This window comes from Chrysoperla carnea, chromosome 3 (assembly GCF_905475395.1).
Source record: "Chrysoperla carnea chromosome 3, inChrCarn1.1, whole genome shotgun sequence".
Taxonomy (NCBI): Eukaryota; Metazoa; Arthropoda; class Insecta; order Neuroptera; family Chrysopidae; genus Chrysoperla; species Chrysoperla carnea.
Genome location: NC_058339.1, coordinates 25835517 through 25979695, shown reverse-complemented (window position 1 = coordinate 25979695; position 144179 = coordinate 25835517). Strand labels below are relative to the sequence as shown.

General features: G+C 28.9%; 1 protein-coding gene across 1 annotated transcript; it reads left to right on the top strand.

Moving 5' to 3' along the window:
- The first annotated feature begins 31441 nt into the window (after nucleotides 1-31441).
- LOC123295953 (SCY1-like protein 2) lies at nucleotides 31442-132056 on the top strand. The gene is made up of 14 exons (XM_044877415.1): nucleotides 31442-31609; nucleotides 66821-67180; nucleotides 77839-77959; nucleotides 82528-82623; nucleotides 89675-89820; nucleotides 110916-111046; nucleotides 111437-111551; nucleotides 111949-112094; nucleotides 113116-113269; nucleotides 113679-113928; nucleotides 114106-114459; nucleotides 118619-118866; nucleotides 124888-125028; nucleotides 132027-132056. Exons 1-14 carry the CDS (start codon nucleotides 31442-31444, stop codon nucleotides 132054-132056), a joined length of 2460 nt encoding a protein of 819 aa, XP_044733350.1.
- Nucleotides 132057-144179: the final 12123 nt, after the last annotated feature.

Genomic DNA, 144179 nt, shown 5'->3' with positions numbered 1-144179 from the left:
TTAGAATATTCATGACAAAATTCGCATTTTTTATTGTTTCATTATTTTGGTCTCTACTCGAAATTATTAAAAGTTTATGTAAATGTTTGAATACATAACACTATTAAATTATCAATTTGTCCAGTTTTTACATTCCATAGTAATGCTATGCTATGTAATGTAAAACTTGGAAAAATTAATAATTTAATATTGTAGTGGATTCACATGTTTCAATAAACTTGTAATAATTATGAGTGGGGACCAAAATAATGATGAAATTAAAAATGCGAATTCTGACATGAAAATCTGTATCTGCTAACCACCTCTGACACTAGGTAAAATATTAAGAATTTGCCCTATTTGTCAATTTGTAGTAGGCTGAGTTTAAATCCCAGATTTCGATTAAGTACCTTAAAAAATGTGAACCATCACTCTGTATGCAAAATTTTAAATCGATAGTTCTATAAATATCGAAAATATGAGGGTGTCTTCATCTTAAATGCGACACCTTGTATGTAATAGATGTTGTTGTAACCTATAAAATATATTATATTCGTATAATAAGTTTAGAAAATGAACTGTATTTCATATTATGTTACTCGTGGGATTAAATTTAGTCAAGATAATAAACATATATCTACCTATATTTCTATATACGAGACTAACAAAACCTGTTGAACAAGATATATGATAACTTACATGCTATAACGGCAGAACGTTCTAATATAGAAAAGGAAAGATCTTGTGGAGTAATTAAAATACAGAAACATTTTCCAAAAGAAAAAGGTATCAAGTTTAAAGGGTGGTATCTTTTAGGACTCTCAAATTAAGCCATCGTTCTTTCTCAATCTTTTGACTTTTATAAACTAAAAATATTTGATTTGCGCTCCATACAAAACCTTTAGGTAACTTATATGCGTGTACATAAGCGAATATACCTATTGAATTATTGTATAAACTAAAAAAATTGAGCTTCGGAGACATCGGATATGGCATAAAATTGGCCAAAAAGCTAAATTATAATAAGCTAAGTAAATATACAGAGAGTTTGCAATTATTGAAGAGATATGGAGCAGATTATTTGGACATATATACAACTTGCATATATTCGATTATTTGGATGTATATGCTATGCGGATTCAGACTAGAGGCCGCCCTAGGCACGGCTTGATATGCCGCCCTTTTTATGGTAGTCTTGATAGATCTTTTTTTGTTGGCTTTGCGTCCTTTTCATTTCCGTCAATATTTTCAAGTACCTTAAAGTATTATTATTTAATATCTATGAACTTCTAAACAGTACGAACTCTTTGTACAATATATTGTAACTTTATAGTAGAGAAAGATGTAGTGCCTAGGATCAAAATTTACATGTAAGTGTTTTTAATTTTATAAAATAAAACAAAGAAAACTTCCAACGAGTTTACCTGAAAGTCCTGTCTTTAGAATCTTTACAGTTCACTCTAAAGAATACCATCATACAATATATGTGATTGAAATTTAACACTCAAGTTTCTCTTACAAGCCACCTCTTCCCGGAATGCATATTAACAGCTTCAGCTGTATTTTCATTGAATGAGACTTTTTCCATATTTATTACGCTAACTTACGCGTGAAAACCTGTAACAATGAAGAAATAATTAAAAAATTTAGTGCTTATCTATTACCATGTATTCGTGGTGCAACATGTTGATTAGTCCGTGGTAGATTACGGTACGTCTTTTCGATTAACTTTTTACTTCATGGTTAGAAGTGAATTATACAAAATAATAAATACCCTCGACAAATTTTTTGGATACGGAACTCTAAACATATCTAAGAACACTCTCCATTAAATTATCTTTTCCATTAGAGCTTTCTCCAAACTGAACCGATTTTGAGAATCATCACCTATTTCTTAGTTGTTCCGGATACGAATCTCTAAACTCCTATTTGAAACATAGCTAAGAACATTCTCTATTAAATTACCTTTCAAACGAAACAAACGATGCCACAGACAGACAGACAGACGCACACTAAAACTGAGATGGGATATAACAAAATATCCACCTATAAGTAGTGATTTTGGGGAAATGTGATTTGGATCATAAAAAACAATGGTCATCAAAAATGAACAATAAAAGTAAAATTTTGTTCTTCGAAATTTTAAAAAATGCTATTTAAACTGGATCAAAAAATAATTATTTACGTTGTTTATTCTTCCATTAGCTAATCTTTATTGTCATATAATTACTATTTCATAGCTAACAATATCTGTCGAGAAATTATAAAATGAATCAAGGTATATTGTACTCTTGATACCAACACTTTACCCTTTTGTTTTACTAGTAAACACCATTATTCTGTTATAATTAGCTTATATTTAGACAAATGGTGTAGATAATAATATTTAGCAACAAATGTAAATATGATTCTATTCTGTTGTCATTTTGAATGCGAATTTATAGAAATGGAATTCCGTACTTTTGTCTATCCCTATGTATACAAACCAATTAAATAAGGGTTTAAATATTATCCTTTGACTTGTATTTGTGATGTTGTTTTAGTAACAATAATTATTATAAAAATATGATATGGAGTTCATGAAATTAGAAATATGGGTATCAATGGGAAGGGTAAATAAATCGGACAAAATGACAAACAAGAGATTATTTAAAAAAATGAATGATTCTCAAAAATAGTAAACTTACAAAAAATTATATAGGTATACCTAGATAGGCAAATATAATTAAAATATGTCCCTATCGAAAGGAGTGAACATTTCATTTTTTACAAGTGATCTCCTTTTCTCAGACATTCTGAGAGTTGCAATTTTCTTTATTACCAAGTGTACATCAACCCTTCAATTTTGCTCGATATCTTTATCTCGTTATATCTAATTCCCTGATTTACAGCTCTTTTAATACTTATCGTGCTGACTAATGACATAAAAGAGACTTACTGTCTAAAAATTTACTGCTTAGGAAAAAACAGGCTAGAGAAAAAATAAGATTTTATTTTGTTCATTATGTAATTTGTATATCACATTTGTTATAAAATTGCCTATAAATACAAATAAAGTAAAATACTATTGATATTTATCACTGTTTTTAGTCATTATATGTATCATTGCGGAATTCTGCAAGGGTCGAGCTAGTTTGTACTTGTTTTTGGCTATACACTAAAATAATCCCCCCTTCCATTATAACTATGCTCTTGTAATTTATCCAACCTTAATCCTCATTTTCTGGTGTTGCCATTCTTCAAGTTAAACTCATGAGAACATGATTTTTACTTGTGGCTTATACTTATAAGTTTATGAAATATAAAATAAACAATAATTATTATAATATTTTTTGAACTTGAAAACCTAAATTAAGTTTAATGTCTGCGTAAGATGTGCGCCTATGAACGCAACATTTTTTGCTTGATGCATTTTTATCGATAAAACATATTTTTTTGAGTTGCAAGGATATGTCAACTTAAAAAAGACGCCCTCTATAGTAGTTGTAAAATTCTTCTGTAGAAATATAGTAATTTTACCTATATTTACACTGGATTATTTCAATATCGAACTGCGAATTATTTCTATGCCGTAGGTAGTTTTATCCATGCATCTGTGTTAATTTTTTTTCTACATGCACTATGACTTTCTTTATAGAAAACTATCGTTGGATCGTATTGAAAGCAACGATTCAAAGAAGACAATATACAATGTAATAATTTAATATATAAATGTAGTTTTTAAAGAAAACATAAACTCTTCTGTCTAATATCCGTACAACAACATTTATTTCATTACCGTTACACTGGATAATTTTGACTTGAAAAAAACATAAGATTAATAGCGTTTATGTACGAACTAAAAAAAAAAAAAACATAAAAATTGTCTATGTTATGTATTATACAAGGTGAAGTTGTTTAGGTAGATTTAAGGTCTACAGATCAGCTCTCCGCCAATTTGTTGTTTCTAATGGACTTTTTTATTTGTGCCAATTACAAAGGAACTCTTAGCAATTATGTGGCCGAGTATTAATGTGGTAATTAAAAACTGATTTTTGATTATGTTATATCATTTTTAGAATGTGAGTACACTAGATTTCGTTTCTACAAGTGAAATTTACAAAATTTAAAAAACCCACGACAAATGCAATTTATTCCTTGTAAACCGATTTTTGGAAACTTAGCTATAAAATTTTCTCAAACAAGTCGCTTCGACCGTTTCGGGGCAACGATGCTGCTGAGAAACAGACAGACGCACAGACAAACACTTTGAACTCTTTCTTAAATCAATATCAAAGTGATGGTCCAGGGCATCAGATGAGATGAAAAGGGCATTTAGAGAGCTATAATTTTTTGGGACCAATTTTTGGAAATATTTTAATTGAAATTGAAATATTTGAGTTGACTTTGTTATTTTGAATTATTGTTTTGAATTATCAAATTATTTTACCATTTCATTTTTCGAAATGAATTGAGCCAGGTTTATTTGACCATTCATTTCCATAGTAATTATTTATATATTAAAATTATATGTTATGCCTTTCCAAACTGAATCCATTTTGAAGATCATCGCCAATTTTTTAGTTTTTTCGGGTATGGAAACCTAAGTTAAGAAATTTTTTTCATAAAACCTTTAGTTTTCGAGATAAATAGGAAAAACGAAAAAAGTGACCATTTTTATCATGCGCTAAATCTTGCAGTTTTTTCACTTCAAAAGCCCAATTTCCATAGTCTATATATAAGTGATACCTACAAATTACATAATTTTATTATGAAGTTAAATTTGTATATTTATCTCGATTTTCAGGAATGGGAATGACTTTGAACGAATTTTTAATTTGGTGAATGGTTTTAAAATCCTTCACTTTTCATTCAATCAATTTGGGATATAATATAAAACACTAATTTTCTTTGGACGTTTTTAAAAATGTGCCTGGATTAACAAAATTATTTCTTCAACAAAATATATGTATGAAATCAAACTTATGACCGTCCTTAACACGCTTCTCATACATGTTTTTCATCCGTTGTTAGATAGATATCTCTATATAATTTCTCTTTTCTTTTTTATTACTTTTTCCCATATTCACCATGTTTTCTTAATGTGATGAATTTCTTTTGTTTTTCATATTTTTTTTCTTTTACTCAACTGTGTTTTCGTTTTGTTTTTAATTATATATGTATATATATTTAATATAATAATATATCTCTTATATTCGCTTGTTATCTCTATCTCTATATATTATTAATGCGAAAGTAAGCATGTTTGTTTGTTTGTTTGTTTGTTACGCTTTCACGCTAAAACTAGCGAATGCTTTTTAATAAAACTGTACAGCAATATAGCTCATACTTCAAAATAACACATGAGCTATAATTTATAAAAATATATTTAAAAAAGATAAAAGAAATAAAACAATAAAATTGAATCTGACATTTACTATTTTAAATTTTTACAGAAATCTGTAATTTGTGGTTTAAAATGATGAATATAGATGGAGCAGATCTATAAAATGTAAAAAGTTTTCCGTAAAAATTTAAAATAGTAAATGTCAAACCATTCATGGCCAACTTTTCTGATATACTCAATGAGTTATGACTATTTTACATTTAACAAAATGCAAATGAAAACTATGCAAATGAAGAGAGGTGAAGGCTATAAAGCGGTGTTTTTTACTTTTAAGCCCAGCGAAACGGGCGGGTATCAAGCTAGTATAACTATAATGATAAAAAAAAGTGTTGCAAACGCCCTACAACTTCCATGTATATGTCCCAGATCAGGCGGAAAAGTAATTGCAAAGTATTCCATATAATTTGATAAACATAGATTAAATAAGTTCCTTTCATTATGAGAAGAAAAAAAAAAGTTAATTAGAAAAAATTTCGAAAACTAGTACAAATAACGCCCGGAAGGCGCGATATAAAGTTCTTTTTTTTCTCCTATTAGTAATGGTACAACATTTTTTTTTGCTCGCAAAACGTAGTTTCACACTTAGGGTTCCAAATAACATAATAAAAAAGTAGCTTTACATCGCGTTTTAGTTGTTTGTTTTTGTAAGATTTTACTGGCGTATTAAATTACAATTGGATTTTGTTCCTGTATTACACAATTGTAACTTAAATATAGATGTAAAAATTACCTATTTACGTTAAAAAAGTACTTCAAGTACCTACTTAAATTTTGCTTATAAAATATTATGTTTTTGAATTACTTAATTTAAATGAATCAATGGAGTGAGAGCATTGATTGTTTCAAAGCATACATTAAAATTAAATTATTATGATAATGGGGAACAACTTGCTTAAATAGATGATTAAAAATTAAACCTTTATAAACGTTCGCAGTAGAAGGCGTATTTTTTTTTATTAAGTAAGATTCTTGTCTTATTTAATTAAAAGCAATGATTTTGATATAAATATAGGTACTTGGTTTTCTTACCGAAAATCTTTACAATTGTTAAATAAAACAGAAAATTGTATTGTCATTTTGTATAGAAATCACTTCGTATACTATGCTTTTTTTCTTATTTATATACCATATCGCTCGTAGCCAATCAGCTTGACTTATCTCTCTGTTTTCAATTTATTACATTAAATATTTATAAATAAAATTTTAAAAACTTCAAAGAATTTTTATACAATACTTTAATTCAAAAGTTGAGTGATTACTTTGCTTTATTTTCATAACTCAGACAATATGAAAATTACATAATTAATTCCATTCTTTTTCTTAAACAATTATTTGATTAATTCTGAAATTTATTTTAATAACATTCCATTTAAGTTTGATTGTTTTCACATTATTAAACTCGAAGAATACGGATTTTTGGAATATATGTAGTCTAAGTTCAACTATTGGCAATAAAACACGCCTAAAACAGTGAAAATCTTGCGAAATTTGCCTGCTTTTTGATTTCGACAACTTCAAATTTTCATTTTTACCCGACTGTCAAGAAGTAGTTATGTTTTTCGCGCGTATCTTGTATCTATGGATGTATATTTGCTTATAAATTTCTTTATTTCCTCGTTTCTTCCAAACGGCTCAATGGATTTCGACAGTCAAGTATATTGTTATATTTGCATTTAAAATCCTAGTGTCCCAAATGGCGGATTTTAGCGCGAAATTTTATCAAAATAAAAAAGGGATTACAAAGGGAAATTAAAAAGGGATTACAAAAATAAATGTAATCTCTAAATGTTTAAAATTAATTAGGAATAAAAAATTGGTTTAAAAAGTTTTAACATTGCATAATAAGATGGTTTTTTAGTTCCGGGGCAAGTCTACAATAATATAAGAATTAAAAAAACCAATTACCCGACTGCGTTAAATAAAATCTGAATAGAAACCAACAAGTCCAGCAGTTTACATAGCGACTTTAACAGTCGGGGCCCATTAAAAACTAAACAGACTAAAATCTTCTCAGTAATTGGTCCCGATAGTTAAAGTCGCTATGTAAACTACTCGACTTGTTTCTAACATAACATATACATCAGTAAAAAATAGTCGTCGAAAAACTGGAAGAAAGAAACTGGATTTTCTTCATAAATTCAACATAGCACTCGAGTAACTAGTCACGATTGAAATTGAAAATTTCCTTAATATAATACTTCCCTACTTTTATCCATTCTCAAGAATAAAGAAGCTATTTTGTGTTCATACGGTCGATTAACACAGTTTTTAAATCTTCAATAAAATAATTCTCGATTGATAGTTTGATTGATTGAATAATTGATAATTCTGGAACTTAAAATAAGACGGAATCTAATTTTAATCTAAGTAGCTGTTCATACGTAGATGAGTATGTGTAATCTTATTTATTTATATGCTGCAAGTACTTGAAATTTTAAATTCCCTCAAGAAGCATTTCTGTACCAATTAGTAACAGCTATAATATATTATTGGGTGTTTCAAATTTAAATTATAGTTTATACTTTAATTTGCAATAATTTTCATTTAATGGCGTATTAGTCGATTTATTCGACTGCAGTAAGATATACAGGGTCGACCGTTGTAATATATTATGGATAACAGATCGTTTTGTAACTAACCAATGAAAAAATAATTAAAACCAAAGTTGCAGAATTTGTTTGAGGACGTCATATTTTAACATCAGATTGAACCAAGTTGTCCAGATTGCTTTAGTAATGAATTAAGACCCTAAGGTAAGAGATAGAATAACACTTTAAATTAGAAAGTTTATAAAAAAACTAATCTTTTATATTTAAAACACTTTTAAGAAAATCGTTAGCTTTCGGAGGAAATGCCATTTAAAAATATGCCATTATTGAATTTAATCGAAAAACTACACTCGCTTTAGAAAAATTTTTAGACAAAGTTACCAAGGACAATAAAAGTCATTTGTCTGTGTAAATAACTTTTAAGCCCAGGTAAATTTCCAAGATCATTTGAAAATCAAGATCATTTGACCTTGGAATTTCAGGTCAAAGTCATGGACACAGGCGAAAGTCCTCCATTGTCCTTGACAATTTATGGCTAAAGCATTTATATAAGGATCAACTTTCTTATTTAAAGAGTTATCTTATCTCTCACCTTTTGGGTATTCTTAATTGATAAAGCAACCCGAATGACTTAGGCCTCATCTGAGAACATCATGCCCCTCATTAAACTTAACTTTTGCCTTAGTTATTTCTGCAATCGACTTTAGTTCTGCCTAAAATGCATGGCGTTGAATATTTCGAATACAATTGAAGTTGCGCATTTACAGTTTGTCAAATAAAAACTAAAGACGCGTAATATTTTTTTATTCATTAGTGCGTAGTCATGGTAGGGACAATAAAATCGATGCCAGCGCTTCCAGTGAAAAATTTTGGCGTTAAAAGGGGCTGTTATTACTAATTTGCAGTTCTTTACATGTTAATGTTATAGAAATGTCAAATTAAAATTATTGTAAAACAAGAATTAATTAAACTTAATGCATTAAAAATTGTGAAAATAAGAAATCAAATTGCACAAATATTATTTTTCAAATGTAAATTATCATAATTATTTATTTAAATTTGTGAGACAATAATATTAAATTTTCAATGTAAGTCTTAAATGCAATCCATACAATTATATATGCATCCATACAATTCTATAATTAAAGTAGTGTATCGTTACCATGGAAACGAAACTCACGCAGGGAGCGAATAGAAAGGTTTTTTCTAGAAAACAATGAAAGTCTGACAAGTAAGGTAGTTGTGGATATAGAAAAATCGAACCTGAATTTTCTTTGATATCAAACTTACCTCTTTACGTGTTAAAACACGATGAAGTTTTCACTTTTCAAGTATAAATACAGATGAACTGATTAAAACTGGTACGAGTAAAGTGGGTTATTTGAAAACTTTAGTACTTCCGGTATGTACGTAGTATATATTTATAGATAAACTTATATACTTAATATCAACTACATATCAACAATCTTGTAATCATGGTTATGCACCATCAATGATGGATACGATGGGTGTTTATGTTGTGTTGGTGTTGTTTATATATACCTACACTATTTTCATTCATCCATACACTGTTGATCAATAAAGCTTAGCTTCATTATTAGAATAAATGTGTGTAAACTAACATCAAAGCTAAAACTCCAAAAGGGATACAATTATACAGTGATACTACCTATAGTCCCGGAGCCCATAAGCAAACATTTTCAGTGATAAATACACTTTTAGAAATTGCTATGGGGTTAAGTAGATTACCCTAACAAATAACAAATTTTTATCTAAGCAAATTCTATAAGTAAGTACAACTAATAAGCCGGTATGGATAGGAAAAGTTGGGAAACAGCACCCATTTTAATGAAACTGTGGAAATGCTTATTTTTGCATTCAATTGTCATCTAGAAGATAATTTTGGTCGCTGAATACATGTCTGATACCAGATTACACGAAGTCGAAAACGTATTCCTAAAATCGTGGCATTTTTGACCAGAAACTTCATTTTTTGCACAAAACTAAATATTTATCGCCTAAAGTTTGCTCTAGGAGGTATCTTTGGTCGCTGATTACGAATCCAATGTCAGATTATACGAATGTTCTCTTGTTTTCCCAAAATTGAGCAATGTTTGGATAAGAAATGTCATTTTTTTGGCATAAGAACGGCAAATTATGCTTTTGTTCCCTGATTACGAATCCGATTAATGAAAAACTTTTCACTTAATAAACTTCCCAGAGGAAGTTAATGTATATGGACCGATTTTGAAAATCTCCAGTTTTACATATTTCTAGCGCCGCAATATCTAAATCAAACCTTTTCAATGTAATGTCTGTGTGTGTGTGTGTGTGTGTGTGTGTGTGTGTGTGTGTGTGTGTGTGTGTGTACGTACGTATATGCATATGTTCGCGAACCAGTTATGACTGAGCTTATCCGACACCCGACACGTAATCGCGTATTTAATAACTGAAAGAGTTTTCAGCAGAATTAGTTTAGCTGTTTTTTAATGGTAATATAAAAACTGGAAAAAACTGAATAAACAGAATCTAAAAAGTAGATAAAACACATCATTTATCTATGAAGATAACGATCGTTACAGCATAAGCTGCAGTACATGTTCGAAAAATAATCTATAAGAGCTAACAAGACCTTTTTTTCTGTTTTTTCTGTGGGAAGTTCGTCGTGTGGACTACAGGGGTCGCATTCACACTACTTTAGTACTACACCGACAATGTGCTGCCAATTTTTTAATTCAAGTTTTTCTGCATTCATTTTTCTTCGTTATTAGTTCAATTTTTTTGTATTTGTGTGTATGTATATGTATAAGTACGTATATACAATATTATTGTACGGTTGATTGACGTCATATAACTTACTCATATAATAATTGTAATTGAAAGTTATATTTTAGAGCACAACGCAACAAGGTTATATATAGACTCGGGAAAATCCATCATTGTGCATGAGTAATTTGCAGGATGAAAATTTTTGCAGGGTCCCGAATAAAAAATGCTTCTGAGCGTAAAAGCGCAAGTTTTTCAAACTTTTCTGTTAAGTTTCGAGTTGATTGGGGAAAATCCTATCTTTTTTCCATGTATAAAATAGAAAATCGTTATTTTTGGGAACTTGAGTAAAATTAGATTAAACAATATCTTATCGGTTACCCACCGGCTACCTGAACTTTTAAGTTTATTAGCATTTTTAAAACGAAATCTTGCCAAAATTTTTCATTCGAAAATTATTCATACTCAATGACGGACTTTGCCGGTTGTAATACCCATAAACATCATATCATACAAATACGTTTTAAACTTTGCTCTTTGCTTAATCGTAATTTCGCTTAAGGCGTTTCGATACCAAAACGATAGTGTTACCAAAATTCTGAAATTTTATGGGTCAATTAATAAGTATCTTTTAGACTACAAGCCCAAGATAAAAATTTTCGGATGAAATGAAACCCACCAGGAATCATGTTGAAAAAGATGCTCCTATATGTAAAAGTTAGTTTAGGGTGAGTACAGCAGAGTCAGCAACCGGCTAATTTTTAAAATAAATGTTTGATAAATATTAGTAAAATTGGATGCTCATACCGGCCTACAAATTTGATGAGCCGCTTTCTCAGGCCTACGCTTTAAACATGCCAATGTAACGACTATATGTTTTATTATGAACACTTGTAGGCCACGAAAAACACATGAAAGTTGAGCTATTTTACCACACCCCCTCTCTGTACTGTAGACTATTATTTTCATGGGTTATAAAATTTTGGTAATATTTTTGTTTTACGATACCGAAATACCTGAACTATTCGCTAATATGATTGTTGATGTATACCTATACCTGTTTTGTATATACGTATATAGATTTGTGTGCATATATATTTCGATTGTCCCTGACCTTCTCCTAGTTTATATTGGAGATAAATGTTCATATTTACGTATAATTTACACTATGAACTCTACGTGCACAGTCATATTTAAACAGTAAATCCCCTCTTTAATCAAAAATATGACAAAAATATGAAATTAAGGCTATGTGACTGCTGCTATATTTATTAATAGTGTTAAATTGGAACTTCTATTCCGCGATTGAAGCGATACAAACTTAGAAGACTTAGTTGGTACTGGGTTTGCAGAATTACAGAAAGGCCCAAATCGTTTGGCATGTTCTTATAACATCTTTGTCATTTTTCTATAGTCTTTGGTTTTTCTAGTTTGTGATTTAATCGTAAGTCGTCACCTTTTTTCATATACATGTTTTTATATTCGTACTAGCGACCCGGTCCGGTTTTGCACGGATAATTTTCGTACTCCTAGGTAAAGGCGACGGCAAAAACCACCCCAAAAGAATTATCTACATTCCCCTCAATATATAAAGTTTTTGTATTCATATTTTATTGGTGTAGATAAGGTTAGATGAGGTTGAAGGCCTTGATCTTGCATTAACATCTCTTTAGCCTTGGCTTTGAAATATTTTCCAGTGGTTTCTGAAAACTGAATATTTACCATGCAGAAGATATAATCAAATAAGATTAAAATCATAATTTGGCAATCTTTGCTTTACACACTTACAAAACTTTTTGCTTGATTTTGACCGAACACTTAATTATTGATGCCCAATTTTGGTAAACCAAGTCTCAATAAAACAAGCAAATAATCAGAAATTTCTAAAATTACTATTATAGTATATAGTTTCAGTAATTCGAACACTCAGTAGTCCGACACGTCCAGTAAACCGAACACTTTTCTCAACATAAAAATTAAACTTGAATTTTTTCTGTTAATTTTAAGAAACTGGAAAATTTTATTATTAATAGAGTTAATGTAGTCGCCCTATTAGGTTAGTTAAGGTGTAACCAATTTCGTCCGCTTTATAATTAATTTAATTAATGGTTGAGATGGCCTGGTGTAGTGCATGGTATATGCACGAAGGAGGAGCACTCAGCCTCTGAAATTGAGAAGTTGGTGAAATTATCAGCGGAAAGGTGGTCAAACACATATATGGTATTACAATGGGCTCTATAGTCTAAGTGTGTCCTTCCAATATAGCCAATATAACCTAACCTAACCTAAAGTTTTAATTATCACTGTAAAACTAATATTTACAGAAATATATATGAAATAAGTTTCACTGTAAGTATCTATACAACATGTATTTCATACATAATGTATACATAGTAAAAATGAATAAGCAACTAATTAAACTTGTAGGTACTTCAAAATATTTTAAGCTAGGAAGCCAAAATTTAACTATGATGAGAATATAAAACAATTGATTAACAAATTAATTTATTAATTTATTATTATTTTGTTAATCTTATGCTGTCAGTACTTCTTTATTTAAAATGGCATAAAACATTGAGTTGTATTAGTCTATTTGCAGGTGAAACCATATTCTTAATCATAATGGTTGCAATAACGTAAGCACAATACCTGGAGACCCTTGAAATACAATAAACTGCTCACATCTCATTATTAATGGCTTATAGGATTTTACGTCTAATTGGAATAAAAAATATAACGATAAAATGAGAGGTTAAAATTTAAGTGTAAATTATCAGGCGATTTCCATGGTACGCGATACAATACTTTCTTAATATAATTGTATGAATGGATATTCGTTGTGTGCGTAGTCATGGTAGGGACAATAAAATCGAAGCCACGGCTTCCAGTGAAAAATTTTGGCGACAAAGGAGGCTGCTATGACTAATTTGTAATTCTTTACATGTTAATGTTATAGAAAATGTCAAATTAAAATTATTGAAAAACACTAATGAATTAAACTTAATGCATTAAAAATTGTGAAAATAAGAAATCAAATTTCACAAATATTGTTTTTCAAATGTAAATGATCATAATTATTTATTTAAATTTGTGAGACAATAATATCAAATTTTCAATTTAAGTCATAAATGCAATCCATACAATTATATATGCATCCATACAATTCTATAATTAAAGTAATGTATCGTTACCATGGAAACGCCTCCGAAAAAACTCACGCACGGTGTGAATATAATTCTAGGGATAGCATTATAAGGTTTACATTGAAAATTTAATATTATTTTTTAGCAAATTTAAAGAAGTAATTATGTTAATTTACATTTAAAAAATATTATTTATACAATTTTGTCTCTTATTTTCACAATCCTAATGCAACAAGTTTAATTACTTGTTATTTTTGAATCATTTCAATTTGTCATTTCCTATACTATTTACATATAAGTAGTCATATTATTTTAAATAAAACGCATGATTTATTGTAAATTTTTTAAGATAACAGCGCTGCCAATAATCCAAACCCATATTCAGCGTGTATGTACCATGTATGATATATAAAAGTGTTGATTTTATAAATTGCTACCATAATAAAAGTGTATTATCCATTCTCATGCTCACTCTAATAATACCAATATGCATAAAGTATATACACCTGTATGAACTATATATACATACCTACCACCTTTTTGAAGTATTATTATTTACTCATGACATCTAAAAATGATGAATAATTCATTTTCAATATTTTTATGATGGTACGTATGTGTACATATACATACACAAATACACTGCTGTTGTTAATAGGGGAAATGTGATAAAAATAATATTTACTAAAAACACCTAAGGGAAAGTTTTTAATACATTGTACACGGAGAGTTTTTTATTTGAACTTAATGCAATCTTTGGTCAATGCCGCAATCATAAAATCAGAAGAAGATATTCGATATACAGTCAAACCTGGATAAGTGAGAAAACTTTGTAAAACTTTTACTAAGTGAGAGTAATAGCCAGGACTCGTCATTTTAAGCTTCCAAAACCTCTATAGCGTGAAACAGAAACCTCTGCAAGAGAGAGTCGTTTTTCCCTCATGGACCTCCGTAAGTAAGACTGCTACTTATCTTTACCTCTATAAGCGAGCTTACATTCGTACTTGCTGTGACTTGTTATTGCTGCGTACACCTATAAAAGAGAAACGGTACCCATGTACCTGCATTAGCGAGAAACTCGGGTTAGTGAGAAACCTCTATAGGTGAGAATGAGATTGTGCTCCCTTGAACTCTCGCTTATCCAGGTTTGACTGTATATATAAAACTGAAAAAACCGGAGAGTACAAGTTAGGAATCTAAAGTTTTAAAGGACTCCGCAATATTAGATAGGAAAATGACTTTCTGAGAAACTTTTTCTAATTTACCGTAAAATGTTCTTTGGATCATTCTGATCAATAGCTCTCACGGCCACAAAAAGTCTTAACGAGTAGTTTTCGAGCCACTGAAGGTCAAAGCTTCGAATATGTTATAGTTTTAGAATGTGACTAGGAAAAATGGCTTTCTGTGAAACTTTTTCAAACCATCCCCAAAATGTTTTTCAGGCCGTTCTGATCAAACGCTCATAAGGCCACAAAATTTTTAAGCTGGTAGTTTTTGAGCTATAAATATATTACTATTCGTTAAAAATTTTTGTGGCCGTGAGAGTTTTCGATCATAACGATCCGAAGAATATTTTGGGGGCTAACTACTTTATTGGTTAATTCGATAGCACCCATAACTCTTTAACTATGGGGTTTTGACAAAAGTATACAAGTACCTATATTAGCACTTTCGAATTAAAATTATGCAAAGAATATCGTCAAAAGTGCTTTATATACTTTTGTTCAAAACTTAATAGTACAGGAGTTACGGGCACTATTGAATTAACCAATAAAGTTAATACAAATATTTAATACTAAATTGCCCAAAAAATGCACTTTTAAATTATGCCCATTTAGTCACGGGACACCCTGTATAGCTTGTATAAAACCTATACAATTTTTATAAAACGATTGTGGTGTTGAATATCCGATTGCCATGGCCAACATAGCCAACAAGTAAAGTAGTGCTTCTTCAGGTGCCATCTTTATTCTTAGAATGAGTCCTAGTTGGCCTGAAAAGGATAAAGGATAACAAAGTGACATGCTTGCAAATCTTATGAATTTTTAATGAAACAAAATGTGTCTCGTTTTTAATTTTGCGGGATGTATTTTTACACCATAGAAAAATACCTTCTTGTTTTTATGTGGATGTTGATACTTTAAAAATGTAATTATTATTTTATATAAAATATTTATCAACTTTTATAATCATATAATACTTGTAGTTAAACTTTAAATTTATATTTATCTTTCAAATGTATTTTCTACTTATATAAGAAAAATAATTAAACGAAAAATTCACATCCGATTTGCCTATAGGATCATTTTATTGAATATGCTCAAAGTTTTCAACTAACTAAGTTATTTTATGGAAGATTAACTAAATGGTTATTATTTAAAATTCAGTTCTACGGCTGCTAAATTATGTTCTAAATTTCACTTTTTTATTAGTTTCATTCTTTTTATCGATTTAAATTTTATTTTATATCTAAAATTTGTTTTCAAAGTTATGTGAAGACATGTTTGATCTGTTATTTAGTGCGACTTTTCTTCAAATCAATACTTTACAATTCATAGAATGTTTGTTCACCGACTCTTAGTTCTTTCCTAGAATAGTGAAATTTATGTCATATCGCTTATATTATTTTATGTAGTAAAGGGAGAAAGTTTTGCAATTCTTTAATATTTTTAAATGGTTCACGAAACGAGCGGTCGTGTTTCAAAACCTTTTCAAATGAAGAGGGACTCGCTATATTTTTAGTAGTGGAGGTATATGGTCAATAAATACCGTAGAAACGATGATCCATGGAATCAAGTTTTTTGCTACGATACCTACACACATATGCACACGCGCTTTTTTCGCCGACTTTGTGATACTCGATGTTATTTTCACGGTGTTTAAGGACGTAAAATGAGTCTACGGAAATATTTGAGACTTACGTTTAAAATTTTGAGGGTAAATTCGGCTTATCATTACAACAATTTACGTAGAACTTATTAACATTCGTTTTATTCAACCATGAGAGTCAGTTCTATTTAAAAAAAAAAAGTAGTTTTTGTTAAATTCAGAATAGTAAAGATCTTTAAACAAGAACTTTTTATCTAACAATGTTTTTGTTTCATTAATATGTTTTGTACCAAAGCATTCGTTTGTTATTTTTATATTTCCCCTATTATTCTCTATGGTGAACAGATAACACCTACTACAAGTAATTTTAATCCATCAACTTGTACACAATATCGACAATTTTATCCATATACACATAAAGGATTGTTCATTTCATTGTGTGTTTACTTCTGCATGCATATATTAACAGGTTTATATAAAGCCATGTACAATTGCATAACGGCATTGAAAGAATGTTAAAATTACTTTTGACCAGTATCGGATAAATTTTTTATTTTATTTTTAACACGGTTTAATTAATGCTTAAATCATGAAACTCATTTTCCACTTACTCAATTATCACTTCGGGTGAAGTATTCATATTATATGGGCAGAGAAGTGAAGTTGGTTTTTGAAAATTTTTAATAAATACTCAAAATATGTCAAGTCTATGTAACTTCATAGAGACTTATAAAACTCTATTAACTTCTTTCTCTACGAGAAAGAGAAGAAAGATATTACTTGAAAGTTTATAACTACTTCGTTCATTAATGAATTTTATTTTAACTTTCAAATTTTGTTATGGTATGAAGTCTTATTTTACAGTTTGATTGCTTTTTCTATGTGACAAAGGAATTAGTCATCTACTCAATTGTATCTGTTTGATACCTACGTGAAATTTGATGACGACACACTAGTCTCGTAATTTCTGACTGTTTAGAAATAAGCTACGAAATAGATAATTTACGCATAATGGAAAAAAGTCATTCGCTTCTCAAGTTTTGTTAACTGTCTTATAAGCCTAATATCGAAAAACCTAGCATTAAAATTAACATTTGCGTGTTTTTTTTAAAGCTGCTTATAGCACTTTTGTTCCTCAATATTATGTATTTTTGAGAATTTAAATATTAAACAACTATCGATAAAAACGTGTGAACCATAGTACATGATGTGTGATCTTCTTTCATCATCATAATGTACCATGGTTCATACCCAATTGCATCATAATGTACCACAGTTCACACCACTTTACTTGAAACTTTATCTCTTCAAAATTCGACGTTATTTTTATTTCTGGAATATGGTATAGCAACTTATTCAACAATAAATAACCAATAATTTACGTTGAGTAAAATTTATTAAACAATAATATGCAATGGTCAGCTTGTAAATAGACAACAGACACTCCACACTTTTTAACATCGAATTATCCAAGATAATTAAAATTTCCGCTTAAATGTGAATAGAACATGATTTTTTAGATTTTTAACACCATTTAAAAAAATTTAAGATTGAAAAGTCGGTGTCACGCTTACTAATATTACCTGAATCCCAACCATTAAAAGTTCTATTTTTTACCGAATTTCAAGAGTTACTTGGTTTCTTTATTGCCTTAATTTAGTTATACTGCTTCTAAAATTTATAAAGCATCGTTATCGAACTTGTTTGATTAAGAGGGTTTTTAAACGAAAAAAAAAAAAACATTTATAGAAAAAAGTTGTTAAATACCACAGTTAATTTGTACACTGTAATTTATATAAATATACACGATAAAATGATCAATTAACATGAAATTTCATTAAATTAAATGCAATTAACTTCAAATTTTCAATATAAATTTTTGGTTAAATTTGTTATCAAGTCAGTAATTTATTCACCTATTTTAATTAAAATTAAATTATTATAAATTAAATATTAAATCGGTTCTATGATAGTAAATTAATCGATTAGCAATAAATAATATCGTCATCAAATGGGGATGAGAAACTGCATGTGTATCATTCTGTTTTTTTCGAGTATATCATATGTGAAAATTATTTTATATTTTTAGATCATTATAAAAAAAATTAAAAATGCTTTTAGACTAGAGAAAATAGAGATATAGATGGATAATTCAGGATTAGGCATATTTAATATTGGCCTTATGGGTAAACGGTAGATATGTTTTCATAGATATCTCCAAAACTTGTCGGTGCAAATTAAAAAAAAAAACTATTTAAATTAAAGTTAAAACCATAATAAATTATTGAAAAAAATGTCGTTGGTTCCAACTAATTAAGTGGAGACACAAATTTAAAAAAAAATAAATATTTTCAATTTTGATGGTGAATTATGTTGTAAAATTTCGATATCAGGAGTAATTTTCAATGTATCGAAAATTGGAAATTTTGTTAAATTCTTTAGCTTTCGATACTTCGAAAACCAAGGCAGATATCGAAAAAATTTGATTCTTACTTTTCGTCTACATTCATGCAGTTATAACAAAATTCATCATCAAAGCAGAAAATAAGGTACAAATAATTTCATCCACAAATCTAAGCTTGCCTTGGCGCTTGTACTACCTTGAGATATTTTGAAATTGTTTCGAAACAAGCCTTATTGATAAAATAAACCACAAAATAAACCAAATTACTGTCTTTAGTTTATTATCGTATAAAAATGTTAGGCTTCTAAGGCTTATGATAATTAGCCATGTGACATAGCAAAAAATTAAATAATGATCGATAGAAAATGTAAATTTTTTCGCTGATCATTTAAGCTACTCAACAACTTTGATTGGCTGAGTACACCTCCTTGCATAGGCTATGTATTACACCGTTAATACCTACAATTAGTTTAGTAATTTTTTGTTATAACGATGGGAATCCAACTACAACTGATTGACTAGGGTTGACGATGCCAGTGCATAGTTTGTCTAAATTTTTCTATTCTTACAAATAGATTTTACAATACAAATGTAAACTATATTATTGATATTGTAGCCGAACAACATTGTCTGTAGTTGTTTGTATACTAAACGAATAAGAGTTTTGTTGTTATAACAAAACAATGTTTTGCATTTATTGCTTAATAGTTTGTTTGTATTTATATATAGCTCACTAATACCACTACACCCACACCCACCACACATCATACACACATACACACACACACCACACACTAATACATTTCTACCACTAAATAAAATCAATATGTTGCGATGCCACTTACTATTACTCTACCTACCTCTCTTGCAATAAAAATTGTTCATTCAATCAATTAATTATCTATAATGTATATTTATATTTATACATACAGAATGAATCAGGTTAACGTACTGTATTTTGTGTGTTTTTAATTTTTTATGAAATTTTGGAAAACCCATGAAAGTAATTTTATAGACAAATATAGATCAACTTTTGTTTTAATGTTATGTTACTATAGTTTTTTTAACTTCAGGTAGCTTATAATATTCACAAAAGAGAATCCTAATTATTCGTCTTACAAGCAGCAGTCTCAAAAATCTGAGAGCAAAGTACGAACCGGCTGAAATTGGCACACCATTGAAGATGAAAAAAGAGGAAATACAGTATTATAGACTTTCTTAAAAAATCAAATATCATAGAATGAATATTTGGTACAGAATCACAAATAGTTACGGTTCTATAAGATATCTAGTAAATTTTTCTTTCCTCTCATGAACGCTATGTTCCTATTTATATTTTAAGTATGAAAATTGACATCCAATTTCTGTTCAAACAAAGTAATTATTACTAATCAAAAAAAAGAAAGAAAAATTTCTAGTAAATTTCATAAAATTTACTAACTACTCTCTCTCATAACTATAATGTTTCACAGCGAAGTATGGCAGGGTACAGCTAGTGGAAATATAATATAAAAATTATTTTTTACCCAGTCCCTAAATTCGGTGTCACATCTATACACTTGTGGAAAAATTACCCATCGACAATTCACTCGCAAAAAAACTTCATTGACATTGAGTTTTGGGCCGTTACTCTAACCCTGTAATTATGCCCACTCGCAAATTAACGGGTTGGGCTCTGACGTTAGCTTTGCGGTTACGTCCACTCATGGGTTGGCTATGTTTCTTATGGGATCGAGTTAGCACGAGTCTGCGGATTTTTCACCTTTTACGGTTGTGCCACCATATATTAGGGTAGATATTTGTGTGTGAATCGCCGTGGGTGAATTGTTTTTGGTTGACTTTTTACACAGGCATTCAATTCTAAGTACTATTTTTTAGTTAATTTTCATTGTCAAGACCGTTCTTGCATATTTTTTTGCTTTGCAACTGGCCATTTAATTTTGAAGCACGACAGATTTAGTAAATAAATGCATTCATATTGTAGTAAACATTTATTTGCGCTCCCACCATAATTATCTCTTTTGAAAAAAAAAACAACAATAATTCTTAAGTAACGGCGACTGTTGACAAATTTATATCACCATAACCTACATAAACAAATTCACTGTATTCTGGTACGTTATTTTTGAAACTCTCTGTATGTTCAAACCATAATGTCAGATTTTATTTAATATTTTAACATGATCATAATAAAATTGATAATTTATTAGTGAACAATTTGATTTATACTCTACACATAAGTTTAAAATAACTGACCTAAAAAACAAATAATCTGTTGGTAAAACTTTTTTTTTAACGAAATATTTTGAATATGTTTTGTTTTTGGAAATTATGTTCGTCAGATAGTATTTGTTTAGTCAGCCATTCGAAAAGGAATTGTTTTTTATCTATCGATTTATTGTAAATTATATCTTAGAGGTACCGAATAAGAACTACACAATTTAGTCTTTATTTTCATTGCAAAAGAGTAGTTTCTCAACTTTTTTACTGCTTTTTCATTTGAATTCAATTTTTATTTTGAGCAGAGACAGAAAATAAACAGAATGGTGTGTCTATTTATATATAGATGCAACATTAAATATTCGAAAGTGATACTAGTAAATCTTTTTAGATATGTTCGAGAGTATTTTTCGATAAATTTTATTCAGTAAGTTAAAAAATTTATATAGTCTTTCTTAAATTTATTCAAATAGTAGATATAGTTATGCACCTTATGACACTTATAGTACATTACTCACCTAGATATGCATATCCATTCATCCATTGTCCCCTGAGACGAAGCCGAAGGTGATAAACATGAGCTCTTTCTTCCCTTGATAAAGTAATTACTTCCATTTCGCAGACATGAAAATATTTAGCAGTAAAAATTTGTTGTAGGATATTTGATATTCACCATTTTTGAATTATATACTAAACCGATTTTAAAAATTATTTTCTCTGTAGAGAGTAAAATTATCAGCGAGTAACATGGGCTAGATTTTATTTAAAAAAAATTAGGGTTCCGCATTAAACAATTAAAATACATAAAATTGTGAATAAAAGGGACGATAAGTGAGGTCAAGGAAATAACCCAGCAAAGCGGGCGGGTATTTGCTAGTTAAAAATAAGTATTGGTTTGTACCTACTGGCTATTTGTAAAAAATACAGTGAAAACACGTTGCTATAAATAAATATAAAATTTACAGTCCACTACTGTAACGTTAAAACAAATAGCGATAAAAAATTTTAAAGCAACAAATATCTAGAAATATGTACATCCGGTTTTTCATTAAACGTTATCCTTTTTAATCCAAGCAAAACAGGATGTTTTCTTTTATATGTGCTTTGATTGTGTATGAGCAATTAAACCGTGAACCCATAACGAAAATATTTTCGTGATTTGTTTGACCGGGAATACTGTAAATTGAAAATACAGAAAATATTGTAAATTGAAAGTATGCGTAAGAAACTGAAAATTAGTTTGAAACCGTCGAAAAGATTGACAAATGATGGGAAATAAAAAACAAAACCATTTTTAAATTTATTTTATAGTTTCTGTCATTTTTCCAAGGATTCTGTCTTTATAACCACACGGCATACAAATAAAAGTCACCAAATAAAACGAAAATTTACTAAACTTTACTTTATCGATCCTCGAAATAGCTGATAAAAAGGATCATGAAATTTCGCTACATTATGAGCTCCCGGTGTAAATGGTTTATACCTATGGGATATCAATTATATGATGTTTTATGACAGATTTATATTGAAAATGGCAAACTTGTAAAAATGTTTAATAACTTTTTAATATTGAATGAAGTAGTGTATAGAACAATAAAGAGTATTGAACATAAAACTCAAGTGTAATAAACCGCAAAGAATCCCAATTGACACAAAAAAACTTTATTGATACTTAAATACTGTGGTGCATTTTTAAGAGTTTATAAACATATAATCTGTTCAGAATGCATATGTCGCAGGTGGATTGACAAATCAGTTACTTTACAAATCCGTTAGCCTCTAATCGTTGACCCGCTGCATTCATTCAAAACGCCTAGACAATTTTGCTAGTTAAAGTTAATTAACATAAGGGAACTATTTTATTAAACAACCAACGATTACAAAAAACATAACTTGCCATACCGGGCCAATTTTTTTAAATAATGTTCAGAAAGGTGCATGGATCAAAATTTATATCTAACTAAGTGCCGGTTGAAAGTTTGGCCATTGCAATTAGCCAAATAGACCAATTATTGAAATCCCTTTCTCAGGTGTTTTTTGACAATTTGAAAACTTTGAAAATATCGACCCTACTGGTGCAAACCGGCGACAATATGTAAAAATTTGACCAAAAAGGTATACTCGGGGGTTTTACAGGCGTGTAGCTGATCATAATTTTGAAGCCCTATTACCTATATACTCCTCTTTTCTTGGGTTAAACACTTTCGCAGGCACAAAACAGGAATATTCTGTAAATATTCAACAAAATAGTTCAAAAAACGGGTACACGGAGATTTCCGAGATAGCTGATCTCGAATCCGAAGTCAGAATTCTGATATACTACACATTATCCCTTCTGGGATATTTAGCCTCCCGCTGGTCCAAAACAGCAATATTCCCGTAAATATTCAAAATTTAACAAAATGAGCCGAAAGTATACTAAGGAATTTCTGGGGTAATTCACCCCCGCTGGTAACATAGCTAAATACATAGCTATATTCAACATAGCAGTAAATATAAGACGATAATTATGAATTGTGTCAGAGAGTAGATGGGTGGCTTTATGGTCCATTTTGTGTTGACAGGCAGACGGACAGACGAAAGGACAACCGGAAATGGATTTTAGGAATACCTAATATATACCAAAATTTCGTTCGTAGCATCAATATTTTTAAGTGTTACAAACTTGGGACTAAACTTAGTATACCTTGATATATTTTGCATATATATATATGGTATGGAAAGTAGGTAAATCTGCAGTTAGATATTGTACAGAATCTTAAAGTTGGTTAATTTAACAAAAAGATTTTCGAGACGAACCCGGGTGACTAGATTCAAGAGAATTGTTTGATATAATATGGCTGTTATTACTTCAAAATTATCTCATACAAGAAAACTAAATATTTACTCAATCGCAAAAATACTCGTATTTTTATTTGTTTTTATGTTCTTTTTTCTTGTACCTAAAATATATATTTTTTTCCTTCTATTATTTTCTGAAACAGGAAGTATAATATTTAATATTTTTATAAAAATATTACAATATTGAAAATGTTAATTTAAGTATCCACTCAGAAGTAAACATTAATATACTTGTTATTGATATTAAAATAAAATTACAAGAAGAAATATTTTTTTAGATACTGCGAAATACAGAGTATCTTTAAAAGGTCTGAACAACTCTACCAGAAATATGGTACAGCTCAAAATTAGTTGACTTGCTCTAATACTAAGTTGCTTCGTTTGGAAGCTGGGCGGTCCTAAGCTCGAATTGCTTTTAAGGAATTAAATTGCATAATTCGATTAAATCATAAGGATAAACGATTCTTTTCATCTTTAGGGCCACGTAATATTACAGTGAATAAGGAAGGCAGTTATGTACAGTTACCATCAGCGAAAATATAAATAAAAAACATTTTAATTTTGCACTTTTCGCACTCACATGAACGACCTGTTTTACCTACATAATATAATACGAATACACGTAGCTTAAAAATTACATAAATGATTTTTTTGTCTATTATTTTGTTGGAGATATTGTCGATATAATTTTCGATATAAGAAAGTTGTGAATAACTATACTAAAATGGTTCAGTGTATTATAAAACCGTATGCTTTGCGTGAAGTATCATCTACTTAAAAGTATCATATAAAAGTTACTTACACATATGAACAATTATGATTTGCATTATAACAATTGACATACATTTTCAATGAGCAAAATTTTTACATCAAGTATAGTTGAAACCCGTTGATACATTCGTAGATTTAAACACGGTATTATTTCTAATTTTCTTTATAGTACTCGATTTATGGGAATATACATTTCTATTTACTTATTCAAAGAAGATGTTCTTTAAAAGGAAACTGACGGGCGTTTTTTTTCCAAAAGTTTAATCGAAATAAAACCCATAAAAATAATTTTAAAAGAAGTTTTTACTTTACTAAAAAGTAGAAAATAATTTTTCTCATGAGTAACTCATAAATGACTATTTGTAAAATCTTGAGATGCGTGTAATTATTTAGAATATTATTTTCTCTTTTTAGTACAATAAAAGCTTGTCCTTAAAAAGGTATTCTTTAATTAAAATTTTAATTTAAAACTAATAAATGTATGTGTACATCAAATATGGTGAAATCAGGTAATATTTACCATAAAATGCATTGTCTTCCGATTTAAGATGATATTGGGCTCACTGGAATGCTAATTTTATGCCATTTTCTGACTACGATTAAATTCGATATTAGATTTTTTGCGTTGTTTTACACGGCAGGATACCAAAATATCTCAGATATAAACGATAAGTAGATTCATAAGGTACTATACAAGTTTTAAACAGTAATACCCGGTAAGAACTATGTACATACCCAGTGTCAAATTTTAAACAGAGAGAAACGGTCCAAGTAAAAGTTGTTCTACTCGAAGATGGACACCATATAGAGGCCTTAAATTTGATCTTAACTGTCAGAATTAAATTACAAAATGTTAAAGATAAACATTTGGTTATTTAATGTTTAAAGAAACTAACAAAAATTGCTTTTAAATTTTATGAAGAATAACTTATAATAATAATATTTCTTTCGAAAGGAAAAAGTTTAACTTAGATAATTTTTCTAAAAACCCTTCATTGGGGAAATTTTATAGATGGATATGATTGTTTAAAATGGGAGACATGGTATGTATTTTATACGACTTTTATTTCCATATTTTAAGATATAATCAATAATTTTTATAATTTATGACTACCTGTTTATAAACAGGATGCGGCTAAGAAGTGTGCAACTTTAAAAGCACTATAAAAAAAACTCAGCAATTTTTCCAAATAATTTTTTACCATCGTAAAATACATAAAGAAGCAGTTATGAAAATTACATTATTTTAATTTTTAGGTAAATTGTAAGTTGTATTTTCAACTAAATAAAGTTAATTAATTAAGAAAGTTATAAGTTAGTCGGATTTAACAGCTTATGACTTTTCTTGTGAATTTAATTGAAACGAGTGAAGACAAACAATTGATTGAGTTGATTATTGAAATAGTCCCTGTGTAGAAAGTGTTGAATGCCAGTGCTTGCATTATTTTTAATAAATTAGAAGAGTTCAAAACGGCAGGCCATCATTTATTTGGTTTTGGTAAATTTCAAAAATTTTCGAAAGTATATTCTATAATTTTTTTAAGAGTTTTCTAAGTAGCTGAAGCTACTTGCAATTTTCAACTACATATCGTTTATACGTTTTTGAAATCGCACATTTCCACCTGCACATTTTCATTTTATAGGTATGACTTCATACTTAGAAGAGATATGATCACAAAAATGAAAAAAAAAAACAATAAAATAAAATTTTATATTTATTGACTGACGTGAAGCTAAAAACATGGTTTTGAGTTTAACATACAATTTATACTTTTTTAATAGGAATAAAATTAAATGTTTTGCTATCACATAAATTTCACTTTATAGGAACACAAACATTAAAATAAATGTTATGTTTAAAAATTTATTTACAGAAAAAAATGTTGTAACGTTTGCTAAAAGATCCGTCAGATAATTTTATACAGTTATGAACTATCATATGTGCTATAATTTATATTTGTTTTTCATGAAAACTATTATATATAGTTTTTAAGATGGCCATTGTAATACAACGGACGAAATGGTTAAAAACAGTAACTCAGGATTACAAAAAATCTTTTAAATAAAATTTAAGAATTCGAGCTAATTTTTTGTATGTTTTGGAAAATGCACAGCTCATAAGAAGGGTATGTTAAACTTACTAAAAAGGGTACACTAAATTTTAATCGAGGAAGTAAAACCGAAAAAAATCAAAGCAAGGAATTGACTCCTCGTCAGTTGATTTTTATGAGAGCGGGTGGAAAATGTGTGTCTGAATGTACTTAACAACGTCATATTCATGCTTTCTTGTGCTTTTTCGATTTACGTCCATACGGTGGGACAAAAGCCTCTTCCTTCCGGACACGTATTATCTTTATTTAATATTTTTTAAAATGTCTATAAACAGATTTGAAGTCTGTATATTACTGGAGTAAATCTAAGCAAAAAAAGGCTGTTATATGGATTAAAAGTTCGAGCAGCGAAACTTTGGGGTTTTTATTTTCACATCAAAATAAGTATTTTTTGAAATTTTTTACTTTCCCGGAGTGGTGCAACATGTTTAAAAAACAAAATGGCGTCAAAAATGAAATTTTTTTTCAGAAATTTAATCATTTTTATTTTATATTCGCAAAAGGAAGCATCGGTGCATATCCAAATTTGGTAGGTTTGTAGTCCATGTTAAGAACTACTCCTCATAATTTTTTGGTGGGGTTTCGTCCCTTCCCCTCCCAGTTATATATATATGTATACATACATATGGTAAAACAGTTCATTTGACTGTAACTTGAAAAATATTCGGTTGATTTTAATGAAACTAATATCAATAGTAGGTTTTATTACTTACAACTTTCGGTTAAAATTTTAGCGAAATCCGTTAAATAGTTCGGCCAAAATTTCCAATTTAAGGAATTGTTTAAAATGGCTGCCATTTTATGCCATTTTGTCCTACGAGGTTGAATTTTTTTTTAAATTGTAGCATTTTTTATTATCTTTCGATTTTATAATAAGTGGCTTACCCGTAAAATGACTTCTTGATCCATATTTTTGCGAAAAACGGAAAATTTAACACTTTCTGGAAATAATTGTTTGGGGGGTGTATGAACTGGCTTTGGGGGGTGTTTTTTGCTTTGGCATGAGAAAACTATTTTTAAACGAGGTCTATATGGTTTAAAGCAAAATTTTTAAGTTTTAACCCCCGCGCTGTAAGGGGGAAGGGGTGTATGAAATAAATGGATCTTAAAAGATTTTAAAAAGAGGTCAAAATAGTTTAAAATGCTAAAGTAACCCAAAATTTTAGATGCTTTTATTAATATAGCACTTTTTACAACATAGACTCCTTCCCCTCCCGCTTTCATATTTTTTGCAAATTAAAATTTTTATGACGTATAAAGGGGTTTTGGGGGTCGCTGATCTCGAACTTTTGGCCCAAATAAGTACACCCCCTAAAAATATTACAATTGTTTTTGATAATCTATTGCAAAATTCGAGATCAGCGACCCCAAAAACCCCTTTATACGTCATAAAAATTTTGAATTTGCAAAAAATATGAAAGCGGGAGGGGAAGGGGTGGATGTTGTAAAAAGTGCTATATTAATAAAAGCATCTAAAATTTTGGGTTACTTTAGCATTTTAAACTATTTTGACCTCTTTTTAAAATCTTTTAAGATACATTTATTTCATACACCCCTTCCCCCTTACAGCGCGGGGGTTAAAACTTAAAAATTTTGCTTTAAACCATATAGACCTCGTTTAAAAATAGTTTTCCCATGCCAAAGCAAAAAACACCCCCCAAAGCCAGTTCATACACCCCCCAAACAATTATTTCCAGAAAGTGTTAAATTTTCCGTTTTTCGCAAAAATATGGATCAAGAAGTCATTTTACGGGTAAGCCACTTATTATAAAATCGAAAGATAATAAAAAATGCTACAATTTAAAAAAAAATTCAACCTCGTAGGACAAAATGGCATAAAATGGCAGCCATTTTAAGCAATTCCCTAAATTGGAAATTTTGGCCGAACTATTTAACGGATTTCGCTAAAATTTTAACCGAAAGTTGTAAGTAATAAAACCTACTATTGATATTAGTTTCATTAAAATCAATCGAATATTTTTCAAGTTACAGTCAAATGAACTGTTTTACCATATGTATGTATACATATATATATAACTGGGAGGGGAAGGGACGAAACCCCACCAAAAAATTATGAGGAGTAGTTCTTAACATGGACTACAAACCTACCAAATTTGGATATGCACCGATGCTTCCTTTTGCGAATATAAAATAAAAATGATAAAATTTCTGAAAAAAAATTTCATTTTTGACGCCATTTTGTTTTTCAAACATGTTGCACCGCTCCGGGAAAGTAAAAAATTTCAAAAAATACTTATTTTGATGTGAAAAGAAAAACCCCAAAGTTTCGCTGCTCGAACTTTTAATCCATACACAAGAATATGTATATATAGAATCTGTGTGGCCTCATACCAGAATTTGATAGAATATTTCAATCAAATTTTATATTTTCGATATTTATTCAAAATTTAATTATATTAAATAAATAATAGTTTGCAAATGTGCTAAAAAGAGATATTCATTTAATTATCGTCATCATGAATTATCCTCTTTTTCCAACGTATTACAAAAACAAGTTAATACTTAGTGTATAGTTAAATGAAATATACAAATTCATTATCATTTGCTGATAATGAAAAAACTTATATTACATTACAGAGATATTTTACATTCGGATGGATAATTGTGCATTTGTATTTTTTAATTGAACTAATTGGACGTTTGACTTGGTTTATAGAAATTCCTCAATATAGAAAATATATCATTAATGTTTGACTTAGCATACACTAAACTGGAACAATCCCTTTCTTTCTCCTAATGTAATGTTTCTAATGGTTAAATGATTTTTCAAGTTTTTGTAATCATAAAAAGTCCGAAAGGGTTCTAAAGATTTGACATGACCCAAATAAATTCTCGTTACATGAACTCAAATCGTATACACATTTTTAATCCATCTTATTCTATTGAGAATGAGTTTAGAGGTGCGCAAAGCCTTAAAAACCTCTAAAAACATAGTGATTTAGTATAAAAAAGTGAAACGGGATCAAGAAAGTTGAAACCCCCAAAAAACACATCTTTGATACAAATTAAACTGACAAACCAACCCCCAGTTCAATTAGTAGGGACTGTGGAAAAGTGCAAAGCTTCGAAAATCGGGAGAGACTGTACGTATGTGTGCAGCTATAAAAGTGACAAAAATATTTTTCTTTTGGAAACGCCGCTCTTCGATAATTTTCATATAGATTTATAATTTTAATGAAATTTCAAACCTGGAGCAATGCCGGAAAAGTGTTGTGTTAATTTGTATTCAGTGTTGGAATGCAATTCGGCAATCTTAAATTACTTCTAAACAGTTCAATATAAAAGACTGAAAATTGTGTTTTCAAGAGGACGACAATATGGATATTTTAACGACAAATCCGCTCACAAATCAACGATTTTATTAAAAAAAATCATGTTATTGTTTTATTATTCAACGAGAAATTTTTTATGTTGACAGCGGACGTCAAGGACACAAAGATTTGTTTTTAGTTTCAACAATAATTAATTTCTATAAATTAAATTTATAGAAATTGATTAATTATTTATATTTTATTAAAAATTAATTGGATAACAATTATTACATTATAAAATAAATGTAATAAATTAATTAAATGAATAAAACACTTTTAATTAGTACCAACCATTGAAAAATAAAGAATAATTAAATAAATATTTTTACAAGAAATATGCACAAATTAAGGGAAGGAAAATTAATTAAGAAAATCAAATAAATCAATCTTTTTACGAGTATTATCTTCACCCTAGGGATAAAAAACTGATCGGGCTCTCCTTTTCTGAAGAACCTATTTTTCCATTTTTGCAAAAAGATACGATTCAAAGCTACAATTTGAGTTTCGAAGAAATTTTTCGAGATAAAACCGTGTTTTCTCGTAAAGTTTCTATTAGTGCTCATATTTTGGTCTGATTTTCGCGTTGAAAAACTGGACGAGTTAATATTTGTGCAATATGAAACTTCTCAGTCTGAACTAAATATATAACACAAAATTTTCTAAATTGAATAGTTGATATACAAAATAAATTTAAGCTTTATTTAAAATAATTTTTTTTCTGTTTCAGATGTAAATAAAAAAACGAGATGATAAAAAGTGTTTCGCATGGTTAAGTTGTCGTGTTAATATGAAAAACGTGTGCTTAGATTTTTATTATTATCATTATGCCAACTAACTTTTCCAAAAAACAAAATAGCAACAAAAATAAAATTAAAAAAAATTTAAATTAAATTATTTTTTATATAAGTATATGAATTTTAATAATAAAAAAAAACAAATTGTATTTTTTACATTTATCGCAATATAATATTTTTTTAAAATAGAGAAAACAAATTCTGCAATTATATCAAATAATACAGTGTGTCTAATAAAAAATCGGTAGAGTGAAATCTTTTCTTTTTTTCGTTTTGTAATCGCGTTTAAATATATTTAATTTGTTTCTGCCTACATATGCCGGCTTCAACAATGTTCGCCAAATTTAAAAGTGGTAGTGTACCTCAAAGCCCATTAGATAATAATCCAGTATGCCAATATTTTGAAATTGGTAAACAAACTGCTAGTGCTGGTCCAGAATTAGTATGGAAAATTCATGATGCATATCGAAAAAGTGATGGAAAGGTATGTTATATATTTTATTTGTGTCTATATTTCTCTAGAGAGCATGATGAAGTAAAAACATTATAATTTATTTATGTAAATATATTTTCACATCCAGGAAATGTGAATGAATTTTGATTGTATTGTTTTGTATTTTTTGTCGGATTAAATTCGGTTTTTGTAATTTGCATAGGTAAATTCATTTTTAGTTACTTTTTTTATTTCCATTGTATACTTGGTGGAAAAAAAATGCACCTATATACAATAAGTTCACGTTTTTTTGAATCAAAAAGTACGATTTTGTTGAAACTGTAAGTCACGTCCTAAACGTAATTTATTATGACTGCTATGGAATGTGAAGGTATATTACATACTATATCAACTAAAATGCTTTTAAGTATACATGAAGTGTTTCGATAAAATTGCCTTTTTAGATTCAATAAAAGAAGAGTTATCGTTCGATGAAACCCTTTTTACATAAAATGAAAGTTTTCAACTACCACAAAGTCAAATGAAAGGGTAAAAAATATTCATAAATATCAAATATTTGGTAGAAAAGAAAACCAAGCAATCTGAGTTTTTTGTTTTAATTTATTAAAACAGAAATTTGCGGCTTGTAGTAGACTCTTACACATTGATAATGATTGAATCTATTTTTATTTGGAATGATCAGAAAAACTTTAAAAAAATTTATTACCCGTTGAGCATAACATATTCAATAATTGGCGTTGCAAGCATTTTTGTATCTTTTGTGTAATGATCACATTCTCTGGAAACTTTTCTCCAAATATGAGCGGCTAATATTAATAAGAAGGTTCTCCTCATCAAAGTTTTCCATTTTTATCTCAGCCCCAAATGAAAAAATTCATATTTTGCGATTAATAATGAATGTACAGCAAGCTTAAAATATTTTTTGTAGGAAATTTAACGTTCCACAAAATAGGTCTCTTGCACTTTTTGCATTAATTAAACCGTTTATTATCAAATAGCTTGATATCCGCCTACTTCGTTATGGGAGGAGGGTAAGGTGAGATAGAACTTCCATTCAGGGGATAAAGGAATGTAGGAATATAAAGATATAGGGATAGGGAAGAGATAGGGATAAACTTATCAATTTTGATAGATAATGTATAAAAAATGAATTAAAATTTAAAAACAACCTAAAGAAAGTAAAATGTTGTATGAAAAAGTCTTCTTACTTTCACAGGAATGGTGATCAAATCGCGTGAAAGTATTTAATGTTATTTTGTGTCCATAACATTCCTGTCTTTTCTTTAGAACAAAAATCTTTGAGAATACCTTAATAATATATTTTAGTCCAAAACTCAGTAGTTAATATGTTATTGGAAATTTTTAAACATCATCAGTAATAAAGTAAGCCATATTCTGAGCAAAGTAATTTTCTTATTTCTTTATTGTAATTACTTCTTTCATTGATGAGCAATTTTATTGTCAAATTGTATTATTAGTCCTTATCACATTGAATTTATTTTTTTATATAATGCCTTAATATTTTTTTGGTATTCTAAATAATGGAAAACATATATCTCTGCATTTGTTAAGTTTCGCTGCTGCAAACAAAAAATAAAATATAATTAAAAAAAAAAATAAAAATTTCATGTTTTTGTGTTCGATGGTACTTTATTCTATGCATCCATATCACTAAACAACAAGGATACCATAAACATTATGAAAAGTCTTGCTATAAAATGTAATTTGTTTTGTTATTTCTCTTATGAAACATATACATTATACACTCAAACATTATTATGTTGTCGCTTCGTTTGTAATTGATATGAAGAAATATTTAATTAGTTTTAAAATTACTGTCAAACTAATTGCTTTATTAATTGTTCATTAAAGAAAAACTTTATAAAAACATTGTGTATAACGAAAAAAACAGGGTGGATCAGTTGAACGGATGTATGTATATCAGACATATTTTTTTATTACTTCCAATAAAAACTTTAGTAGTTTCTAATTTGTGCTATAAAAAAAAATTATTTTCGTAAAATAGCTTTAATTCATTTATTTTGTGCGAAGAAAAATAAAAATTTTATAAAATATTGCGAAAAAAGGAATTTGGTATTTAGAAAAAAACATTGGTACAAAGATACGTAAAAATATGGTGGGACCGCAAATAAATTGAAATTACAAGTAACAATTGATATACTGTATTGCTTAATTGCGCTTCCATCAATTATTTACTACACTATTCGTACCATGTGTGAGTTTTATTGGAGGTGTTTCCATGGTAACGATACACTACTTTAATAATAGAATTGTATGGATGCATATATAATTTTATGGAGTGAATTTATGGACTTACATTGAAAATTTAATATTATTGTCTCACGAAAGAAATAATATTGATAATTTACATTTGAAAAAAAATATTTTGACTTTATAATTTGACATTCTCTATAACATTTACATGTAAAGAATTGCAAATTAGTCATAACAGCCTCCTTTAACGCCAAAATTTTTCACTGGAACCGCGTTTTTACTACAATGCAAAGAAAGTTTTTCGTACCTTGATTTTATGTTTTATTCAGCACAAAAACTGATGAATTTACCACGAATTTAATGCTTAGCGCTTTCCAATTTACTTTATTTAGGTACTGACAACATGCTCAATAATTTTAGCAGTTTCGGATATAAAGTTTTCGAAATATTTACTGTTAAATAACTCGAAAAATAATAAAGCTACAAAAAAAAAGTTTAGAAGGTAAAATAGTCTATGGGAGAAGAGCTAAATTTTTTTCCTCTTAACTTTTTTTTGTAAAACTATTTTTTTTCGAGTGGTTCACAACAAAGACTTTTTCTTGCATTAATATTTCAATATTTTGAAAACTATACATCCGAAACTGCTAAAATATTTTGTCAGGACCTAAATAAAGTTGGAAAACCGTAGGCATTAATTTTAGTTCCCGTGGTAAATTTATCAGTTTTTGTTGAATAAGACAAAATTGATCTTTCAAATACCAAAACCTTTCTCTTCTTCGTCGTCACTACAAAAGCAATTTCCTTCGCTAAAAGTTTAAATTGTTATTAAATTATAATTGTTTTCTAAATTTTAGATTCTTTCACTGCCGAACTATTTATTAAAACACTATCTACTATATGTTTTTATTGGATTTGTTGATCCAACAGATTATATAACACAATATGATGCACAAGGGCATTATAGTCACAGGAATCTATCTACTCATTTGTACATTGTTCAATAAATTTTTATTGGATGATATATACTTAGAGAATTGATTCGTATTTAAATGAAAATCCCTGTGAGATATTTGCTATTAATTAAACTTTGTATTATCCACGTACAAATAACGTGTATGATATGTTGTACACTACATGTTTGTATACTGTTATAGCTTCTTATAGCCTTATAAAGTGCGATACTTACATAAATATAAAAGTGGGTTACAAAGGCATTGTAATCCATCAATTCTTGTAATTACTAGGTAGAGTTTATGAATCAATATAAAGTCTATAAAGTATATTATACTACCTTTATCCAAGTAAATACTTTTGTTTTAAAGTAGAAATAATATTGTGATCAAAAAGTAGTAAGCCATATTTGATCAAATTTTTATTAACTCGATTTATTGTGTGTCTATCTGTTTTTCTGTTTCGTATAAATATTGTATTTGGTCCTTCTCGATAAAAAAGAAAATAATCACCGTTAAAATAAAAACTTAAAATATTAATATCTTTTAAATTGTGAGATAAGTCGAAAAAGTGTAGGAGACCTCTTTTTGGGGAGCGTTACCTAAAAATTTCCTATAAAAATATATGTTAAAATTGTAAATACAATTAATGGCAAGATTTTCAATTTTCAATTAAGCAAAATTTACTATCTGTAAGTTTGTCAAATGAAGTCACGTGCGTAAGAAAAGCGCAAAAATTATGTTTGACCTTTTTAGCAATTTTTGAAAATGTCCCTTAATAATTTTTGTAGGTACCATGTATATATAAAATATACATAGTATATATAGTTTAGTCCCAAGTTTGTAACGCTTAAAAATATTGATGCTTCATAGAATCACTTTATTAGTCCATTTCCAGTTGTGTATTCGTCTGTCTGTCCGTAAGCACGATAAGTCAAAAACGAAAAAGGATATGAAGCTAAAATTTTAGCCTGCTTAGGATGTAAAAAGTGAGGTCGAGTTTGTAAATGAGCAACATAGGTCAATTGGGTCTTGGATCCGTAGGATCCATCTAGTAAAACCGTTAGGGATAGAACAAAAGTTTAAATGTAAAAAATGTTCCTTATAAAAAAATAAACAACTTTTGTTTGAAACATGAGAATATCAGTTATGTGTGTGTGGCTATTTAAGAGTGGATATCTTTCTTTATTTACGTGACGTCAAAAAACTTTAATTATATTATATATCATATACCATATTCTGTATCTTTCAGGTTGCCCCCCTCTGACCTTTTGGCAGGCAACGACCCGGTTTCTACCCCCCCCCCCCCCCCCTTAAAAATTTATACGCCTTTATTCGCTGGGAGTCTTTTTAAACTACCGTAAAAAAAGTTTATTTGTCGAAGCAATTTTCTTCTCTACAACCTTAATTAAAAACTTATATAAAATAAACTAACGATAATATATAATTTGACGGATTTTATTCTACTCCTCCAATAGATAGTCATTCTTGTGAATGTCATACAGACATAAATATGTAACTTAATGGTATAAAAGTTGAATAAATAATAGTTTTCTTTATGGTTGACAATTTTAATAGAGACATACTTAAAAGTAAATAAATTTCTTGTTTAAAGTACAAACGTATATGTATAATAACAACAGTCGTCTTGACAAGATAAGTTTCTTAGTTAGTGATGATAATTTAAAGTTAATGTTGAAGTTTATTATGTTCAATTTATTAATAATATAAGTAGAGGATATAACCATTAGAGAATCGAACCAATAATTTTCTGATTAAAGAAAATTACCGCAAAATGATACTTAATACAATCACTCCATATGCAGATAAACGAGAAAAATAACGTTTGGTATTCCCAAAAGTTTCAAACGCTCAAGAAATATCTGACTTTCAACCAATATCATTTACCAGAGGTATCAAAAATATTTGAATACGCTTTTGTGGAACGGCTTTTGAACTATCTTAACCAATTTCAAAGTATTCACGAAAGCCAATATAGTTTTCGTAAAGCTAATTCTACTGAAACTGCACTATATGCTTTTATTAATGACGTAAAAGCTGAAATAAATGCACTGAACATGAAACAGCATTTCTGCCATTTTCGGTGCTCTTAAAAATTTGTACAATAAAATGAGAACGGGGAATGTGAAAAAAAGTCAGTTTGAAATTGGTATATTTCGACAAAAAGATACCATTAAAGAATTTGAGACCCGAATGGATTTCCTGCGATTTATATAAACCAAGAAATTAAATGGCTAATTACGCGATATTACAAAACGAAAGTTTTTCGTAAAGTTTTGATCGAATTAAACTTTCGCTATAGTCTCATTTTTTTTGTTGTTTGTAGCTCTAGAACGCTCTATTTTTTGTTTTTTTATCAAAATCATTTTTCGGATTTTTTTATGCAAAAAACCTTATTTTCGATGGTTTTTGAAAAAGTTCCTTCACTTTGATTTTTTCAAAAGTATGTTTTCTTAAAATTACTATTTTATCATAATTATCCCGTTGAAAAACCGGACGGGAGAATTATTTTAAATATAAAACTCATTTGGTTGTACTAATATCAATAGCCCACTAAAAAGCAGTAAGAAATATTTCATATTTTAACAGCAAATTCAGTAAATCATTTGCAATTACAATGACGAAAGATCTATGTATTTAATAAACTATTAGTAGAAATTCTCTAATGATGAAGTCTAGAAAAAATTTATTTTCGATAACATAATTTAAATATGTTGTTTGAAGTGTACATAAAATTGTTAGACAATAACGGAGATGTATCCCCTCTATGAGATCAAACGGTATAGATAAGGTCCTAACCGAAAAGACATTGTCTAAGTTTAGCAAATCTCTGTCATTTTTTGGTAAAATACTCCGAACAATACATTCCTACCAGTTTTATTAAAAGTCTGAAGTGCAATTAAAAAACCTAGAGATTTTGGTCTGTAGCCAAACAATTTCGTTAATTGAGGCGAACGCAATAACTTCTTGTAAAATAAAATGAACATGCGATGAAGTAACTGTGTTTTTTTAAGATAGATAGATATGTTTGTATATTTATAAACTAAAAACACAGTGTAAATGATTCGTTAAATAATATTTTGTTAAACTGAGGAGATGAAAGTTTTTGATCATTTCATTTTAAATATCTGTAAGTAACATGAGAAAACTTAGCTGATTTATTATAGTTTGTTCTACTATATATCTTATCACATGAGAAATAATCTTTATCCAGAAATATGTTTCCACCTCTATGTTATTATGGAATGCAGAGAAACCTCGGATAGTTTTATTTTTCAAATTGATATTTGACCGTTTCTGCGGAGGGGGAGGGATATACAAAAATTAGAACAATAAGATTTCTGGCAACATCCGCAATAATAATCTATAAGTTTCTCTGAACAAGAATTAATTGACAAAATGCTGCCATTGACTTTTGCACAATCAACTCTATCTAGCGCCTGCTATTTTATAATAGTTACTACATCTTAAATCTTACTTCTATGTTACTGTTGTTTATCGCTCAATATTTAAGAGAAACGTGGAAGGTTTTTAATGTTTCAATTACGTAGCATCTATGATACTATATCTAAGAGTAAAATATAACAATTACATGCTGAAGAAAGAGCCGTTAGGTTTGTTCCATGGTACATTACGGTATTGTACTATGGAACGCACACCATGTACAACGAATCACACATTTTTATCGATTTCTATTCTTAAAGAATATTTAGCGCGTAGAAATAATAGAACTATAAGGAGAAACTATTTTAATATTAATATGTAGTTTTGAAAAATGACATAAATGTAAATTCAAATTGATAGAACTACAACTTCTTCTGTCACTTAAAAAAAAATTTCCCTGTAGTCAACCCAGAATGTCGCTTATTTACAGCTTTGCTTAATATATTCAAAATATTGGGTTGGTTGATTTAGAATCGCAGCTTGATACCCAAACTCATTATAATTGTTTGTTATTTATATAGTTAATGTTTATTTTAGTTAGTAAACAATCATTATTTATTACAAAAATATATTATATACGGATATTAATAATTTAAAGCTCATCTGAAATTTAATCAATTTTTGTGTGTAGTTGTTTTTGAATGTGTAAATTTTTGGGACGCTGAAAAGTGTCAAAAGATTAAAACTAATATATACAGAATGTTCGATTTACATCTAGGCATATAAATATCAGGAGTATGACAGAGTACATGCGTTAAGCAATGCATCTAAGTAAGAGGTATCATAGGTGTTATATGAAATGAAAAAGTGACTTGTATCGTGGCTTATCTGTTGTAGTTCATTTATTTCACTAAAAAACTAACACTCACAAAGCCTCTTAAAACTATCTCAACGCATATCGAAGCTTCAACACATGTATATAACACCTCTCACTTAGATGCATTGCAAAACGCATATATTCTGTCATCCTCGTGAGATTTGTATGCCTAGATGTAAATCGAACATTCTGTATATTTTTACGACTTGAAGGTTTTTTTAAATTTCTTCAATTATTTAATTTATTTCTTATCGAAATTTTGTTCAGAGAAAGAGTAGAGGAAAGGGTAATTAGTAGGATATATGAGAGGATTTATGTAGGATATATAATTGTGCTTATGCTATTGAAAAAATCAAAATCAGATCAATTACACTACCACATTGGCTACCAGGCTATTATATAAAAACAAGGTAAACTTTTGCAATGACGGTGTCTTAAACTTTCATAAACAAAATTGGTAGGAGTGAGGTAATTACGAACTTGGTGGGGTAATGACAAAGAAACTTTTATCAGCTAGTTATAAAGCATAATTAGCTATGTCAAATTTATCGATTATAAATAGGCATTAAATAATTCGTCAGATATAACGACAATCAAAACATTTTTTTAAATAATTTCATGATATAAATCTCAAAACTCCACTATTTGTTATTACCCATCGTTCCTTATTACTTACTCCCTCCAATTGCGTTTCATTGGTAAAGGAAATTTAAAAAAATAAATTTTGGATGATTTTTTATACCAATATACAGAGGTTTTAGGAATGTTTAACACCATTCATATACTAAAATTATGTGTAAATTATCATAGAGTTTTAACCACATTACGTGCTTTGACTCCATTATTCTGGTTGAAAGTAATGTAAAGTTCTTTTAATTATGTTATACAGAATTTGGAAGATATACTAGAACCAAAATCTATGTAGTTCTAAGCTTTTATAGCACCGATGATAAAAGTGTTTGGACAAAATGTAGTAAAAATGTTTAAATGAAGTTTTTTAACAAGTTTTTTCTTTCATAATTTCGACGCTTAATTCAAAAATAATATCACCATAGGGGCTGCCGATAGAAGTGAAAACTTAGAACGTTTAGAATACAAATTTGAAATTTCATATTACTTGAATTAAAATTATCAGCATCAATCTGGTTTTCACATCGATTGACACTCGGAGCAACAATTATATGCATGTTTATATAGTTTTTTTATTATTTAAATATATTACGAGCTGTACAAGATTATGACAAAATATATAAATACAATTCAATTGAAATAACAATTAATATACAATCATATGATTTGTGGATAGTATTTGTATTTACATAAATTTCAATGTACTTGTTATATATGCAGAACTAATGTTACACAATACGTCAGCTATATAGCTACAGATATACTGCTATAGCACGCGCACAGCATGTGGATGACGCGAAACCATAACATTTTCCCCTACCAAAAAGTGCCCAACGTCGCTAAAAAAGTTTTCACTTCAATAAATTTAAATCCTGTTAGAATAAGGTAATCAGGTACTTAAATTTATCTAAAGCAAACAACTCTGTAATAATTCATATTAAAAAATTCATTATAAATAAAATCTAATCTATTCTATTCTAGCAAAAACGTTTTCCGATCGTTCAGTCTGCAAGAGATAGCAAAAGGTCGATCTTCACCCATCTGATAGCCAGATGAGACATTTTTTTTAATGAAATTTTACTGATTTTTTCCATATGCAGCTGATTTAAGTAGACACCCTGTAGAAATTCCCTTTCCACCACAAACTATTTTCAAAATTTAAAAACAAAATTTATTAAAATTGTATGTCGTCTCATGGTTGGTTAGAATATATTAAAATATTTTCAATGTAATGTGTATCTAGATATAACATACTATAAAAACACTATATAAAGGAAAATAAAGATGTTCAAAAAGATATTGAGAGTGTTGTGTGGTTGTTATAGTAATCTCTATAAAATTAAGGATTGTAAAATATATGTACCTTCATCATCCCCCCCCCCCCAATATACATATCTACATTTTTCCTCAATGTATGTAGTATGTTTGTATTTTCATCATTATTTCAATTTAAATAGAAAATATACTACCTAGGGTTTTTACATAAAATGTTTACCAACCAAATAGTCCCATGTGTATGTGTCGCAAAAAACATTTATGTCTTGATATGTCCAGTTATTTCATGAAATAGCTACTTTTTATGAGATGTCGAAATATTATCTGTCATATTATTTATTGGACTAGGTTCACATTTACTGCCATTTATGTATTTAAGGACTAGGTTCACAGTTCATTTCATTAGTCACACCTTATTAAGGACAGATATTATGTACTCTCTATTCCTTTATTATAATTTTAAATGCACCAATTTTGGCTAATCAGCCTCTTCGTTTTCATCGATTTCTGACTGATAATGACTTTATTATGTCTACTCATACTTTTTAGGTATATTCGATGCACTCCAAGACAATTTTGCAGTTTATTTCAGGTGAATTTAGAGCTTTCAGAGCAGGATACAGCTATCTGATAGAAAGTCATCAATTCATTATACTTTCACATAGTTAAGATAAAAGTGAAACATTTGAAATTTCATAATATTTAAATAAAAATTATCAACATTAATCTGGATTTCATATCAATTGACTCTCCGAGCAACAATTTTATGCATGTTTATATGGTTTTTTATTATTTAAATATATTAGGTACGGGCTGTACAAGATTATGACAAAATATAAACACAATTCAATTGAAATAACAATTAATATACAATTATATGATTTGTGGATAGTATTTGTATTAACATAAATTTCAATGTACTTATTATATACGCAGCACTAATGATACACAATACGTCAGCTGTATAGTTACAGATATACTGCTGTAAGCTTGAAGTTGCGCGCACAGCATGTAACGCAAACTCATAACATTTTCCCCTTCTTAACAGTGCCCAGCGTCGCTAAAGAAGTTTTCACTACAAATAATGTGTTTTATGAAATGATGAGCCATATTACCCCATAAGCTAGATTCTACGAGTCGACTTCAACATATGTATATACTTATAAAGTTATTATTATTATTATTATTATTATTATTATTATTATATTTCATTGCACAATAAAAATAGAAATGTTATTTCTAAAATGTTTCCTGTAAAACATTAAAATATTATTATTCGTTTTAGTTAGGTTTATATTATTATTATTATTATTATATTGTTCTTGTCCGGTTAGATGATAAGTCTATTGTTTATTTTAAACAAAACATTACATGTTTTATATGTATACATATTAAAAGTACAGGGTGTCTCCACCTGTTAGTTTGCCTTAGAGCCTCCGTGAGAAAATCCCGGCACGGGGTATGAATAAATTCGGGCCTCTATGGACAAAGTTATCAAAATTTTCATGCTTTTTAACCGAATTCAAACAAAAAATGAGGAGGTTATCAATTCAACTGTATTGTTTTTTCGACTGGGTGAAACCAATTTTGATGATTTCTATTTGAAAGCTGGTGCTTCCCGTGTGGTCCCATTTCATTTTGGTCCAGTTCTGACAACTTCATGAGAAAAACATAAAAGTCTTAAATTTGCATTAAGTATGCACGACAAGAGGAAAAATAACTCAATATCACGCCAACCGATTTCGATAATTCTTTTTTTAGTTACAAATTAGTTAGTGTACTTCAGATTCACTAAAAATAAAAAAACTTTAAAAAAAAAGAAAACCGACGAATTAATATGCACTAAACTAGTAAAGAAACTAAAGCTATTTATAAATTCGTTTCCTTATTGTTCGCCCTGTATTTTTATGATCCAAATGAGTAGGTACATTTAGGCACTATATTTAAATAAATAAAGTAAACCATTTTATAAATTTATATTAATTTAAAAATTATATCAAAACCTTTTTTGTGTTGACTCTTACAAAAATTAACCTTATTAAATTTTTCATTCAATTGTAGAAAATTTAAATGAAAATATAATAAAATAAGTATTCTTATAAATTACTCATCATCAGTGATGTCGAGACAATTATTAAATGGTTTCCCTTCTTTACACATCGAATTAAAGTAAAAATACAATTTTAATATTGATTCATTAATAATTTATGTTTCTGATATTTTAATAACTTTTAGTTTGATTAATTTGTCTGTCCTTTTCTGCTTAATAAAATACAAGCAATCAATCCACTCTTGTAAAGTCCTGAAAAAATCGAATACAAATAACGAACTTTCGTTATTGACGAAAATATAGTTTTGTCCATACTCATAAAAACTAAAGGGGATCAGTATAAATTAATAAATGATCAAAATTTATCCTTCTTAGAGCAAACAAGATTTGTCATTATTTGAACAAGTGAGAGACATAATTGTGTCTTTCTATAAACATTATAATGTCATTTTTGATATTAAATTTAATACTTTTTAGTTACTTTTCTATGAAACAAATTGTTTACAAGACAGTAAAAACGATTTCTTTCGATTTAAAAAAAAATATACACGGTGATCCATTAAAGAATATCTTTAACTTTAACAAAGTGGTTGTCGGAGAAGGGACCTGTGTCCAAATGGTTTTTTTTTATAAGCTAGGAAGAGGTAAAATATTGCAACAGAGACCAAAAAGCGAAGGAAACTAAAACTTTTTCAATCGATTCAGGTTGCCATGAATTATGAGAAAATTCAAAAATCTTGTCGTTTTCTATTTTTTGTCAAAATTTTACGTTTTATCATTTAAAAAAAATTAAGTTATGAAAGTTATCAGAAGTTGTAAAAAACGGAGATAATTTAAAGTACAATGCAATTTCATTTTATGTCATAATAAATATCCTAATCAAGCCAAACGTAATGTACTCACATATTGGGTTGACTACTAAATCAGAAGTATGTTTTTTTTTTAAACTAATTCTACAATTATTTCATACAGTAAAAACGAAAAGTGACTAATACCTAAAATTTGCAAAAAAATATCTTGTAAATAAAAAAAGTAAGTACTACATTTATAATGTACCAAGCTACGAAAGAAATATAGGTCCTACCGGGTGTCCCACGACAGCTTTAGATCTAAAATCTTACTATTCTATTATAAACTAATTAATCTTACAATAATACGGTGACAAATACATAAGAATTCATAGAAAAATGAATATTTTACTGAAGTGCTTTCCTTCCGGCTATACAATTTTTTAGAGAAACAACTTTGAGTAGTCACAACATTATAATTAAAAATGTTCGTACGTAAATTAACAAGTTATAGTTCACTTCAAGCAGAAGATATAGTTCAGATGCTTTTTTTTTTAATAAATATAAATAAGATACCGTGTATATTATTTTTATCTAAAGAACACACTACAGGAAATTGAAAATAAAATTATTTCATATTTTATGTTATTGAAAATAAAATTTATTTTAAAATCGATAACATGATGATGCACATAGCAATAACACATTACTTTCATGATAAAACTGTATTGCTATTTATTTTATACAAGCTGATCCATAAACAATGAGCTACTGTAAGGAATGAATTATTTTGGATTTTGAGTTAAAATTCATCTTTAATTTTCATTAAGGATTTCATCACCCTCTTGAAGTTTACTTGAAATAACGTATCATTACTTTTTCTGGAAGCTAAGCAACTCTTTGAGCTTTTGAGGCTTGAGGATATAAAAATGCATAAAAACCCATGAATTTAACGTCTTTAAACAAAAAGGTTTGTTAATAACTTAGAGTAAGTGAATTAATTATAAATTCAGTCTGAACTGAAATGTCCAAATTTTACAAGGTCCCTGCTTTCAGACGAATTGCACTCAAAAATGACGCCATTCCTTTTGTCCTTGCTTTCAGTGCTTTAAATATTGGTGGTGAGTTCCAGGTCCAGTTTCTTTCTCTCGATATTTTTTTTCTTCAAATTTTATGGTTCCAATCTTCACTAGCTTTTACCACTTTGTCCACTAAAATTTGGAGATGCTGTGAATTTTCTGCCATCAACAGTATATCATCAGCATAACGTATCTTGTTAAGCATGTGCCCATGAATTTTCACTCCGATATAACAGTCTTTTAATGCTTTATCCATAATAACTTCACAATAAATATTATATAAAAGAGGTGATAATATACATCCTTGTCTAATACCTTTCCCTATTTTTATCCAATTTTTACTACCTCCATTTGTAACTACAGCCAATTCCTGTATTTTAAATAGTTGCATGATTACGTTTATAATATTTTTACCGATTTCACAATCCCCAAAAATTTTAAATAGTTTATTTTCGTTAATCAAACGCCTTTTCATAGTCTATAAAACATACATAGATGTCTTTTTTGCATTCGAACATTCTTTCGACAAACCGTTCCTAACATGAAAATTGCTTCTCTCGTTCTTTTTTGAAGCCGAACTGATTATCGCTTAGTTGATTTGATATTTTCGCTTGTATTCCTTAAGAAAGAAAAAAAGATGATAAGTGACGGCATATAAAGTGAAGATTTTAATATAATAATCTTTGTATTTAAAATTACAAGTTGCTAGCGATGCGGGTGGTTCACAGTTAGTAATAAATATGTGTATGAGAAAGAAAGATATGAAATCAAAATATAACGCCTACTTGTTAGAATATATCGCAACGTATATTCAAGTAATAGTATAGGAGCTCGCAACGTTTTCGAGAGAGAATTTTATTATGGCTGATTATATGATATGTTGTTCTTCTTGCTCTTTCAGTTAGAGCTTGGGCCATCTGGCTGGCGGTAGTGGTTGCGTTTAGTACTGCGCAGCCTAAATATACAGATAATAATCCGAAACTTTAAAAGTATTTTAGTATGTCTGTAATTTTAATGTTATTTAAGTAAACGATAACCTAAACTTAATTTGTCAGACCTGAACTCGGTTGCTAAACCTTGAATAAAAGCGAAAAAGTTATGAAAAATATTGCAATGCTAATGAAATTAGTATTATATACATCTTATGTGTGTTAGATGGTCGCGGTTGTTAAGGCGCCAGTAATTTTTTTATATTATTTTAGTGATTACTAGTTCGGAGTTCGAATCCAGCAACAGTCAGCATATTTTTTTTAATTATCTTATGTAATTCTATTGAATTTTTTTAAAATTTTTTTAATTTTAAGTTTTTGTATACTTAAATAACATAATATTAAAATTACAGACATACTAAAATACTTTTAAAATTTAGGATTATTACTAAACGCAATCACTACCACCAGCCAGATGGCTCGAGCTCTAACTGAGAGAGCAAGAAGCACAACATATCATAAAATCAGCCATCATAAAATTCTTGTTTTGCCGAGGTTACGAGCTCCTGTACCATAAATACATTGAATTTTGAATAGGTTTGCATGTATCTCTGGTTGCTTTGCTTGTTACTTGTGCAGCTAGCTATCTATAAATATCATTTTAAAAGATTTTCGTATTCATACACTACATATAATTCAAAAGATGAGAGTATTTTTCACACACGTTCTACATTTACTAAGCTCAGCTCGTATATCACGTAAAATTCTTTATATTCCTACACAAAATTTTTTTTTTAAACGGCTTGATGTCAAATGATATATGTGACATCATTTTATACTGCAAATATATTACTAAATATCAAAGTATAAATATTAAAATTGATGATCTAGTGTTAAAAAACTGACCCCAGTTATAAGGGAATGTTGTCTATCTCAGTCTGACACATTATTTGAGAAAATAATCAAATGATATTGCTTAATATCAAAAACAAAAATCTTTAGATCAGATTGTCAGCATTTCTATTTCTGGAAAATTAAAAATTGAATCGATTTTAAAGCCAGATTATTCACTGAGTTGGTTAATCGGGCTAGTAAATAAATTAATAAATTATAGAACAAAATGCCAACAAATTATTTAGCGTTAATTGGCTTCAAAATCGGACTCCGAGATTTTTGGGAACAAAAAAATCATTGGGTGCTTCCAGTGGATGTAAGCGTGATCCATTGAACACTAGAACGTTATTTTCTGGAGGACACAAACAATGAAACAACACAACGTATATCGAAGCTTCAACACATGTTAATAATACCTCTCACTTAGATGCATTGCATTCTGTCACACTCGTGATATTTATATGCCTAGATGTAAATCGAACTTTCTGTATGTTGATAATATTTATTTAAATAACAGTCTGATTACAACATTTTAATTATGAATGATATGTTATTACTTAGATTAATTATATTACTTGGATAATAGTAAATTGATTGATGTGTCCGTTATAATACCAAATAATTTAGTGAAAGATATTGAGGATGGTAACTTGAATATTTCAAATAACATGTTATTGATAACGATGTTAAAAACTATCAATTATCCTGAGGCAAAAAGGAATTTTTAAATTCCATTAACATTTTCCATGTTTGTAAGTGTTGCCTATATCCAACAAAAAAATAATAAAAGTAGGTATTGATGTAAAACTATCGATTAATTCTTTTTTGTACTGCAATTTATTGCCGTAAATATAAAAATTCCTTTACATGTTGGAGTGATAACATTTTGTTCTAATCATTTCTCAAGTTCTTCTTCGTTTCATACTATCAGGAAGTTACTTTATTTTTATTATGTTTGTCATAATTTTATATATTATATTTTTTATTTTAGTTTGATGTATATAGTATAATATTTTTAAGATTGGGTGTCTAAAACTATCCGTCTACAATTCATTTTTATCAGAATCAACTGTAAATTTTTTTCGTCTTAGTCTCACCGAAATTGGCTTGCTGAAACTTTTAATAACATAAAACTTTTATAACTGCTCCGATAAAGAAGGCTTCAGTTCCAGAAAATATGTAGGTAAATACTTTTCGAAATAATGTTATCTACAAAAGTGGTTATTCTTTATTACAAAAAACCAACTATGTATTTACCAGATTTCCTCTTAATTAATGCAATTGTATCGTCGAAAGTAGAGTAAGTTTAGTTTTCTTACACTGGAGATGCCCTAGAATGCCTCATTTAAGTTTTTTCTCGGATTCCATAAAGATCAATCGTCATTTTGAATATCACAGATGAATTAAATTACTTCCATAATCCAAAATGACTTCTTGAGGAACAGTCGCAGTTTTTACAGATTTGCAACGAAACTGCCAATCGAAGTCGAATAGTCATTCCGTAATTAAGTACAATTCTAATCGTATTTAAACTTCATAACTATTTTATTGATTTTTCATCCACGAAAGTTGTAGAAAACTATTTAAACAATGTTTATAATGCTTATAGTGTTATTTTCCCAGATTTTGGAACTCATCTTTGTTCCAATACAATAATTAATATCGAATTGTTTTAGGCAGTTATAAAAAGTTATTGCCATCATCTGGGAAATTGAATGTGTGGACCAGAAGAGTTGCACTCACATGAACTTGTTTAAATTTCAGTGAATGCAATGCACGTGAAAACGTTTTTATTAATCGTTTAATAATATCAATTTATTTAAAACAGTTAATCGAGAAGCAAGTCGTTAGATAATTGTTTTCGTGTAATTAACCATAAACTCTTGATATAAAAATTTGACATTTTAGAAGATGTTGTTTTGAGACACCGTGTGTATATTTTTTCTAACATGTTATACATTAATAATTTATAGAGACAAAATGTATGTTTTACAAAATTCAATGACATGACAAATATGAAACGTTGAATCTTTTGTTGCATACACGACGACTTATGAACTTTGCGATGACTCCTACATGTTTGAAATTTCACTTATGTACGTTTATTTCTTAGTTTAAAAGAGATAAATTCGAGAAGTACGGGTTTGTGGTTGAATAAACATTATTTCACTTGTAACGAAGAATAAATCACGATGGTAGATTTTATAAAAAAGCATAATAATATAGCCATAAAAATATTTTTATCTTTTTTGATAGCAGATTAGTTTAGTACATTGATTTTCAAAACATTGATCAATAAAGAAGTTGCATTAATTTTTTATTCCTGTAAATCTATATACAAATGAAAGAATAATTTAGATGCAGCATATTCGGATGATTGCTTTTAAAATAACAATTTCATTTTTTATTTATATATTATTAAAAAAATTATTTTAGAAAAACGACTTTGGATTGATTGTGCCAATCGGAATCTTTGTCCTAATTTGCACCCTCGGGGTTCTGAACAAAAGTTGTTAATTTTTTTATAAGAGCCATTTTTTATATTTAAACTTTTGTTCTTGGCTTACAAGATAGATCCTGCGGACCAAAAATCCGATTGACCCATGTTGCTCATTTACGAAGTCAATATTTTTACGTCCTGAGCACGCTATAAAAATTGCAGTTTAATATCACTTTTCAATTTTCAATTACCGTGTTTACAGATGGACAGATAGACAAAAAACCGTAAACAGACTCTTTACGTGATTTAATGAACATCTTTACCAAGATTTTGATCGTAACATCGACATTTTTAAGCGTTACAAACTAGCGACTAAACTAATTATATCTTGATATTTGTCACATATATACAGAGTATAAAAAAAATTTAAAGATAGCATACATTTTTTTTTTAATAATTCAAATCTAAATAGATTACTAATTACAAAAATGAAGAAGACCTCTTGTTATATAATAACACTTATTATTTTAATACGTGTTGAAATAAAATATAATATCAGTTAAGTAATAGCTCATTAACAACCAAGTATTATCATTATCACTTTATAATAATGTATATTATTATACACTATTTTAAATAGTATATAAATAATATACAATGTGTACAAGGATTTGTTGTGCACTTGACAAATGTACGTCAGACAACACATGGACTAACATTTATCAGAAATAAATAAAAAAAATCAAGAAACCTGATTGCATGAAATCAAAACTGAACAGTAAAAAAGGTCCAGTAGTTTCCCATAGTGCCAAATATATTTCTCTTTTTATTTTCGACTTTTTAGTCATGCTTTTCAAATACCTATTCAATGATACCCTACTTAACATAGATAACATAGATTTCAATGATTCTTACATCAATAGATTTGCCTATTTAATAGCTATTCAATGATACGGTATTTTACATAATTCGTCGTCTTTCGTTTTTTTCGTCACCTCATTGATTTTTCATTAATGCCATATCTTCAGCGACCCTCGCAAGATTAAGCCAAATCGATAGACGTTAGGTTTAAGACAAATCGATTGGGTTGCCATTCCTTTGCGTCGCGTAGTAGAATAAAAATAAAAAATCCCGTCTGGGTTAAATAAAAACTGAAAAGAATATATAAGCCCGATAGTTACTTTAACTATCGGATTTGTTTTATAATTTTCAGTTTTTATTAAACGCAGTCGGGTTGAAATAAATGAATGGTATAATTTATCATTTTCATTAAATTCAATATTATAATTTATTCTATTTGCTGCGCTATAGCAAAAGAAAAAGTAGTGGAAACATACAACAGTACAAATATAGATAAACTAATTCAGCAACTTATGAATCTCCATGGATTACCTACATCTCTGATGAATAATTGACATGGAGCTTTAATTATATAATTTCAATTAGCGACTGAATAGAAACCGACGTATGTATGCCTGAACAACGTTATTTTATACAGTATGTTTTTATAACTATTGAATAACACATTATCTTTACCACTGTAATGTTATAGTCAAAGCTCATAACTAGTCAAAAATGGTTCTGTCTGATAAATAAGGGGTATATATCGATATTTACTGGACACCTTCTCTTGTTGTAAGCTTAAAATTTTAAGCTTTTGAAGTTCAAAAAGTTTCTACATTTTACTGATTTATGCTGAAGTTTTGTTGAAAATTATGTAGCAGAGCTCTGAAATCAGGTTAACCTGGTCCTCAATTACACCGAGGAGTATTTTTGACATCATATTCGTTTACGTCAGCCTCGAAAACTCCGAGTTATAATTTATAAATTGATTATAATATCATAAAGAACGATTTCATTAACTATTTTCCACTTTGCACTTACGAAAATGCATTCTGGGGATGCCAGTAATATTTTAATGGATTGTATAGAATTAAAATATGTGTTATAGTATTTTATCATCTCGTTCAATTTCTGGGATTAATTTTTACTCTGTATGCTTACTATTCGTTTTACTTTATGTCTAGTATCATCATTAACCTGCATTTTTATTTTCATTAAAATAAATTTCATACTTTAAAACTATGATAATGATAACAATAATGACATGTTAACTGTCATCATGACACACACAGAGAATTGAAAATTGTTATGTACCTAGCCTAACCTATTCTTTTTGTTTAATGAGACTATTCATGATGAGTACCTATAGTAACACTTGACTGTACAAAGCTCACCTCTATATATGCAAGTAAATATTAAAAAAAAAAAAACATAGAAAAGTTGAAAACCGTCGAAAAATAAATATTAATATAAAAAACTCGAATATGGGCATCAAATGGCCTAGTCGAAAAACTATAGTCAAAACGTATACATATTTGTAATAAAATATAATGTGACTCATTTTCTAGAATATGTGGGGCGAACGTTCTTCTCCAATATTTCACAACCAAAAAATCAGAATTTTAATTTAAGATTAGAAAAGGCATGTATATAAAATATGGTGGAATCGATAAGAAAATCAAGACGCCACTCACCTTACTATGCCTTGTCAACTAAACTAAACGTGTTTACAAAATTTCAGTTCAATCGGTTGAGGATAACTGTTTCAAAATATGGTAGAAGCGATGGAAAATCATGCATTGTCATCAAAACTAGACGTGTTGCAAGATTCCATCCGGACAAATATACTTTAAAACTGAGTTGCAAGATTCCATCTGGACAAATATACATATATCAAATATGGTGGAAGCGATGATAAAACCAAGAAGTCATTTACCTTATCAAGATGCCACTTACCAATCTAATCGTGCATGCAAAATTTCAGCTAAATTGGTTGTTAATAATTGCTTCAAAATTGAGTTCCAAGGTTTCATCCGGACAAGTATACGTACATACATTGCAAATTAAATAAAAGCTTATAAAAAAACACTGCTAATGGTTGTACACCAACTTCCATCCCTGTTTTGCATTAACATTTTGGAACTTGAAACTAAGAATGCATCTTTATGTAATATGCGGGTTCTACAACGAATTTGAAAACATAAAACCTTTACTTAAATTACAAAGTAATGAATATACTTCCAAACGTAAAAAAAGATCCAAAAATATTCTTCTAAAATTATGGCAATCATGGATATTTCTCTTCCTGTATCATTATATATTTTTATGCTTTTAACTTTTTATCCTGTGCTTAGTTATTTTACAGATCCAATCACAAACAAAGAACATTGGAATTCGCACATAAATGTTAATTGTATTACACAAAAGTTGAGAATATATCTCGTTATATGTAAAAAAAATTTTTGTAAAATGCATTGTCTTGTATTATATAAAATGAAAAACTCTTTTTTTTTTTGTCGTAAACATTAATTAAAAACTTTCTTCGTAGATGGAAATGTATGTTTTAGCTGAAATTATATCTACATGTTCGCTCCTATGGCAGTTAATAGAACGTGAGATGTTGCAATCCTCTTATCAATTTTTTTTCCACGTATGGTATTGTCAGGAACTTTGTTTGATCATACACACAAAAATTGCCAAAAATCACGAAGGTCAAAAAACTAGATTTTCTATGAATTCAACACCGAGTCAGGGTTAAAACATGGATTTTCTTTATTACCCAGCTTACCTTTGTTGATCCTTAACATGATTAAATAGAAGAAATCATGTGTTGTTCATAAAATTTCTAGTTCAAGATAAAAAAAAACAGCTGGTTAACTATTCCAACTGAAAAGTCTGAACGCAACGGCTCACCCTCATGTAATGATTCTATATATTCATTAATTGATAGGTTAACAATAATAGGGCTTAATTAAGAAGGATTGGTAGGATTATTGTCATTGACACAAAATATGAGAAAATTGCAAAAGTTTGTTAGCGTCAAGAGAGAGCGTTAAGTGGAGAACACTTATGAAATCATTTTAAAAGGCAGCCAGTTTTATATTTTTTCTGATGCCAATGGCTTTTTTTTTTAATATATACCACAACGAAGAAGAAAAATTGCAAAACTTTAAGCTATGGCAGTTCTACTGAAATTTAATATAATTCTATTCTCTAATTCTAGAATCCAGTTTTAGTTTTATAATTACATTTTTGGACTTAAAATATTTGTTTTGATGCTCTCCAAAATTTCGTCGGTACGATATTTACAAATAAAATGCGTTTTAAATGTATCGTTTCCCAGTACTTAATAAAAAATAAAAATTTATTAATTTTTAATAACCAATAGTGGATTTTGTGAGTGTTTAAAATCGATTGCTTTTCAACTATTTAAATAAAAAAAAACTTTCTAACTAAATCCACTTCAAAATAATGTACTATATTATTGTTCACTTATTTTAAAATATTTCATTTATAATAAATTGTAAATTAATAAATTGTATTTAGTGATAAATGACCATTGAAATTACATTAAAATTTTGGTGAAAATTTCATTCAAAATTTTCCACATACAAATACAATATAATGTAAAACGGATTCATTCACAAATTAAAGCTTTCTATACAACCACTTAAAAGTAATTAAAATTAGTTTGGTTAGTCAAAATAGTTACTAACTAAATTTAGCTTTTAGTTTTACTAACATTATACATGTATGTATAATAATATATATTTGGTTATATATACAACATTTAGTTTGCATGTGTTTCGTTAATACAGAGTGTAACATTTTAATTTGCTCAATTGTAAAAAAATTTTAATACAAGTGAAATTAACAAAATTTAAAAAACCCCCGACAAATGTGATTAATTCCTTGTAAATCGATTTTTTGGAAACTTGACTAAAAAATATTTGCAATCAAGTTGGTTCGACCGTTTAGGGTCTTCTGAGAAACACACACACGCACAGATAAACACTTTAAACTTATAAAACTCCTTCTTAAATCAATATCAAATTGATGGTCAATGACATCAGATAAAATGAAAAGGATACTTAGAGAGCTATCATTTTTGGAGCAAATTTTTGGAAATATATTAATTGAAATTAAAATATTTGAGTTGAGTTTGTTCTTTTGAATTATTGTTTTGAATTACTTAATTATTTTAACATTTCAATTTTCGAAATGAATTGAGCCAGGTTTATTTGACCATTCATAATCGCCAATTTTTAGTTTTTTCGAGTAAATAACCCTATGTTTGCACTTGAAACATAGCTAAGAACACTTTCTCTTAAATTTGGATAGGTAATTTAAAACAAAAAATGAAAAGAAATCAAAAAAAATTAAAACACCACAGTCAAACACACACACAAAAACACATACATAGTGGTCAAACTTATAACACTCGTCGTTAAAAACGTTTTTGGTATAAAAAAAAATCCCGATTAAATGTGGTTCTATCTTTCTTGAATTGGACCTCCTTTGTCACGATTTAGGTCGTAAAAGCTTTTAAATTTAACTCATAATAATGTTCATAAACATAAGATGTAGTGGCAGTTGTTAAATTAGAAAGTAATTCTTTATGAAATAACAAATAACTTTTATAACTTTTATTAGAAACATCTTTTCGTTAACCTTATAAAATCTGTAGAAATAGAATGTAAAAAAAAATTAATTAAAAATAGAGACCCTCAAAATAAAAAGCTCATGGCTCTTTTTTTTTCGAAATTAATGTGGGAGTTCGTAGCAATCAAACACAAAATATACTTTAAAAAAATATTTTTGCTTATTTATAATAATAGTTTACTACAAAATATTTACAAAAAAGTTTGTTGTTATTTTATTGGGAATATCTTTCGAATTTGAAAATTTTTTCTATCTCTTATCATTAATGAAAATTTTTAACGATCCTGAAAATCTTAGTGAAATTCAAGAAGCACAATTTCTGCTTGGGTGATTTTTATCAATGACACTTTGTTAAAGAAAAATTCATTTAGAGGTATTAAAACGAGACACCCTATGTGTATGTATTACAATATAGTTAAAAGTAAGTTTATATTATACATACATTTACATAATGTATTATACTGTATACATATTTGTATAGAAAACAGTCGTTGGTAAATTTTGGATTTTATTCAAGTACTAAAATTGATTATAGGGAAAATCACTAATGACGATAAGCAACCAATATGGATAAGCAGGTTTTAAAAAAAAATATTGAGCTATATGGAATGGCTTGATCATTAAAAAGTAGACTTTTTTTACCCGACTGAAAAGGAGTGGTTTTGTTTCTCTCACGTATCTTATTATCCGATTGCCAAGCAGTGGTAATGTTTTTCGCGCGTTTTTGTATTTTTATAATATGTATGTACGTATATTTGTTTGTTTTCTCGATTACCTCGAATCTTCCAGACGACTAATTTCATTATTTAAGGTATTATTATATTTGCGTCAAAAACCCAAATACTTTTAGATAGACATTTGACAAAACAATACATGATGGCAGATTTTTGGAGCAAAATAGTAATACGTTAATAAAAAAAATGTACTTAATCTATCGAGTAGGGTACCAAAATAAAGAGGATTACAAATATATATATAAGTTATAAGTTTAAATTTAATTTAATTTTAACTAAATTGGTGCATCAACGTGTTAACACTTACTTGATAAAAAAAATACAGAATTGTGGAAGAAAAATATTATATTAACAATCTAGTTTGGGTTTTAAAAGAAACTGACCAAAAAAATTATTTTAATTTAAGTAAAAAGTGCTTTATAAACGTACTTGTTCTCAGATAATGATTTATTTTATAAGCGAGTATATGTTATTATATACTACAAGTAAGATATTACTTACCTTCTTAACGACGGAGTTCTAAGAATAGTCTCAAAGGATAATAAAACAACTTGGAATTCAAATATCATTATTCAAATCATATTTGAACAAACAAAAGCCTTTTCAAAACATGATGGACGCATTACGCATTACCTGTAGTTATTTTGTTAAAACATTAAACTTATGCATTTGCATTACATCTCCGCATCCATTGAATTTTAGAACAAAAAATAAGTTTTATCTATCCTATGTACTGTGAACGCGATAAGACTTTTCATTATTTATCCTTTTTAATTTTGTGAATTTAATATTAATGTTAATCGATTACAAGTGAAATTTACAAAATTTGAAAAACCCCCAACAGATGTGATTTATTTCTTGTAAATCGATTTTTGGAAACTTGCTAAAAAATGTTCTCAATCGAGACCGTTTAGGGGCTACGATGCCACAGATAAATACTTATAACACTCCTTCTTAAATCAATATCAAAGTGATGGTCAAAGACATCAGATGAGATGAAAAGCATACTTAGAGAGCTACCTTTTTTTGGGACAAATTTGTGGATGTAATTTAGTTGAAATTGAAATATTTGTGTTGACTTTGTTCTTTTGAATTATTGGCTTAAGTTACCTAATTATTTTACCATTTCACTTTTCGAAATGAACTGAATCAGGTTTATTTGACCATTCATTTCATAGTAATTATTTGTATGCCTTTTCAAACTTAATCGATTTGAAGAGCATCGCCAATTTTTTAGTTTTTTCGTGTAAGGAAACCTAAGCTCTTAAAACATAGCAAAAAACATTCTTCGTTAAATTACCTTTCAAATGAAATTAAAAAAAAAATTAAAATCGGTTCATTCATTCAGGGGCTACGATGCCACAGACAGACAAACACACAGACACACACACATAGCGATCAAACTTATAACACCCCTTTTTTTAGTTCGGGGGTTAAAATACAAATCCTGTATATATTATTTGAACATGTGTCTAAACAAATAACGCTAAACCATTATATAAAATATCGTATTCATTTCGTAATATAATTAATTTATTACAATATAATGTCATCTTTATTTGTCAATTCAATATAATATAATATTCTCTTTGATTATATTTTATAATTATATTTCGTATCCACCAAATGTATATACCAACCGCAATTGTTTACTAAATTGTTTTTATTTTGTTACAAATTAGAATTGTTGGTTTGTGTATGAAACATATAGGTCATCGTGGTATTCAATCAACAAAAATATGTGTAACGTATCGTATTTAATTCCTATCTCTATATATTATAAATGTGAAAGTAAGGATATTTGTTTGTTTGTTTGTTTGAATGTTCGTTACGCTTTCACGCCAATACAAGCGAATGGTTTTTAATGAAAATCTACAGTAATATAGCTCATACATCAGAAAAACACATTAGCTATAATTAATAAAGATATATTTAAAAAAAAATTAAATTTAATCTGACCTATGACTATTTTAAATTCTTACAGAAATCTTTAATTTATGGCTCAAAATGATAATTATAGATGAAGCAGATGCACGAACATCATTTTGAACCAAAAATTAAAGAATTCTGTAAAAATTTAAAATAGTAAATGTCAAACAATTCATGGCTATCTTTTCTGATATATTCAATGAATTATGACTATTTTACAATTTAAAAAAATTGAAGACTGTGCATATCTTTTAGCAAGAAAGGTGGAGGCTATAAAGCGGTAGTTTTTACTCTTATGCCCAGTGAAGCAGGCGGGTATCAAACTAGTTATCTTATATATTCTGCAGATTATAAACTCAATGTTGACTGATACCACTATATCTGTCACTATATGTGGAGGCTATGTATTTTTAAACTTTTACCAGCATATTAAATATTTACATAAAAAAATATTATCCGATAATTTTAATAGCATTTGTTAACTTCCCAGTATAGGAAGTTATTGCAATGGGTACGATTTTCGAAATCAAAATTTTCAACATATTTTACGTTTCATGTCTTTAAAGTATTAAAAGAATGGAGTATAACTACAAAATGTTACAAACATCGAAACCACAAACAATTTAAGTATTCAGATATGCTCTTAATCGTTTGTAGTTTATTTTAGTGATGAGAAAATATCTTTCTTCTTACTGCTTTAAATATCGTAAGGAAGTATAAGAATCGAATACTAAATACTAAAAACTACCTTTACCCAAATTCCCAGCTTGCTAATTTGTAATTTTAACGATATTAAATATATTGATGTAATTATTTATTATGTAAGTAGGTACATCGAATTACGTTATGCGATAGTGAGAAAAAAAGTTGCAAATAAAAGAGAAAAAGTATCCAATTAATATAAATAAAAGTCCAGATAGTTTGTATAAAATAAATTATCGTTTAAACATTATTATGTCAATTTACTCACATAACATTCTTGTACATATACTTGTTACCGGTAAAGTATATAATCCAAGCATTCTATTCATATCTGAAAAATATTGTCTGTCTGTGGCATCGTAGCGCCTAAACGGATGAACCGATTTTATTTTTTTGGTTTCATTTGAAAGGTAATTGAACAGAGAGTTTTCTTAGGTATGTTTCAAGTGCGAACTTAGAGTTACGTACCCGAAAAAACTAAAACATTGGCGATAATCTTCAAAATCGATTCAGTTTGGAAAAGACATGACTATATTTTAACAGATAAATAATTTCTATGGAAATGAATGGTTCAAATAAACCTGGCTCAATTCATTTCGAAAAGTGAAATGGTAAAATAATTAAGTAATTCGAAACAATAATTCAAAAGAACAAAGTCAACTCAAATATTTCTATTTCAATATTTCCAAAAATTTGTACCAAAAAATGGTAGCTCCCTAAGTATCCTTTTCATCTCATCTGATGGCCTTGTCCATCACTTTGATATTGATTTAAGAAGGAGTGTTATAAGTTTAAAGTGTTTATCTGTGCGTTTGTGTGTTTCTCAGTGGCATCGTAGCCCCTAAACGGTCGAACCGACTAGATTGAGAACATTTTATAGCTAAGTTTCCAAAAATCGGTTTATATAAGGAATAAATCGCATTTGTCGGGGGTTTTTTAAATTTTGTAAATATCACTTGTATAGTTTCAGAAGTACTGATGGCACTAATAGAATATTCATTTATAAACATTGCCGGTAGCAAATAAACTGTATAAATAAATACGTTGGTGGATACTATGTGTGGTACTAGTGATTTGAACTAATGGTAAACCTTGTGGTATTACACAGTGACATAAGGTGGTAACTGTTGCGGACAACTTACTATTTGTAGAGTATGTATATGAATATATATAGTTCAATGTTACTACCCTCTACACTCTACAATCTACCCAAACAACCTCCTTCTCCTATAACTTTGCAATATCTATTTGGTTATGTTATTTTATCATCCTCATCATCATTATCGTCATACAAGTCACAAGTCAGGAAATAGTTAAAATTAAATTTCGCTTTTCATAAATTTTAATTATTATGGATAGAATGGTGTAAAAAAATATTTCAACCATACTTTTTAAAGTGTGTTGTACAGAGTGTTATTATATAGGATGGTTCAGAATTCACGACACTCTTTTAGGTATATGTCTCCAATTAATTTATTGTAGGGAGGCTGCATTGCGACAGTTTACCCGCTCCCCCACACTTCCTTGCGTTGGGGTTACAGTAGGGGTTTGTCATATATACGCCCTGCAAAATAGTAAAATAAAAGTTTTCGCAAAATTTCCGCTTCTCCATTTTTCCTAGCTTATGAAATATATCAAAAGAATATTTTGGATTGTTTGGATTTTCTTGGAAAATGGTTTCTATTTTTAGTTTTTAATCCTCTGTAATTATGAAACTCCTACAGATTTGGTTGTGAAAATGTATCGACCAAAATAGAACCTACGTCATCATGTATATTTGTCCTTGTCTGTTGCTAGATTTAATGTCTCACACAATATTGTAATATAGGGATTATTGTGTGAGACAAGGACAAACATACAATATTTCGTAATAAATATTTTGATCTATACCTACGGCTATAAAATTTGTGGGAGTATAATAAACTCTCACAACTGAATATATTCAATTTATGATTAAGTTTTCATATTTTGAATGAATTCCACATAATTTTGTATATTATTTATGTAGGGGAGACCGGGTACAAAAGTAACGGCGGGTCGAAAGTAACAAATGCTCTGTAGGTTTATTAAAATTCTCTGTATATTTAACAGTCGAAAAATCGCTTTACAATCCGTTGCCACGCGCCGACCGGGCTGTCAGGTTTTGTGAGAGGACAGTACGTGATTTTACAAATTAAAAGTATGATTTTTTAAGATTATACAGTGCAGTGTTTTAATTCGTTTTTGTCTACCACCACCCATTTTAAGGTTATTTTTATTGTTTTACCTAAAATGTGGTAGCGTACAAAAGTAACATAGTTCTATGGATACACAAGTAACATGTTACTTACATAAGCGGGTACACAATTACACAAGTAAAATGTTACTTAAGACTGATATTGAATAATCTGATTAGAATATATGATTATCATATAATAATAGATTTCATTACTTAAACTAAGAAAATTTCTTTTGAGGAGTTAATAATATTGATTTGTTTTCATAAAATATATAATTTTTGAATGCAAATATTTATTTTTATACCATGCATATATGTAATATGTAAGGTATATTAAGTTTAGTCCCAAGTTTGTAACGCTTAAAAATATTGATGCTACAAACAAAATTTTGGTATAGGTGTTCATAAAATCACCTAATTAGTCTATTTTCGGTTGTCCGTCCGTCCGTCTGTGGACACGATCACTCAAAAACAAAAAATATATCAAGCTGACATTTTTACAATGTACTCAGGACGTAAAAAGTGAAGTCAAGTTCGTAAATGAGCAACATAGGTCAATTGGATCTTGGGTCCATAGGAATCATCTTGTAAACCGTTAGAGATAGAACAAAAGTTTAAATGTAAAAATATTTTCCTTATAAAAAACAAAACAACTTTTGTTTAATACATTTTTTCGTAAACATCACTGTTTAACCGTGAGGGAGCAAATTAGGCGTAAATTGTATAGTATGTATTATATGGGAATATCAGTTATATTAGTTATGTATGTGTGACACGCATGGATGTGTAATGTTACAGAGTAATCAAAACTGTCTATACATGCTATTTCAACAATTAACTCAGTCAATTGTTTGTTTTCACTTGTTCTTATTCATATAAACTTTTCTAATATTCATATAAAACTTTCCTAATTTGTGGATTTAATATATCATAGCATATTTATATAAAACCCTTTTGTCCTGTTTCTTTTGACCCACAAAGTGTCACTTTCGAAAGTAAAAACTTACGATTTTTTGAAAGTCTCGGTGATTCATACAAAATATACAATTATAAGGAAAATGAAGATACTAATGTAAAGAGCATGCACGGAGTACAAAATGTTTTTTTTGTACCTGGTCTCCCCTAGATATTAAATTAATGCCATATGTAAGTAATGCAGGTATTTAATTGCAGAAATAGTACACAATAAATTGATATAATCAAATTTAGACATGACAATTATTAACTACAAATAATTATTGAACTGATACATATCAAATGAATTTCATCCATCCATCTGAAATATCTCTTTGATATAATTGAGTATTTATTACGAGGATACAATATATTTACATATATAATTTATTTAAATTCATGTTTTATTTGGATTGACTAATAAAACTGTAATAAAGGGTTTTACATGCAAAATGGTAGAATAGACGGTTTTAAATTAAACTTGTGGAGAGATATTGATAATACTTACTACAGACTATAAAGAATTTTTTTCTGCATTAAATTACAGAATTTATTTTTTTATTTAAATAGGTTCAGTATCTCGTACTTAATGTAATTGCTTTGATCTTCATAGAGGTGCAATTCCCGATTTACTAGGGGAAACTATTACCTACTATGACCTCCCCTAGTTAGAACCATAAAATTTATTCGCAAAAATATTCAAAAACCATTGAAAATACTGAAGGAAAGTATATACCGCAACAAAAAAAAACAAGCATTTTATATTTTTGTTTTACCAGCGAGAACCACTGTGCAAAATAAATAAAAAAACAACTGATAATCTCAACGACCTAATGAAATCATGTGGTACAAACACATTTTGATAAAAAAAAATTCAATAATTTTCATGGGATGTGGCGGGTTACTTTTGACTGTTACCAAATGCTACACAAGTTGCCAAAAAGTATTCCACTACTAAAAATAATATCTTATACACAAACCGCTTCTTTTAAGTTTAAATTTCTATCGTTTTATATGAAAACCCCCGTCATAATATTAAAAGGAAGTAATTATTATATTTTCTTGTAATATGCAAATTATGTAATAAAAGAAGGTATATGCCTTGCTGTGGGAAACTGAATCTATAGATAGAATGCCCGAAATATACGCAGGAGGTAAGTATATTGAGTCAAATGGATATCAGAGTAAAATATTCAAATATTTAATATAAGCATATCACACGGAGAAAAAGTTATGAACATAAACATAATAGTTTAGAAGCCAATAGCTGGTCGAGTATCGGTATTTTAACAAATTTTATTTTCGTAATTTGCTCCTTCATACTTGTCGTAAAGGAAATGGAAACTCATTTGTCCGATAGGCGGAATTTATAATGTAATCAAGTAAGACATTAGTGTAAAGCTTGGAACTAATACATTTTTATTGATATTTCAAAAATGGTATTTGACTCTTTGACTAAAAGCACCAGACAATTTCTTTGTTAAATGCTTTGTTCTTAATATAAAATGAAAAATGCTCCCCATTAATAAAATTAAAAACAATTTGAACCTTATTATTATATATTCTTTAATTTACTTTTAATTATGTTTTGATTAATTTCACAGGTAATTAATTTAAACAAATAATATTTTTCTTTCTCCATCGTTCATTTTTTTTTTTAATTAGTCGAATTTTTAACTGAAGGTTATATTTTTTATAATTTTAACTTTAAGCTCTATTTACGCACTTATATTTAGAAGAAATTTATGTAATAAATTCGGTTGTATGCATTTATTTTGTAAGAGTTCTATGATAATTTCATTTATCGTTTATAATATTTAATGGCACTCTGAGAGGGGCAGTACCTCAATGCCCTGCAGACTTTTTTATTCTTTTATTTATTATAATCAGATATCTATGAATATGTCCGCGTTTTTGACAGTTTAAAAAAGGTTTAAAATTTAATTTAAGTTTTTGGCAAGAAAGCGTCTGTATTTTTCCGAAATAAATTTTTGGTGGCTTTTTATTAGCAAAATCAACATTTAGAAATACTTTTTCAAAAATAATAATAATAATAATGGGGTTTAACCTTCGTTTTTCTGACATACGCCAAAAACAGAGGCCACCCATATCATTATTTGTTAATCTTTATTTATTTACAAACAAATTTACAATTACATTTTTGATGTGGGTGGAGTCGGTTACTTCGTTCTTATCCAAGCGACGACAATGTGATCAATTCTACTTCCCTCATTAATCATAATTTTTCACACTGCCCCTGCCTGGATTCGAACCCGTAACCTAAGCCTTAATCGACAAACAGTCAAAGACAAACGCCTTAGACCGCTCGGCCATTTAGGCTTTTCAAAAATAGTTGAATCCAAAATAGAGGTAGGATAAGAACGTACCTACCTTGGTTAATTTGACGAAATCTCAGTTTAATGTAAAAAATATATAATTAAAAACAAAATTGATACTTCCTAATAATATTTTGTATCAAATGAAATAAATAAAGTAGGTATTTAGTTACAAACACAAATTAAAACACACGTATTTGTTATTGTAAGACCTCTTTACTCTTCACTTCTCTTTATATACTTTATATAGTAATAATGTGTCAATAGATATCATCATATCTTCATATCATCTATCTTTAGTATAAATAATAAAATAATATGGGTTAGATTGAATATACCTTACATTACACGGTTTGGGGTACACTTCTATTAAAAAATATTTTTCGTGAAAAACGACAGCTGACCAAAATTCATGAAAATAGTGCTGAGAAAACGGAAAATGCGATGAAAATTAATCAAAATTGAAAGGAATGTTTCTAAGACATATAGAAACTTTCTTGTAGCTTTAAAATTGTCAGAAATTGAAATTCTACCTGCAATTCTTTATAGAGTTATCCTTGTTATATTTTGGAAGGAAATGAACCTTTTCCCGGAGAGAGAGAGATACCTAATATGCCGCAAGTGAAATTAAAATTGGATTAGATTTATACAATTGTAAATATTTGTGTGGTATCTTATAACAATATATTTACAATTGGTTCAATTTTATTAAATTTAATGGTATCCCATCAATAATAATAATATCACAGCCAGGTGGTTATTGTACCATTTCTTGTCGATGCTAAGGATTACACAGCTACCTATATCACTGAGTAGTGAAATTATGTGGGTGGCAAAATACAGGGTGGTTCAAATTAAAATTCCAAGACCTTATTCCAAGCATTTAAGTGGTATAATTTCGAAAAAAAATGTCATTGCTTAGAAAATTGAATTTTTGGCACTCAGTATGATCTAAAAATCCTGTATTAATTAAAGTTTATGGTGATAAAATTCGAAAACTAGCAGTAAATATTTGGCCATATCATAACCATATATCGAAAAAATCTCTTACGTTACTAACGTCATTGAAAGTGAAACAATACTAACCGTTATTGTATTTGTAATGAAATCAGTGGCGTTAGCAGAGATTTTTCAATACAGGGATGATTTGATTCGATACGGCATAGAATATGTCGAAAATGTATGCAATCCAATCAATAGCAACAACTTACAAAATGAATTACATTTGTTCTGCCTCCTAACTGCAAATGAGTTGTATATTTTTCATAATCCATTACAATTTACAATGTATACATCTAGTCGATCTTCCAAGAACACTCTGGTAAAGATCGGGGCCCTAGCATGGGCCGACTGATCGCCAGTGTTTGAAGGTCGACTACATGTATACATTTGAATGGATCTTATTATTGAATACCCACATCTCCACAGCTAGTTTTCGTAATTTTTGTTTATAGCTTTAAATCATGAAGGGTCCTTAGTTCATACTGAGTGTCTTTGCAATTTCAAAACCATTACCACTTATTTGACAATTTTTTGCCCCCAATTTAAACACCCTCTATCTTGAAAAGAAAGCTTTTCCGACTATAAGTATATTTAGAAATTATCATTATTTTAATGTTATCTATCATTTCTTGAAGTTCTGCTTCCATTCTATAATTATGGACCATCCTATAGTTATGGAAAGGTAAAGGTACGTAGACATACATACCTATATACAATATTGAAATTATCAAATCAGTAAAATGATTTCCCAAGAGTTTTCATTAATAATATTATTTTAATTGTTATTCGAGTATGTTCGAATATTATTCAATGATTACGATACTTTACGAGTTAGGTATATACGAGTTGAGTTGGTTGGTATATTTATAGCTTTCTCTTTCTGTGTTTAATTGAAATAATTTTACGACAATATTCTAAATATATCGATTTTGAATTAAAATAGTTTGTCATAGTTATAGTTTATTAGTGTTATTCATACTTCTATACTTGTTGAATATCGTAAATTTGACAATTAGGTCTCACCAATTGGGAAATAGTGTAAACATTGTTTGAGCAGGATGTTTCATAAAGGTGCGGTATTATTTATTAATAATTTATAGTTTTCTCACAACATAAATTAAACAAAAAAAGTTCATATAATAATTCGTTGACTATGGACCTGTAAAATGGCTACTATGACTGGAAGGATATCACCGCTAGAGGTTATTTTTTTATTGTGCTTGATGAATGCTATAACTTATTCTACGTCTTTTGACGAGCAAACGGAGCGTGGAAGCTGCAGCAAAAGAAACTTTATGTGTTAATCTTAATTTATTGTTAAATTAATATCTTTAATTTTATCTAAATTCAGTTATAAATTAATTTTGAGAAATTTTTTTCAACCTCTAACGGTTTGCAAGATGGGTTCTACGGACACAAGACTCAATTGACCTATGCTGCTCATTTACGAACTCCACCTAATTTTTTACGCTCTAAACACGCTATCAATTATTATAAACAAGCTATAAATTATTTCAACTTGAAATCTTTTTGCATTTTGGAGGTATCGTGTTGTCAGGCAGACGGGCAGTCAACCGAAAATAAAATAATTCAATGACTTTATGACACCTTAAAAACTTGGGACTAAACTTACTATACCTTGATCTACTTCATATAGGTGAAATGGTATAAAAAACAAAAATTTATTTTTAAAAATGAATATAATTTAATTTTCAATGAAATTAATTTGAATTTCAACGAATTTACATGAAAACTTTTATCCTCAAATTTGAAAGAGAATTGAGTAATTGAGTGTTTTTGCATTTCTATAAATATTAGGGATATATTTATTATATAAAATCAGGATTCAAATTTCCTTCTTGCCTTTTCGTAAATCTCGCGGAATCACAGTAAATTAAAATTCTACCAGATCGATTAAAATTTTTCATAAAAATGGGAAATATATAGTAATATTTTAACATTTTTTAAATATTCGAGTACAATAAGGTACATGTTTGAAAGCGGTAAATAATATATTAGCAACAAAATGAATAATTAATTCATTTGTACATCATTAATTATTTGCAAGAATTGTTTTTAATAAAATTTGAATAAAAAGTACTGTTAAAACTTTAAAAATTAACTTTGTTATAATTAAAATGTCAAAACAAGATTTGTAAGCTTTTTTAATTATTATTTTCATATTTTTGTTCTATTTACCGGAAATAATCAAATAACACACGGATTCATCGAAGTGATTATAATATTAGTAAAATAACAAAAAATTCATTCATAACAACTAATTTTGTGTTTTTTGTTCTTATTTACAGGAATGTTCAGTATTTTTATTCGAAAAACGTTCAGCGGAAAAATTACATAAGCCAAAACGAAAAGAAACAGTGACAGAAATATTACGCGGCAGTGTACGACAATTAGAACGTTTTCGTCATCCAAAAATGTTACATATATTACATCCAATAGAAGAATGTTCAGATACATTAGCATTTGTCACAGAACCAGTTTTAGCTAGTTTAGCAAATATATTGGCATATCAAGATTCAGCGGGAATTGGACCTGGCGGTGCACCATCAACTGGAGCATCCCACCAAAATCAAGGACCAACACCTAAACCAACACATGCGAAAGAATATAATTTTTTGGATATTGAATTGAAGTATGGAATTTTACAGGTAATTAATTTTCTAATATATTAATGTAGGCACTTGAACACTTAAATATTTTGTCAATTTATGAAGAAACAATTAAATTTTACTCACCTCATTCCAATTCTTACGCTATGCCCGTTTTATAAACTCATTATATACTTTTGTCAACAAAAGTTATCAATATCCAATTAAAATAATACATGACAATAAGTTTTTGATATTTCTTTCTAAAAAGGTGTCACAAGATCATCTAATGATAAAATATATACCATCACATCCTATTCGTATACAATGATTAATTACTTTTATATTATAAAACTATATACGTATATATATATATTTATGGTACTTTATCATTTTCTCATTATACAAAGTTAGAACGGACAGTTTACTTCATACGATACATCCCATATCCAGCATAGTTCCTTACTACCTTTTACTTATTTATGACAAAACCGAACAACCTATGTTTTTCCTAACAATTATATTATCAAAGCCACTCCAGTGAAATTATAAAATCATTTTCATAGAAATGAAATGTTTTATTGGAACTATGGTCGTTATCGCACGTTCTGATTTGTTTGCTGGTTGGGAGATAAAACCACAAAAATTGCAACAAACCCCAAAATCCAACTTGTACGTTACCTAGGAAAATAAAATTTGCTTGCCATGAATTTTGAGAATATGCAAAAGCATTTGACAATCTATCAATTTGTATTTTAGGTCCAAAATTTCTCATTCAAAAAATGTTGTGAGTTACCAGAAGTTAAACATAATGGAGATAATTAAAAGTACAAGAAAATTTTATGTTATGTCATATTATGTTAATGTACCCACGTATTGGGTTGACTTCTAAATTAGAAGTATGTCTTTTTTAAACTTATAATAATTAATTCATAAAGTATAGAGTTAAAATAGCTATAATATTTAATTCTCTGAACAATAAAACAAGTAGTAAAACAGTATCTTGCACTGAAGAAGCTAATTTTACTTGCTAGCTTGAAAAATATTGCGTTGAAGTAAGTAACCTTGTAATTTAAATAAATAATGCAAAATTTTCATTATCATTTTTTTAATTGATCATTTTAAATCATGAATTGAGCATTACTACCATAAAGGCTGTCATCCTATCAAGGAGACTTTCTAACCAACAACTACCGCCATCAGTAACAGAGTTCATGAATAAAGTTTAAAGTACACGTGGCTGTAGTTATCTTGTGTTATCAACTCAATAATCAATAGTTTAATTATTGTTAAGTTATTATTTGTTTTATTTATGCTAACTTTAACACGTTTATATACCAACTAGTAAATACCCGCCCGCTTTGCTGCGAATTTTCTGCTGTAGACCATCGCGTTATAGCCCTCACTTATCCATTCTTTTGTTCACAATTTTTGGGGTTTTATTTTTTTCGCTGACATTGTAACTTTCTATAGGTCCAATCACTAAATTAACCTGATTTTTAAACTTCAAAATTACCCCATCCACTGAGTTTCATCAAATTCCAAAACAAAATTTTTTTCCCGATTTTCAAAGGGGTGCCTCTTAATAAAATTCCAAAAAATCGAGAAATATTTTGTATCTCCGATTTTGATAAAACTCAGTATATACGGTAATTTTGACCCAAAAAGTACAAAAATCGGGTGCATTTGACGACTGGCCTAATAGTTTTTGAGATACGGACCTAAATCGATCCAAATATTGCGATATCTCAGAAACTCTGCATCCAATCATTAAACCAACCTGATTTTTATACTTTTTGGGTCAAAATTACCCCATTCACCGAGTTTCATCAAATTCCAAAACAAAATTTTTTTTGTGATTTTCTCGATTTCATCAAAGGGGTACCCCATAAAAAAATTGAGAAATATTTTGTATCTTCGATTTTGATAAAACTCAGTATATAAGGTAATTTTGACCCAAAAAGTAAAAAAATTGGGTGCATTTGACGACGGTTCGAATAGTTTTAGAGATACGGACTAAAATCGATCTAAATATTGCGATAACTCAGAAACTCTGAATTGTAACTAACTTATTATAGGTGAAATAATTTTTAAAAAAATCGGAAGAAAGTAGTTCATTCAAACATGACGAATTTTCATACAAACTATCATCCCCTTTTCACCACCAAAATTACATATAAACTTTCAACAATTCATATAACCTTTCATTTCCATTTTGACCTCTTTAAAAAATGAATTTTTATGAAGAAAATAAAATAAAATTTTGTCTCAAACCATGAGCTCATATATCAAATTTTATATTTCTAACTTCAAAAATTAATAAATAAACTTTCACCCTTTTGAAAAACGAGCTTTATGACACAAAATCAAAAGTATATTTCTACATAAATTTTTAGTTTGAATTTTAATAACTAGAATAATTTACGTCTGAAGAATTTAAGAAATATGATAATAATTGATCTTATACTTAGTAATTGATATTTGCTAAAGTACTGGAGCTATTATAATAAATCGGTTCTGATATTATGATAGTTATACCTAGCTAGAGGTACCTATATTCTAATACTATCATACGGAAAGATTTAAAAGGTACATCAAATTCTCGTGTATGAGATGATCAGATTAAATAACTTCTACATATGTATGGTAGCTATTTATAGTTATCCGATTTAAATAACACCTGCATTCTCGATAACGTAATAGGCATATTATTTCATAGAATATTTTCCTAGAGGATACGGTAATTTATTTATATTAGAAGGAAATAGAGGTTTAATAACTATTTGTGAGAGATCACTTAGTTGTCACTATCACAGTATTGTTCATGACAGAGATTATTAAATGATGAATTATTAGAATGCTGAAACTCTTCTTTTAATTCGATAAAGTATAACAATTAATCCGTAATTACACACATAAGTTTGATTTTGGAGATACGCCAATAAATTCAGACAAAATAAACAACTAAAATCGCAAAACGCGATGTAAAGCTGTTTCTTTTGGTATGTGCCATTTGTCTTTTTCTGTCTTCGCCAAAATTTTTCATGAGACTCACTAGTTGAAGCTACCATCATTTTCATCTCTTTATCTTTTATATTTTTGGAGAAAATGTACACAAAAGTTTTGTCCTAATTTGCCACTTCACGAGAAAACAATAATATTTTCGAAAAGTTTTTTTAAGTAAAAGTTGTTTATTTTTTTTTTTTATAAGGAACATTTTTTACATATAAACTTTTGCTCTATCTCTAATGGTTTAACATAAGCAAAACTCAAAATTTTAACATTTCTGAAAACCATGTAAATTTTTCAATTTTTCATCAAATCTCAAAAATTATTAGACATATGAAGCTGTGTTGGCTTTAATTATTCAAGTTGAATATACTTTCAAAATGATATAGTAGAAACGAATGTCAAAAGCTTATAGTTTTTGAATTGAACTGCAAAAACTGATAAAAATTTTGCAGTTTTTCACGGATAACGTAGGTAACACAACTTTTTTTTGCAAAACGTAGTTTAACACTTCTCTAAGGGGTTATTATAATATACCAAAAATCTTTATCATCTGTCAAAAAATTGTTTAAGTAATTTGAAAGACTGGCACTTTAAAGTAAAAGGGTACCATTATGGATATTATCCCTAAAACCGCGAGGTTCTCTTCCTAATACAGGTATGTATGGACAGAAACATTTATATGAATGTGTGGGTAAAAATAAATATGTATATGTGTAAATCATTTTTTAAGTGTTTTGTCTGTCAAAACTATTCCGTAATGTAAAAGTAAGTAGGACATAAGTCCGCTATAATTTCCACATTCTTTTCCTGGAAAGCTAAAAGCGTGAAAACTCGTTTATTAAATTAAAATAGATCGTTCTTTAAAATATGGTGAAAACTGACAACAAAATTTATTTCCAATGCAATATACCTTAAATATTTAACTTTTTATATCATCTTGTATTGTACCTACGATTACTTACTACACATATCTCCATTACTCCCATTACCTAAGTATGAGACACTACGTGGTTCACTTCATACTAGTAATAATGCACGTAGGTATATATTCTAGATATAATAATATAACAGGAAATAAATGAAAAATACATTATAAAGTAACTAGAAATATCAAGTATCAACCGTATGACATATTTATTACTTACAAACGAGCGAACTTAGAAATATTGTTGTGTTGTGTAGGATATAGAAATATGTTCTAGTAATATTACCGTGGGATATTCTTAACATTGATATTTTTACAAACTTTCTTCAACTTCTATACACAAATATCAATGTATCCAGCTTATAAGTGAGTATATATATATAAAGCTTTATGGTCTTTGAAGTCAAAACAGTGTGTTGATTTAGCTCAAAAATTTTCTCAATGAAATAGGCTTATGAAAGTGTGGCTCAGAGATAGCCTCGCCTCGCTCGTTCAAAATTTTAATCCTCGTTACTAACCGAGGCTAGGCGAGGTTTACTGTTTCAAAAACCGAGGCGAGGCGAAGAAAATTGTCTCGAACAAGGCGACATATAATTTAATTAATAAATTTAAAATAATTGAAAAAAGTTTAATTTCGTTTATGCTTTATATTTACTGAAACTTGTATATGGTTTTCGAGTAATTAAAATTACGGGCACGAATTTAATAAAATTCTGCATTATTTTGCCACAATAAGCTTTTGAATATTAGCTTATTTAACACAGATTTTGAACCATAAAAAGAATCATATTTGTGCCATTTAAATTGAATAGCGAGTTAATAATCTTTATAGAGGTCATGTGGCGTTCTTGAAATTTTCTTCAATATTATTTTTGTATCTCATATAATAGTTTTGTATTATTTGTATATAACACTCATTTGTATCAAAAGAAATTCGATGATCAATAAAAGTTATTTAATATATTGATACGACAGGAAGTAATTAGATTTCGGGAAAAAAAGGTACAGAAGAAACTCAAAGTACAAAACACAAATTATTTTTATGCGTTTTTATTTTTTTATACAGTAAAACCTCTGTACAGAAAGATTCTGCCTTTCGATGGAACAAACCTGACCAAAGTTCGTAAAAATATAAAGTTTTTCCTCTGATACAAAAATCTAGTTGATTAAAGATTGGTGATATTAGATCAGCAAATAATTAAATTTTATAAAAACTGTAGCAGCAATGCCTATCGTAATTGTAATTTAAATTTTTTGGACAATAATTTGGCTTATTTGATCGGTTGAAAATACAGGTTTTCATGATGAAATAAACTTGTTATCTCACATAAAATCAGTGGGTTTAGTAGTTCTCATTTCATGGGCGTAGATAAAAGAATTTATTGTATATTTTTGGGAGAATTGTAAATCAAATGAAGAGTATTTACTGTAAGTGAAACTGAATTGCAATAAAATTTGTTGATATAGGTACTTTCAAACCTACCAAACTATAATAGATTTTTTATGTTCTTAAACAAAAAGTTCCCATTCGTGTCACGTGCTTATGTTAAACCTACAAGTTTTAGATCTATAAGAAAAAAGTGGAAAAAAAACAATTGACAGAGATAATGGTTGAAATACCCTGTATAAAAAATGTTGAATATCAGTGTTTGCATGATTTTTATTCGAAACTATCTGCAAATTTTGAAGTCCTTATTTTCTATAGTTTTGGAGAAAATGAAGCTTTGAAAATGTAGATCCAAGCTTTGTCCTAGCTTACTTCTTTACGGGTAAACATTGATGTTTACGTTTTTTGTTCTATCTCCAACGGTTTCCAAGATGGGTTTACAGACCCAAGACCCAATTGACAATTGTTGCTTTTAATCTTTAAAGCAATTCAGCTTGATATCTCTTTTTGTTTTTGAGTTATCGTGATGACAAACAGACAGACGGATAATCAAAAATGGACTACTTAAGTGATTTTATGAAAACCTATTTTGTTCATGCATCATCAGTATTTTAGAGATACAAACATGGGACTAAAAGAAGTATACTTTGATAAATATTTCATATATACAGAGTATAAAAAGGCACATGTTAATAAAAAAGATAATACTAAAATAGTATCACAAAATTAAATTACAAAATATTGTGATTTTGTTAAATGGTTTTCCATGGGATATACGTGTATACAGGGTGATCAATTTGTAATTTACCAACTAAATATTAAAAAATGATTTCTAATTCGACTATTATCTTACAATCTAGCTAAAATTTTGTGTGATAAGAAAGTGAATACTCCCTTGGCGTTCACACCAATATTTTACCGTCTTCCCTCTTCCTCTTCGAAGTATGAAATTTGCAATAAAGTTATTTCCTATCGAACCAAACTTGTAGGGTATATCTATTTTCGTTTTTTCGACTGGTAAAAACTTCTAAGACACTGAACGCCGAAAAAACATGTTTTCTTTCAAAATCATATTCTTATTTCAACCCTATCGACACTTGCAATTTTTTCCGATATGTTAACGTCTCGAAAACTTCGCAAATTTTAACTGAAGTTAATGTAATGGGGCCGATTTTGAAAATCTCCAGTTTTACATATTTCCGCGGTTTCAAGGCCGCAATATCCGAATCAAACCTTTTCAATGTGATGTCTGTGTGTGTGTGTGTGTGTGTGTGTGTGTGTGTACGTATGTTCGTATCTTCATATGTTCGTTCGGATTCTTTCGCCTCGATAATCTCGCAAACCAGTCATGCCTATAAGAACGTGGCTGGGCTTATTTTCGACGTGTAATCGCGTATTTAAGAATTGAAAGAGTTTTCAAAAGAATTAGTTGAGCCCTTTTTAATGGTAATAAAAAAACTGGAAAAACTGAATATTCAGAATCTGAAAAGTAGATAAAATACATCGTTTATCTATGGAGACAATGATCGTTCCAGCATAAGCTGCAGTACATGTTCGACGAATAATCTTTGAAGGCTAACAAGACCTTTTTTTGAATGTTTTTTCTCCCTCTGGGAAGTTCGTGTGGACTACAGGGGTCACACTCACACGACTTCAGTACCACACCGACTAGGTACTGCCAATTTATTTTCGATATGTTAACGTCTCGAAAACTTTTTATTAAAGTCACCTCGAAGAAAAAACTAAAAAAGATACACCCTAACAGTCATAGTAGGTACATCCTAACAGTCTCATAATCTAACAGTCTTGGACTAAATCAGTTGCCAAGTTTTGGAAATTCACTCTGTATACTTGAGTATACTTTACAGGTTCGTTTTTACGTATACGGATAAAAAGGTAGCTTTTAATAAACATCTCAAATTGCTGTTTCTCGGTTTCCATTTTATGATGATTTGTATAATATTTAAGTAAATATAAACTTTATTAGTTTTTTTTCTTGTTGGTAATATTTAAACCAAGTGCACAAGGTTCATGAATGTTTCTTTATATTACTTATTCACAAGATACTGAGGAAATTCATGTAAAATTTATTTACGCATAATAAACAAATGGATATTTATATACAGGGGCGTAACTACCGCCGTATCAGCCGTATCAATGATACGGGGCCCCCGGGCTACAGAGGCTCCCAGGCTAACAATTTACACAATGTATATTTAACCATGTAAACTCACAGCAGTTACAAGAAAATACCATCGATATTTTATTGCAAAGTGAAATTAATAGTAAAATTAGAGTTTGGAGAGATTTATATCTAATTATGATCCTATTGTAAAATAACTTATTTTAAAACCGAAGGGGGCCCGCAGTTCAATGAGGCTCCCCAACCAATTTTGATATAGGGCCCCTCTAAAGCGAGCTACACCACTGTTTATATATATCTACTTTAGTTAATTATAGGAATGAATATTCAAAAAATGACACTTAAGGATCATTAAAAATTCATGACTATTATTACGTTTTATAGCTCAATTAGCGATTATATAGGGTCTACCAATGAAAATAATACTTTGAAAATTTGATTTGATAAAACATCCCAACGTATCCATCCTGTGATATTTTTGGATAACATCAAAAACAACGAACATATGAAGAGTTTAAATGTACAATTAGAAAGAGAGCAAAATAGTACGTGGTAACGTCAAAATTTGCACCTGCCATATAGACTATACATATCAAAAGTTGTTTTGCAAGAAGATAGATACAATTACTTAATTGTCAGTACCTTTCAATTAATTTTAATAGTCATCTGTTCTCGCAAATTTCCAAATTTTAACGCAAGATACATTGAAATTGACAAAAAGACACTCGCCTTTTGATGTATTGAAAAACTTTGACATTTAAATTTTGGCCAGCAAGAAAAGCTGTTTTGAACAATGTTTTACGTACACAACATAATTTCAATGGCAATGCTACAAAATATAGCAGAATTTGATATACTGAGTTGCTTTTTTATTTTCAAATTGAAAAAAGTACCAGTCTTATTGAAGACTCTATACATATATTGTTATAATTAACATATAGCTTACAGGCTATTTAACTATAGCGATGTCATTTGATACACGTGTTAACTTGACTCTAACGATATTGGATGCACCAGTAAATACGATTAGCAATTGCTTCAAGCAATATGTTTTAGGCAATACCATTCATATGCGTTTGGTTAAGAACAGGGGTAGCTCCAAAACACTATAGTAAACGATTTCCCTTACTCAAAAGTATGAAATTGTATTTATGAAAATTTTTTTACTTCACCATCAAATCAGATGAGACATATTTTTTATGAAATTTTATTGAATTATACAACAATTATATAAAACACGCATGAAAGCTTTTCTGTCTAATAGTGTTCATAGCTATTTTTAAATAAATTAATTTTAATTAATTTTTCCATGAATAGTTTTTTGAAGGTAAGCCTATACCCATTATTTTTGAAATTAAGTTATTTCTGATATCACTTTCGATTGGTTAACAGATCAGTGTAGATCTGTTCATATACTGTAAGAACATTTAAGTTAATACAAAATAGATGAAGAAATATAATTTAATCACAAAATGAATGGTATAGATTTGCCTGCAAAAAACTGTACTTGGCTATTTAATTAAAAATAAACATTTTTCGATAGAGAAGCTATCACAGACGTGGTGATCAATTAACAAAATTTCATAAAAAATATGTCTCATCTGGTTATCAAATGGATCAATATTATTGACCTAATACCGTCTCTTAGATTACTATGAATCAAATATTTAGATAATGGTCTTTATACATTAAATTTTAAAAATATTTTTCATTCAATATTTATGAATAAGTTTTCTATGAATGTGAAATAGGTATATAAATACATTCTAGCATATAGAAATAAAATAATATTATTTATAGAATTAAATTTACCATTCATCAAATATTTCCACATTACTGATTACCCATTTTGTAATATAAATTTAAATAATTTTGTTCTTTATGAATTATGGGCAACAAACGAATTTAGCAAATAGTTGATTTTTTTTATCAATGTAAAAAATACTGAGTAATTAACGGTCTAATTGTACCCATCGGTATATATTGTCACTGATAAATAAACCTATTAATTGGAAATTTTTCTTATACGACAATTGTTATACGTGGGGCATTAGTTTTTACAGTCGCTGAAAGTTTTTTGGTTGTGGTGGTAAAAAGGGTGCTCGATGTGTGATACCTCATTGTATTGAGAGTCGGACAACATTTTTCCAATTATTGATGATTTTTCTGTTAAAACAAGTGAAATTTACAAAATTTAAAAAACTCCCGATAAATTTTTCGGATACGGAATCCTAAACTTGCACTTGAAACATATATAAGAACACACTTCATTAAATTTCCTTTCACATGAAACCAAAAAAATTAAAATCGGTTCATCCGCTTAGGCGCTACGATGCCACAGACAGACACATACACAGCGGTCAAACTTATAACACCCCTTTTTTTTAGTTCGGGGGTTAAAAAATATAAAAAAATTTTCAAACAATTAAAAGCTTGTCAGCAATCAGAATTCGAAGCTCACGAAAAAGCCAATAAAAGTCCTAGGTGAAAGAATTTTCGTAGAGAAAAAGTTTATAAACTTAAGAATAATAAACACACCGTATAAATCAGGTCAACGTGATTGAAGGTCGATCGGTGAAAAAAATGACTGTATATTTTTAGCGAATTACATCTAAAGGAAATTTTTAAAAAAAAAAAAAGAAGGTATATATCACGTTAAAGGTTAAATCCCTTGAGAATATTAAAAAGGCTGTTAACGCTTTATATAGAAAAGTAATCTTGGATAAATTGACTAAAAATCAAGGGTATTTGGATGATCCTTGATCAAAACTTTAATCAGCAATGATCGAAAAATAAATAGCTTTCCAAAATTTTTGATCTGAAGGTGGAATCTTTTACAATTTATATACAGTGCATTCTAGCAGAAACTTTTCTGAATTACTCACTTTAGCCAATAATTATTTTGATCAATTCAGTTTGAAATTTAAAATTTTACGTTGCGAGCAAAAAAGCTGAGAAATGAACCAAATCATTTAAAGCGAATATTGTGTATCTTTATACAAATTCTTAAGTCGACTGAAGGATATCCCATATATATTTTAAATAATACACCAAACCGAACATTATATAAATTGAATTTGATCAAATCAAAACATTATTAGAATATCTTTTACAATATATTAACTTTGATTCGATAATCAATACACGAAATTTATTCATATATAAATATTATTATATAATTAGGCTTGGTACTAGTCTCGGCTTTACTCGTGTTAAAATTATTAACTTTTAATCCTCTTTTTTGTTTTCAGATTACAGAAGCCTTATCATTTTTGCATTATTCTGGTCATGTATTACATCGAAATGTATGTCCAAGTAGTATACTTGTCACAAAAAAAGGTACATGGAAATTAGCGGGATTAGAATTTACAGGTATGTAAAAAAAATTCACTATCCATTTATAAAATGTTTGTCTATGTTAATTTTTACCCAACTTTAAAAAAAGGAGGTACTGCAATATATTCACATTTCAGAGTTTGTATATAAATATGTGTGTATGCATGTTTGTCCACACATTTCTCCAAAACTATCAATCGAATTGTAGCCATTCTTTTTTTACAATTGACTTCAACTTTGGGAACAGTGCAAGTTTCATAAAGCCGTTTCAGTACTTCTGAAGATAATGGACTTAAAAAATTTTTGGTTTCTGTGATAATAAGATAATAACTGTAATAACAAGGCAAAAATATGACCTACATTGGAGCTCTGCCACTCATCAGTTTTTTTTTAAAACACAAATCCTGATTATCTACTATAATTTTTTTTTCCTCAATATTATACCTATTGAAATTATACCTATGTTTTGTTTTTGAAAAGTATGTGGGATGCAGAAAGCACAATCTTTTTTTTTACTGAATAAAGCAAGCGTATATACCTATCTATCATTATAAACAGTATAAAAGGTGGGTCATTTTAATCTATATTGGCTAACAACTCATTTTGTAGTTAACCAATCAACAAATAATTCAAACAAAAACTATAAAGTTTAATGGAGGACATCATGTTCGAATATAAAATTGGACTAAGTTCTTCGGGTTGATTTAATAGCCAATGAAGATTCTAAACGGTAAGAGATAGAACAGAAATTCTTGTTTCGTAAAACTTTGGGAGGAAATGTGACTTAAAAATATACCATTATTGCATTTAATCAAAAGAAAATACGCTTAAAGTTTATTGATTAATGTAGATCAAAGTCATGGACACAGGCGAATGTCTTCTATGACACATTTCCTCCGAAAGCTGATGATTTTCTAAAAAATGGTTTGAACAAGAATTGTTAGTCTTTTGTTGAGGATCACCTGTCTAATTTAAAATGTTGTTCTATCTCTTAACGTTTGGGATCTAAATTGACTAGTAAAGAAACCCGAACAACTAGGTCAAATTTGATGTCAGAAATGGTCTCTATTAAACCCAGCAGCTTTTTTTTAAGTTATTTTTTGATTGGTTAACTATAAAACGAGCTATTATCCATTATAGATTAAAATAATTCACCCTGTATATTATACCTTGTGTAATATTTTAATCAGTTCATTGGAAAGTTTCTTTAAAGAAGGACCAAGTAAAATTTGGTCCACACGAAATGAGAAATCCTACGGATGCCACATATCTTACCGTAATTTAGAAAATCGTGTAAATAACAACTCATGTTCTTAATTGATAAAAGATTACACTTTATAAAAGATATTGAAAGTGTTTCTGGATCTCTTATCAAAAATTGAATAGCTTGCAAATACTTTCATAGGAGTATAGACAGATTTTTCTTTTGATTTTCACAAAATTTTTTAGATGTACAAATAAAATCAATAATTTAAAAAAATAAAAAAACCCGACGTTAAATAAAATCAGAAAAAAAAGAAACAAGTCCAGTTGTTTAAATAGCGATTTGAACAGTCGAGTCACATTATTGGGACGATTCGAGTCGGTTTAGATTTTATGGGTATTTCATTTAGAAGTTATTAAAAACAAGTGAAAACAAACAATTGACTGAGTTAAATGTTGAAATACCATGCATAAATAGTGTTGATTACTCTATCATATCATTGCACATACATATACAATTTATATAATACATACTATACAATTCACGCCTAATTTGCGCCCTCACGGGTAAACAATGATGTTAAAAAAAAAATGTTTCAAACAAAAGTTGTTTATATTTTGATAAGGAACATTTTTTACATTTAAACTTTTGTTCTATCTCTAACGGTTTACAAGATGGGTCTTCCGGACCCATAGGTCAAGACCCAATTGACCAATGTTGCTCATCTAATGTTGCTCGAACTTGACCTCACTTTTTAGTCACAAACTTGGGACTAAACTTAATATACTATGTATATTTCATATATACATGGTATACAAATCATCGGCCTGATACAAAATAATCATACTGTATTATTACCTATATGTAGGCACTCCACTCTTAACAATTGACGTCATCATAATATTAATAAAATGATTGAATGTATTTCAAGCCCTACGCATCAATTTTCATTTCAACATGTTTTTTTTTTAATATTAAATTTATCTCTTTTTTTACAATTATGACGTTAATGATATCCGCTACGTATATTTATTATTTATTATGATAGGGCTCACAAAACAATCTAGAATGCAATGACATAACTTCCCTTTTTTTCAAATTTTGTAATTCATTATACATGTAAAATGAAAATAAAACAAATAGCACGAGAGACGCGCTGGAAAAATTTGTGATAGGGGGCTAACCACAAATTTTAAAAGTAATCAAATATATGGTTCTACCTGCAGTTTTCCATCCAAGATCGATCTCGTAACCCCAGTCAGCGTAAAGATATAAACTACCTAAAAGTGAAGACTTGAGTGGATTTTTTCACAAAGCTGCATCACGAAACATAGACAGCTATTTGAGTGACAAATATTTCAACCTTGGCGGCATAGTTTTTCTAACAAAATTCGTAAAACGGGTTCGATTTCTCGGATCACAACAAAAAATAATTAAATTAATAGTTTAGAACTAGTTGGTTCAAAGAGTAGAAGAAGACAGAGGATTTTTAATCTTTTTCTGTGTATTTCCCTTCAAGGCAGGGGGATCAAGTTTACCCTCAGCCAAAGATCGTCTGGCTTTCCGTTGGGCACTCAAGGATATTTAAGCCTAAAAAATTAATAGATTCCGGGGACCCTTCGACAGATAGGTAGTTATGAAACTATCTGCAACCTTGGATTAACTAACAAGAGGATGATGAACTGTAGTAAAATTTGATTTACTTTCAATTCATGGCTAACGCACTACAAAGGAACTTTCTGGTTATAACTTTCTGGTTATAAATCCGATGTAGAATTACTTGTATTCATCTGTCTGTAGTTATCTGGGACGCCCTGCATATTTGTACTAATGGAAAATCTCGTAATATATGATATTGAAATTAAAATACAAAAACTTTAAATTTTGTCTCTTATAAACATATTTTCTAGAAAATAGTATCAGAGTGAAATGTAATAGTATTACAATAGAATTCCTTTCAATTATTTCACTCAGACATTATACGACTTATAACTTTGTCTTTAATGTATCCCCATTCTTTCTATAATTGCATAAGAATTTTCATAATTTCTTGGAAAGGCATTTTTTCATTGGTTATTATTGAAAGTAAATGACTACGAATATTGTGCATGTTTGCGTAATTTTTATATCCATAAAGTTTTCAATCAATATATTTTTGTTTTACAGAATGTTACAAAAGAAGGATTCAGATATATTAGACACATTCGTAAAAAATTCATGAGAAAAATATTTGTATAATGTAATTAAAAGTTAAAGTCAATTTTGATGAATTATAATTGATCCATTGTTCCGTTCAACCATTTTAAACATTTCTTACAGAATAGGGTCCATCTTGCAATCGATTTCTCATTTTTATTTTAAATTATTATAAACAATTTATGTGATGACTATGGAAAAAACTATGGAAAAGCTTGGTTAGAAAAGGGTACACTTAAAACGGAGGGAAACGACCACTATACTGAACGTCCATTGGTTAGGTCATTTCACGAACTTCAGATCTTACGTTACTAAATCTGAAAATTTTAGAGTCTAGCACCCATGATAACTTTCGGTCCCCATTACTTTTTACCTATCCTTAATATTAAAAAAAAAAAAGAACAAGAGATGTAGTTATACCATTTTTAATTTTTTACTGTATGAATTAATTAATTGTAGTATTAGTTGAAAAAAACATTCTTCTGGTAAGGTTTGACCAGGATATTTATTATGACATAAAAATTTCATTGTACTTACTTTCAATTATCTCTGTTAGTTTTAACTTCTGATAGCTTTCACAACCTAATTTTTTAAAATAGTAAAACATAAAATAAAAATTGACAGTACAAATATTATTGTATTTTCTCAAAATTCATGGCAAGCTGAATCGATTTAAAAAGTCTTAGTTTTCTGGGTAAACTAAGGATAAAAAACAGTACCAAAAATAAAAAATTTTAGACACAGTACCTTCGTATCATCTTGTAAATATTTTTATGAAATATGTATTTTTGTGTCGTAAGCATTTTCACTTTGATGTTGACATTTAATTAAATGTTATATCGATAGAAAAACTACACGGTAAGAAATGCATGGTGTTTACTACATTGTTGGTATGATATAGATATAGATACTATGGTATCAATGTTATCATAAGTAATATAACAGTATTGAATAGGGCTATCTACCAGAAGTATTGTTGGTATCGCCAACCAGTATTTACGTGACCCCACACTGCACTGATTCGTCCGCCATAACAATTGCCAATGTTACTATTCACTCAATACAGTACACATGAAAAATTTCTTACCGTGTACCTCTTTCTATCCATCGTTATACATTTCAGATATAATCCTAATATAAACACTCTCAAAAAGGATCTTTTACATTTTTTTAATAATATTTTTATGTTTTTTTTTACACACAGAACGTGTCAGTGACATTGATGGAGTTGAACCAGTTCCATGTCAACCATGGTCATCTAGGATATCAAAAATGGCTCAACCTAATCTAGATTATATTGGTGAGTATTATGTTATTTATAAAATATAGGGACTCATATTACAAAAACATATATACATTGACAATACATTAATCATTTATGTATAACTAGCTATACTAGCTGTATAACATGTAAACTAGCTAGATAACATTTCGATGTGGTTGCATGGAAATAGATGAGAAGTATCTAGTAAATTTTATAAAACGGTTCACAACTTTAAAACGGCTGAACTGATTTTCATGTAAGTTACTGATTTTTAATGTCATCATGCCCTTTTATTGGGTACCAGACTTGGGTATATTTGAAAATATTCGATAATTTATCCTCACATTCAACCTTCCCCCCATACCCCTTTGAGTCGGGATAACAGTTTTATCATGTTCACGTCATGCTCCTTTATTTTATACCCCACCACTTGTGTATATTTGAAAATATTCGATTTTTCGTAAATAGGAAAGCACATGCGCGACCATGACAAGAAAGAAAAAATTTAATGTTTTATTGAGCCGTAACAATTAGTAGGAGTTCTGTATCAAATATTTTATAGTGTTTTTTATACTGCATTTCTTTTAGAAATCTATTTAAAAATTCAAGTTTCTATCTTCAAAGGTTTGTCAACTTCTGCCGGTTCGAACTTTACGTATATAGCTTTATAGCCATTGTTTCATATTTTCGTACAATGTAAAATATATTTTCAGGTTTTCGATTAAGAAAAAAACATTCTTAACATACTACATGTGAGAATAATAATTAGAATTATATTTTGTTAATATTATAAATCACATGAAATACAAAAAACCCTAGTAACACGATATTTAGGCAAACATTGATCTGTATTTGTCTATAAAATTATTTACATTGACCCACTCTTTCATCCCCACCTGATAAATATAGATAATTGAGCTCTAATTTGAGCTCATATAACGGAGAACTTTTTGAGTTCATAAGCAATATACAAACGAACATAACATTCATATATAGAGAGAAGATATTTATTTAAATAGATAAAAATTGTTTTTTTAGTAATTAAAAAAATGTTTTTGTAAATATTTGTATGTTTTAAATTATTTGAATATTTGTTTTACAAGCTTTGTAATTATCAAAAAAATCTATCATTATTTACAATAATAGTAATTAATAATATTTATTTATAATTGATAAATAATGTTTATTAATTAACGCAGGTTTAAGCATAGCTGATTGATCCAGTTTGCACGACGTGCCTTTTTTCAAAGCAATCATAAAAATATAATTAATTGATATTTGAGCAAAGTTAGAGCACTTTTTCTGGAACGAAATGTATTCTTATTTTTTTGAATTATAAAAAACGTTCAGCCAGACAGATAAGATAGTTTACCACATCCATGGGCAAACGTGGCTTAGAGAAGCCACACAGACTTCTGTATCTAACATACGAGTAAGACAGTGATACGCTAACCAGTGTCAACCAATAATAGGAGTAAGGCAGAGAGACAACATTTTTTTTTCCATTCTCATTACTATTAGAGAAACTGAGATAGGTAGAAGAGTCGTATACCTGTCTCGCTTCCTCCTCTATGAGAAATGCGGACTTTTATAAAGAGACACACAATAAAGTTTATGGCACACGATACTTTGACTTAAAATAACTCGCCCATACCTGCTTTATAGTACCATTTTCTAAAAAATCATTCCTAAGCTCCGTTTCTTTTCCAGAGTATACAACTGTGACCTTTCAATGAAATGCCCCACAGCTTAAGTCTATACCCTTTATTAAAACCATGAATTCTTCGTGGCTGAAATTAGAAAATGATTCAAATCTTATCACTTTGATATGTCAATTGTCGGATTACAAGGTATTCTTTTTCAAAAAGTTCCGCACTACAGGGGGCTTGTGGCAGTACTCTATAGTCCGACAAATTCGATAATTCGACACCACCTAGTAGCACTGTTTACATATGACCTTCAGTAAATCTACTACTCATATATATAAAAGAATTTCGTGTTTTTTATTATTCGAAATCAGTTATAATTAAGAATATGAAATACCATCACATATTACTAGCCGTCGTTTTACTTATCATAGCCTCGTTCTTAATAGTTCTAAATTCTTTTATGAAATTATATGATTAATAAAATATTTCAAGGTCTCGTATTCAGAATCTTTAAATGTTTTCATACTCTTAAGGGAGTTGTCTCGCTATGGGCATATCGACAGAAAATTCTAAATTTGTGTATACTTATTAGGAATTTTATAATACATTAACCAAAACAATTTGAAGTTGATTGACCGTCTCTAACTCGAAAGGAAACGTTGCGTTTTGTTGTGTTTTTTAATTCTAGAAAAAAACTAGATTTAAGATATTTTCAAAAAACTAACTGAACATTCATGAATTTGTGCATGTGAGTTTAAAAAAAAACCAAAACTATTGACCGCTTCATTCTTGAGATATAGTCACTCAAAGTAATTTACATTTTTTGTTTAACAGAAACTACCATATTTATGTAGTATAAGTAGTGTAAGAGAGATGTCTATTATATACAGAATTACAGATGTTTATTATCATGCTATTATCATACAGAATACGTGATAAATGGACAGTCGAATTAAAAGCATGTTAAAATTAATACTTATTTGAGTGTGCTAAGCATATCGATACGTACATACCACTGCTGTATGATGTAGTACACTATCTGTACAATATTGTACAAAGACAAATACCTTAAATTAATTATTCCACTTTTATGACGTAATCCTTCGTCATAAAACAATGCAGCCCTCGTACATCACATTCTGTTAACACTACAAAATGAGGCAAACCATTAAAATTATTATTTCCTAGAAATAAATAAAAAGCATTTAATCCACAACTTTAATGCATTAATGTAATTCAAGTTTGTTAAAAAAAGGTTTTTTTCTGCTCGATTAGATGATGATATTATTTTTTTTCCTATCATTTTGTAACATTTACATAAGTCAGTCAGTCAATGTAAATTTAAGTGTTTGCATTCAAGGTAAATATAGAATAGATGTTTGTTGAAAAAAAAAAGATACAAAGAGATAAATAACATATACGTAGATGTAAATAGATACCTACATTTATGTAATCACCAACGATGTGGGTTTTTACTCAAAAATAGAAACCAATCAAAAGTACGACATAAGTTTCTTTTATCATTTCATACATATAATATACAGTAAGTCACAAATCGGGGCTTCAAAATCAGAAGAAAAAGGATTTTTCAAGCACATACTGATGCAATTAAATTTCTTTACGATTTCTGCTACTGCTACAAACGTTTTGCTTTTTATATTTAGAGGGTTTAAGGCTGAACGCTCATTGAAACAAAAATTGCTTACTTAAAATATTCTATTCCTTAAAACAAACAAGGGATTCTGTACACAAGCCAAAAACCTTGTAAGAATTGTGTGATCATTATGTGATATAAGTTGTAAGTGAAATTTGCAAAATTTAAAAAAACCCCCAATAAAAGGTTCGGGAGCGGAAGCCTAAACTCGCACTTGAACTATAGATAGGAACCCTCTCCAATAAGTTAGCTTTTTCCATACAGATATCTCCAAAGTGAGCCGATTTCATCGCCTCTTTTTTAGTTTTTTCGGTTACGGAACTCTGAACTTCAAAGCTACATAGTTAAGAACACTCTCCATTAAATTTTCTTTCAAACAAAACAAGAACTACGATTCCACAGTCTAGAAAAACGGAAGTCAAATGAGAAATAAAAAATAAAAGAATAAAACCAACGATGTAATATAATTAATATTTACTACAACATGACCAAAATGTCGAATTGGAAGCTGCCCTGAAAAATATATTTTGGGACCTGCCATCCATTATGCATTAAATTATCTAATACGTTTACGAATTTTTTAAAATATTTGTTATTGTTCATACTTTGTTGCTGATACCTTTTCCAATAATAAAAAATGTGAGATACCTTTTTCATTCCTTTTGATTATTTTTTCGAATTTCAATTCGTAGAATCTATTCTCAAAATAAGAGACGCTGTGTAACTGTGTTTTTTTTTTTTAATAGAGAACATGATATGTCTGGATATTGATGTTATTGGTACAATTTAGATACCATATAGTCTAAGTGCTGGAGACATTAAAATATACCAAAACAAAAGTACGTGCTGTTGAAGACCATGAATCAATACTTTTTATTTCGAACTTTCTGTAAGTTAGTAGCAACAATCTTCATGTAGTTGGCTCAATCACATATGGATTAGACATGATAAATATGCGATCATCATAACCAAATTCTCTATTTAAAGCCAACGCAAAGAAATTTTCTTTTAATTTATCGGTTCGCGTTATTTACACGATTATATATTCCAACTAAGTACAATTTTATTTTCCATTAATAAAATGCATGACTTTAAACTAAAATCAATCACTTTCATAGAAGTAATGATTTTATTTATTTAACTTCAGTGATTTTGTATCAATGAATTCATATTTTGAATTCAATCCCATTCTATTGTAAATACAAATATCTAGCTGCACTTGTTCCAATCATTACTTGAAAGTATTTTTACTTTATTTCAATATGGAACGGCCAGCTTCGGGATGAGGTTGTCATTATTTTAGATTTCTTTTTTCTTAAAATAAGTGTGAATGCAAGTCCACAAAGAATAAAAACCAAATAATTATCGACATAAAAGTGTGGCCGAATGGTAGAAAAGACAAAGAAAAACAAAAATGTAGACGGTTTAGTTACTTAAGGACAAAATCATTCATCACGTTATGTTTATTCTCACATCTTTTGTATGTAGATCGGTATCTTTGTATTACCCTCCACACACACGTGAGGCTGTGTGGTAAACCAAAATTTGTCAAAGCTGTCATACACATATATGTCTATCTATCTATGTTTGTCTATAGCATAATTGTTTGTTATGCTGTATATAACAGTCATTAAAGTTTGGAAATTAATACTTTTCATACACATCATAGTCAAATCGACGAATTTGTCAGATGGCTTCGTAGATTTGCTCGACGGACTGATCTGTGAATATGTGATCAAATGTGACAAATCAGATTTGCGATCTGTCACGTAAATGGTACACTTAAGGCATATTTGAATATATTTACTCATATAGTTTTCCACAATTTCTCTTCTTTTTTTTTTAAATTCGCATTCCCACTTCTTAGCCTAACATATTTTTTAGAATTCTATCTGACTTTTATACTGTGTGGGATGCTTTTAATGTTTACTTTGAATTGCTTTATTGTTACAAAAAAAATATTTCGTTGAAAATGGAATACTTATACAAGCACGATATTTTATCTACCATGCTTTTTACTCGCGGCTTCATTCGCATAAATAGCTCAATCGAAACGTACATAAAAAAGGCATGAACTAACATTAGCATATAAATGTGACCTTGAAACGACCATGGAAGATCTCATGAATGTCATCTTCAAAATTGAAAATGAAAACATCATGGATTCCTCGAACTTTGGATTCCTCGCAGGGTTTTCATTTGAAATTTAGAAGTTGATCTTCATGGTACCTTTATTGCAGATTTCAAGGTTACAATTATCTTCCCCAAATACATTCTTTTAACTATTGGAAAATTATCAAAAAAATTAGTTTCTTGGACCGTTTCATAGACCGTCTCTTTTTAGCTTTTTAGCTTTTAAGAAACCTGACATATTCTTATATTCTGCAAAATTGCCTGCTTTTCTCATTTCACAAAAAACTCTCCAAAAATTTCAGTCAATATTTACAAATGATGACTAAAATATAACTCATAGTTTTAAGTTCATTACATTTTTTTCTCGAAAAAATTTCATCATAAAATCATACAAAAATGTATATTTATAATAAAATGACATAGAATATTTGCATGTACATGTCATAAATATATTATGATAAATAAATATAAATATATATCTTTATATGTGCAGAAAAAAGTTAATACCTTCAGGATTTGAGTCCTTAAACCCACTAAAAGTTTCTTCGGATAATGTTATTGTTTTGTTTAGAGACGAGAAAGCATTATCTTTCAAAACTTGAGATATGTAAAGAAACTTTTTTTTTTTTTGCAAAAAGTTTTATAATAAACTGAACCCAAGTAACCTAATTTTCAAAGTATTTGCTATTCATCACGTTTATTTAAGTTAAAAGAATATTTTATTAATTTTTTCTTCTTCAATTATTATCTGGATTATTTTTACCCAAAGGATATAATTTGAATAAAGATTGTTTTGTATTTATTAAGATAATTATTTTATTTTTAATGATTATTATAAATTTTATATTAATTAACAAAAAAAACAGAATTGATTCGTACATATTGAATCGTACAACAATAAATTTTTACATAATCGATGCTATAAATGTAAATGTGCTAGTTAAATTCTTGAAAGAAACTTATTAATTTTTCCCAAAAATCGAAATCAAATTTGGAAATTTCTACTAACTTCATACCACTCCATTTAAAAAAAATTCTTATATTTGTCATGCTTGCATTTGCCTGTCTGTATATCTATTTGTAGTGAAATTGTCAGTTTCATCTATGATGGCTTCAATTTTAGAGCAAGGTAATAAAACAAACCTGATTTATCAAAATTGGATATAATTTGAATGTGATAGAGCAAAAAGAAATTTTTTCATTTTGATGATGTCACTAAGGATGTACGAGGCTTGTTTTTTTTAATATGAAGCTAGACTAAGTCTAAATCAATTCTGAAAATTTTTGGTAGGAGGGTGATTGCCCGATTATTTAAATAAATAAATTACTTCAAAAGTTGGCATATTTAACATTGGTCTTATGGGAAAACGGTAAATGGGTGATATGTTCTCACAGGTTTCTCCAAACTTAATAATTTTTAAAGGTTTAACCTTAAGTTAAAACCTTTACTAGGAATTCATAGTTGTTTTATCAAAATTGGATATAATTTGGATGTATCCGAAAGTCGGCCATAATTGTGTTCATTTTTTAAACTTTTCTAATTTATAAAAAAATAATACAAGCACTGATATTCAACACTTTCTGTACAGGGTGTTTCATACCATTTACTCAATCGATTGTATTTTTTTCATCTTTATTTTTTTATTTACAGCTCCTGAAATGCAAACAACATCAATGTGTAGTATCTTAAGTGACATGTATTCACTTGGAATGGTGATTTGTGCAATTTTTAATCAAGGACGACCGCTTATACAGGCCAATAATTCTGCCTCCCTATATTTAAAACAATTGGAATGTGTAAGTAAATGATTTTTTTATTATTTTTATTTTGTAATACGTAAATTCTCGAAAATTGAAACCCGCTAAACACAAATTTTACTACTATATCTTGGACAAGCCCTCGGTCTGGCTGAAGCCTTAGGCAGTGGATCTCCCTGCGCTAGCATATAGCTCTAATAAATACCTGAATAATAATAAATACTATCTCAATACTATCCGATATTATTATTATTATTTTAAATAAATATGGTGGGAGCGCAAATAAATACATAGTAGATATGTTGATGTAATGTAATTCATAATTTATATGCGTTTCCACCATTTATTGCATTTAATATTTGTTCCTAAATTTTCTAATTATTAAGGAAGTTGAGCGCAACATTAAAAAATTTACAAAGAGGATATTTTTAAAGAAAAAATAAATCTTTAACCAGAAAATTGAGTAGCTATTTATTTATTAAAACCAAAATAATTGATGATTTTATGGAAATCACTTGTAAACCTAAATTGCCTTTTAAGTGTTCAAAAAGAAAATAATGAGTACATACTTAATAGATTTAATTATGGACTGCTTTGATAAAATAATCCCTCTATTTTATTTTTTAATTATATCAATTATTGTTAAAATACAACACAATATTTTACATAATACTTTATCAATTGTATCAAATTTCAAATCCACGTTGAACTTATCTAATGTACGATTTATATCACGTGCCAAACACACTGAAACTTTATTATAAATGTATATGGAAAATAAAGATATAAAATAAATTAACTTCTTTCTTTACCCGACTGTCAAGCAATGGTTATGTTTTTTGCGCGTTTCTATTCTTTATTACTTCGTATTAAGATGTCTGGTTTCTCGTCCCCTAGCTACCTAGCTATTTATGACTGTATACTTTTAAGTCCTTTATAAAAACATAGTACATTAAAATTGTTTTCTACTTTTAAAGATTATGTGAATGCATTGTCATTCACTTCTGAGCTATGATCCAAATTTAAAATCTTTGGCTTATCGGGAAGTTAGTTCAATATCAACTACAAAGTTCCACCCGGACATACAAAAAGCGAATTAATAAAAACATGTTTAAATACGGTATTTTGAGAACGAATAAAATAAAAAATTTTGGTTAAGACACTGATAGTCCGAGATACTTTAAATAAAAAAAACTTCGTATCGCAATGAACTTTATTTTAAAATTTGTAGAATTTAGAACAACCTTAGTTTTAAATTTAACGTAATGGAAAAATTGAAATATTTTGACATGTTTTACAGCTATAAAGAGTTGAAAATATTTTTATAATAATAATTAATATTTTAATTAAAATAAAATTAAAATTTTAATATAAATAAATTTTCTAACTATTGATTTATAACTGGAATATTAGCGAAGTGTACATTCATTTAATTTCATTCTATTTCGTGTCGAAACTTTCTATTTGTATTCTGTATAGACCAAGAGCTGACTTCAAAATTTGGAATTGTGTGCAAACCGAATGAAACGAATCGAGGTGATACAAAAACCTCACCTCGCCTCGTACCTCGTGAAATACTAGATTTTACTGAAATAAATAAATGATTTTTCTTAAACCCAAAAAATACCTTTTCGAAATTTGCAATTCATTTGACAATCATCTTCATCGTTGTTATTTTCTTAAATATCAAGTTCTTCATATAAATTAATATCGTTTATAAATAATTATGCTTCTTCCATTAAGATTGGACACCAAATCATTTTCCTCAAACCTTTTTTTGGCAAATTTTCACCCCGTTTATACAAAGTATAATTTTGGCCTTACGTTATTCCTATAAAAGTTAAATAAATTTCGACCAAAGCTTTCCAAAGGACCTGAAAGATGCATTCGGTTTGCACACAATTCAAAATTTTGGTGTCAACTCTTAGTTTAGTATATAGTAAATATATAGGATTTAAATATATAACACATATCTTTCTAGCTAAACGGCTGCAGTGATATGTAGATATAATTGTCTTGAATATTTGATGGCCTTTTTCTTCATTACGACACTTCGCCTGGACTTTGATTTTTTTTCAACTCAGAATGCTAGATCCTCACTTTCCTTCACAATTTTTTTTACATTTAAAATTCCTAATTAAACAATGAGGAAGATATCCACTAGTGGCGTCATACGTGGGTATCGTCATAAAGATTACATATCAATCTTTGATTACTTATAACTTCTTCGCTTTTCAATCAATTTTAATTTCACTTTCAAATTTTGTCAAGGTATCAAATCTAGTTTTACAATTTTATGGGTAATATGGCCAATTTGACATCGGGATTATCCCCTATTAAAATTATAACAAAGGCTGAAACAAAGTCGAACGGAACAGGTTCGTATGGTCGTTCAAAAAAGTTATATGGTTAGAGTTTTTGAAAATTTCAATTGACTATAAGACATTTATTTTGAAATCGTTTGGGACTGCGTGTTTAAAAATCTTACAAATTTTTTTGGAGATTGAGCCGTAGTAAGTCAATGGTCTAAGTGCAAAGAGCCTTTTTGGTAATTTTTTTTTACCAATTTGCTGATTAACACTAGTATTACTGCCATTATTTACAGCAACTTCCTTTATATTGATGAGCTCTTTGTCAAAATTCTAGTATGTCTTATCTTGTAGCTTTTACGAACATTCAACAGGTTTTCTGCCACATATAATACATTAAATAACAACATTAATATTACAAACATGACTTTAAAATTATTATACAGCAGATAGAGATACTAACTGTTACTATAAATTCTATTATTATGCTACATATATGTAGCATAAACTAAAGGTAAAGAAAGTTCGTTTAATATTCCAGGAATACGTTGCCAGGAATGCACAGGATTAAGAAGAGTTGCACAAATACGTTCCTGTTTATTTAAATTCTTAATTTTTCCTTGCAGATTGTTATTGCAGATTTTCTTGGCATTTATCATGTAGCTGAGCGAAAATATTTTAAAACATATATACTGTTTCAACTGTCTCGCTTTCTCATATACGAATACTTGTAAAAGCTTGAGGCATCCCGATTCATTCTTGATATTTTAAACTGAGCGCATCCTACTTTTACAAATTATCGTGTATGAGTGGCTCATAGAAAACTTATTTTCTACTTTTAAGTACAATAAAAGCTTGTCCCTTAAAAATTATTTTTTATTATAAATTTTTAATAACTATAGCACTTAACTATTATGGCACTTACACGTGGTGAATCGAAGAAAACCTACAATACATAGACAAAACTTGAAATATAATCTTGATTCTGTCTACAAGGAAGGTGGAGTGTAAAGGGGAAATGGGTTTAAATGGAGACAAAATTTGTATGAAAGCTTTGATAACGGAAAAAAATTTGTTTTCCGTTGTTCCAAACAAATGATTACACCTTGAATGTTTTAGAAACTTTTTATATTAGCTAAAGCTATTAAAGGGTATGAAAATATATTACTTCCTTCATAACATTATATTATTATATATAACAGCTTGCTTGTAACAAAATATTTAATATTCGTTAAAAAAATATAACTTTTATTATAACTATAATTATATAATAATATTGATATGGAAAATGAAAACTTGTTCGCAATCATTTTCAATTATATTTATATTATGTTTATACAGAACAAGTGAAAACAAACAATCTGCTGAGTTAATTGTTGAAATACCAAGTATAGACAATGTTGATTACTCTGTCACATTACACATACATATATACATGTCACACATACATAACTGATATTCCCATATAATACATAAAATAAAATTATCGCATATTTTGCGCTCTCACGGGTAAACAGTTATATTTACGTTTATATATTTATTATATTATTTAAAAAATGTTTCAAACAAAAGTTGTTTATTTTTTATAAGAAACATTTTTTACATTTGAGCTTTTGTTCTATCTCTAACGGTTTACAAGATTGGTCCTACTAACCCAAGATCCAATTGACCTATGTTGCTTATTTACAAACTCGACCTCACTTTTTACGTCCTGAGTACGCTGTAAAAATTTCAGCTTGGTATCTTTTTTCGTTTTTGAGTTATCGTGTTCGAACAGTCGGGCGGACGGACAACCGAAAATGGACTTATTAGGTGATTTTATGAACACCTATACCAAAATTTTGTTGATAACATCAATAGTTTTAAGCGTTACAAACTTGGGACTAAACTAAGTATACCTTGTATATTACACATATATACATGGTATTAAAATTATCACAAATGTGAGAGTATAGTAGTAGATAGATACTACTTCAATCCTTTTACTGATTTGATAGCAAGAATTTGGAAGCCTTTCAATATAAAAAATAAACTATGTCTGTAGAGTTTTGAAAGTTTTGAATAGGTAAAATAGATAGGTAATCTTTTGATGTAGATTACGGTATAAAAGACGTAATTTTCTCTAAAAGTATCTAATGGATTTTAGTGTGGTTTTCCACTATAAATTTATGAAGGTATTATACTACTAATAATGCTTTGATGCACAAAGCATATGATGTTAGATTATCGTTTTACATATTATGACACTAGTACTAACTTATATACTATATATATATATATATATATATATATATATATATATATATATATATTGTGTAATAATCATAGAAAGAAGAAAGTTTAAATTGCATGAAACTTGATATCAAAACGTTTGAGACGTTCGTTGACGTCTGTTATGCATTTATATTTTAACAGGTAATATAAAAATAATAATTTAATAATATGAGAAAGAAAAAGGATTTGAATTGAATTCTTAATAAGTATACTTTAGACATTTATAAAAATTACATTTTATTCCCGTTTTTATTACGTGACTCTTATAAAGCAAAATGGTAGTATTCTGATTTTAGCACCGTATGCAAAGACAAGTGAAATTTACAAAATTTAAATAAATATATTATATAAATATTCCATGTAAACCAATTTTTTGTAACTTGGCTATAAAATATTATCAATCAAGTCGGTTCGCCCGTTTAGGAATTACGATGCCTTTGAGAAACACACAGACGCACAGAGAAACACTTTAAACTTACTTAAACACTCCTTCTTTAATCAATATCAAAGTGATGGTCAAGGACATCAGATGAGATGAAAAGGATACTTGGTGAGCTATCATTCTTTGGGACAAATTTATGGAAATATTTTAATTGAAATTGAAATATTTGAGTTGAGTTCTTTTGAACTATTGTTTTGAATTACCTAATTATTTTACTTCATTTTTCGAAATGAATTGACCCAGGTTTATTTGACCATTCATTTTCATAGAAATTATTTATTCGTTGTGTGCATAGTCATGGTAGGGACAATAAAATCGATGCCAGCGCTTCCACTGAAAATTTTTGGGGATAAAGGAGGCTGTTATGACTAATTTGCAATTCTTTACATGTTAATCTTATAGAATATGTCAAATTAAAATTAGTGAAAAACACTAATTAAACTCAAATTGAACAAATGTTATTTTTCAAATGTAAATTATCATAATTATTTATTTAAATTTGTGAGACAATAATATTAAATTTTCAATGTAAGTCATAAATGCAATCCATACAATTATATATGCATCCATACAATTCTATAATTAAAGAAGTGTATCCTTACCATGGAAACGCCTCCAATAAAACTTACAAACGGTGCGATATCAAACTGAATCAATTTGGAAAATCATCGCCAATCTTTTAGTTTTTTCAGAGGGCGAAACTCTGAGCTCGCACTTAAAACATAGCTAAGAACACTCTCCGTTAAATTACCTTTATCATTTGATATTTGCATTCTATGTTTCAGGAATTTTAGTGTAAATTTAACTTAATCAATATATTGAAGTAACTTCATGATCATACTGTTTACAATAAATGTTTTTTTTTCAACACAAGCATTTATAATAAATTATAAAATAATGCAAATTATATGATAACATAAATAACTTTTTAAGTATGAGAATTTTGATCATAAATTTACGTACTTGTTCCCTTTAAAACCTATTATTTTTTTAGATACACAAAAAAGAAAACACGAAACTTCATATGTAATACTATCCATGATGGCTTCATTATTACCAGAAAAAAAAAAGTGATATAGAAATATTATGAATATTATATAAGAAGACGATATTAGATAACATAATAACTACTTTACTCTTTTCCATAAATCCATTTGAATTATTTATTTATTTTTCCAACTCAACATACAAGCAAAGTCGAGAAAAATACATTTTTTTTTTCGGAAAAAGTGTTGACAGTCAAAATAATAAATTTATTTTATAAATCGATTTTTCATTCGTAGATTTCTTATTAAATTTTTAATACAAAAACATTTTGACTATGAAGCGTCAAGGCGTGAAGCGTAATTCGACAATGAAGTGAAAATTTAATGGTTTCGACTACCTTTTATTATTAGCGAATTGATCAACTGGTGTGTAAATTGACGGTGTTAGATTCTCTAACTTGCAATTTGCAGATGATATAGTTTTGCGGAAAATACTAGGCAGCTTCAAATCATTCTCAATGAGTTAAGCACAAATTGTAAAGAAGCGGGCTTGATCATAAATAGAAACAAAACCAAGGGAAAAAAACCAAGGAAATTAACGCCAAGATGGCTAACTCGTGAAAAAAATTCTGGTCCTTAAAACATATACTCAAGGGTGACATTCCCATAAGTCTGAAGAATAGGGTAATGGATGCCTGTCATGCCTAATATCGAAAGATCGAAAAAAATACACTATTTTTAATATTTTATTTCAATACAATAATACACAAGAATACAGTGGAACCTCGATAGCTCGATCCTCAAGGGAAATGCAAAAAATTTCGAGTAAATGAGTTCTCAACCTAACAAGTAGTTCGACATACAGAGGATTTAATTGCTGAAATTTCGATTTCGTGGAAAGCGTGATTATATTTTACTTACTACGACGTCATTATATTTTACTAACTTTTACTTTTGAAATTCGAGTTACTGAGTATAAATATGTACTATCAATACCTCGCAGCGAAATAATATTTTTTTCGAGTTACAAAGTCTAAATAATTCGAAATACCTCGTATTTGGGGGTTTGGCGGAAGGGAATGACATTTGTTTCCATTAACTTAGGATAACGACTTTTGATTCGAGTTATGGAGGTTCCACCAATATATACATATGCGTATGAATTTTTAGGGTCCACTTCAATCATTTTCTTAAATTGTTTATAATAACTTGAGTTTGTCATAATAATAATATACGAAAAAATGATTCACACTTGACCAAATTCAGTTTTTGTTTGTTAATTAAGTGGCATCATCATCAATAACAGTAGGTACAAAATATGACTGTCAGTGGTATTATACCGTCAGTAAATAGATTGTTTGTACATGTAAAATATAATATCTCGTTCATTTATTTAGTATTGTTTTGTTGGTTTTTTAATTATGATGTTGTACATAATTAATGAATGTTATATGTGCATATACGTGTTCAATAATTAAAAAGGTATCAAACAATATACAAAATGTATCAGTGAGCATAAACCAATTGAAAAAAACAAACAATTTTAATGATTAGCTGACAAAATCTTGACCTTCTCAAAAGTGTTGCGTCATTAAACTAGGGCAGAGTTCGGAAGTATTATTGAAAATAAATTGGCAGTACATAGTCATTGTGGTACTGAAGTCATTATCGGAACGATCATTATCTCCATAGTTAAATGATGTGTTTTATCCATTTTTCAGATTCTGTTTATTCAGTTTTTTCCAGTTTTTTTTTTTTTATTACCATTAAAAAACGGCTCAACTTATTCTGCTGAAAAATCTTTCGCGATTACGCGTCGAATAAGCCCAGCCACGTGTTAATGTCATAACTGGTTCGTGAGATAATCGATGCGAAAAAATCCGAGCGAACATACGCACAGACGCACATACGTACACACACACATACACAGACATCACATTGAAAAGGTTCGATTCGGATATTGCGGCCTTGAAACCGCAGAAGTATGTAAAACTGGATTTTCAAAATCGGCCCCATTACATTAACTTTCTCTGGGAAGTTAAAAATACTTTGTAATGATTTTCGATGAACGTCTACAAAGTTTTTTCATGTCTAACATAATACCTGGATTATACCTTAAAATACCTGGATATATATTTCATATATACCTACAGGGTAAAACTTCATTCGATCAGTAGATTTTTACTCTTCATTATTTTTTATAACGGGTGCCTTAAATGGAAATCGATTCTTAAGAAGTAAACTCCAAAAAGGAGTGTATATATTCCAGGAAAAATAGACTCTCCAGTAAGAGTTGACTATGAATTTGTGGCAAAATTGATGCAAGTTCTCCATTAACTATTATGTGAAGCTTGAGTTCTGGTACACTGTGTGATGTACTTCTATTTATTTCATGTTTAAATTTTTATAATATATTATATAAAAATTGAATTTTAAATTAAAGCATACTGACTTAAAATAAATTAGGATTTAAAAATCAGTCATTTTAGAAAAAATTTAAATTTCGAAAATATGAATAGCTTAAAAAAACAACCACTATTTAAAAGTTTAAACATATGTATTTTTTTTAAATTTGCATGCTGAAGTAAAATTTTACCAAAACTTTCAATTAGAGGATGGAAAAATGAAAATTTGGGGTGGATAAATCTGGACAAATGTTTTTATGGATTGACATTTTATGAAACTTCGTATTTAGAGATGCTATTTTCGCGGAGATTAAGTCTTCTATGTATTTATGATATTTTCTATGTATTTATATGCGCTCCCACCATATGGGACTAAAACCAAGTAGATCCTGAGCCCATGATGAATAGAAATTTCTGAAATTTCTATTATTAATTTTATCTGCCTCTTTGAGTATTGATAAAGGTTAGCCAATCATGCAGAAAAATGAGGTTTTAATCTTAGCTCGGGTGTCGAATTTATAGATATCAAGTTTTTCAACTTTCGTATTTTCAATAATTTTTTATGTCTAGGTCTACCGTTTATAATAAAAGTAATTCTTGATCTCTCAATATACAAAAACTGGCATTAAATACAATACAAAAAAAACTGGCATTAAATTTTTAACTGCCGAATGGATAAAAAACGGTAGGCATACAAGTCGTTTAAATACGGAATTGGAAAAATAAATAACAAAAAATTCGATTTCCATAAATTCGATGTATAATGAAAAAATCATTTATTCTTATTGCTAACTTTCCAAATGAAAGATCAAAATAATCATAAAAATTTCTTCAATTTTTTTTTTACCCTATCTCATTTTTAGTTTTGAATACAAAAAATTGCATTTGTATCATTAAAGTCCTCCTTTCAAAATTCAAATTATAGCAGTGCGAGATATATTTTTTGGATACTTTTTGTGAATGAATGTGTGGGCTATAATTATCATTTATTTTTAGTAAATAAATAAATATTTCGCACGTATTTTCACAACAATTAAAAACCACTAACAAAATAATAAGTACTGACCAATATAAACAAAACTAAATATTCAAAAATAAATAGTCAGTCAATATAAAACTAGCGTTCCGTAACTTAAAAACAATTTAAGAATGTATATATAGTCTAAGATGATGCAATTCGCTCCGTGTGTGAGTTTTATTGGAGGCATTTCCATGGTAACGATACACTACCTTAATTATAGAATTGTATGAATGAATATACAATTGTATGGATTGCATTTATGACTTATATTTAAACTTTAATATTATTGTCTCACAAGTTTAAATAAATAATTATGATAATTTACATTTGAAAAATAATATTTGTGCAATTTGATTTCTTATTTTCACAATTTGTATACCATGTATATATGATCTATACATAGTATATTAAGTTTAGTCCCAAGTTTGTAACGCTTAAAAATAATGATGCTAGGAAAAAAATTTTTCATAGGTGTTCATAAAATAACCTAATTAGTCCATTTCCGGTTGTCCGTCCGTTCGTCCGTGGACACGATAACTCAAAAACGAAAAAAGATATCGAGCTGATTTTTCTTTTATCGAAATTTTTACAGCGTACTCAGGACGTAAAAAGTAAGGTCAAAATCGTAAATGAGCATCATAGGTCAATTGGGTCTTGGGTCCGTAGGACCCATCTTGTAAACCGTTAGAGATAGAATAAAAGTTTAAAAAATGTTCCTTATCAAAAATTAAACAACTTTTGTTTGAAACATTTTTTCGTAAACATCACTGTTTACCCGTGAAGGCGCCAATTAGGTGAAAATTTTATAATATGGACTATACTTGATTGTCAGTTATGTATGTGTCACATGTTTGTATGTGTTATGTGATAAAGAAATCAACCCTGACTATACATGCTATTTCAACAATTAACTCAGTCAATTGTTTGTTTTCACTTGTTAATGCATTAAGTTTAATTAATTAGTGTTTTCAATAATTTTAATTTGACATTTACTATAACATGAACATGTAAGGAATTGCAAATTAGTGATAACAGCCTCCTTTATCGCCAAAACTTTTCACTGGAAGCGCTGGCATCGATTTTATTGTCCCTACCATGGCTACGCACCCTACGAATATTGAACCCCAGCAAAAAAAAAAATTGCAACACTTTCGTTTTGGCATCGAAACGCGTTACAATAACTTGTAGTTCATGCGATATTTTTATGACTTAACGGGACTGTTCGTGTTAAGAATATTTACGTGACACATTGATCCATCTTCAATGATCCATCTTCTCCATTATTTACTATCAAATATTTATGATCATATTTTGCAGTTTGTTTATTTATATTTTTATATGATGTTAATAGCTGTAAATAGCAGTTAATTAATAATAAAAATAATAAATAAAAATAAATAATAAATGAAAATAAATAATCATTCATTTTAAAACAATAATATAAAATTATATATCAATAATTAGTGAAAAATGACAATTATTTATCCTGCTCGAACACAACGTACATTGTTCATTTACCAGTTAAATTCAATTATGGTAATAATATTCTATTATTGTGTTGTTATGTATGATTCAAGTTTAATTGTATGAGTTATATTGTGTGTATTGTATACAGTACGTTTTGTTCATCACTACCTACTGTATTCGTTGTGTGCGTCGTCATGGTAAGGACAATAAAATCGTTGCCAGCGCTTACAGTGAAAAATTTTGCCGATAAAGGAGGCTGTTATGACTAATTTGCAATTCTTTACATGTTAATATTATAGAAATTGTCAAATTAAAATTATTAAAAAACACTAATTAATTATACTTAATGCATTAACAAGTGAAAACAAACAATTGACTGAGTTAATTGTTGAAATACCATGTATAGTCAGGGTTGATTTCTTTATCACATAACACATACAAACATGTGACACATACATAACTGACAATCAAGTATAGTCCATATTATAAAATTTTCACCTAATTGGCGCCTTCACGGGTAAACAGTGATGTTTACGAAAAAATGTTTCAAACAAAAGTTTTATTTTTGATAAGGAACATTTTTTACATTTAAACTTTTGTTCTATCTCTAACGGTTTACAAGATGGGTCCTACGGACCCAAGACCCAATTGATCTATGATGCTCATTTACGATTTTGACCTCACTTTTTACGTCCTGAGTACGCTGTAAAAATTTCGATAAAAGAAAAATCAGCTCAGATATCTTTTTTCGTTTTTGAGTTATCGTGTCCACGGACGGACGGACGGACAACCGGAAATGGACTAATTAGGTTATTTTATGAACACCTATGACAAAATTTTTTTCCTAGCATCATTATTTTTAAGCGTTACAAACTTGGGACTAAACTTAATATACTATGTATATTTCATATATACATGGTATACAAATTTTGAAAATAAGAAATCAAATTGCACAAATATTATTTTTCAAATGTAAATTATCATAATTATTTATTTAAATTTGTAAGACAATAATATTAAATTTACAATGTAAGTCATAAATGCAATCCATGCAATTATATATGCATTCATACAATTCTATAATTAAAGTAGTGTATCGTTACCACTGAAACGGCTCCAATAAAACTCACACACGGAGCGAATACCAGTACGAGTCAGAATCTGTAGGTAATCCTTAACAAAACGTTCTGTACTGTATACGTATTTATATGGTAATGGTAATTTTATATTATTGTTCCATATATATAATATTTTAAAAGGTATATGTGGAATACGAGCAATAATAGCACGGTTATGACAGCTAAAGTATGTGACTACTGTTCTGTAGTATGAATACTATATGAGTATCTCTCTCTCTATTTAGCTGCGATATGGAGACATATCGCTGTACAGTAAAACTTAAATTTAAATTAGGTCAGTAAAATTAGCAAGTCTATGCCGGAAAATGGAAAAGTGGCATATACCACATAATTTTGAACTATCAGGTAGTAGTTTCGAGCTGCTTAAAAATTCGAAGAAAGAGGTTCGTTTTTCCGAATCATTTCAAAAGACTATACTAAACGTGAAAATGTTTCTAATCGTGGTATATTGTACGTTTTTGAAAGATGCATGAGGTTGATTTTGATAACTTTAATTAACGGGGACAAGTAAATATCGCGGACTATTGTGATAAGAAGCTATGTTTATTGTATAGAAAATCGTGTTGAAAGAGATAACTATTATGCATTCAAGCAAAGATACATAAAGCTTCCTGCAAAGAAGCGTATACAACTCGTACGTCTATTACAAACTAGAGTGGTCCTCTCACATCGTTCGTTTTTCTAACTCCACTCTCGTGTGTAATTGATTAACCAGACTAGTTATATAATATACAATCAATTGTATTTTAAACGTATTTTACTATATGAATATTATTTCATTACGTAATTTGCTATCAATTTATGAAATATATATAATGGGTATAAAAAGTGTCAAATCAGATATAATGTTCCCTGAAGCCATTAAGAAATTTTGTCCAGTAAAAAATAATATTTGTGCCATTTGATTTCTTATTTTCACAATTTTTAATGCATTAAGTTTAATTAATTAGTGTTTTTCAATAATTTTAATTAGACATTTTCTATAACATTAACAAGTAAAGAATTGCAAATTAGTCATAATAGCCTTCTTTATCGCCAAAATTTTTCACTGGAAGCGCTGGTATTGATTTTATTGTCCCTACCATGACTACACAACGATTTGCCTATAAGTTTACTTACATCTTTCTCACTTTCTATTGTAAATTTCTTTAAATTTCTCTCTCTTTTAAAGTTAAAATATGTATTTGAAAATGTGGAAAATATGAGAAAATATAAATATACACTTGCAGAGAATAAATATTCCTTTATAAAGGGGAGTTTTATTTTGAAAACTTTATACTTTCAAAAAAAAAATTTAATAGTGTCTTCTGGGATTTACAAAAATATCTTCCAATCAAAATGACATACTTTCTATACAAATAAAAAATTCTTTCAATTTTTTCTATTATCAAAACAGAATGGAAAATGTCGACATATCAATTTTTTTTATAACAATTCGACAACTTGTTTATATATTGATATGTATATACAGACTTCAACGTAAAATTCAATCTATGTGGGAATGTATACAGACCTGTTTGGATTGGACCAAACTTTTTACCACGAAAACTTCAACGAGAATGTTTTCAATTCAGCTGTATGCACAAAAATATTTTTTTTATACCATGCATATATGAAATATACATAGTATATTAAGTTTAGTCCAAAGTTTGTAACGCTTAAAAATAATGATGCTAGGAAACAAATTTTGTCATAGGTGTTCATAAAATCACCTAATTAGTCCATTTCCGGCTGTCCGTCCGTCCGCCCGTCCGTCCGTCTGTGGACACGATAACTCAAAAACGAAAAAAAGATATCGAGCTGAAATTTTTACAGCGTACTCAGGACGTAAAAAGTGAGGTCAAGTTCGTAAATGAGCATCATAGGTCAATTGGGTCTTGGGTCCGTAGGACCCATTTTGTAAACCGTTAGAACAAAAGTTTAAATGTAAAAAGTGTTCCTTATCAAATTAAACAACTTTTGTTTGAAACATTTTTTCGTAAACATCACTGTTTAACCGTGAGGGCGCCAATTAGGTGAAAATTTTATAATATGTACTATACTTGATTATCAGTTATGTATGTGTCACATGTTTGCATGTGTAATGTGATAAAGAAATCAACACTGACTATGCATGGTATTTCAACAATTATCTCAGTCAATTGTTTGTTTTCACTTGTTTTTAATAAATACGTACTTCGATCAATTATTTTGAGTGAAAAGGACTGGAAATCAAATTACAACTGCGCTCTTCGCTACGTTAACCAAGGATAGTAATTTATAAAACTTTTAGTCGCTTTTCCGATTCATCTAATACGTAGAAACTAGATTCATAAATAATATATTATCAAACAAAGTTATTTAGATAGCTCAAAAAAAAGTAATTAATATAATTTTACTCATGAATAGAATTCATTTCGGTTAAAGTTATTTACTTAGGTAAATTTATATCATTTATTAAATAAATAGGTAAATTGTACTTATATAGTGAAAAATATATATAGAGTGTTTTTATACCATGTATATATGGAATATACATAGTATATTAAGTTTTATACCATGTATATATGAAATATACATGGTATATTAAGTTTCGTCCCAAGTTTGTAATGCTTAAAAATATTGATGCTACGAAAAAAATTTTGGTATAGGTGTTCATAGAATCACCTAATTAATCCATTTCCGGCTGTCCGTCCGTCCGTCCGTCCGTCCGTCCGTCTGTGGACACGATAACTCAAAAACGAAAAAATATATCGAGCTGAAATTTTTACAGCTTACTCAGGACGTAAAAAGTGAGGTCAAGTTCGTAAATGAGCATCATAGGTCAATTGGGTCTTGGGTCCGTAGGACCCATCTTGTAAACCGTTAGAGATAGAACAAAAGTTTAAATGTAAAAAATGTTCCTTATAAAAAAATAAAAAACTTTTGTTTGAAACATTTTTTTGTAAACATCACTGTTTACCCACGAGGGCGTTAAATAAGTGCAAATTTTATAGTATGTATTAATATAGGAATATCAGTTGTGTGTGTGTTGTGTATTTAAAAGTGAATATCTTTTGTTATTTACGTGACGTCAAAAAAACAAACGATTGCGCATCAACACTGTCTATACGATTGCGCATCAACACTGTCTATACATGGTATTTCAACAATTAACTCAGTCAATTGTTTGTTTTCAATTGTTTTTACTTGACATTTGCAAAAAAAAAAATTAAAAAATAAATCAAATACAAAAAATTGTTTCAAACAATAATTTGATGTTAAAGTCCCGATCGATTACGAATGCATGTTATTTTTGGGTGAACAGGTGGCAATTTCATTTTTTGAAGTGAAACAATATATTTTTTATATTTTCATCGATTTCTGATGCTATTATTAACTATTGTTTATTGATAAAATTCTTAGAATGTAAGAAATTTTTTTCGAAAATTGTGTCATACATTTTTTTTGCCATGTTAAGTTAAAAAAACAGCCTGTATATCATTTTATAAAACTGTGAAAAAAATACTCATGAGTAAAATTAACTTAATTAAAACAAGAAATATATAACTGAATTTATTACTTATTTAAATATCTTTTACATCCCGAGTTAAAGTATTAATATTGAGTTAAACGAAATAATTCACGTTAAAGTATGAAACCTAAAATTTGTAAATAATACTCAGACCCATCAGAAGGGTTTAATACACCCTCATGCGTCGTTACAAGTGAGAGTCAGGGTCTGCCAGACATACACTTTGGTTTAAAAGCTACAAACGTTGATATTCAAGGATAAAATTTAAAAAATAAAATTAGTACATGGTACTCGGGCGACAGTTTTAAAACAGCATTTAAAAAGCCAGTCCTAAAAAAGTTAACACATTCGCAGACGCGGTTTTAAGCGAAAGCCACTAGTTAAGATTTGTAACCCCTCTAAGCATCTGAATTTAAAAAAACTAAGCATATTCACACAACTTTTCTTCAAAGCTTTTCTAGTTTAACAATCCGTTAATAAGGTGCTTGTTCTTAGTCTATCAAAAGCCTTTACTGTAAATTATTATTTATACATGGATAAATTACTAAATAGAGTCCATCATTATATGAACAAGAAAAAACCACATAAAACAAAATATCTGTATACTTCTTTAGTCAACAATAGACATCAAATTGATGCTGGTATAATAGGTACCAGTGTATAGTAGTAGTATACTCATAATATCTCATATATTACACATTTTTCATTCATACGTATAATCAAATGATTCTTCCCATTTAGGATTCCGAATTATTTTGTAGTGTTACTTAGATAGTATCAATTATACTAATTATACTATTCACGAATGTGACACGGAACATTTATACTTCTAGGTTTAAAACCCTCTGTCTTCTGCAATTACCATCGTACTGAAGTATGTCTCATATCATTCGAAAACTGAAATTGCCTCCATTCAAGCCCTTGCATATTGTTTAGTAAACAATGTTTATCACTCACCCCCACTTTTCGTTTTAAAACATATCAAAAACAGAATTTTTGAAGCGAAAATTTCTAAAATCTTATGAGTTTGCGTTATCAACATGTTTTTACTAGGTTTTTTCTGCAACTATACTCATATTATTTTAGAAGAGTTACAATGGCCTAGTGGCAGAGTAGTGGACTCCGACACAAGAGGGCCAGCGTTCGAGTCCGGCTCAAGAATCTTAAAAAAAAAATTTTTTTTTAAATTTATAAATCATTTTCACTTCCGTCGGCAGTCCTCGTAACTGCCTCCAATATTTTTTCATATGGCCACCATTTTGTATAAAAAAGTGGTATATAAAGTTTCACCATGTTTTTCTCAGCTCTTAATATCATTAGCTATGCAAAATTGCAGGTTTCCAATACTCCAGTAAATGACGAGAAAAAAAGACGAAATTTTTAAATTTTGACCTATAGCATCGATTTCGGTGAAAATTTGGGATCAAACAAAATTTACCCTCTAGATCAAAAGTTTTACTCCCCCCTCCAGAGGGTGGCTACCCCAACCTTAATTCCATCGTTAAACTGGACATTTCTTACTTTATTTTGACAAAACGGTTTATTTCACACATTTCTTTTTTTGTATGTTTTAAATATATAATACCTAATTTTCGAGTGCAAAATATGTGAAATCTGATACCTACCTCAATAGCAAACATTCAAATCTGTAGGTTCAACAAACATTTGAAAAAATATAAAAAAAACAATTGGTTTTGTTTATGATCAAAGTAAAAAAATTTAAGTATGTCACTTCACAATAATGGTACACAAAATTCTCTTTTTTCAAGTAATATGACCTATTCTGGTTTCACACATTTTAATTATAAAGTAGGTATTGTTTTACTAAGGCCAATATAACAAGTTAAAAATTGTTCAATTCGAGGAATACATTAGTTTTATCATTTACATTGATTTACAACTTTATTGCTTTATTTACAATGATTTGATTCCACGAATAGCGCTACTTCGAAATTTAATTATAACAACTGGTATCAAAAGCTCTTACACTTCTTTGAAGTTAGTAAACAGAAATTTCAAATGAATTTAACCCAAGCACACCTTTATGTAAAATGATTCATTCCTTTCAAGAGATTGAATTATATCATACAGGGTAGAGACAGCCCACGGACATAATTTCAGCAGTATCTAATTACCTCCTTGAGCCGTAAAATGGTTCGCTATGTCAATAATCGCTTTCTCCTAAAAATGGTGAGCGAATATGTTGATATATTTGCGAATATCCTAAAAATTTATTTCGAAAACCGCTGTATAATTCTCGTAAAGTTTTTATCATACATATTGGCACAAATCCGTCTTCCACAAAGTTCCCTAATACTTGACTCGACTCAAAAAAAAGTCAGAAAATGTTGGTCGGTACAATATACACGTGGGTACTAAACCTTCAGTAATATTACCTGAGAGAATATCTGATAATGACCCGGTAACACACGGCATTTGGTATAATAAAATATTTTCATTTGAAAAGACATATAGGCCAGTAAGAAACTAAATAAATTTATGCTTCTACCGTATAGTTGTGACTCTTAGAACATCAATTCAACTCATTCGATACTCATTTTGTAGTTTTATTTAAATAGCTACTTTTACTATTGAATTATTTACAAGCCCTTAATTTTGAGTATTCAAAAAAGACGCAGTGATTGATAAAAATCAGACTCCGTCTGCTGGCCACTGGCTCTTAGACCATACTTTTATATTCCCATTTAATCTCTGTTACTCCTACAAAAAATTGCGATCCTTCTTCCATCATTTATAGCCTCTACATAATCCCGATGGTTCACAATTCATACTTAACCGATAATTTTATTATATATTAATTCTCGTATAAACGGTCTTCATATAAGCAGTACAAAGTGTTGTACCTCTAAGCAGGGACGTTGCTAGAAAAGAAAGAGCCATTTTGCTAAAATTACCTACTAAAAAGGGTAAAGTGAATTTTTGTGCTTTTCTTACACATGTGACTTCATTTGGCAGATTTAAAGATGGTGTATTTTGCTTAATTAATTATTGATGATTCTTTAGAATTTGAATATCATCTCCAATTTTTAGTTTTTTCGGATCCGGAACCCTAAACTCGCACTTGAAACGTAGCTAAGAACACTTTCCATTAATATACCTATCAAACGAAATAAAAAAAAAATCAAAATCGGCTCATCCGTTTAGGCGCTGCGATGCCACGGACAGACAGACACGTACACATACAAATATAAATTCTTATCTTAGGTATGACAATTTCCTGTACATATGACAAGCATATAAGGATAATAAGGCTTTATAATCTTCAAACATCCTTTTTATCTAAAACATATAAAAAAATGGTAGGTAGTATATTGAGTACTTAATATTGTCATATGTATACATATATTCTTCAGTCATTATGTAATTTTCATTAATATAAGCACAATGAATAATGAATGTGACATATTTGAAGTATGGAAGCATAGATACACAGAGGAAATTTTTATTATATATTATTATTATTTATATACAGAATGATTTCTGAAATAGTTTCTAGCTAATCTCTTCGAAAAATTGAATTGGAATAATAAAAAGGCGGGAAAATACTAGATTTCGTTATAGTCGAGGTGAGGATAAGAAAAATTATGTCAAGTTTAATTTAGTGATGACTCCTTGATATACTTTTTCGTTTTTAATAGAACTACCCATTTTCCTAGACTTCAATTTTTGGTACCACATTTCAGATATTTTCAAGTAAAAAAGTTTCTACCCACAGGATAGGTTAGATGAGGCTGTCCTGGAGTGGGACATATTTAGAGCATAGGGTCCGTTGTGATACCGAAAAAGGGTTGACCCATCCCCGGCCACTACTCAATGAACTATTTTTATCTGTTTAAAAACAGCAGGAGTGCTGTTTCGACGGACCTAAGACGTCGTCAAAGAGAGGCTGGCTCAAGTAAGTCCATCTTCTCAAGATGGCAAGAGCTAGGCAGTGACAGAGAAGATGAGACATTGTCTCCTCCTACTCACCACTGTGACAGCACCAGCAGTAGTCGTGATACACTGGCACGTCCAGGCGTTCAGCATGCCTGCCACCCAGCCAGTGTCTTGTAATAGCTGCAACAACATTGTTAACAGAGGCTCTTGGAAGTGATGTATAAGATCTTCAGAACACCTACGATTGTACTCAGACTATATCTGTCGTGTAGTACCACAAGTACGTTCCTTCCTCCATCTAAGTTTGGCCTTTTTTAAGATATCCACTTTGAGGAGCAACTTGCAGTTCGCAAATTGAACTCCCGGATATTTATTGATGCTTGTGTCCGGCAGCATTGTGTCATTTCTAACAATCCCATAACATTAACTGAAAACATTTAAAAAAGCATCTTGTATATACTTTTCATTTAGAAAATAGTTTTTCATTTTGTTATTTAGCCTTATTGTTTAAATGCAACATAATAAAATTCCTGTAAAATAAAAATAAAAATAACCTTCATGAAATAAAATTTATATTTTTTCATTTTACATATTTTAAAATTCCAAAGCTTCTTAATCTTATTGTGCATTTACAGTGGGTATTTAGTATTTCAGCTCAATTTTACCCGACTCTCAAGGAGTTTGTGAGTTACACTTACAAACAATTCTAGTTTTAACAGTGAATAATGACATTATACGGATCTATGATATTCATTTACATATATCATACCTGCAGATACTCGCCCGCTTTACTGGGCAATTTCTCCTTTTAAAACAAAAACTATCACATTATAGACCTCACACATCCTCCCTCTTGTTCATAATTTCATAAATTTTAATTTTTGGGGGGGAACTTTTTTGTAAGTTAAGAAGTTTTGCCCCTGATACTCGTTGACATTATAACTTTCTATAGGTCAAATCATTAAATTAACCTGATTTTTATACTTTTTGGATCAAATTTACCCCTTCCACCGAGTTTCATCAAATTCCAAAACAAAATTTTTTTGCGATTTTCTCGATTTTTTCAAAAAATTGTACCCCTTAGAAAAATTGCAAAAAATCGAAAAATTTTGTTTATCTCCAATTTCGATAAAACTCAGTATACAAGGTAATTTTGACCCAAAAAGTACAAAAATCGGGTTTATTTAATGATTGGTCGAATAGTTTTTGAGATACGGACAAAAATCGATCAACATATTGCGATATCTCAGAAACTCTACATCCAATCAATAAATTAACCCGATTTTTATACTTTTTGGATCAAAATTACCCCTCCCATCGAGTTTCATCAAATTCCAAAACAAAATTATTTTTGCGATTTTCTCGATTTTTTGCAAGGGTTCCCCTTAAAAAAATTGCAAAAAATCGAAAAATTTTCTTTATCTCCAATTTCGATAAAACTCAGTATACAAGGTAATTTTGACCCAAAAAGTACAAAAATCGGGTTTATTTAATGACTGGTCGAATAGTTTTTGAGATACGGACAAAAATCGATCAAAATATTGCGATATCTCAGAAACTCTACATCCAATAATTAAGCAAAATTTTTTTTGCGATTAACTCGATTTTTCAAAGGGGTACCCCCTAAAAAAATTGCCCCTTAGATATTATATTTATGTATTAAACTTAAAATATATATTAAACTTAATATTTAATTTTCAGTTGGATGATCAAGTACACAATGTTCTTCCAAAAGTTCCAGTACCATTGCAAGAAGCTACAGTGCGCTTATTAAGTCGTGATACTCGCCAAAGACCAACAGCCCAATTACTATCATTAATAAAATATTTTAGGTAAATAATAATTTATTTAATAATTTACAATAACAACTAGTCTAGTTCTACGATCTTTTTATATCTTGAGGTTGAAGTACAATGCGACCAAGCTAATTATTTTCACTAAAATTTTTAAGGAAAATTGTGTCACGGATGTTAAAAAAAAGTTCATTTATGTGCAGAAAGCAAACAATGTTAAGTTGCTTACATCTAAGCTTGGTGGCTTGTACTTAAATCACAGCCTTCTTCTATTCTATACGCAAACTTTGATTATGCAAAACGAAGTATGCAAGGCTTGCGAAATAATTTTACAATGAGAAATGAGCGAGTGCTTACGTAAAAACGCTTATCTTAACGCATTAAAAAACAAATTTGAGCAACTAATTAAAAATATTTTTTACTTTTAAGCGATCCAGCCGTGCATGCGTTACAATTCCTGGATGTAATTAATATGAAAGATCCAACACAAAAAAGTCATTTCTATCGTAACACATTAAAAGAAGTCCTGATTTATGTACCAAAGGTAAAATTATATAATTATTTTTTTAATCTGTGTACCCATCATAAAAACACGAATCGGTTACATGCCATTTAATTTTCTATCACAAACGGTGACAAAAGCCCATAACTGTTTATCGTAGACTGTTTTATAACCAATTAAAACATAAAAGTAAATTCGAGCTTGCACATTAAAAAGACACCGAAGGAGTACTCAAATTACAACTCACGATAAATTGAACATTCTATAAATTTTGTTCAAATCTGAAAAACGATTGACCTTTGGTCGGTAAACTGAATTAATCAACTGTTTAATGCGTCAAGCCTGTGGTAACTCATGAAAATTGTACTCGTTATCAATTTAAATTATTTCTATTAAACAATATTAAAAATTATGTTATTTTCTAATATTATTTGAACAGAAATTATGGCATCAACACGTTTGGCCATGTTTACAACAAGAAATGCGTACACAAGAAGTATTAGCAGCAGTTTTACAACCCATTTTATATATGATACATGAATCAACAATTGAAGAATATGAAAATATAATTCTACCATCATTTCGGTAAAAATATGTAAATGTTACCACAATATTATATTTATCATTTTATCATTATTAGCGTACTATATAATGTCAAAAAGGAACAGTTCTGATAATTTTTTTAAATTAATATTATCTATACCATGTTATTTATTATATTTTTATTAGAGACTTTGCACAAATCATACGGGATTTGCATGTCAATCATATTTATGAATCATTGAGAACTGAACAGTCTGAGCTTATATTTCGCTGGATCATATAGCACACTTTCGATGAAATACTTATAATATTCTTAAATGAAAAAGTAAATTTTCTAGACATCTCTAAAATGATAAAAAATGAAATCGATCGATTGGGTCTTAAGAAAGACTACACAGAAGATGGAAGGATCCATCCTTAATAACTCTTGGTCTGATGATGTGATTATTGTTTTGAGTGAAAACACGTCGATTTAGATGTCGACTGGGAAGTTCAAAAATGGTACCTAGAAAATTTTAGGTTTCTCTATCTTAAGAACTAATAAGGTATATCAAGGCAAGGGATGCCATTTGAAATTTCGGTTGGGATGAAGGGATACAACGATAATTCTCTAGGTATCATTTTTTAACTTTCCTCTCGATATCTAAATCGACTTTTTTCACTCAAAACAATAATAATATCAGGTCACGAGTCATTAAGGATGGATACTTTTGAAATTAACACACTGTATATAACGTAAAGTACACAAAAACATAAACTGCAACTTAAAAATTAGCCAAGTTGTAACGCTTTTAATTAAGATGATCTCAACTATGTTTTTACTAAACATTGATATGTAAATTCCATATGATTTCTGAAAATATTTTTGTAGCCTCATCGAATTGTAGAAATGACTAATATTACGAATTACTATCAAGAAAAATATATTCTCAGTTAATAATATACAAAAAAATTTTATTTTTTATGTGGAAATTGTTTCTATAAAGCGATGATTTGTTACATTTGTTGGATAAATCAGATTTGATTTTATTTAACTGTATAATAATATATTTCCCATTAATAGGAGTGTATTTTCAACGCCCAAATCCATTCAAGCTACCGTTACACTATTGGAGAATTTACATGTGATATTAGAAAAAACACCACGGGATGATATACGAACTGAAGTGTTACCAATGCTATTTAATGCATTCGAAAGTACAACTATTCAAGTACAGGTAAGCTATTTTTTTACTAACGCTGTGTTTTCATTTTTTTTAATAGTAATAATATAGTTACTGCCATCTTATTGCATGAACTGAAATTATCAGAATTATCAGAAATTGTTGTAATTGTTATGTTAGAAGAAATATAAAATACATTCCATCCACATTTTCAGAAATACGAGAATTCTGATTAGTCAATCACGATTTCTGATATCTGATAAATGTTTGTGCAAACTGTGTTGTATATTTACCTAAAATTTTGATCGCGTGCAGCCGATTTTAAAGGGAAAATAATCAAATCTCGGACACGAAATAAAACGCTCTTAAAAGTGATATATTGTTTTTCCTGAAAATAATATTTTTCCCTTATCGTTTAGGGAGGACAAAATTGAAAGAATCTGTAAAAATGTATTTTTTACAGAGTGCAGCATTAGTGGCTGTCACAAATGTACATGAATATTTAGATGAAACAGCAATACGCCGAATGGTCTTACCAAAGACAAAAGTTGTCTATGAAAAAAATCAGGGTGATTTAAAAATCGTTGCAAATGTCTTACAATGCATTGAGCGTACACTTGATCGTCTGGACAAAGCACAAATTATTGATGAAGTATTGCCATTATTATGGGATGTTCGATTAACCGACCCCGAAATAACATTACGAGTTGTGCGTAAGTAAAGTATAAGTTAAGCATTATTAGATCAATAATGGGTTCATCCAACTTTTTTTTTTTAAATGGCGGAAAAATATTAAAATAAAAAGAAATTAAATTATGATTTTTTGTTGGATGAATCCATTAAAATATCTACCCATTCACAAAAAATAAAAAATAATATTTTATTTATAGATATTTATCGAATAATGCTTAGCGATAAAAAATATGGTTTAAGTGTAAATTTAATGGCAACACGTGTGATGCCGTCCTTATTACCACAAACAGTGAATCCATCATTAAATTTGGAACAGTTTACAATACTATTAGAAGTATTACAAGAGATGTTAGATCATATTGATCGTAATCAACGGAATAAATTAAAATTAGATAATTTATCATTACCAAGTCCAGAACGTCATCGACCATTACGTCATCAATATAGTTCAGATAATATGCATGCACCACCATTTAATATACCAAATTTACGTATTGAACAACGTAAAACATCATCAGCTGAAGATATGGCACGTAAAAATTCTGCTACCGGTCAGTTCCTGTTACGGCCTATTACATTAAAAATACCTTCAATGCAATCAATTAGCTTATCAGTTTCGTCACAATAATTAGTTTTAATATGCAAAAATACTTTCATTTATGTATTTATTTTATTTTAATTTTTATCTATTTTTTTTATTGATCTTTCAAGTTTTCACAGTTGAAAAAGAATCCTTCCCTAACCATAATTGTAATTTCAGCTAGATTATAATCTTTTTTCTAATCCGAGCTGTCAAATAAAAAAATTGTGTGTGCCAGCTTCGATACACGACTGGAGTTTACTCTTCAAGTGTTGTATTGTTTGCTTCAGTTTCAAACAAACTATGTATTATAATTTATATATGACAACCCGAAAAAACCCGAAGACTTTTAATCATTCTGCATTGGTGGGTAACAACTTCACTGTGTCGTGTCTCCGTCAGGCTATTGTCAGTTTCAAACAATAGACGCTTTGCTGATAGAACAAAAGTATACAAGTTATACACACACATTACTAAATAGTGAAAAGTATGTCCGATAGGTTGCGAAGTCATTCAATCACTAGATTTTACTCCTCATATTCTTTTCATACCGGGCGTCTTATATCCTTTTAAGATCAAACCAACTTAGTTGGACTGGAGTTGAGTCAATACTGATTAACCTTTTTATGAACGATATTATAATTTAGCAGAAATAACAATGTGGACTACAGCATATGTAGTACTTGATACAAATAAGGCTTGTGCAATAATACTGTCTTATATTCTACAAATGCAATATTATTATAGCCTTATTTTAGCAGGGATTTTATTTGTATTAAATGGGAACTACAGTTTATTTGTTTATGTTGAATGGCAGTATTTTTTACTGCGTAGTTTAAAAAACATAGAAAGGGAATGTGACATTTTTATTAATTGCACTTATAGAAAAGGTTCAATGCATTCATAGTTTTAATTTAAGATGTTTAAATACTTTAATGACCGATACTTTATTTTTTTTTCGACAAAAAGTTAAACCTAATTAGATCGATTAATCGCCCTTGAAACCCCCTGTATATGAAACTTCATGAAAATCGTTAGAGCCGTTCCCGAGATTAAAGTTTCCAGGAAAAACTTCTAAGATTAAGCAATAAGCACAATTAATCACACACGAATTTCTATGGTTGTAGTTATCAATGATTTGCTGTTGGGTATCGAGACTGTACCTATCCCTTTTAGATATTTTTCAACTGACTTAACCCTTTAAGTTTCATACAATATTAATGTCATCTCAAACATTATATGCAAATTAGGTGTGCTGTGATCCAAAACCGCCAATACGATTGATGTATTAGCCACTTCAATTTTGTTTACATTTTAAATAATTTTTGAGATCAATTATATTATTTGAGTGAGAAATTAGACACGGAATTCTCCCAACCATAAATATACCTATAAATGAAGTTATATAGTACAGATCCGCCTCTATCTGTTTAATTGTATTTATTATAGGTTAGGCTAGGTTATATTGGCTGTACACAAAGGACACACTTAGGCTATAGAGCCCATTGTGATACCATATATGTGTTTTACCACCTTTCCGTTGATAATTTCATTTATCAGCTCCTTAATTGCAGAGGCTAAATGCACCTCCTTCATGCATATACCATGCACTACACCACCCCATCACAACTATTAATTAAATAAATTTTGTTGCGATGGCGGGAATCGAACCCGCTACCCTAAGCGTTACCGCAGCCGGAATTGGTTACGCCTTAACCAACTAAGCTAATAGGGCGACTTGTATTTGTTATACATTGAACAGATTCGGAAAAATCCAATAAAATCAATAAGTCGTTAGATTGGATGGCTTACTTTTTAAATATTAGCAATGTTTGATAAAAATATAAATATTTATAATTTAACAACCCTAACGAATGACTGCATTGAACCGTAGTTACTGCATTCTATATTCTACTATTCTTAAAAACAAGCATTTTCTATTTTATTTACAAGATTTTTAAAATAAGTTATTTATATTATCAATAAATAATAGCTTTGCACAGTTTGTAATTTAAAGGTTGATATAGGCAATCGATCAAAGGTAACTTGAGCTACATTTAATTTTTCTTTTCTCGTAGAGCTTCTTTTATCTTTACAAAATCAAGGTACCGTTGATTGATTGATTGTAGATGATTAAACAAATAATATACATATAGGTATATTTTTGTCATTATTCACTTTTATTTATTCTTAGGTTTCGTATGACTTTTTTTTTTGTGAGTGTAGTTTTGCGATTATAGTAAATAAATAATAATTAATTCACACATATCGGAGAGTAAAATTTTGACTTATGTATTATTTGACATTCAATTATAGAATTAAAAATACGCATTCGTGATTTCAAGAACCTACAGGTGTGGCAAACAAGACACAGTATTGAACGATCGTTGCAATAAAAACCCTTGAACGTCTCAGTTTCTTATTGCCCTGTTCTTTAAAACAATAAATCAATTTACATTAAATAGTATTATATCTTAAAGTTAAAATTATATTCTACGATTAAATAAACAAATTAAACACAATACAAAACCAAGATCTTACAACTATATAGAATTAGAATGTAGCTACCAGAAATATCAGACCAAAACTGGATAACAGAAATAAGTTATTTTACAGCTTTTGTATAAAGACGTTGTGGCATACCCTAATAAAGTAGAGGCTTTGAAGCATACCTACAGGGTGTATTTAACCGATCAAAAAATAACTTAAACTAAAGTTACAGAGTGTGATTAGTACTTTTATTGATCAAAATTGTCAATTTCTTGTGTTTTAAACAATCTTTAAACTAGAAAACTTATAAAATATTGATTGTTTCTTACGTGTATCATCATGTCTTTCTCATGTGTATCATCAAATATTTAAAAGTAATTACACTCCAATGAGAAATATATCATTGCTCTTATAATATTTAAGATCTATGGTTTTCAAAAAATTACACTTACACTATCCATTGAAATTTTTTTTTAAATTTTATTAGTGAAATGAAAGAACTATTTTTTTTTTTTATTTTGTAAATAATTAATTTAATAAAAAATAAATACATTTGTATATTTAACAATCATATTTATTTTATGAAATTTGCACGAAGACTATAGTCAATTTCATTTTGAAATTATTGTTATTATATATTTGTTAATGTGTACAAAAATGTTATTAATTATACAAATATAATTATGTACGTCTTAAATAGCATTAAGTTTCTTATTTTGCGTTTTAAGTGAAAGAAAATTCAGCTATTTGTTTTGTACTGTTATCGAAAGTTATTAAAAATTTCTGATAATATACATCGTAACTATATACAGGGTGAATCAAGTTAAAACAATCGGACTTCATTAAACGATAGATAACGTTAAAATAGCGATAATTTTTTAATACACTTATAGCTGAGAAAGTCTTCGACAAATCGAGATTTGTCGCATATTCACTTCGTCGCAAGGCTCAAGTAACATGAAGTTTATTTCTAATTAAACACAGCTCGACTTTTATAAATTTTTTATCTAAGGTGCCAAAAATCTAAGTAATAACAAGGACTACTAATTAACTTTATTGAGAATACACGGTAAGAAATTTTTATTTAGATATCAACTATCAGTATGGGAGTCAGGTCCATACTGCTTGGCAACACTCACAATACTACTGGTGTGCCCTGCTGAAATAGATACTTCTAGTTCTATACCATACAAGCATTGTAGTAATAAACTCCATGCATTTCTTACCGTGTAGACTAATTTTTCGTTGTTGGATCCATTTTCTTGAGACGACCTCATCTCAATTTCTATTTATGATCTTTTTCTTAGCGAAAATATTTATATCTAAAATAATATTAGTTTTACAGAATAAGAATTGTTTTACCTATAGAATTTTCTAACTAGGTAATTCAAACCAAATTTTGCTATATATTTTGCTTTTGTTAGTGCTTAATTCGCTTAGACGCATATAAAGATACCTTAAATGGATATTTTAAACTTTTGTTTTTACAGGTGCAGGCTTGTATTCGTTAATTTGCATGCAATTTGGAGATGCATGTATAACTTATTTTAAATGCTACAATTTTCAACTACTTCATAGACATACATACATGTCAACTAACAAAAAATTATCGTTATTTTACATTTTATTTTGTACATTAGGAATGTTGGGAGGTTGGTGGTTTGGAGCATCGCCATCATCACCGGATAGTAATTTCCTGCGTGTAGCAAATGCCTTCCCAAATCGTCGTCTATCCGACAACACACTAATGACACCGAAGATTCGTATTGCACCTTCGTGTGCTAGTTCTCCAGGTGGTACTCCTGGTGGTGGATTACCAATTCGTCGACATTCAAGTATTGGACCGCAAGAACGACGTGGATCAACCATTAATTTATCACCGCCAACGGTAAGTTTTGAATACTTTATCAGAATTTCTGTAGATGTTAGGTTAATCAATATTATAATCGCTTTTTTAGATAGATAAATTATTTTTGAAATTGAATACACGTAGAAATTCGTGTTAGAATAATCAACATCTAGAGCTAGGCCTTAGGCTTGTAGACTTGATTTTATTTAGCTGAATATTATTTTAGATAAATGCCTCTTATATTTTTGAATATGTAACTATGTAACTAAAAATCTCTTTCAAAGAAAGTTTTTTAAATGAAGAAGAAATTATCGCTTTTTAAAACAGAACAAACATTTGGCGAACATTTTAAATTAGGAAGTTCTTTTTTTTAAATGCACAAACATTTTTTGTTTGAAAGATTTTTTTTTTTTAAGCCGAATTGTTTAGACAGTAATTGATAGCAAAAATACCCTATGAGACCCTATAAAAACAAGACCTACATTATCATAGTTGTTTGCTATTTTTATCGATAAAACTGATTTTTCAAGTTTCAAACATGTGTCAATTTAAAAAAGATACCCTGTATATAAATATATCAGAGTATATTGAGTTTAGCCCCAAGTTTGTAATTGTAAAAATTTTGGTATAGGGTTTTCTTAACATCCGTCAGCACGAGCATCATCTCCAAAACGAATAGCGATATCGAACTGAAATTTCCATAGCGTACACGTAAAAAGTGAGTTTTTGTTCGTAAATGTGCAACGTAGGTCAATTGGGTCTTGGGTCCGTAGGATCAGTTTTGTAAACCGTAAGAGATAGAAGAAATGTTTAAATATAAAAAATGTTCCTTATAAAAATATAAAACAACTTTTGTTTGAATCATTTTTTCGTAAATATTTTTATTTTCCCGTGTTCTCTTGTGGGACAATGTGACATCTAAATAGGATAAACTCTTAATAGATATTTAATATTTCACTCCCATCACACAAAAGCCATTTTTACAAGGCAAATTTTAATGACTAAAGTTTTTAGTTACATGTTCAAAATAATAAATAATTAAAGAATATTGTATTTTCAAATCATTATTATCAAAATGCTTCTATTTAGTTTCCGTTAGAACAAATAATAAAGGTTTTATATTTAATGTTTTTGATCAGGAAAAAAAATTAATTAAGGAAAAATAAAATTATTGATTATGATCGTATAACGACGTCTGAGATCTATAGTTTTGTATATTTATTATATTACCGACAGGGCGCGTATTCATGCAGTCCTGTTTCAGTATCTCGTAACGGCTCTACACTGTCTGTACCGTCGACGTATGTAAGTGACCCCACACGTGTGTGCCACCATCCGAATAATTTCCAAATTTTATTATATCACAAAGTGGTTTAAGTTGGTGTAAATTCCATGATATTTTTTTTATAAGTAACAAATAACTAATAAATTTTATTTTGAAGTTAATAAAATTTAAGCCACTTTGTTATATTTCCAACAATTCATAAAAAAAATCATCATTTGTAATTGTTTTCAGCTTCGAATCAAAATTGTGACGTCCAAACTATTCTTCATTTGGTTTAGAATCAATATTTTCAAAGTGGCATAGAGTGATTTGAAAATTTTTATAGATTTGAATAAACTTTATGCTTTAGGGCAGTCAAGTTAAAAATTTGAACTATGAAACAACGAAAACACATTTAGAAATCATCGAAAAATTATGCATACCTAGATGTCGCTAGAATGAAATTATTGAAGCAGGTACCGACACATAGGGGATAATTTTTAACTTTCTCCAATTTTTATTGAGAAATATTGGGGGGCTCGAAGGGTTGGGGGACTCGGGCTTTGCCCGGCAGATGGTGTATTACTGAATACAGTCAAACCTGGGTAAGTGAGAATCGGACAAGTGAGAAAACTCTATAAGTGAGAGTAATAGCCAGGACCCGCCATTTTAAGCTCCCAAAACCTCTATTAGCGAGAAACAGAACTCACGGACCTCCGTAAGTGAGACTGCTACTTATCTATACCTCTATAAGCGACAGTCAAGCTTTATTTATTTATATGTATTATTTAGGAATAACTATAGCTACAATAAAAATACATTCGTACTTGCTGTGACTTGTTATTGCTGCGTACCTCTATAAGAAAGAAACGCTACCCATGTACTTGCATTAGCAAAAAACTCGGATTAGTGAGGAGAAACCTCTATAAGCGAGAATGAGATTGTGCTCCCATGAACTCGCTTATCCTGGTTTGACTGTACTTGAAATAAATTTAATATGACGAAATTGGACTTTTTTAATTTCCCTCTTCTCACTGCAATCTTCCTTCCCACAACACCACCTTCATAATGTGTCGGGCAAGAGACCTGGCCGAGGTGGCAACCCTAGGGACACGAGCCGACACTTGCATCCATAACGAAGTCTAAGGTCACGTTCAAAACTTTAAGAGCAACAAATTGGGGAAAACTCTAAGAATTAAAACTAATGGTTTATAACTAAATACTGAAAATCCTGAAAAAATAATAAATTAATAAAACTTCAAAGAGAACATTAATTTTATTCAAATCTATAAAAATATTCACATCACAAATACATATCAACCAATAAGTAAATAATTTACGATGCCTAATAGATTTTCCTTTCAGTCGTAATTATATAACTTTTTTTTTATCAATGTCATCAAAAAAATTTCCATAATAAATTCTTAAATATTTTAATCCAGATTTAAAAATAATAATAGAAACCAGAGCTTTTTATGACAGCCTCAAGATGAATACATTTCTATTCTGTGGAAGAAAACATCTAATAACTATTTTAAGTGATTTATTTCTTACGATTGGTTATCAGGGTTGTTTATGACAGTTTACTCTACAATAGAAAGTAATTTAAGCAAATTACACTACAGTAAAATCGATGATTAACGTAACAATCAAGTCGCATGTAATCGTGCTATAGAAACAACTGACGGAAAAATAATTTCCCCATGCGAAAAATAATAATTTTTTGTCAAATATCATATTAAAAAACAAATATAAAAGTATTAAAGAATGCTCTATTAAAGACTGTTCTTTTAAGCGGTTCTAAATTGTTTGCTGGGTGTATTGACTTGCAATTTTTTACTTGGGCTGCAGAAAATTATCCTTTAAAAGTCTTTATGGTTTAAAGCGGAACTTTCAGTTTAACATCAGAGCCATTGCAGTAAATCAGATAAAAATTTTAAAAAGGACAAATTGTACCACCCATTCCCTTTCAGCGGTCTGAAAGACTCTCAAAATGAAAAAAACCAGTTTTTTTGCAAATTAAGACTTTAAATAACGTGCAAAAGGGTTTTTGGGGTTGCTGATCTCGAATTTTCAGTCAAAATGTTTCATTCTGTTCGTTTTTGGTATGTTTTCAACTGGTTAGATTTTGGACAAAGACTAGAATTCTAAGGTTATATTTCCCAGCCTCGATTCTGTTGTCTAGCTTGACATTTCTTACGCGAATTTGAGAATGAAAATTGTTATTTTTATAATGGAACGATTACTATATTCCCCATAGTTGTTTCTATAATCTATTAATAATACTAAAGTGTACTAAAATAAAGTAGTTAACGTGCTCTCACATCTAATGGTAATAATTAAAGTATTAAAAAGTAATAAAATCATCATCGAAGATTCATTCGTATGTCAATCAAATCACCATAATCATAAAATATATAATCGTGATTCATTTGTGACGTCTAACCTTAAACCATTAAACCGCTTTTATAATTAATTGTTTTAATTGTATGCTCTCATGTGTCAATTGATGTTGCTCTGTCTATTATTTAGCTTGCACGGAGCATGATAGTGAGTATTTGTTTATTTAAATTTTATGTTTATTAATATACAGAAATGGAGCAATAACAATTTTTGTAGTGATAGCAATGAGCAAATATTATGAACTATGATTCTAGTCTAATCGTACAATAATAAAAATCATTATGAACAAGAAAATGGTAATATATTTCATTATTTTTCTCGCTTTTGCCTCTGATTAGTAAACATAAGCATAAATATAAAAACTTTAAAAGATTGTGGAAATTCTTTCTTATACTTTTCATTATTAAACTTATATTCATTAAATTCTGGTATGTAAGTCGCCGTGTTACTGTTACCTGATCGGTATAATAATGTTAATTATATCTGAATTTACAGACTTGTATACTCAGACTATTCCAAAATTTTAAACAACCCGTTCTAAGCACCTTTGAACAAACCACTTCTTTGGCTCTAGGGCCTTTTATCTGATCTTTCGTTCGATTCCCCTAGGCCTGATTTGGCCTTTCGGTTTTAGAACTTCGTTCGCAATACGGTATAGAAACTTTGGTTTACAAACTTTCAATTCTTGGCTTCAGCTTTCGACTCCAAGAATTGCTACACTTGCAACGTAGTATTTACATCCAAAAGACAAAAATGGTATCTTCATACCCACCTTATGTATACATCCGTAAAAAATTTCAAGGATGGGGTAATCAGCAAAGAGTTTTCGGACAGGCTTTTTTGGAAATTTTTTTGCTCAGTAACTAATCAGGATAAATTTGAAGGTTCTCCATGCAATGATAATTAATTGTTTATTTTTTAAGTGACCAAAACCATAAGAGGACTTTCCCCAAATTTTCCCCAATTATATCAATTTTCACACCCCAACACTCCCAAAGGCAAATGTACAAAAATTATCTTAGAATAATATTCTTATTTCTCCATTTCAAAAAAATATCTTTATCTACTAAGATAACTTTTAATAATATCTTAACTCTTATCTATTTTTATTTGAAAATTTAAATTCATAGATTAGTAAAGTAAAAAATAGACTTTTTTTTATTAATAAATATACATAATAGAATAGTGGATTGTAAACAGTGCAATAATTATATTAATACATGTGTAAAGCAATGTCGCAATTAGAAATAGTATTTTTTTAGGTGTTGAAAATTCCTTTAAAATTTAAGTATTAAATAAAATTGTAAATCTGAAAATAATTTATTTAAAACTTTACCATTCTTATTAAAGTTCTTTTATATTAATTGCAAATAAATAGGTTTCTATTTCACCATCGATTTTTAACAATAGAGATAAACACTTCAGAAATAAATGCTGTTTAAACGGAGATATATATCTACAGCAAATATAATGGTGATGTAATGTTTAAGAAAACTAGTTTTGTGTCAATAAAAATACTTCCTACAATGTTTTTGCAGAATTAACATTTATATGAGGGTTAACATCTAACTGAAAAATATAAGGGTGTAAAGTTGCTCTAATAAATCTCTGGACCGAAAATATACATTTACGCATTTCTGCAGGCTTTTTCAATTTTGAAAATGAATGCTTCTTCAATTTTGAAAATTGGTTAATTTTCATTTTATATAATACTGTTGGCATAACGCGCATAACTTATAAAGTCCAGAAAACATAATTTGACAATTAATAAGAAAAACAAATTTTCTCTTCCGCACAAATCGTGCAAAAATCAAATCTTAGCAAATCGTTTATTTGCGATAATCTTTACAAGAAAGCGGCCATTCCACCATTGAAAACACTTTTTCGATTTGATTAATATGGAAAGACTAGCTTTAAACTTGTAAGCCCCTACAAAAAATTTTGTGTGCACTGCACGCAAGCTATCAAAAAACAGTAGAATCGCAACAAGAAGTAGAAATTTAGAAACGCAAGAAACGCAAGTTGCAAGGAGTAATTTTATAAGAAATTCTCGGTTGGCTAATTTTTTTAACACCGGAAAAATTTTATTTTACAAATTATTTGCAGAAACTAGTTTCATTGAACATTATTAACAATCTATGTCTCTGAAATGTCGTGCAGAAATTGAAGAATCTGGTTCAATCCATCGATATCTAAGCAGGCTCCTATTTTTGTACAGATCAAATTCTATGACTACTAGTTATGAGTACTATAAATTTTATTATTTAATTTTTTTCTATCTTCATTCGAGGTTTTTTATTTGATTTTATGTTTTTCTATAAATAATTATTTCTTAATCTTAAACAACAAAAATTTGTATGAAAAAATTAATATAAAAAATTATCAAAAACTAGGGTGGCAGTATGCCGAATACGAGTAGCAGCGTACCATTCCTACTAAGCAGCAGTATGCAGAGTATACGATCACGACGACCATCAGCAGTATTAAGTGGATCGCAGGGCTCGGGATTATTACAACAATTAGGCTCCGGCATGGTAAGACTTACGTCATCTGCCACATCCTCACAGCACCCGAGTCCAATCAACAACGGCCGTTCGTTCAATTATAGCACAGTTAGGAAATGTCCTTCTTTGAACATTACTTTTAACTGAACGCGTACGTATGTTGTGTTCCTAATTAGCATTATAATATTAGGTTAGTCCGAGATATTTAGAATTCTTAAGCGGGAATTTTTTTATGTAAGCCAAGTTTGTAGTGGAAATTAAAGATTTCTATGTCTGAAACGCAGATTATCATAACGCTTACCGAAAAGAAGCGAGCATTTTAAAAATTTGTTTGTGTATGTAAAAATACAGAGCCCCAAAAATCATGGTCAGTAGAACGAAAAAAGTAGATAGAGAAATTTTCAGTCTGAAAGTCATTGCGCGTTTTATCTCACATTTAACAAAACAGGACTTAAATTATAGCATTACAGGACTTTAATTATAGCATTACATAACAATACAGAATAAAAATCATCTAGAGACAGTTAAAGCTTAGTAGAACCCAATTAAAGTGAAGTTCAAACAGAGTCTAAAACTATGAAAAATGTGAAAATTATGTTTTGGATAATTTTTGACATATTCAGTAGTAAATAATACACGTTTATAAAATTTGAGTACATTCTGAAAATTAAAGTACGTTTTGCTGAGAAAAAGATGAAAAAGTCGCATGTACTTTATCGAATAATAAATTTTCAATGTTTAATATATTGATAAATGAAGTTTTGATGGTGTAAATATTGAACACTTCAACACTTTTCATAACAAGTTTTCAATATTTTTCAGCATTAATCGGGCTTGTATCAGTATACCGAAGTTCTGTCACTTAAACTTTGAATGGCGACTTAACTGCTTGGTTCAAGCAAATGTGTCTGGAAACAGTTACATTTAGAGCCGTTTCTGGACATATGTCTCTCATTCCAAAATGCTTAATTCGGCGTATTCCACCACCTTTTTAAAAAATGAATTGATTTGTTCGTACACACCCGTTATATCCTCTTTATATATACAGTTTGTCAATCATTTCATTAGCCATTTATAGTACATGAAGTAAGAAGAGTATAATATATGAAGTAAGACGTTCTTATGGATAAAACAAAGAAAACAACACAACAGTTTTGCATAGCAATCACATAGCAAGGCAGGTTTGGTGTGTCTTATGACAGGGATCATGCTTTATTCAAGGCACTGTCTTCTATGTGGTATGATCGCTGTCAATAGATATACCAAATCTGCCTTACTATGTGATTGCTATACAACACTGCTGTGTTGTTTTCTTTGTTTCATGTATGAGTATGAGTATGGAGGTTAGCGGGCCATGCTCGAGCATCGGGCCTCGAAGCAATGGTTCAGAGCACTTAGCCAAACAGACTCTTGTACTCTATCCCCGCTACGCTTTTCAGTGGCTATTATAACCAACTGATGTACTGAAACCCAGGATCTGCCTAGCGCTGAGTTTCCTAATTTCTTCTGTTTCGACTATGGCCGGACCAAACCATTTCCTTCGCTGCTGTATGAGCGCCGGGCAGTAACAGAGAAAGTGGATCGAATTTGTTTCATGTATAAGAAGATTACTTTATATATTATTATTATTATTTTCTTACTTCATATATTATAAATGACTAACGAGATGGTTGACAAACTGTATATGTTTTTAAAAAGTACCATTTTGATGCGTAACGCCATGTCTATCATGAATGTTTCTTACACATAAATCTAACATATCTACCATAAACTTAGCTTATATAAAAAATTTCTAAAAAAAAAACATCGTTATTCTGGATATCTTTCTCGGACTACATTATACATAATATATTTAAATTTAATCAAGATATTATATATTGTATATTATATTTTTCACTCTCCTGCTTTGGCCACACACATATAATCTCTCTTTCTTTTATATGGTTGGTGACGTTTGCAGGTGGACATCACATTCTTGTTGTTGTTGTTGTTAAAACTCTTCGCTCCGTTTTTCGTTGAGTACATTTTCTAAATACATAAAAACAATTTTTATATACTACATACAAAAAAATAACAAAATGAAAAAAAAAAATGAAATGTAAGTGATTATGAATAATAATATTATTTTTTTTACCATTGTTTTGTGCACAATGTTCTTCTGTAGGATGGTTGGTTGATGGTTAATCAACGTCTTTAAAGGATATCTTCAAGAACTTGAATTTTAAATTTAAAAAAAAATAGACGATTAGATGAAAGAAGATTATTTAGGGCAGGCATGGGCAAATGTGACTTACAGAAGTCCTTCAGACTTTAGATACAGAAGTCCTTCAGACTTCTGTATCTAAAATGCGAGTAAGACAGTGACAACCAAAAAAATAGGAGTAAGACTGAGAGACAACATATTTTTTGTTACCTATCTCATTACTATTAGAGAAACTGAGATAGGTAGAAGAGGCGTATACCCGTCTCACTTCCTCTTCTATGAGCAATGCGGGCTTGGATAAAGATACACACAGAAAAGTTTATGGCACACAATAAAGTTATAACAATGGTGACTTCGACTCCGAATAACTCACCCAGGCCTGGTTTATCCTATAACGTTCGTTGAATTTGGGAAATCCGATATCATTATTGCAAAGGTATATCTTGCTTGTGTTTGGATACTAAAGGAAAATGAATGAGATAAAAAACCCAAATGTATTCAATTTATTCTTTATACTTTTCTTCGGAATAACAAATTTCCAAAGAAGGAAATACTTCAACATCATATTCCCAATATATCGATGAAATTTTGTATAAATATCAATCTAAAGAAGTCCATGTTAGGTTTTACGAATTTTTCTTACAACATATTCTCAAAAAGGATCGTTTTACTGACATTGTAAGAATAGGTGGGTAAAATGATTCTATTGCATTTTTTACCAAACAGTTCACATAAAATATTAATTGTTCTTTTACATTCCATCAATGATTAGTAGAGAAACAAAAAACGCCTGTAAAATCATCTAAATCAGCATATTCAAGACTGGTCGCATGATAAGGGATCATTTTACCTATTATAATTTTACACACAAAATAGAGATCATTTAAATGTTTATAATGGGGATCATTTTCTCCGTAACGACATAATTGAATATCGTAATAAAGACTGATCTTAAGAATTTACTGTACGCCTACTAAAATATGTTATAATATTATTAAAAGTCAACAAAGATCAAGAGTAAAACAACCAACCGGCGAAAACTAACACAAAAAAAAGAAATTTTTATTGAAATTTGTCTTACCATAGATCATAAGCAGTATGTCTTTGTTGAACGATACATTTGATCACGTGGAAGCCGTCTATCCATAAATATACTAGATGGCTTTAATGATTCACTTAAAACAACGAGGGATTTTACTCTGAGCGATCATAATAGAGCACTTTCCCCTATTCATTCATGTAAGACGACTCTTCTACTTAGCAGCCTACTATACCAGCTCACAGCAATAGTGATAAATACCTTTCGACCTCTCACTGATAGTAGGGGAGTTTCGTATAGTATCTACGGGTAGAGTGGAATGTTTGATCAAAATCTCTTTATAACCGAATGGTGGAAGCGATGTAAAGTTGTATATTACAGTATATGTTATGATTACCTACTAATTATATAGTTTATAATTTGAGTATAATTTAAATAATAATAATAATTAATATTCACGTTTTTTCTCGAAAAAATCTCATTTCAAATCAACAACAACGAGCAGTTTGATAACTTTTTTAGGAGATTCCATAAGAATTTCATGCGACCATACGTAACAATACATAGAATTTTATTTTAAATAAATAGTAGTGAAAAATTTCATCAAAAATTTTTTTCAAATTCAATATTCAAGTCCTCGTTAAGATTTCCCTTGACGTTAACTATTTTTTCTTCGTCAATAAATTACACACAAACCAAACTCCGAGTGTTTTTTGCATATCCACGTTGTATTTTCTTCGTATTTAACAAATAGTTTTATTTTTCTTATATTTTTAAGCCCTGTAGTTATTTTATATTTGTTATAATTAGTTTATTTAATTACCTAAGTTATTAAGTTTTATGTGCAATGTTTTTAAATTCAATTTAAAACGTTTTATAATTTATTGCTGTACACCCCGCGTATACAGAGATTCGCACACCAGCACTCAGTTTTAAAAATTAGCATGTTATTTTAAATCAATTCAGTTGAATAAATCTTATACAAATAGATTATGTAGATTGAATTATTTGGAACTTATATTATAGAAATCCTTTGAAATAATTAGATTTTATACTAAAAGTAGTTAGCGAGTAATTAATTCCATGGTAATGAATAAGACAAAAAACAAAAATTCTGCCTATGCCTACTTTTTTAATCAATAGCGGTCTTTTTATACCATGTATATATGAAATATACATAGTATATTCAGTTTAGTCCGGAAATATACAAAGTAGGTATATCAAGTTTGTAAAGCTTAAAAATATTGATGCTACGAAAAAATTGTAATGGGTGTTCATAGAATCATCAAATTAGTCAATTTTCGGTTGTCCGTCCGTCCGTCCGTCTGTGGACACGATAACTCAAAAACGAAAAAAGATCTAATATAAAAAGATAAATATTTTAGTCTTTCAGATAGTGCTTGCGAGTAGGTATATACTTTTACTAGATTACTCGACGTTCAGTCAGTTGATTACGAATACAAGTACCCAGAGTATGTTTCTTTCTTGCTTCGAATTTTAAGGTATCATCTTTTCAGGATTTTTTTTTTCTCAAAATCGACTTTTTTTCTTCTTTACCGATTTTCTTCTCTTACTCATCACTCATTTATTTTTATGTGGCCAATAATAAACACAACACTCCAAATTCTAAATTCAGTTTTTTTTACTGTAAAGTCAAAACAGGAAGCGGCACGCAAGATTTACGCCGACTAATGGAAGTTTATACGAATGGGGATGTCATCGATCACACCTACTTATAGGCCGTTTTACACCAATCCTTTATGAATTTTTCATGCCGTTTTTTTAAATGAGACCTTTTAAAACTTCCTAAAAACATTTGTTTTTCTTCGCATTTGGAAAAACTAACTTATTCTCCACCCGTTGTCTACAAACTGGAGCAAATATTATTTCTATAGATTTATAAACCATATGAACAGTCGAAAACTAAATCATAAGCTATCAAGACTATTCAGTTTCATGAAGATCAAACTTATGTTGTAATTTTTAGAAGCAATAAGGTGTGTTGGTGTTGGCGCAGGGAAATTGACAAATGTTATTGACTTTTTTTAAAACTATTTTCTCCAATATATGTTTTCAGTTTTGATTTTACTCACGGTCTTATTTTTTGCCGACTATAAATCAATTTTAATTCTTCAATATTGTATTTATACTTCAACCCGCATATTATATTATAATGAGTCATTCTACAGCAATAACCACCACCATAAATCGTATAATGACTCATTAAAACAGATTCCATCTGTTTAAAATAAATACTACATATTATACTGTTTTATAGTTTTTCACAGTATGGTTTAACTCTGCGCGGGGTGTACATTTAATTTAATTAATTAATTTATGTTTTTAATAATTTTTATTGCCCTTACAAAATTGATTTTTTCACAGGATTTATTGCAAAAGCCAAAAAAATAATTATAATTTAATTGGGTTTCTTTAGTTTTTTATAAAGTTTTACGGAGTTGTGTTTTTTTGAAAAAATCGAAGGCAAATAATAGAAGAGCTGGGCCAAAAAAAATTCGTTGATTTTTCTGAAGCTGATTATTTGAGGTTTGGTTATAGTCGTTGTATACACACTCATACTGCGGTCAGTCAAGCGAACGATAGAACAGGAATCAGATATATACTATCGAAACCGTTAAGTTTTATGTGGAAAAGAATTTACTCAAGCTGAAAATTGTTATACATATTGTATATTATATTTAAATAACAGTTATGATTGTCAGTCATATAGGTGTTAGAACAGGATTGGCCAGTCAGCGCTTATTTATGAACAATAAATACCTCAGAAGATTCATTTATGATTTCCGTGGTATTTAAATGAATTTATTAAAGCTGAAAATTGTTATACACCTTGTATATTTCATATAGATAACAGTTATGAGAGCCAGTCAGTTAAACGTAAGAATAGGGCAGGTCAGTCAGCCATTATTTATCAACAATAAATAGATAAGATTCATGATTTCCGTGGTTTCCGTGGTATTTAAATGAAATTTATTTATTTATTGTTCTTCACAAATAAGAGCAGACTGACCAGCCCTGTTCTAACTTTTAACTAATTGACTGTCATAACTGTTATCTATATGCAATATACAAGCTGTATAACAATTTTCAGCTTTAATAAATTCATTTAAATACCACGGAAATCATAAATGAATCTGATGTATTAATTGTTCATAAATAAAGGCTGACTGACCAGACCTGTTTTAACACCTAACTGACTGACAATCATAATTATTATTTATATGCAATATACAATCTGTGTAACAATTTTCAGCTTTAGTAAATTGACTTTAGTACCACGTAAAACTTAACGGTTTCGATAGCAAATATCTGACTCCTGTTCTATCGTTCACTTGACTGACCGCAGTATGTGTGTGTACACAACTACTATAACCAAACCTCAAATGATCAGCTTTAGTAAGTTAAACGATTTTTTTTGGGTCTGGTTCTTAATCCATAACGGCTGTAAATGAAAATTTTGTAGCATATTTAAGTTACGACAAATAAAAGTTTTTTAGGGGGTTACTGAAACAAACATTTTACTAAAATACTTATTGTCTTAATTTAAATATCTATCATCAACGGATTTTATTTTAGCAATTTAATTTCAATTTTTGGTTTCAAAATAATAATATCTACCTGCAATACAGCAACCATTGATCATAAGTATCATTTTCATCTGCGGGGGCTGTCTGAAATATGTGGACATTCTTAATTTTTCTAATAACAATTTACATAACACATTTGTTTAATAATATAATATGTTTAAATTTATTACTGTTACAGTACTCATTATTTTCATCTGCCAGAGAATAGAATTAAATAATAATAAATTTAAAATCAACGTATCAATCATCAATATAATGGACGTGAATAATATATTTTTATTAATTAATAGAATTATTATTATTAATTATTATATTGTATTTATTATTTCATGACAAATATTTATATTATTTGTTTTGACTTATTAATTAACATTAAATTATAGTCAAATATTTATTTATGACAATCAAAAAGACAAATTTTCTTACTACTTAAAAACAGTTATCAGGGTTTTGTCACTTTAATATTTAATATTAAAAATTGTAGATACCAAAAGATTTTTAGAAATGAAAGTACGTAATCATATTTTTATCAAAGCGGAATGTTTTTTAAAAAATATATATGAATTTTGATTATTCGTTGAATATAATCTTTGCAATGATTCATTTTTAAGCCCCGAACTAAAAAAAAGGGGTGTTATAAGTTTGACCGAATTGTGTGTGTGTGTCTGTGTGTTTGTCTGACTGTGACATCGTAGCGCCTAAACGGATCAACCGATTTTAATATTATTGGTTTCATTTGAAAGGTAATTTAACGGACAGTCTTAGTACTATGTTTCATGTGCTAGCTTAGAGTTTTGTATCCGAAAAAAACTAAAAAATTGGCGATGATCTTCAAAATTGATTTAGTTTGAAAATGGCATGGCATATAATTTTAACATATAAATAATAACTATGAAATTAAATGGTCAAATAAACATGGCTCAATTCATTTCGAAAAGTGAAATGGTAAAATAATTAGGTAATTCAAAACAATAATTCAAAAGAACAAAGTCAACTCAAATATTTCAATTTCAATTAAAATATTTCCAAAAATTTGTCCCAAAAAATGATAGCTCTCTAAGTATTCTTTTCATCTCATTTGATGTCCTTGGCCATCACTTTGATATTGATTACAGAAGGAGTGTTTTCATTTTTTCTTAAAAAAAAAAAAAAGGGGTTTAACCTCCGTTTCTCTGACATATACGCCTATAACAGAGGCCACCCACATCATTATTTGCTAATCTTTATTTATTTAATTACAAACATATTTTACAATTACATTTTTGATGTGGGCGGAGTCGGTTACTACGTTCTTATCCAAGCGACGACAATGTGATCAATTCTACCACCCCCTTTAATTATATATTGTTCACACTGCCGCTGCCTGGATTGGAACCCGCAACCTAAGTCTAAGTAGACAAAAGATCGGAAGACTAGCGCCTTAGACCGCTCGCCCACTTAGGCTCTTCATTTTTTCTTACGAATCTACAATGGCTAGACCTATAAGCAATTACCTCAGATGTTAGCACGCTCAAAATCGTTTGACACTCAGTCTATATAACTCTAACGTCAATGGTAAAAAGATAGATTCGTTTCAGGCGCACTATTTAAATTGATTTTTTAATTAAACTTTTCAATTTTAAGCAGCATTCTATTGAAATTTAACAATGATTTTTTGCATTATTTTAAAAGGAATAAAAATTAAAGAAAGTATAGATATTTTATTAAGAAACATTCTGCATTGAAATAAATATCATAATAATTAAGATACTTAAAAAAAAAATCTCATTTGAGATACAGATTAAAATGCGTGTAAATTAAATTAAATAATAATCATTTTCACAGTTTCTAAAAACAAACAAAAGTTATTAATAAATATGAAAAAAAAATTTATTTACAAAAAAATATTCTTAAAAATATCTTAGAATATAAATCGAAATATGTTGTATATATTAAAAGTATTCAAAATCAATTCTAATTTTTTTTTAAATTTAAATTAATACATTTTATAAAACTATGACGTATTTCGAAATATTACAAGGCGTATTAGAAAATTTAAAATAATGTATAAAAAGAAAATAGTTTATACTATGGCTGAAATGTTTATACTTGATAAAATCCTGTAAACGATTAACTACTGACTAATTTAGTGAGATATTGTATGCGATTTATTCAGTTAATTTCAAGCACGTTTTGAAGTATCAACTAATAATGAAAAAGTGTAAAGGTGCAGATCAAATCCGCAATAGATCGACTTCAAGTTTCAATATGAAATGTAATGTTCACTGAAGACTTGAAATTTTGTTTATTAGCCAAAGATTTCGATGGTTCAAGATACGACACTGCAAACAGAAGTTAATTAATAATTTTTCCCCAAAGTATAAAGGCAGATTTGCTGTAACATAAAAAAGAAGACATCAAATACGGAATTGAATGATAATCTTATTATTTTTATAAATTCAAATATTGTTAAATTTTCGAAAATTAGTAGGCCACTTTGCAAAGACAATCGTATTACCTATATTGAGCTAGTCTTATTACGTACTTCATTTATCACGGAATAAATTAGTCCAAAAAAATTTAATATTACCACTTTCGTGTGAGTTTGTTCGGGTTAAATTTTATTTTTTAACTAACTTGAACTAGAAACTTGAAATTTTTAACATAGATAAGAACTGAATCACAACGCATGAAAATGCAAAAAAGGCATTTAATGTAATACTGAAAACTAGAAAATAATTATTAAGAAAAATGTATACATGTATGAACATTTAGAGACAACTTGCCACACTTTCCGGCAGGAATCACATAATCGTGTCACAAACTAACATTTGATGTTCGAAAGAAGCGAAGGTATTCACATTGGATCATCCTTTATCAGTATGGTATTCCTAACAACTAACTGGCCTGACCTGACCAAACAGCACTATAGCCCTGGATGAGCCTTAATTTCCTCAACAGTTGACCTCCATACCATTCCGTTTTTCGTCTTGGAACACCATCCTATGATCTTTATAATTCGGAGATCATCCATGACATTGTCCATCCATCTCATTTTGCGCCTCCCTCTTGTACTTGTGGAGTTAACTTTGGCATTAAATACTTTTTTGAACATTCGAGAAACACCTAACTAAAATTTTCAAAACATTTTACCGGAGTTTATGACGCCTTTTTACATTTAACCGTTCTGTAAAACTGAAATTTTGTGCATGTATAACCGAATTTTTTGTTTGTATAAACCACCAGATATAAGAAAACCTCCTAAGGAACTATTTAAGCACCGGTACGCGATTCTCCTCTATAATATTTTACAGTAAGTTGAAGGGTGTTACATATCTAAAAACTTTTTACTTTTTACGTAATTTCTGAACGGTCCCAGAATAATTTTGCCTTAATGATCAAAAATGATTTCTTGTTTCCAATCATATAAATCCTATTATGAAAAATTCTTCCAAATTTCGTTTTAAGTTAGATACAAACAGGCGTATGCTGTGATAAGGCCTATTTTCATTATATGTTTAATGTAAATAGGTCTTATTAAATAGGTCTTATTAAATCGTATTTGAAACAGATACTATATTTTAAGAATATTGTAAATATTATTAGATTATAAAAACTTATAAGTTTCCCCAAAAAAACCCATTGAAAAGTTACATTTGAGATTGCAAAAGTCAGAGGATGTAAAGTTAAATACATGTTTGTGGAAAAGTGATGCGAATGGTTTTTATACTATATCGGGCAAACTATTCGTCGAATTAAATTCTCTGCAATTTTTCGTTATAACTGACATCACAGGGTTTTGATAGAGAGATTTTCAAGAAAGATTTTCAGTGACGTCGACACATCGCTTTAGTAACGCCACAACACAGAGAAATGATAAAGTAACACGCAGAATGATAAATGGTCTGTCTCTAAACTTATTTTCACTTCATTATAATGTAATTTCTTATAGAAATGTATGGCTCAAAGTCTCAGTGCTGTAAATATGTCACATCCAATAACAACCCTTGTAGTGAATCTGTTCTGGAATTCAGAATATTTAGTTTGAAATTCAAGCAAAGAATATGTGAAGAAAACTATCTCTGAAAAAGTCTGAAAATATCAAATAAATTATTAATCAATCATTTAATGACCGAAAATGGTAATAGTTTGAGACTCTTTCGGAAGAAATATTGAAGAAGTTCTCCTAGAAGAGTATTTCAGAATTAATCAGAGATTTTATGAAAATTTAGTTGACAAAATAAAGTAAGAGTAAGACTTTTTCTGAGTTTTTCAGAAATAATTCGTAATATTTAATTAATTACTATAGGTGTTACTTTTTGGGAGATGGCAGCTGCGGGACAAAGGACGCGACACCCCAAATTGGGCTTTAAATTCACACTAACTCCCTCTTAACAGTCCAAAAAAATGTAACATTTCAATGGACTTATTATAGAAGAAAAATACTATTGAAATGGTGTCCTGTATATTTTACTGAGTACCTATAATGCATTAAACAGATTTTATTACATAGTAATTTATTAAAAATTTAATTATGTTTTGTATAACATAAAATATATGTAAATTATTATTCTATGAAAGACAAAACTGGAATAATAAAATACTTTATAACAAGCCTTATGTAAAAAATAAATATAATTAAAAAAAAAAAAATAGCAATCGCTAGAAAAAATTATATCCGGCCTACTAATAAACCTTTTAATCTTAATTGTAAAAATACGTTCATCACTGTCATTCAATCAATTTATTGAAGAAACAAATTTTATACTCAAAAATAAAAGTGTTACCCAATGAATGTGATAATTTGCGAATTTGTTTACGAAAAACTTGAGTGAACAGTTGAAATTACACAAAAACTAATCTGTTAAGTATAGCAAACATCTTAGAAGTAAAACAAAACTAACTATTTTGAAGGTAGGACTGTTGTCAGAACCCCCGAACCATATAATCTATATACTAAAAATTTCATCATACCAGATAGATCCGGAACTTATGATACAAAAGTTTACCAATATTCTTCCTGTTTCAAAATTTAGAATTTTTTCAATAATATCCATTAACGATAGTGATTGAGAGTAATGAAAAGCTTATCCACAACGAAGGCAAAACTGCCTAAATCATTTGGAATAGAGCTTCTCGGTAAGTCATCTTCACCTTTGATTTTATCTTCTTTCTTGTTATGCTCGTTCAAGTGTAGATTGTGTATCGAAGAATATTATATCTTCACGTATTAAGTCCTGGTCGTTTTTAAGCCTGCTACCGTCTTTTATAAAACAGACTTTGAGAGTCTGAGTTGATGAATTTCCAATCTCACATCTCACATGGATATTATATAAACTACCAATATGGATTACAGATTATACAGTTCTGACAACAGATTAGCATTCTGCCACATCAGAAAGTTGTAAATGTAGGTACAAATTATTTTATTTACTTTTTTTAATTTTTCTCCCTTATCTTATCATCGCCTTGTAGCATAATTTTCCATGACAATCATTGCAAATTTGATTTATTATTTTAAATATAATTAAACATATAAAATATATAAAAAAAAATAGAACTACTAGCTATATAATTATATCTTTTTGGGACGTATTCAAATATATATTAAAATATTTATGTATAGAGAAATTATATATGGTGGTGATTTAAAAAAGAATATTTATTTTTAAAATCATCGTAATTAAAATGTACGTATGCCTTTTTGAAAACAAAAAAATGTTTTATTGAAAAAGCCATCCAATATAAATATTTAAAACAACATTTATTATTTCGCAGGAAACAAACATTATTTAAATTGTATAGTATTGAGTGGCTACATCAATAATTAATTCACGACTATCATAAAATATTTAAAAAAAAAGAAAAAAAAAACAATCAAAAATGACATAATCAGAAACACCAATCTAGTTAATTGTTAAATAATTAGATATTTATAAAAAATAGTAATTTAAAAAAAATGTATAATTATTATTTACTTTATTTTCAAAATTGATTAATCAATATTTATTCATCTTTGAACACTGAGATCTTATATTCTTTTATAAAGAAAATAATCATTGTTTATAAAGAAGCGTAAAATTAAGAGGACCTAAAATTTTCAAATAGAGGCTCTTCAATAAGAGAAATTTAAAATTTGTATTTAAATTAAAAAAAAAAAATCAACGTATCAAAATTGTGCATTGAAGATATATTGAAGTTTGTGGAAAGAAAATAATAATAAATTCATAGAAAATAGCTAAATTAGTTAAATTTATTCATTACAGAAATTACAGAAAATTCATTTGGAGTCCTGTTAAAAGAATCGTTTTTGTTTACAGCAAGTTTAAACTTCAAAATAAAGCACAACCAACTTTAATTTGTTCTTGTTTTTTTTTTTTTTATTAAAGTTTTAAAAAGCACTATTGTTTTAATGATACTACTCTAATAAATAATGATGGATCCACATTATTATTGATTAGTTAAACGCCTTTTTCTGAATAATTAAACTACTTTTGTACTTTTATAGTGAAATAATGAAACCAAAAACACTATCAAACGCAAATAATTCCGGAAAACTTGTATACAGGGTTGTTCACGCTATGCGAGGATGGTTTAGATTTTCAATTTGGTCCACTAGAAAATATTTTCAAGGGTTCTGCACCAGCAAATTAAAACCCATGAAATAAATGGTGGAAACGCATATAAATAATATATTACTTACAATAAAAATGTATTTATTTGCGCCCCCACCATGTTTATCTAGAATTGTGAACAGCTATTTGAATAGTATTGAGGTATTATTTATTACTATTCAGGTATTGCGAATAGGTATTTATTAAGCTATATGCGAAAATGTAAAGTACAAAAAATATTTTGATTCTTCATCAATGAATTTATATATAAAAGAATATAATAACTCAATTTTAAATCATTTAACTTGAGCCAATATATTATAATTTGTATTTATTTGTAAAGATACTGATGTATTTTATTTAAAAATTGTACCCTTAAACCTTCCTAGACTTACATCAATTAATACTTTAAAACAAATTTCTAACTTACTCCGATAATTCCCATTTAAATGTGTTTATAGATAAAGAAGCGTCCATTAACTACGCATTCTTTGTAACCTTCCCTCCTTTCACGTAGTTAACGTCATTATCAAGTCAAGAAGACATTTTATATTTTCTGAAACACTGGCATTACGGCATTGTAACGATATGGTGTTCATAAAATATAAAAGTACCTAATGTAAAAAAAAAAATAAAATTAAAAATTAGGTGGCTTAACTCGATTAACTCTCCTACTACCCTAACTTGACGTAACTCAGCGTAGCTCTTGAACTAATCCTCTCTCACCTCTTGACCGAGCCACGTAAGTCTTTAAGAATTCTGGCTGTTTTTAATATTCATTTTAAATTGAAGATAAATTGGCCAACACATACGCCATATATCAAGTACTTTCATTATTGTATTGATATCTATAAATAGCGATTGAATGTGAGAACAACAATTTTTAATCGTAATATTTCGAAGTAACCTACTAGAAATTTGTTTTAAAGAAATCCCAACAGTTGATGTAAGTAACGTCTAGATCAGAGTCTCGGTCCATTTTTCGGACTAGGAACTGTTCTATAAATTTTCCTTCGTATATAAATAATGTGCACTCTATTGAAAACAAGTATGTCCTGATTCCAAAATTATCAAAAAATAACATTGTACCCCCTTTAATAACTGTGATTTCTACATATTATAACAAAAAAAAAAAACATGAATAAATAATATAATATATATTATGTGTACTTAGTACTGATTTTTAAAAAGTATTGAGTTATTAATGGCTTTTTCTTTCTAATGGTTGTGCTAAATTTGCTCAATGTTACAAAACACATATTTTTAATGTAAAATATATAATTATTTTTATTTAAATACAAAACATTTTCATAAATTTATAAAAATTTATATGGTCTAATAATATGGACTAATTTGTTGCCTGAACTAAAAGTATATAACCATCGTGCGCCAACATACTCCATGAAAGCTTGTTCTTTTTTGGTTAAGATGTGCATTGAGCTCCATGGCGAAATATAAGCAAGAAAAGAATACACCAAAGTGACAAAGAATATTTTGGAACAATTGAATAGTTTATTACTAATTTACAGAAATTTGACTACCTAGGAGTCGTCCATCCGCGTCAATGTGCATTCAATTTTAAACTTTCTATTACTAACAACTCCAAACATATTTTACTTTACTGTTGACTCAGTTCCTAATGTGCAAATATTTACTTAGAAAGAACGATTTAGTTAAAAAGTCTAACGCCCAAGATAAATTACTTTATTCAGGGTCTTTTTAATTTCACCATTAGCCTCAAATGTGACCTTTTACTTAATCTTTAAAATTTATGTATTGATATTTAAATTTTGGCCAATGAAAACAAAAAGTAAAATACTGTAATGAAAAAAATTCAGTAACCTCAAAGAAAATTCGTTAAAAATAAGTGAAGTATGTTTAAAATCGTACTTGTGCCTTTTAGTAATAACTTTGCCTTACACTGTGTACTAATGATATAATAGAACTTAATACTAATTCGTTCTTTATAAGACAAATTTTCTATAAAAAAATTCAATTTAGCAAAACTTTGGCAGTTTTATTACTCTATCATTGCAAAAATCAGAAATAGGGAGGCACAATTTCCACACAGAAAAAAAGTATTCGAATCAAAAAGATATATTTTTTCTTGGGCCAAAAAAATTATTTCTGATATCAAAGTCAAAAAATTATTTCAAACACTAAATTAAATTATTGTGTCAAGTAAAATTTTTCTTGGTTTTTGAACAGATATGTTAGTCAAAAATCTGAGAATGCGTAAGTATCTTTATTTATATTTTATACGTCTTAAAAATCTAAAACTTTAAAGATTTATTATAAATATTAATATGTAAATTTAGTATTTGAAGCAATAATTAAGCCATTCATTTTTAGTTTCATTTTATTCGTAAGTTAACTATTATAATACTCGTAGTTCATACTTTATAATTAATATTTTATAATAGGGTATTATCGTTAGTCAAAAATAAATCATGAAATTTGAAAAAAGTTAAAATTTATGTAAAAATATACTTAAATGTTCTGATTTCGAGTCATAAAAGCACATTTTTCTTTTAAAATAATAAATTAAAAATCGTATTTTTTAAACTGTATATCACGTGACCTAAAACGCGAGTAAGTCCTGCTGTGATGTCATAGCGGTATGAGTCATAGACCATCAGTTAGTTCAGTGTAGACAGCTGGATATAATATATACATAGATAATATGTTACTTATTATTGTTGTTCACATTTTAATTATGCACACAATATTTACATCATGGTCTGTTCGACTAATTTTGATATATAATATGTTACATTCAATCGTAAACTAATTATTGACAAATGCTTGTCTAGTAATGTTAATTAAAGAGAATTGAAAAAAATACACTCGAACCAAGACTCAATAATAAGTAATAATAAGAAACAAAGTGGATAAACAAAGTAAAAAATTCATTGAGTTGAAAAAATTGCATTCGTGTCTAGAACTCGAATAGCCTAATTGGTAGGGCGCTTGACATGAATCCAAGAAGTCCGGGTTCGAGTCCTGGTTCGAGTGTATTTTTTTCAATTCTCTTTAATTAATAGATAATATGTATTTATATTTATTATAATCAGAGGTCTATGAATAAATCTGTCAAACTTATTTGTGTTATTTCGTATATTGATACCGATATTACTTCATCAAATTGGATGCCCGCGTTTTTGACAGTTTAAAATTTAAGTTTTTGGCAAGATGCGTCTGTATTTTTCCGAAATAAATTTTTGGTGGCTTTTTATTAGCAAAATCAACATTTTGAAGTACTTTTTCAAAAATAGTGGAATACCCTATTATCACATAAATAAAAAAGAGGATATTTTAATTAAAAAAAACTAATTGAAATACTTGGACTGAGTTTTTATTTTTTTTAACCAAGAAAATAAAATTAAAGAGCAATAGTTTTTTGAACTAAGAACTAATTTTTTTTCTTAATTTTAATAAGTTGATTTTTTTCTGTGTAGATACCCATAAAAACAATTCTTCTGTAAAAGAACATATCCATAAATTATCTATCAAATTTCTATTTTCATTATTGTTAAAAGCACTATTTAGCTTTAACCAAGAGACACCATTGAAGATTTTACAGGCACATACTATATCTGAAAAGGGTTATAAAAATCTTAAACAGTTAAACAAAGTGGAAATAGTAAAATTGAGTAAAATACTTAGATTAAAACAAATAATCATTCTAAACAATTAATTAATGTTGCAAGTAAAAAAAAAAAGTCCCTCCATTTTGATTTTGGAAAGGATAAATTTGGCTGTATCGAAAAATATTGAGAAAATCTTGGATAATTGACGATGACAATCGTGTTGAAATAAATTCGCAATTAATAAAACTATATTTGTACCTATGTAGATATTTATAAAAAAAAAAATATATTTCATTGTAAAATGTCAAATTAAATGTAATGACAATCTTTTGAACTATTTATAAGTAATGTAAAAATAAAAAATAATTTTATCAGATCTACAGACATATAAAGCAAATACTATTAGTCCAAAAGACAGAGAAGGGGTACAGTTTCATGATTAACACGAAACTTCGTGAGTGGCTTCATTTTAGTGTAACCTACAACGTTTACATTTACGAAAACTTTGAAATTGGGACGTTTTCAATCTGGAAAATGGAAAACATGTCAATTAAACGACCTATTGAAAATATATGAACAACCATTTGCTTTTTATGCTTGAATGATAAATGAATATAATAAGAGAGAATAAAAGTGGTCGTTTGGCGTTACCTCCACCCCAAATATGTCGGAAAAAAGAGGGTATGAAAATTTCATATCCCATACGCCCAAATTTCAAAGTTTTCGTTAATGTTGTAGCTGTAGGTTACACTGAAATGAAACCACTTACGAAGTTTCGTAAGAGTGTTTATCATGAAACTATACCCCCTCTCTGTACTATATGTACCTACCAATCCTTTTTGGTATTCAATCAAACGCAATTCTCAATGTTTCAATCAAGCATCATTATTCGTTAATTGCAAACGTCAATATAAATAAGTTTCAACTTAAAAAATAAAGGAGGACTCACACAACTACATGTGGTTTTTTAAAAACCTTATGCTAAAATACATTTGATCGTCCTGGGCATATCCAGATATTTGATTGTTGGGGGTCCCAGAACACTCGGGGGGTCTAGGGCCTGAGCCCAGTCGGACCATTATATTAATCCAGCTTTAAGCCTCGCTCTTGCATCTCAGAGAGCTCAGGATACTGAAATATATGAGGATATGTTCAAGAGGGTCAAGTCTATCCTGGCATATAGTTTTGTAAAATATTGACTGATATATAAATCACATGGCTTAATGTACGTTCCCCTTTTCTAGCTGCGGCCTAAAATAAAATGTTTTTACTCCAATCTCTGTATAGACCTACTACCGTGAACTAAGTTCAAAAATCAATGGTTTTGAAAAAACATTATTACAAGAATACCAATACAAAACAAGAATACAACTTTGCTTTTAGGCCACACATATATTGCCATCATATTTCTTAGAAACCAAAAGAAGCATAGCATCAAGATTTTAATACAGATGTCTAATTTTGAGAAAGAGGCTGGTATGTTTAGAAACGATAGCGGTTGAGTAAGCACTTACGGATTGAACAAGCAAACATTTTTGTTACATGAAGTAGAAAATTGGCAAACAACTATACCTTTAAACCCATCTACTTCTTTAAACCACTGCATCCATAACTTTTTTAGTCATCTTTTATCTCTCTCCTTTAACAGAGAAACGTTCAAAATGATCGACAGAGTTACTGCTACAGCTACAAACTGTGGATAAACCTCGATCGATTTGAATCTATTTTGGATAAAAAGATATACGGACCCAATAGGAACGATGGTATTTGCTATATAAATCTGTAAATATTTGAATAAATGTTTATAAGAATGAATATTTCCTAAAAATTATCGTATTTAAAAAAAATAATCGAATGTAATTTACAACATAAAAAAAAAAAAACATCAAAATAACATTTTCTGCTGGTCAGAAAATGTTTACCAAATAAACAAATTAAACAATTACAATGAAAAATTAATGTAAAAAGAAACAATTTTCATGCGCTTAAAACAAGAATTTGACACACATCTATTTATTAAAAATTTATTTGAAAGAATTGGGTCTGATGCAAGATTTGTAGTAAATTACATTCGATATAATTGTTTGCAGCGTTTCCAAAAAAAATTTCCTATTTCACGTTGATGTTGAATAATAAAATTTTAAATTC

Bases quoted from the DNA above. Each gene is read 5' to 3' on its own strand.
- LOC123295953 (XM_044877415.1), top strand. From the start codon at position 31,442: ATGCCGGCTTCAACAATGTTCGCCAAATTTAAAAGTGGTAGTGTACCT. The intron at 89,821-110,915 runs GTAAGTAAATGA...TTTAATTTTCAG, and splicing joins ATTTAAAACAATTGGAATGT to TTGGATGATCAAGTACACAA. The intron at 118,867-124,887 runs GTAAGTTTTGAA...ATCAAAAACTAG, and splicing joins TTAATTTATCACCGCCAACG to GGTGGCAGTATGCCGAATAC.